Source organism: Drosophila busckii, chromosome 2R, assembly GCF_011750605.1.
Source record: "Drosophila busckii strain San Diego stock center, stock number 13000-0081.31 chromosome 2R, ASM1175060v1, whole genome shotgun sequence".
Classification (NCBI taxonomy): Eukaryota; Metazoa; Arthropoda; class Insecta; order Diptera; family Drosophilidae; genus Drosophila; species Drosophila busckii.
In genome coordinates, this window is record NC_046605.1 from 4,029,312 (window position 1) to 4,151,207 (window position 121,896).

Genomic DNA, 121,896 nt, shown 5'->3' on the forward strand with positions numbered 1-121,896 from the left:
CTTGCAAAGCAATTACTTCAAACTACCCGGAAATGTCGCCTGGCTGACCAGCAGCTGGACTATAGCACAAGTTGCCCAGCCCCACCCTCCTCCTCCTCTGTTGCCACACTTGTCTTGGCGCTGGCATATGTGTCTGTTGCTGCTGCTGCTGCTGCAACAGTTATTGGAGCATGACAACAACACTGACCACACAGCTGAGCGACAGAGAAGGGTTGCAGACAGTAGCAGTTGCCGCTATTCACATGGCCACATGACCACACAGCCACATTTGCCAGTTGCCCACATGCCACATGCCACAAATCCGCTGCTTGCAACAGCTATAGCTATGGCGCTTAAATTGCTGATTTTCTTGTTGTTGTTGTTCGATAGATTTTTAATAAATAGCCATTTGTGCAAAACCAATCGAAGTTGTTATTATTTTAACAACACGTTTCACAAATGTTTACATGCAACAACAACAACAACAGGCACAACAACAACTCCCCAAAGTATATATTGCTGCTGCTGCTGCTGTTGCTGTTGCTGTTGAAGCTAAAAGCAGCAACATGCCACACACTACAAAATTCCATAAGCCAACAAGTTTGGCAATTGCTAAAAATTAATGCCAATCCAGGTCACTAATGCTGCGCTCTATAATTTCTACACTTGCTATGGCTGCATATAGAGAAATTTACAGCTGCTGCACAGTGGTTGAAAATTGTAGAGCAAAGAGCAATAAAAATAAATGCAATTTGTATTCCAATCAAGTTGAATCTTAAATGAGTAAGAGCAATAAAAATAAATGCAATTTATATTCCAATTAAGTTGAATCTTAAATGGAAATATGCATAAAAATTTAAATGCATTAAAATATATTCTAATAAAAAATATATACAAGATTTTCAGTTTATTCTATATGCGGATTATGTGCCAAATATTTAATTCTGCGAATTATAAAATGAAATCTTAAATATTCTAATAAAAAATATATATTCTATATCCGCCACATATTTAATTCTCAGAATTATAATACAAAAAAAATCTTAAATAATCACATAATATTCTTTAAAACATATTTAAGTTGTTCACTTTTTTATTTTACTAGCTTGGACTTTTAGGAATTCTAAATGAGAAACCAATTTATGCATATAAGGAATTTAATACTGCTGCTAACAATTAATTTTAAAATTTATATGTGCAAACGAATAAATAAATATATATAAATATTATTGTAAACTCAATTTCACATGCAATGCTATTCTAAATAAATAATATTTGTTTATATTGCTTTGCATAAATATCAACGCAATTCAAGGAATTTCATCCGTTCGTTTATTTTATTTTGTTTTGCATTGCTGCGTTGCTAACATCAATTTAGTTTGAACTTTATTAAATTTGTATAAATTGAGTGCAGGCTTCAGTGTTCGCTTCAGTGTGCCACAGTGCCAGCTAATAAAGTATTTACGTATTTTGGCTGATTGTACGGGTGGCCAAATTGTTGGCTGCAGCAACGACTGTGGCAGTGGCAGGCCAAATGCCAAAGAGCAGCAAATGGCGGCAAGTCGTCAAGTTACGTGTGGCAGCAAGTGCAACAGTTTTGACAAGCGCTGCTGGGGATTTGTGGCATAACAAATTTTCTGTCGAAAATAGCAATAACGGCAGCAGACGCTGAATTGCAAGTGCAACTGCAGCAGCAACAGCAAGTGGTATGCAACATACGGCAAAGCGTGTTCGGTCATCAATATTGATGAGTGGCAGTGGCAGTGGCAACAACTGTTGGCATTTCATGCATGCCGCACACACTCTAAATCAGCCCCCAGTGAAAAGAAGGCCTGCCCCACCCCCCCATCCCTCGCGCATCCCCACGCGTAGCACATTAGGCAGTTATCACTGTGCCAAGCTTATTTATCGCCACATGAGGCGTGTAGTCCGTTGCAACAAATGTTTGCCATAAATAATGCATTCGGCCTAACTTTAGTCGTGCATAAATGTTGCAATAATGATGTATGCTTTTCATTTGACTACATTATATATGAGTGAGCCAGAGTGAGCGAGAGCGCCATAAATCGAAAGGCAATTACCTGTATCTAAGCCTCACACACACACACACGCAGATTACACTAATGCATTGAAATTGAAATGAAATTGCCGTAAATATTAAATATCAAAAATACTTTAGTCTGCTTCGCTGTCAATTTAATCCAACTGCAAAGGCTACAAGTGTGTAAATTTAATTGTTATTATTTGTAAAGCCAAACACGCACATTTAACTAAACATTTAATCTATGAACTTGTGCGTCGAGTCAATTTGTTATTTTAAGTATCAATACAATTTGCTAGCATAGCGTTAGCGTTGGTATTAATTAAATATGCGACGGTCTTTAAATTTGTCTAATGTCAATTAATATTGAATTTATTGATGAGCAAAAATTTCATTCTAAGCTACAATTTCAAAGCTACAAAATAAATAAATAAAAAATAATAAATAAATAAGCAAACTTTCAGCTTTAATTTAAAATTTATTTATTATTATTTTACTCTTTTGCTTATAAGTCCAAAAGTGTACTAAAAACAAAATGTGTCTACGCTAAAGTTGTGCTAAAGTTAACGATAAGTTACGCCGCTACCACATAAAAGTAGCGCCCTCTATGCAAACAGTTTGCAGTTGCTTTAAGGTTTATGTCTCTGCTAAGTGCTGTAGCTTGTGGCATTTTTAGCGCATTTTTAGTATCATACAATTTAAATTAATTACTGTTTATATTTTCGCTATGCTATTTTAGTGTGATATATGTCAAAATTGTTAACCAACAATTTATTTATTAATATGCCTGTTTATTTTATATGCAATAGCCAATTTGACTAATGTTTTGACCTAAAAAACATTTTTCTTCAGCTACATCTTATTAAAAATTTGCTTATATTTATGCGCTTCTAGTTAATAATATACAGCAGCCTGATATTATCATTTTTAAATCATAAAAAAAGTTAAAGCTTTACTGCCTGCGCTGCTCATTGAAATTCAGAGCAGAGTCAAATATGATTTTTTTAGCAAACAAGCGTGCCGTTCTCATAAATCCCTAGTTAAACAAAAGTGTATACAAAAAATATTCTGTGTGCATTTACATAAAACAAAACCCCATAATTTGTTCAAGTATACAGAGCTGAAGGCGCCGCTAGAGCACAACTGTCCCATGCTCAAAGCAGACGCTGCAACCCTCAAAAATATATATTTCTCGAGTTTCCAACAGATACTACACGCAACCACTCACAGATACACACACACACACACACACATACGCATACTCGGGCATTTTCCTTTGTTTTGTGTATTTTGCCTGCTTCGTCGTTCAACATTTGCTGTGTGTGCTCAGCGCATGAAAAGATATCTTTCCATATGGCTGATTTTGAATGGTTGGATACAAATGCTGCTTCTTTATTTTTCTTTACTGTCATTTTCATAATGAGTAATGAGGGAAAGCCCAAGGTCTGTGAATTTTTGCCACAATGTTTTGCGCTTTAATGTTTTAGTTATAAGCGTGCGCAACTGTACTTTTTGCTAACTAAAAGTTGTCACTAACGTGAGCTAAGCTAAAAACAAATTTAACTTTAAATAGCTTTAGTTAGTTAGTAGTAGCTACTAGTAGCTACAACTAAGCGCTTGTCGTTTATTAATCAATACGCCACAATTTATATTGAAATATATATACATATGTATACAACTCCTGTCTAAAAAGTCGCCCCTTTGAACGCACACGAACTTTGTCAGGAACACGCCCCTAGAGTTTCAAACAGACCAATCATTGTCAAGTGCTCAATATTCTACTCAAAGCATAACAGCGCGTTAACAGCACTTAACATTGACGCTGCAAAAAACTAATTTACTTAAATCGAATATCACATTTTTTTATAAAAACTTGCATAAAAGTATAATACTTTATATAAAAAACAAACTTGCCTGCCAATAAAACATGAAAAGCATTAAATTCCAGCAGCAAGCAATTTAAACGCTTAACAGCGCGCTAACAGCAATACGAAGCATGAAAATGTAAGCGCACGAAGCACAAATGTTATTCATTGGTCGCTGGTTTCGTTAAATAACCGACCCATTGCATGCTGCGTTAAGTTTATCTGTTCGTTGAATGCACGACCAATCAGCAGCTACGTTCAGTGTATCTTTGTCGTTTGAGGTTCGGCAACCGGTTTATGGCTACGCGCTCTCGCATTCGTTAGTTGGTTGCTCTCTGTCTCTCATTTTGTCAACGCTGCGCTCTTCGGCGCAAATCATTTTAAATTGAGACGAGAGCAAGCACGTAATTTTATTTATTTGCGACTTATTTAATCAGTAAATTGAATTAAGCAATTTTTAATGCAAGCGTAGCAGTTGAGAGAGTTGATAAGATAGTAGCAACTTATGCTGAGTCTAGTTACAGTCATAAAATGACGTAAAACTTCTCACTGCTGTCACTTGAGCTGCTCAGGTTACAAAGTCAAAGTGAAAGGTGCTAACCGATTCGTATGTAGTTCAATTTAGAGTTGACTATGAAATACAAAATGCCGGACAACCTTTCACTTGTTCAACCTTTAGGCAACTCAACAATTTTTCAATTTCCATTCCCACATTTCATTCTTCAAAAGAATTCCACAAGTAAATGAAACGTGCACCACAACAATCAATCAATTTACACTCAATTATTTAGTCATCATTCGCCCAGGCGCCTGTTTGGAAAGGTGTCGTTCACCATGACGCAGCTGTTGCCTCTGCAGCCCCCCAGCCCCTCACACGAATCTGTAGCATTGCGCTTTGTTCCCCATTTTTAGTTTTCTACTCGCAACCAAGGGCAGGGCAATAAAAATGGCTTCGGGCTCTTCTCGCTTTTGGGCAACACCTTAGGTGGCCCTAGAGTTTGGGTTTTGTGTTTTAGTTTATGGCACACGGCAGCGGCAGCGGCAGCACTTGACTTGCCACACAAATTAACATTTTTAATTAAATGAGCTGTCAAAACTGCCGTTGCACCTGCCCCACCTAGTAGCCCAAAAGTTTTTTGCTTGCTTTTAAGTATTTTACGTATTTTTATTTGTGGCTGCCACAGTTTTTTGTTTTACATGCCACAAACATGTGGCACGCTGCTTGTGGCGTGGGAAAAATGTCACTTTTTGACAAAGTAAAAGCTTGTTAAGAGCTTAAAAAGTTGTCCCTATTGACAAACTGCAGCACAGAGTTTACAACAGCAGTTCAATACTCTTTCAATTAGAATAACAACAATCTGGCCCGCATAAAAATTTCTATTTAAATTATGGTGACTGACATTGATGAGCTCGGGGTTTATTGAACTTGGGAAACTGCGTTATAATTAGCTTGCTATCATAAATTAATAAAAAATAGAGTTTGAAATAAAACTCAGATTTAAAATGAATGAAGAAATCTGTTAAAATAAAGCGGAAACAGCAAAAAATTATATAAATTATATTTAATTATATATATATATATTAACTATATATTTAATTATACAACTATATATTAAATATATGCAATATATTAATTAGACAAAGAAAACATGTGAAATATTGTTCTTCATTTGATAGAATGAGTTCAGCAGTTGCATTCTAACTAATAATTAAACACAAAAGTATTAACTATACGAAACAAACTACTACTTACTCTAAAAAATACAATAAAAATCTACTATCTAAGCCTAAACCTTCAAATTTGTACAAAAGTATCTAATGCTTTAACTAATAATCGAACACAAATGTATTAACTATAATAGATAAGCTACAGTTTGCTTATAGATACAATAGAAATCTATTATCTATGCAAAATACTGCATATTTGTTTAAAAATAACTAATACAATCGCGTTGGCATAATTTGTGTAGCAGAAATGAATTAATTGCAATAAAGAAACTAACTTCGATAGTATAGCACTCTAAAAAGTAACAATTTAAAGCAAGTTACATATATATATTTGATATATTAAGTTACGCTGCTAACGCTAGTGCCGCAATTTGCACAGACTGTACTTCCAAAGAACGTAAACTGTACTTTATACTCAACACTAAATTTGCACAAAGCCACATTGAGCTACAAAAACACAATCAACACGAGTTGAGTTTATCATAAAAACACAATCTACAGACCAACACTCCATATTGCCACAAGCACACACACATACACACACTAGTGACTGCCAGGCAATTAAATCATTATAGCCTTCGACGCCTCACATAAAATGGCGCCAGGCCACAAGCCCAAAATGCGTCAGCATTTGCGTCATGCCGCCTACGCAAACAAATATATAGAGAATTTGTTAAAGTTAATTAAATCAAGCAACATATTTGCGTAGCAAAATATTTATATGGCGTTTTAATTGAAAACAAAACACGAAAAACTTGTACGAAATGCCAAAGCGTCAAAAGCAGCAATGCTATAATTAAAAATATTTCATTCATGCAAACACTTGCGTGTGTGTGTATGTGCATTAAATTTTAAAAATAAATATGTGGCTATAAACAAAACACATAATGGCGAAACCATAAAGCTCTAGCGTTAATAATGGACGCAAAAATGCGTAATTACAATCGATTAAGGCAACGCAGGGGGCGTGTGTCAAAGGAGGGAAAGTGCATTAAAAAGAATAACAGCAAAAGCAAGCTCGTCAAGCTTAATATACGCCATAAATGGCGACAGGACAACCCGCCTCCCTGCTAACTCACACACACACACACACACACCCTCAAGCGCGTGCTTCCTCTTATAGCTCAAAGTCTAAAACCCAAAAGCAGCGGCTGCTGCTGCTGCTGCTGCTGCTGCTAGGCAAAGCAACCCACAAGTGACGACTGAATTTTTCGCCATGCTACGTAATGCTGAAGTTTGGCAACAGCGCGCGCTGCGCACAATAACTAAATTATAGTAAAGTGTGTGTATCTATGCATGCCGGCGTGTGTGTGTGTTTGTATGTGTATATTATGACCTTTTTCGTGACGTTGCAATCGGCAAAAGACAGACAAGATACAATTCGAACTCAATATTTTATTCGAATTTCGAATGAGAGCGTGCGAATGAATTCGCCGCAAAAGAGCGCAGAGCGTGTGAGAGCGCGCGCGTGTGTGTGTGAGAGAGTGCGCGCGTGAGCGCATCTTTGATTGTATGTATTGGTGCGCGTGTGTGTGTGTGCGGATTTCGTTTCACAACAGAAAAGCGCGGAAAATTTTATAAGCGCGCCACTTTTTGTTACGTTTTTGGGCTTCTATGTGTGTGTGTGTGTGTGTATATGTTGTTTGATTTTGGCTTTTGTAGCGCATTGAAGTGCGGCAACAGCGCAGCAAATTGCTTTTCGTTTATCGAGATGCCGATAATAATTGAACGAACACGTTCGTTGGCAAAGCAATAATAAAAACACAAACACAAACACACACACACATACACACAGACGCTAATTTTAAGCAAACAACGCAAAATTCATGCCTTTGCCTTTCATTTATACATTTTGTTGCTATTGCCTTTGCATTGTTTTTGCCGCGCTTCACTAATTATACTTTCAGCTGAACAAAGTAACTGTGTTTTTTTGGGTTTACTACTATGCCCGAAAACATTTTGTTTTTCAGTTCGCATCACAGTTGCGAAATTGCCATTGTTTTTCCACAGCCAGCAACTTTTTTGCGTCTGCAAAGTTGGCGAAAAGTCGTTTTTGTCTTTTGGCCCATAAGTCTTCCAAATTGGCTAGACGAATGCGATTTCGCACACGACCAAAAGAAATCACTGCAAGAGTTAACCGAAGACTGTAGCTAAACTGAAGTTACTGCTATTTCTTTGAGATTAGCTTTGCTTTTGGTCTTTTGCAAGCTTTGGAATAGCAAGCTATCTAGCATTAGCAACGACTTAAAAGGTGCAGCTTGAGAAGAAGCTGAAAAGTTTATATTGAAGTTTCAGTCTAGAGTTCGCCATTTTGAGAAGTTTTTATAGTTCGGCACATGTATTCGTTTCGAAAATAAGACCTAGCCAAGAGAATATTAAGTCAATAACAGAAGACTTGAAGTAAACAAACAATTCTTCAAAAGAGTAGTACAATCTTGCTAATGCTTACTTCTAAAGGAATACCAAATACAAATTACAGACTTTTCTCTGCACATCAACATACACAGTAACCTCTTCGAAGCTCAACTACGATTCATGTTTTAATCATCTATCTAGACATCTTTTACTGCAGCACTAATGCGCTTATTCTTTGCTTTTATGGTACTAAAAACATTCACAAATGTTAAGCTCTGCTTAAGCTCAAAGATATTCAAAGCTTTTCATTTCTATGCTGTGTAGCCTTTGACTCTTTTACTTTGTGTTTTTTTGCAAAAACATACTTAGTGCAAAGTTCGTGTTAGACAAACACAGGAAAAAGTTTTGTTCATGCCTAAAAGTTGCCCTTAGATGAGTTTATGCTAAGAGGGGTTCTAAGGTATATGATGTAACAGGAAGGTTCTAAGACAATTGAGGTAATAGCAAGGTTTTAAGATATATAAAGTAATAGAAAGCTTATTTGTAGTTGAAGTAATAGAAAGATACAAAAAAAAAAGATCCAAAAAGTAACAGAGCGCAATCAAACTTATCGAAGAATAACATAACTTATTGTAGTTATTAAAAGTGCGTACTTCATTCTAAAATATCTACTCTGCTACTTCAAAAGTCTGGGAACATTACGAATGCTTGGTCATTAAAAGATTGCTTAGAGTTACAAGAAGTTAACTAAGTAAAGTTATAATTAATTATCAAAAGAAGAATCCAACTAATTTAAGTTAGAAGCACTTTGCAAGCCAAGCCAGAAAACATTAATTAAGCCAGAGCACATTCATTAAAGAAGATGTCTAAAGCGCCGGTAGTTGTTGCGGAGCAGCATTAATATGTAGCTCATTTAAATCATATACATGAATTTTAGTGTAGTTGCTGGGCGCCGCTGGCACTTTTGATGGCATGAAAATAAACAGAAGCAAAACGCTGATGTTCCAATTTAGCACAACTTTCGCTAGTTGTTGTCGTTGCCGTTGGGGCCCAAAACGACACTAGCGCCGTGTGGTGGGGGGGGGGGCTTAGGAAGGGAAGCGAGGGCGAGCGGGAGGTTAAGGTGACGACGTGCAAAGCGGATAGAGAAACAGACCACAGAGCTTAGAGGCGCTCTATAGCAAACGTCATCAACATAATTTTCATCACTCAGCGATAAAAGCAACGAAATATGCTGATGAAAGAAGCCGAACCGAAGCGCCAGACGAACGAGCGAATAAACGAACGAACGTAGTACACGAACGCCAGAGAGACACACGCGAGAGAGAGTGTGTGTGTGTGTGTGTGTGAGAGAGAGAGCGAGCAAGCGAACGTAGAAGAGAGTATGAGACTCTGTGGCACTCCCAAAGGGGCCAGAGGTGGAGTAACTGCCAGAGCAGAGAGTGTGAGTTGCGAGAGCGGGCGAACGAATGAGCGGCCAACTTTTGTGGCCCCACTGTGGCCAACAGTCGGCGAGTGGGTGTCACTACGGCCACAAACGGCAACGCAACGGCAAAGGCGGAAGCGACTCATTGAGACACGGCCAGGCCAGAAAGCAAAAGCAGCGCACAACAATGAACCCTCTGCTCTCCCCCACACCTGAGGGGGAGCTGCACACGCTGCTGCCGTTTCTGCCTTTGCTTTCAAATTCTGCTTCTGCTGCTGCTGCTTCTTTTGCTGCCTCTTGTGGCACACAATGCAGCGCAGTTGGCTGTGCGGCACGCCGTGACACTCCATTTTTATTTTACTTTGCCTCATTGGAACTTCAACTCCACAGAGTGTGGATATACATATAAATTCTGCTTAGCCGAGAGTATCTCTCAAACTCAAACTCCTACGCGCTGCTCTAATTGCCGCGCCAGCTCATGATTAAGTGCAGTCAGACATTGTCACGAAAAGGTCTCTAGAGTTGCAAGTTTTATGCTGCTGCACACCTTTTTTTCACCTCTCTACCCCTTTTGGTGCTCCCGCATGTCAAAGTCTACATAAATCAATTAACTTTTGTACGACAAAAGTTTTGCAGCAACGTAAAGTTTGGAACGCGCATTAAACCAAAAATTAAAAGTTGCCAACTTTTAGCTTTGTCACCTAGGGATTGCAATTGAACGCGGTAAAGGGCTGCATTGATATATTGATGTATAGAGATTAAATCGCTTACCAATGACAAATGCAATGCTGTAAAGAAAAGAACATAAATCGAGTTAAAACGTGTTACTTATTAAAAAAGTTGAGAGCAAACTTTATGCAAACTTTTGAGACTTGTCTGTAATTTACATTCGAGTCTTCCATTCAGCTTTTTGTCTTACATTTTGATAATAATCTGTGTAACTTTGGCTTGTGGTTTTGGATTTTGCACCCCAAAAATAACCCTTGCTAATTTTCCATGCTTTATAGCTTTACAAATTCCCAGCGGAATTTCATAGAAACCTGCGCATAAACTGATGTTTTGAGCTACTGTTTTTATATAGATAGGAATCCAAAAAATTGAATTAGGAGCATTGAATTTATTTCGAAAATCAAATGTAAAACCTAATCAAATCTGAAACGAATTTGTCCAAGCTTTTTCAACATTATTTTTAACACTCGTTTGTCTTTTAATTTCTTATTGAAATACAGTTTCAAAACAATATTTAATATATCTTGACTATTAAAAACTGAACAATTAATTAATTAACCCACAGCAGGAGTCCATAATCTGCTTAATCTCAGTTTGGAATGTGACTAAAAGTTCAAAATGAAAATGAAACCTTTTGGTGAACGGCGGCGGCGGTAACAACATTAGATTTGAATCTTTATCAAAAGTCATAACTCAACATTGACTTATAGCGGATATCATATGGTCACTTTCATTTATAAAGATAGATACATACACAGTCTGCCTAGATAGATAAATATTTGAACAAAACGAAAGCTCATTAACTTTAATGTCCAACATTGAAAGTTAATCGCGTGTTTTTGTTTGTTTGTTTGCCGATGTGTGTGTCTGTGTGTGTGTATGTGTGTGTATCTAAATAAGCTGAATATCTGCTTCAAAGGCCTTCTTCATTGGCATTATTTACAAACAAAACAGACAAAATACAGTGACGAGACTATATAGACACTACAACTGTACAAATATATACGCGTACTTACATATAACGAGCGAGATCCATCTGTCTGTCTGTCTGTCTAGCTGTCTGTCTCGAGTTTGAGTAAACAAAGAAATCATTTGAATTCAGTCAGTCAAGGCAACAACAACAACAAATGCGAAAGATGCGACGGATGTTTACGCAATTTTATCAGTCTACAGAGTTGAGATTCATTAAGTGTGCAGTAGTTTAAATGAAATCAACAATTGTCATATTAAATGCAAGTTCTGAAAACTCTGAATAGCAAAAACATTTAGTAGTGCCTCTCTTTAATTATGGAACCTGGAACTGAGCGCTAAAGTCTGCGGAAATACGATACTTTGGAATACTTTGGAGAGTGCGCCGCATGCAGAGTTCAAAGCTTTGACTTTCGGGTACTGGGAACGTGGATGACAGCGTCTGAATTTAGATGCCGATAAGTAAAATGTAGAGGTGCAAAATTCAATGCGATTCCAAAAAAATAAAAAAAAAGAGCAACAACAACTAGCACAATACCAAAAGCGTCGCAGCAGTAACAAAAACAACAGCAGCAGCTTGCATAAATGAAACCAGTTTTGAGACGAAGACGTAGACGGGAGCTGTAGTTGTAGCAAAGCCGACGACTCGCCAAATAAATTTATGCAGCCTAAAGCGCGTTTTGTGCCTACCTCCTCCTCCCATCCCAAGCCCCAAAACCACTCGACAGTCTAAAGTAAAGCTAAAGCGTAGTCTCGGCGTAAAACGGGGTAGACAGCAATTGAGACAGTGGGACGGCCTGTTTAGACATCGAGTGGAGCGCAGCTTTAGTTACAGGCCGTCTCAAAGCTGAAAGCTGACTCTGCTTGCCTGAGCACTTCGTATTCGTCCTCGTCCTCGCTTTAGTAGTCGTTCCCGTAGCCCAACTGGTCGTCAAGGCGCATACCGACATACGACATGTGAATATTAATGTTTGCCGCCACACAAAACGAATTGCAAACGGATCGCAAATCGCAAAATCTTGTGACAATTCTCGAAAGACCGCAATCGCAATGTGTTATGTACTCCGTTGTGGAAGAACGAGGGAAGATACGACAGTTTAAAGTTAAGCGAAAGATGATACAGCATTCTGTTACCCGAATAAGATAATTGTTACAGAAATGCGAATACATCAAAAGAAGAAAATAGAGATGTAAGGAATACTTTGATGAACTTAAAATTACATACAAATTCTTGAATATACTCGAAATCAGCAAAGAGAAAAGATGAACTTGATGAACTTAACATTACATAGAAATTCTTTTAGATATTCGAAATCAACGTATGCTAAGAAAACTCCATTACATCAAGAAATATTCTTATTTATGCTACTTCTTTCTAACTTAAGACCACTCTCTAAATGAGAGTACATCAAAAGAAGAAAATAGAGCAGTAAGGAACACTTTAAGGAACTTAAAATTACATACAAATTCTTAAGGAAGAGAAGGTTCATAACAACGTAAGATGAACTTGAGGAATTTAACTTTACACAGGAATTCGAATATCTATGAAATCAATGGACGCTAAGCAAACTCCATTATTTTATCTGCTTAACCAACTTTAAAAGCCAACCTCTGCTTGCATAAATCTTTTAAAATTTGTTCTTTAATTATATATTTAGCTTATACTCGTGCAATTTCAGCGCTTTCAGACTGCAAATTGCAAATGAGACGCAGCAGCAGCAGCAGAAACTAGAACGCATATACATATAAGCGTGCGTGCTAAGGATCAAACGGGTTTTCCGTTTCGCCAGACTCATTGTCAGTCGCATGCCATGACAACTTGATAAAGATTTCATGCCTTTGATTAATATATTAAGTCCCCGAACGGCAAACGGGCAACGGCAAAACTCGACTGCCAAATGGCTAACAAACACTGAAAAAGCCCAAAACGCACGAAAACACGCACGAGACGAGCCAACACTACTGTAAAACACAACTTGTCTTGCGTTGGGTATAGCGGGTTTGGTTTGCTGCTGCTGCTGCTGCTGCTGCTGCTGCTGTTGAGTGTGGAAGGTGTGCAGAGCTTAGGACATGACCATAAATCAAGTTGGAGTTGATGCCTCCGTTGGGGAAACAACTTGCAGTTCCGCTTGTCTAATGTGAGTCGGTGTCAATTAAATAGAATTGAAGTTCAGTTCAGTTCTGCTATGTTCATTTGATGAATTTGAAGTGGATTTGTAAATCTCATTGCAACTATTGTGCCCAAGGGAGAGGCGATGGCTACAAATTGTTTTGCGTATAAATAATAATTTATAAAAGAGATGATAAATAATGCAATGAAACTGGTTTAATCAAAGGCTTAGGTTAAAGCATTGCCTATTGAGTAAAGCTTACAGCTTAAAAGGCTTGGGTACACCTGAGGTTTCAGCATGCGGTTCAGGCAAGATACTGTGGAAGTTCCGCAACTTTTCCTTACACTAGGTTAACCAAGTCTCTGCATACATTTCTCAGATTCATTAAGTTAATACCACAGCTGTCTAATCTAAGCAACTTTCAACTTTCCACACGGTAAAGTATTGCTAATGCCTGGGTGTGTTTGTCACTCACCATTAGCGTTTAGAGGGTGCCAGAGGCATGTGTAAAAGTTTAGGCAGCGCGCTGAGTTTAACGGGGTTGAACCAATCATTAAATGGCATAATTGATGCCTTGGGGAATACCAGCAAAAGCAACCACAGACAAAATCCCAAAATATAATAAAATAAATGGAAAATGCAGTCAGAGAAGAGTGTGTAGCGAAGCGTAGACCACAAGGAGGTACCCAAAAAAGACTAAGACACGCGCCAAAAAGTTCTGCGAGGCACCCACCAAAAAAAGGGACCACCCACCATAAGCACGAGAGCAGCAACAACAAAAGCAAATATAAGTAAAAAGTTTTGTGCACACAGTACAGCAGAAGAAAAAAAAACCTTTTTATTCCCAGCCGCGCCCCGCAGTCTCTCTCTCGCTCTCGCTCTCTTTTCTACTACTGGGCAAATATTTAATTTTTATAAAGCCTTCATGCTCTTCTGCACTTGTTTGCTTGTGTGTGTGTGTGTGTATTTGCGTAACTGTCTCTGTATGCGTGTGTAGCTTGGGGCTTTAAAAATATTAAAGGATAAACGCTCGCGCATAAAACTCGCATTTTATGGTCTTACCGTTTGGACACGACACTGTGCGTCTGCTAAGCCATAAAGCCTTGAAACCCCCACACCCTAGTCGAATTCCCCATTGAACTTGAGCTGCGTAAAGTTTTAAATATTCCAACTAATAGTTAATCAAATATTTATATGAAAATGGGGCCTATCATTACATGCCTGACTTTGCGTTTTATACGCTCGCTATGCAGAGTACGTGTGGTCGTTCAGGTCCTGTCCCATTTGCTGTGCCCTGTGCGTGTCCTGCGTACTGTATACATATTTGTATGTATGTAGTATAATCCTCCGCCCTTCATTACAAAGCATTTGGCAACAGCACAGCCCATTCATTAGTTGTCCCTTTTGTTTGTTTGTATGTAAATATATGACACGTTGTTCGGTTCGCTTAGGGTGACCAGCTCTCGTGTTAGGATTAAAGCGAAAGAAGTTATTCGAGTTTCGATTTCGAAATTTGGAATGTTAAGCAAAAGAATCAAAAAATTAAGAGCCAGAAATATAAAGTAGAACAAAAATATTAACAAACAATTTAAATAAAATCTGCTAAGCAATAGAAGTTTATTCAAGTTTCGATCTCTAAATTTCGAAGTTTAGTCGAAAAGACTCAATAAATGAAGAGCCAAAAAGGTGAAGTAGTGCTATAAATAGAAGCATTAAATTTAATTATATTTATAATTCTATTTTGTATAGAAATTCTCTAAAAAATTCTTCGAACCGGAGTCGAACCAGCGACCTGTGGATGTCTACACGCAATTAGTTCACACTTATCAGTCTACAGTCCATCGCTCTACCAACTGAGCTATCGAAGGTCTATAAATATCAGCACAATAAACAGAATGCGCTTTCAAAAACTCACAGACGTCAACAGCAGCAGCAGCACTTATGAAATTATGCAAAACACAGCACATAATAAAATTGGTGCTTGCATATGCAAGTGTATGCGTGTGTGTGTGTGTATCTGTGTATGGGTGGTTGAGAGATAATAAAATTCAAAAACTCGAAAATCAATGGTGAGATTGGCAAGTCAAGTGCCTTGTTGTTATTGACGTATTGACGTCAGTCGGCTTAGGCCAGCTGGTCACCCTAAAAACCTAAAACCCACTGCATACAAAATGGAGTAGCTAACGCCTGTGTATCTATGTGTGTGTGTGTGTGTGTGTGTACGGCATTTTTAAGGGCTTGCTTGGCATTCAGTTCATTCGTTCGTTTCATTTTGCTGACGCGCAAGAAATACAAAAAAGTAGAAGAAGAAGCAGCAGCAGTAACAGGCAGAAAGCAATTTCATATAAAATGCCAAAGGGAACGGCAAAAGCAGTGAGAGCTGAATGGTAAGAGAGAGAGAGAGAGAGTAGAAAAGGGAAATACGGCAGCATGTTCAATTATCACAGAGTTCTTGTTGCTGCTGCTGCTGCTGCTTTTATTGCTGCTACTGTATTTTACCCCAATAGACACACACACACACTCATACAAATGTAGGTACAGTGGGCACTAAAACGTATTCAACTTGGATTTAAGTTAAATTCAAAGCATTGCGGTTGTTCATACCATAGTTGAGCCGTTATTGCTGTTGTTGTTGCTTTCATTGTTGTGTTATGCTTAACACACCCTTTAACAGCTCCCTTTGCATGTGTGTGTGTGTGAGGAGGAGGGGAGAGAGAGTACGAGCGGCCCACTGTGTAACATATGGAATTGGCGTGTCGAGTATATGCTTGTGTGTGTCTGTCTGTGTGTGGGTGGCTGCTCCAAAGAGGGCGGCGTAAAGCACTCAACAGGCAACAACAACAACAACTGCGCTGCATAAAGCGCCCCTGGGATTTTGACGATATAATTTATTTTAAATCTCGCCCGCTCGTTCGCTTTAAATGCGCACATCAAGCGTCTTTTTTATTATTTTTCTCCCTTTGTCTGTGTGTGTGTGTGTACGAAAAAAAGGCATTTGGCCAACTAATTAGCTAGCGGGCAGCAAAGTCTACCATACATATTGACAGTTATAGTTACTGTTATTAAATCTAGCCGAATTGCCGCCAGCGTAAAATCAACGGCATTGTATTAAAGTTTACACGTTGAGTAATTCATAGTTAGCTAAGTTTATAAATTATTATAAAATTTAAATAAATTTTTTAAGCTAAGCAAATGAGGAATATTTTGATGGGTTACTATTACTTTAGTATAATGTGGGTACAGAGGGTTCCTTTAGGGTTCTGTACAAAGAAAATTTATATAGAAACCTTTACAGCAGATTCTAGTCAAAGGAAACTTTGTACTTTATATAGAAAACCTATCAAATTTTAAGTTTATGCTAAAACTGAAACCTACTTCTGAGGCTAACTGTTAACTAGCTTTAATATACATTTAAGCGAATTCAAATCTATATAAAATGCAAAATAATTGCCTCAAATTGTAATTTAATTCACTACTAAGCTGCAAACATTAAATACAATTTATATGCTATACACGTCACATCTCTAATCATAGTTCAAACTTCATAACATTGCCAACTGTATAAACGCAATAGTTGTCACTCTAAGCTGCCACCAACGTCAGCAGCAGCAGCAGCAGCAGCAGCAACAGCAACAACAACAAACGCACATTGTCGTCATCAACCCTCACGCAAAGTCCAATTGACATTTAACGTTGCCGTTGACCCCGCTGTCCATGGTCTCAGTACCCGCAACCCGCACCCCGCACTCGTCTCACCTTAGCCCGCACTGCTGACCATGAAACTTCTCCCTATGCGCTATGCCTAAAAATTCCCAACTTAAACGCTGGCGTTGGTGGTGCAATTAACCGCAAAGGTTTCCTTTTGTCACTTACCCGTCGCCCCTCTCCTTATCCTCACCCACACCCACACCCACACACTCTTTGGGCTATACAAATAGCTTCGTTTTGTCTTGCGTTCGCACGAACGAATTACGAAGCACGTTCGTGTGCAAGTTGGGCGTTTGGGATTTCGTTGGGTTTGAGGCTGAGAGAGCGCACAGCGGGCCCTTTAGACGTTAGCTTTAAGTCATGAAATAATAACAGACCGTCGCGTAACTTTAATGGCACAGTTATTAACTTTTGTTCATGGCCTGACCAGGAAGTGGACAGCCCAACGCAATGAGTGTTGTTGTTATTGTTGTGTGTACACCTAAAACTGAAATATTGTTATCGACTATAATGGATTTTGCTTTTATTTTGTTGGGGGGGTTCTCTTGCATAGCTTTAGGCATTGTATTTGCCGTTATACAATTCAGTGAATAAGGAATGTTGGCTGTGGGGTCTATATCAAGTTAAAATAAGAAGCTTCAGATAGGCAAAGAAGTATGTCTATATATACAGTCGAACCTTTTTAATAAAAGAATAAAGCACAGAGGTCCACAAAAGTTTGCAGCACATCAAACAACTTTTTAGTAAATTATGAAGGTTGTATGGTTCTTAAAGATAATTTGGGTTTGCAACTCCCAAGTTCCCTCCTAGAAACCCTTTATCTTAGTGCAAATTGAATTGAATTCGATAAAGTTTTGGCCAATTACCACAAGAGGGTTAAAAATCCAAAATGAGTTGAAACATAAGTAAAATGGTGGAAAGTTTTCATATACAGAAATTCCAGAATTCCAGATTGATGTCACTTTAAAAATAACAGCTCTCTACAATACTTTCAACGTAAATTTTCCCCAATCCGAATAAGATTTAATTAAGCTATGTAGAGTAATTAAGTTTCCTTTGAGTAATTCTAGAAAATTACCTCCCAAATCTTACACAACAAATACTAAGAGCATTGAAATTGAAATCGATTAGGACTTAACAAGCTCTTGGAAGTATGAAAAGTTCTAACTAAATAAAGTTCCAAATTTGTACTTATCATTATGGTTGATTATAATGATTATTAAGCACTTTTCAACAAATTTAGTTTACTAAAGTGTGAAAATCCCTATTTTCATCATCATAGACATTACTTATTCCCAAGTAATCCCGCTTAACAAACCAATCAAAATGGTGCAGCGATTATGTCTGAAATTTATAATTGTACAATCATTCAAACTGGCGCTGCATACGAAATTCGAAGGCACGCCGACTTGCATACATATGTATGAAGCTTAAATCGAAACCAATTAATCAGTCAAAGTGATTGACACGCTGAGCTATAGGCCAAGTTAATGCCCTTCAAGGTGCGATGCGATTACATTATGCAAAAGTAGCAACAATAATAAACAAATAGTGACCAAAGCAAGTTGTAATCGAGACTGTCAATGTTGTACAATATAAACAGCTATAGATAATGTTGTTGTTGTTGTTGTTGTTATTAAATTAGCAAATCGTTATGTGCAAATAATCAACAAGGCAATCAATAATGCGCAATAATCACATGCATATATATATATATATATATATATATACTATATGTACATTCATTTATTAGTCAGTCTGTCTGTCTGTCTGTCCGTGTGTGTTTTGTGGCAATTTGAATGAGGCGAGTGTGAATGGAATGTGCGAGAGCGCAAAAAAAAAAAAAGTTTGTTGAAAGAAAGTCATAAATTAAATAATTAATGCAATAAAATTTTATAAATATTGCAGCTTGTGGCAGCAACCAGTTTATGAACTGGCGGCAACAGCAACAACAATAAATATAAAATAAAATAAAATATATGCAAAAGACCTTTGGCTGGATTTTGTGCCACGACAACACAACGAGTACAAATAAAAATTGAAATCGCAAATGCAAAATGCAAATTAAAGCGATCAATAAAAATGCGAAAATGTCAATAAAAGTCAAAATGCAAATGTTTTGCGCTCTTTTTGCTGTTTACTTTATATAGGTTTGCTACAAACTGCAAGTGACGTGCGATAAACTGAACTAAAAATGGTATGAAATTCAGTATGAAAATTTAGCGCCAATAGAGGGGCGAGCAGCGTAGGGGCTGGGGCGTGGCTGTGTGTTCCAAATATAGCAACGTGATCTTGCAAAGATTCGTTTCGTTTTTGGGCTTGTTTTGCTTGATTTTTATTATTTGTACCCCCATGGGTGCTAAAATATCGAATAAATTTTCGAGTGCATTTATTTTCTTTTTCGTATGCAGCGTACGTTTGCTCAATAACAGATACAGATACGCAGATACATGTGTGTATATATATAGAAACCGACTGGTCTTGTAAGATACGCAGAGCGGAGCTCGTGTCGTGTCTACTTTTCGAGAAGAAACTCAACTTGAAGAGTTCTAGAATTCAATGAGCTGCACATTTGTTATGAGACTATGTACAAAAAGAAGATATTCAAGAAGAAGAAGAGATTAAAGAGATTCAAGTGCTGGAAAAGTTTTAGTTTACTTCGCTGCATATTTATTCCTAGACTCTGTAAAAAAAATATCGAAATGTATCTTGTCTACTCGTGTCGTGTCTATCTGAAAGACAGTCAAACGATTAAGCTATTTAGAAAAGCTCTAGAGTTTATTTCGCTGCACATTTGTTCGTAGACTCAGTACGAAATGTACAAAAGGGTCTTCTAGTTTAATTTTAAAAAAGAATGGTTAAACTTTAGAAGTGCTATAGCTCATTTGTTGATACATCTCTTCTTAGACCCTGTATAATAAATGTATAAAAGAGTCTTCTAGTTTCATTTTTTTAGAATTGCTGCATTACTTTTCTATAGTCTTTCCTAAATAACGACTAACACATAGTATAAAATCATTGTATATATAATCATTGAAAAAATGTAATATAGAAAATATTAATTAAAGAAAATAATAGATATTTTGATATTATACTAAAATAAAATACAAATAAGTATAAATTTAAGCTTCTGAAAAGAAGTTCTACGATAGATCAAAGTTCTTTGCATAAAAACTTAAGCGTAAAAGCGATTTTTGCATTGTCTTATAAGTTTAGAGCGTCTAAGCGATAGTTTATGCAAATGTACTAGCAACTAAAAACACATAAATAACGTCTTAGTTATTTTATATATATATAATAAATACAAATTTTAATGTCTAAAAAATAGTATTAAGACATCTAAGTTAAGCAAAAGTTTATAAGCGATTTTTGCATTGTGTTATGAGTTTAGAGCGTCTAAGCGATATATTAAGCAAATGTACTAACATTTAATAACTAACGTCTATTCATAATCATTATTCTATATATATATAAAAAATACAAATTTTAGTTACTAAAGAAGAGTACTAAGAGAGTTCTAAGTGCTTCGCTTTAAAGCTTTTACCTAAGAGCGATATTTGCATTGTCTTAAGTTTAGAGCGTCTACGCGATATTTTAAGCAAATGTACTAACAGTTAATAACACATAACTAACGTCTATTCATAATTAATATTCTATATATATATAAATATATTAAATACAAATTTTAGTTACTAAAGAATAGTAATAAAAGATATCCAAGTTCTTAGCTTAGAGCTTTTGCTTAAAAGCGATTTTTGCATTGTTATGAGTTTATAGCGCGTCTAAGCGATATTTTATGCAAATGCACTAGCAACTAATAACACATAACTAACGTCTATTCATAATTATTATACACTGGGGTCCATCTCTAAAGCGTAGGCATGAGGCACGAGTCAATTGTCGACGCAGTACGAGAGCAATCATCGTCATTAGCAGCAGCAGCAGTGGCAGTAGCAGACTCTCTCTATATTTATGTATGCTACACTATCTATATGTGTGTGTGTGTGTGAGTGGGCGGCAGGGAGGTAGGTGTATTGGACTGTTGTCGTGGTGTTGGAGCTAACTAACATAGGTGCGCGCTGCTGGCGACACGAAGCGTACGTCGCCGTCGCCGTCGCTTGCTAATTAAAAAATACGCTCGCTACAAAATAAAACTTAATTGCGATTGCATTTGCGATAGTCGCGAGTCGTTGTTGTCGTCGTCGTCGGGCATTGGCTGGCCAGAGGCGTAGAAGCTGTATCAAGGGGGGGCGCAGCGGGCGCCAGCAACAACATTTGGCCAAATTGAGCACAGTGGAGTTTTTTTTTTCTGCGCTGTGCTGTTGCACGAAGAGCTAAAGTGATGGAGAAATCTGTGGCACAAACGAGGCGCAACTGCCGCAACGTGTTGCACTTTAAACAGGTTTCAGTTGCCGTTTGCAATTTGGTTTTTTATTGCACGACGCCAGCCGCTCAGTCGCTCAGCCAACGAGCGCATGCTTAATAAAGATTGATTTACACACAGACAAACAAATATATATATATAAAAGAAATAACAAAAGGCACTTGAAATAAATTTAAAAATTTTGCTACAAACGCTTATCAATTGTGCGCTTATCAATTTTGCAGGCGACATACAAACTGCATAGCAATTTCTGCAAGTGTAAGAATAATATCCAAAATTATGGCATATTAAACTCAATGGTAGCTCTGGCTAAAGCTCACAACGCGCTCAAGTGTCTGCAGCGCTTCCAAGAAGCGAACTCTCAAGCTCAAGTGCCACACACAGATACAAACACACACACACACACACACACAGACAAAACGCGCACAATTCCAATCACAATGCGTTGTCTTGTCTGCTTCCAATCAAAGTGACGTCGGCGTCGAGCGCAATTGCCATTTATGGCCTTGATTTATGTATCTCAGCTACTGGATCTCTAATGCGAGCAACAGATACAAACACACACACACAGATACAAATACAAGCGCAAGCTGAGTATTGAATTTATTTGCAATTTATTCCATTCGCTTTGGCCAGCGGCATTCAACAGTTGATGCCAAGGCAATGTCTGGCGTTGTGTGCTTACAAATGCACTTACAAACACATGAGCGGGTAACCCAACTACTAAAGCAAAGCTTTGTCTAAATATTTACAACACTACACAACAAATCAAGCATAAACAAAAATTTTTATGGGCTTCATTGCACATAACCCGCAATAGATTTGCCACATCGTTTATACGTCGTTTAGTCTATGCCACAAAGCCACCCCCAAAATATAAAAAAAAAAGGCTATCAGCCTCTAATCAGCAACAGCAACCCCCAAAACATAAAATAAGTGCTACGTACGAGCTTACGGGCTTTCACTTCAAGCCGTTGCCAACAACAATGCGCATTGAATTCAAAACTCTCTATACTTGCCACACACACACACACACATATCAATGTGCCGCATCTACGCTGCGGTGCGCTTCGGTTCTTGCCGCAAGAGTCGCCATTGTTGTGGCTAAAATCCCACAATTGGGTCTAAGCAATGTTTGCCCAAATGAAAAGCTATCTGCATTCCATTGCTTAAGCTATCAATTTTCGTATTTAGGTTCAAGTGTAGATACTTTTGAGTTGCTAAGTAGCTCTAAGATTTAAACGAAGTGGCATTACTTTTCATTCGCTTTTGTTATGTGTCTAATCTTGCTTATGTTAATGTTATTAGCTCAAACAAATACTCAAAACTTAAGTTTAGCCATCACTTAATAGGCATAAAGCAAACAAAAGCTCTTAGGCCACTCATTTTTTCATTTTAACTATCACACCTTTTTTCAAAAATTGTGATATTTGAAGCTTTCAATATTTTACATACTTATCGCGCTTTATTTGCTGTAAAAGTTGCTTATATAATTTAAAATATTTTACTAAAAATATTTGTAAAAGTGTTGACAAAATCTTTATATCTATATAGACTAAACGCTATTCAAATTAGCTTAACTCCAACTACCTAAAGCACTCATCTAATGGCTTTAATTATTGTTTGTCAACTGCTCTTAATGAGTTCACGCCAACTGTTTTCTACTACTAACAAAACAAACACACACATACTCACACTATTTGCCTACTTGAAATTTAAAACTTAAATGGAAATGAAGTTTGGCGAAAACCTTGAAAATGGCATTAAACTAAAAAAAATATACAGCGCATGAACCTGTTCAAAAGTTTTCGCAACGCATTTAACGCTTAACTAAAATACATTTAATGTTTTTGTTTGTGTTTAGTCTTGATATATGGGATCACGTTCAAAAGTTCAGCGGAAAAAATTGCGTGTGGACATGACAATTAATTGACATATGACACTTGTAATAAACACTTGAGGTTGAGCTCAGTTTCAGTTTAACTAAAATTATTAAAGGCTTAATTGCGTGTGCTTAAAAAGTGTATAACATAAATAATAATGCACAAATTTTCAATGCAAGTTTATTATTAGTTTGTTTATATTTGTGTAAACTTAGATTGGCAAGTTTGGATGGGAAAGCTTGTATAAAAGTATCCAAAATAATATCAAAATATGAGCAATGCAAATTATAAACTCTATAGTTTGCTAGAGTGCAAAGTCCAAGAGTTTAAGTTAGAAAAATTAGTGCTAAATAATTTGGCATACACAATTCAACTTTTTAACGTTTTTACTATAGTTCAAATTCTAATATTTAGTGCAAGTTTCATTAACTTTGGCTAAATGCACATGTTGAAAATTTAGTTACGCAAATTTTGGTATATAAAGAATATGCAAAAAATTCAGCTATGCAGCTTATAAGCAAACTAGATTCAAGGAAAAGTCTTTCAATGCAGGTTATAACAAATTCTTTTAGGAACTTTCCAGATTATGCAGATGTTATAACCCATTTTAGAATATACCCTTTATAAAAACCAGAAAGCAAAACACTAATACAATATTCAAGTATATAAATTTGCATTTTTTCAAGAAGTATAAGTTAACTTAAAGAGGAAAAATACTCAATTCATAAATTCATTCAATATAAAATGCAGAAAGCAAATAAATAGTATTTATGTATATAAATTTTCATTATTTTAAAGTGACTAAGGTAACATTAAAGACCAAAAATACTCTTTTATTATATTCGTTCAATATAAAATCCAGAAAATAAATAATTTGCATTATTTTAAAGAGTCTAAGGTAATATTAAAAACTAAAAATACTGCTTTATTACATTCTTTTAATAGTTAGATAAGTTATCGATGTTTAAAATATATTTTGGTAACAATTTAAAGACTCGCTCGCCTCAGAAACTCACGTAATATTCAATAATAATGGTTAAGTATATAAATTCCCATTATTTTAAAGAGTCTAAGGTAGCTTAAAAAACAAAAATACTGCCTTATTAAATTCGCTTAATAGTAATAGATGTTTAAAAAATATTTAGGTTTATATTGGTCTATGTACACAATTTAAAGACTCAGCTCGCCTAGTTCAATCTTTTAGCCAAATCATAAACCCACGCTATATTTAATAATAATACTTAAGTATATAAATTTTCATGATTTTAAAGAGTCTAAGGTAACTTAAAAACCAAAAATACTGATTTATTAAATTCGTTCAATATAAAATCCAGATAGAAAATAAATAGTAAAAATGTATATAAATTTCAATTATTTTAACGAGAGTAAAGTAACTTCACGACCAAAAATACTTCTTTATTAAATTCGCTTAAATGTTTAAAATATATGTTGGTTTACATTAGAGTCTATAGCAATTTAAAGACTCAGCCTCGTCTAGTTCAATCTTTTAGCTAAGTCAAAAACCCACGCCTAGCTACACTCGATGTCATGCTGAGTTCTTGGACATGTTTCCAACTTTGTGTACCTTAAACAGAGCTAATAATGCTTTAAAATTGTTTGTTAGTCCAGCAAGGTAGAAAGGTAGGCAGGCACATCTATCCGTGTATGACTTGAAATTGCAAAAAAAAAAAATGAGCATGAAATTCTGCACACTCATGCCATTTAATACACACACGAAACAAAGAGATTTTCTACTTTTGGACATGGACAACAAGCGAAATGCTCAAGAGTCGCTGAACGAGTCCAAAGCGAAGAAGTGGAGAGAAGATGGAGAGTCAAGATGAACTGCGACTTGGAAAACAGCGCGCTAATGCGACGCGAGAACAATAGAAATGAAAAAAGAAATACACAACAGAGAGAGAGAGAGAGAGAGAGAGAGAGAGAGAGAAGAGAGAGGAAAGTAGCCAAAGCTTATTTTTATGGGCATGGCACAGCTTAAAGTCCAAAATGTATCTTATCGCGAGCGAGAGAGGAAGTGAAAAAGAGAAAGAGAGCGCAGCGCTGTATTTTTAGCATTGCCGTTGAACTTTGAAAATTAACTTATTTTACTTTTTCACATGCTAAATTTACTCGGCGCACTCAAGTGAATAACTTTTGTAGAATTTAATTCATCCGTGTAATTTAGATGCGGATCTAAAGGGGAAATCGTTGTATCGAGCATGGATAATACAAAATGACCTGACCCGAACTGTAAACCGCAAGATTAAATAGAGCATGAAAAGTAATGCAGATAACTTAATAACTTTAGCAGCGCTGAAATTGAAAATAGCTTTAGAGCTATTTCATTAATTAATTCTAAACAATTCTGCTTACTTTCTAGCCAACAACTGTAAGCCAAGTTTGTAATAAGCACACACGCGCCTTTTACATTTATCTTGACTTATTTGGCAGACCTCATAGGCTATATAGATATCACTTGACTTACAAACATAAGCACACCAGCCAATCTATATGTATGTCTGAACTTATTGAAGGCCTCGACTCGACTTCAACTTGTCGTGCTGAATATCAATTTGAGTTCGCTTCGGTTTATGGATATTCTGGCTGTCGCCAAAAACAAAAAAATGCTTTTAATGTTTTTTTCAGTTTCTATATTTGTCATAACCCAAGAGTTATGGGCAATAAAATGTCTCAAAATGGCCGCAGCTGGTTTTCGTTTTCGTTCGCATTCATATGTGTGAGTGTGTGTGTGTGTTGTTTGTATTTTTTATGTCGCCGAAATATCTTGAGGGGTCCGAGTCAGTTTATTAAACATTTGCGCAAATTTGTTGAACTTAGCAATATGATATCATAGCTATAACCAACTGTAATTTCTATAAAAAACTAATAAATCAAATGCGGTTTATGTCAAAAGCTGAATTTGTTAACAATCTTTGGTCACCCTTTTCAAAATTATACGCACCCCTTGAGCCAAGCAATTATATTCTAATTGAAATAATTGCCATGACATAAGAGTGCATTTTGAATGTGATTATGATTAACACCCTTAAAGTACGTGCGGCATATATGGTATATTGGTATATTGTTCCTTACCTCAATCAAACGATCAAAGCTCATGATAGACACTTGTTATGAAGCATAAAAAGTTCGGTACCCCATTGAAAAGAACACACAATATGCAAAATCAGTCACATGTAATCGCATTAATTGACAGCAACCTTTGTATACTGCTGATCCATTTTGTTTTAAGACCCTCCATACATCAATGAATCCATAATTAAAGGATTCAACGATTATAACTCATAATTGAGACTTACTATATATCTACAAACGATGCTAGAGCTCTGGGTTCGGTACCCAGCGCGTAACAACGCGTAGCTGCTAAACTTTTAGCTTATTATTCATCATCTAAGGTACCAAGCTACGTCTTTTCATATTCTAAAGTTACTACAATACTAACTCTTACTATATACTCTGGTAGAGCTCTGGGTTCGGTACCCAATTCGAAAGAACGCGCTGCTGCTAAAGATTTTTCCTTTCATATTCTTATGTTACTACTATTCTAGAACCCAGAGGGGATCGTTACCCAATTCGAAGAAACATTCAACCTAGCAAATCAGTAATTAATTACGAAAAATATTGCAATAGCTAATTATTGGTAATTGGTTTTGTATAATGCTAATCTGTTTAGATTTTGATGCTTCTAAACTCAATGTTGCTATATTCTGAAGTTATTACGATTGTAACTCATGCTAGATACTCTGTATAATTATAAAAGCTTTGGTACAGTTCTGGGTTCGGTATCCAATGCGAAATAACGCGTTATAATATATTATATATGGCTTTTAAGCTCTTTTGATCCATTTTCTAAAGTTACTGCGACTGTAAATGGGCCTAAATACTCAGAAACAAAAAACTTAAATAGAACTCGGGGTTCGGTACTTAGTTAAATCAGCATCTAATTATGAAAAATATAACAATATATTCACTTAACTCGTTTTATACCTCTAAGACACTCCCAAACTGCATCTTATCACATTTTAAAGTTACTACAATTGTAACTCATTTTACTCACTAGTATAAATAGAAAAACATTTACACATCGCTGCGCTGGGTTCGCTACCCGCTGGTGTCGCTAAACTTTAAACTGACAAAATCAGCATTAAATTATGAAAATGATAGCGACATGTAATCACATTGACTGCCAACAACTTTATGTAATGTAAAGTGTTGTAAAAATAGCTCATGTATGCGCTTTTCATGTGGCAAGGAAAACAACAAATGGCGTAATTGAATTTCCTGCTTGTTGCCACAGCAGACAGCCAGCAATGTTGCCGATGCAAAATCGCAACAACAGTTGCTGTTGCTGCTGCTGTTGTTGTTGTTGCTGCTGTCGCTGTAGCAGTGAATGCCAATCAAATTGGCGCACCTCGCACCGCATGGCATCAGCCTCTGCCTCAGTCTCGGCAGCGTTGGCGTCGCTGTCGACTGCAGAGACCAGAGCCATCAAATAGCTGTCAAACAGATGCTGCAAAGCCAAGGATCTCAGACATATTATGACGCCATTTTTGTTATTTATGCTTTTTACGTAAATGCCAGTCAAAACAACGTTAACAATTAAATTGCAAATTAAATGGCATGAACGCTTTAACTAAATACATCAACACTTGTGCAATTGTTTGAATTATTTATGGCAAAAAAAATGACAAAAAGTTAGCGCTAGAGCAAAAAGTTTTTACGTATATAATTAAAACGATTTTCCATGAAATTTAAAATGAAAATTTACTGTCAAAGAAGAGAGTGAGCGCAAAAATATTTCAACTAAAACTTTTGGTTAAGCAAAAGACTGTAGTACAAATAGACAGAGTAAGAGAGGGAGAGAGAGAGCGGCCCCCCATACTGCACACTCACTCTCTTTGCCGCTCTCATTCGCTCAACGGGGCACTGCACGCGAGGCGAACATTGAAAAAGCTAGAAAATTGCCAAGCACACAGACGCTGTGAGTTGAGAAGGTGAGCGAGAGCGAAAGAGCGTGGGCAGCGAGGGGGAGAGCAAACAGTTTTGGGCGCGCACAGTGGAGCCAAGGGAATGCACAAGTATTAAGAAACAGTTTGTGTAAAAACTTTTGCAGGCTTTCGGTACAGTTCAGTGTGCGTGTGTTTGTGTGTGTGTGTGTGTGTGTGTAGATTGCGGGCAGCTGCTGGTTGAGTGTGCGCTGCTGAGAGTGTGAGGGGGAAGGTTTAGTAAAAAGTAAAAGGCTGCAGGACAGCAAACAGCGAAAGGCAAAAGAAAAACTCTAAACTGATGAATGAGCGCAAAATGAATGGGCAACTGTTGTTGGGCTGCTGCTGCTGAGAGTGTGAGGGGGGCGGCTGCCGTGAGCGCAAATAAAAACAAGGCAAACGGACACATGACAAATGGCGCGCTGCGACGCTAACGTTGACGCTGACGTCGACAGCGTAACTTTTGTAGCACAGCGCAAAAAAAAGTAAATAAATAAAATGTCTGCATGCAAGGGTGAACTACAAACTACAAACAATACATGCACACTATATACACATGTATGCATGTCTGTGTGTGTGTATGCAAAAACCTTGAGCTCATAGAAAACTCAGTATGTCTCTGCTCCATTTTTGGCGCGCATTGCAAATTCAAAATTTCGTTGCTGTCACAGCTCATGAAATGAAATGTATAAGCAACAGCAGCAAATAGCAACAATAGCAAATGTTCGCATTCAATTTGTTGAAAACGAATTTATCGCTTGTTGCTTTGACGAGCGCTAGGCAGCGCAGCCAGCGTCGACGTCGAGACTATAAAACGCAGACGTTGTGGAATTTTAGCCCCAAAATATTTTTGCTCTCTGTGTAGAAAATAAAAGGCAAAAACAAAATGAATGTTTTGTTCGCCACTGCAATGTGCGCTGCTTCTCACACATTCACACACACGCATACACATAAAACACTTGTATTTGTATAGCACTTTTTCAAATTTATTGTTTATTTATGATGCCCTTGTCGACACTAAATTGCAAGTTCAATTTTTTTCTTGCTGCGCTCTATTTAAAAAAGTTTTGTTGTTTGAGTGGCAACCATGAAACAGCGTGTGGCAACTCTGTTTAGCCTTCAAAACTTTAAAATTTGTAACTAGGCGTATGCTTATTATTTTAATTAAAAGCTATAGCAAGTTTGAGTTTACTAAACTAGACTAAAATCGTATAAAACTTTTTTAACTTAAAAGTTCTATTTATACAAAATTTATTTTTGAGTTTGAGTCGACTATATTTTCAATATATCGAGCGCAAAACCTTTTAAAAACTACAAAACTGATGCATTAGAAGCTATGTAAAGCTTATAAGATTGTAAAATTTGAGTTCATTATACATTTTCAATATTTTGAAAAGCAAAACTAGCAAATTCTATTCTCAAGAAGTTTTGTTTACATACATAATTCTTAACAGCGTAGATATTTTAAACGTTTAGAGAATTCTAAAGCAGTTTTATGCAAAATATAGATCAAATCTTGGCTATAAGTAACAGAACTCAGTCAAAACTCAAGCAAATTGTCTAAAAATTGCACTCAGCTTGCAATTTTATGAATTTTCCTTAATATTATAAATCAGATTCAGCTATCAAAGTATTTCAAAAGCTGTCCACGCTACGTTTAAAGTTCAAAATTAAACCAATTAACTTGAGTGTGATTATTTAAAGCAATTGTTTGCAATATTAGCGAGTACTATACTCGATTCGTTAGCTTGCAGTTCTGTAGCTTCAACAATTGCCAACAATTTAATAAAACGTAGCGATTAAGGCAAAATTAAAGCAATATGAATCAACTGTCTGATTCACAAATAAATAAATAAAATGCGTACAGCGAGTCTGTTTTAATATATGTATATTATATAGTCAGTGTATACAGAACTTACCCACAAATTGCGTAGCAGACTTTGAACTGATGCGAGCAGAACTGCTGATAAGGAAATTACTATCTGAGAATAGAAATGAAAAATATAAAATAAACTGCTAAAAAATGTGAGAATTAATATAAACTTAGGGGTACGATTTGAATTTTATTGAAGTTTATCTACGAGATACTATGCTATTAAATTGTTAAAAAATTGTAACTGAACTGAACACTGATATTTGCATATGTAAAACAGTTTGATTATAAATATGCATAGATTGAGGCTTGGCCTCAAAAACAAGTGAGGTTATGTCTTGAGATTGATTGAAAATTGACTTCGACTGCAATTGAAGTCAATTTCGTATCAATTAGAAATATGTGGCATGTATTTTAAGTGCGGCAAGTTGCAAGTTGTGTTTCTCACGCATACAAAAGCGCCGCGCGCGCACTTCACAAATGAGTGCGTCTTGCCTCAACAGCTGCTGCCACAAGTGGAGGTAATAAAAAGCAAAAAAAAAAAATAAACTTATAAAAAAATGAAAACAACAATGCTGAAAATCAAAAAACGAGGCGCAAGCATAACAAGCAAAGCAGCAAGGCAGAGCAAGCGAGAGAGAACGAGAGCGTGTGGGGAGTGGGGAGCGCACAACTTGTCGGCGAGGCTATCATCTTCCATTCCAGCGAAGCAAAAGTATGTTGAAAAACACGCCAATTGATCATGTACCCAAGTCGCGACCTCGATGTGGAGACTGAGGCACAGTCTGTCTGTGTGTGCGTGTGTGTGTGTGTGTGCTTGGCTTATTATTCGATTAAGCTGCAGCCACATAACTTTTATTTGAGTTCCGCCTACAGAGACCCAGAGCATGAACATGAAACTGACAGCCAAAGGAACAAACAGGAAGGCGCACAGACGTCAGCAGCAGCAGCAGCAGCAGCAGCCAGGGCAGCGTCTGTTAGTTAGACGAGGCACTCTAAAAATTTTGTAACACGTAAGTCCCCCCAAACGTCTGTTGTTCTGGGGTCTGGACTCTGTGTTTTGTTGTGCGCCTGCCTTTGGCGTTTTCGGCATCCAATGATGCCGCAAAATTGTTGCCGCTGAACTCTCAAAATGGCAAATTGCCAGGCTAGCTTGCAACAACGGGGGTGCAACAGCAACACCAACACACACACACATGCAACACGAGTATTGAATTCGCTTTGCGTGTGGTTTTGCGAATTCCAAAACGTGCTGAGGATTCGCGCTTGGTTAACGCTCATTTTGTTGTTGTTGTTATTGCCACTTTTAGACTGAATGACCAACGCCCTCGGCCCTCTCGCTCTAACAAATGCTAGGCCAGGCCAGTGTCATTCAATTCGATTCGTTAACTTTAATCACAGCCCTAGTGCAAGTTCAAAGTTGAAGCCAAAACGTGCAATTCGACAAAGTTAACAAGCCACTCGCGCTGTTGTTAGCGATAAGATATTTGCCCAGTTATTGTTTGCATTTTTTTATGCCGCAAACTTTCCCATAGCACTTGACTTTTTATAGCCAGACAAACACACACACATACACACACACACACACACACTTATAATAAAAGCAATAAAGCAATTCAAGTGCAGCTTAATCAACCGAAAAAATTGTCGCAAAATTGCTCAGAGAACATTTTCAATGGAGTTGAGGAATTTGTTGCAAGTAGTTCAAACTAAAAAGGTAATATATATACTTTGGTTAGCTTGTTTGCTCTTTGTGGAATGCTTCAATAGAAAACTTAAGCATAGCAAAGCAGCTTAAAATGTTATAAACGACAAACTACAAGCGCTACAGAAATTTCATATAAACAAAATTAAGTTTTAGTGAACTTTTTGCTGCATTTGCTCACTATCTAAAATCCAATTGCATTGTTGTTTAAGTATAGATAAATCGCTTTCTACTTTATACTTGTCCTACTTTTGAACTACTTCCACGTCAATTACGTAAGCAGAAACTCGTTGCGAAAAGTTCGTCGAAATTATCAATTGTCGTACTTTGTTGAAAATCTAATGTCAAGGTATCACTTATCACTTATCTTATTATTATTTTATTATATCCAAAGTCAAGCAGTGCTTGCCAAATGGGCAGTGTTGACATAGGAACAGTCGCTCCATTTTGTTAAGAGTATAATTAAGCTGCGCAGCTCTACATAGCGTAGAAAACTCTGGGAAAATTGCCAAATGACAAAGCAGTTTTTATGTTTTTAGGCAAAGACAGCGCTGGAGAAAGTTTGTTTTCTTTTATAACAAATTAAACTGTAAATGAAGTAAAGAAAAAATAACTAAAACTGTCTGATAATAAATTTCAACGAGTAATTTTAGAGAGCGGAAGTCTAACAATAAAATGCGGACTAAAAAGATATTAATGCTACATTTTTAGCTATAAAATCAACTATGTTCAAGAGAGATTAATAGATATACATAATAGTTTAACTAACTAAAAGAATTTATAATGATCAAAGACAAAGCTTTGCAATAATTTCGACATTCAATCTTTTGAGAAACGAAAATCGCTCCGAAGAATGCAAAATTTTGCAATCTTATCTGCCAAAACGTCATAGATAAGCAATGTTTATAGCTTGCTCTTAGCTTAAGTAGCTCAATAAGCATGAAATATTGAAAGAATTAACTATAAAGTAAAGTTAATATGCAACAATGACATAGGCGATCATATATCAAAGTAATATTAACTGATATTGGCAATGATTGATTTATTTTTAATACACGTCAACTCTATAGATAAGTGAAGCTTAGGCTAAAATTAAAAAAATAAACAACAAGTGTGAGTCAAACAACAAATTGCACAATTTAAACAATTCGAGGTTGGGGTGGGAAGCAAACAAAGCATTCATCAGCGCATATAAGCACGCGTCTAATATAGATAATAAATCATAGTAGTTAAGTGTTTTCAATTACCCAATTTACCAATCGCAAATCGCAAAACCGGGCACGTTCCAAACAAAAAACAATGCGCAATGTTTAACGCTATTTATCAAACAACAAGCAGCAAAACAAAGCCAGACTGAGCGAGTGAGCGAGAGAGCGAGAGCGAGAGGGGGAGTTAAGCTACTGCTGCTGACTTGACTGCAAGGCCGACTGCTAAAGCTGCTAGAAGGCAACAAGCCAACGCCAACAAGCAATAACTGAAAAAGCTGATAAGCGTTACGGCTCTCCCACACTTCATAGCACGCGCTTACGCTCACTCGCTCACACGCTCACTCGCTCATCGTTCGCTCTCTCGTTCTCTTTGTAAAGTGCGACATTTTGCTGCTGATTAAGTAGCGTTCGTTTTTAATAAATGTACAAGACAAACAAATAAAATACAACAAGTAGCTGCTCACACACACATAGACACACTTTGCCGCTTTGGAGTCGTCAACAGCACCCACAACATCGTCAGAAGTTGGCTTCGGCCTTGCTATCAGCTTCGACAACGTCCTCGTGTTGTTTTGCACCCACACTCTTCTTCTCGCTACTCCCCACGTGCTCTCTCTTTGCCCCCCACTCCGCTCTGCTTCCTTTAGCGCCCACAAGGCTTGGGCACGTGCCAGTTGTTACGTATTTGTGGCTGCGGCTTTGGCTTTTTCTGTCTCTACATGGCACACACACACACACATGTATATGCGTGTGTTTGTGTTTGTGTGTGTGACGACAGCAGCTTTGGTTTTAGCATGCCGCCATATGTTTCCGGCAAGTGTCCTGCCCTCAGCTCTCCCCTCTTCACAAAGCGTTGAAATTTGCAATGCCAACAAGTAAAACCCTCCCCCCCTCACTCACCATTCTGCTGCACCCCTCACCCACGTCCATGCCAAGCGCAGTACTTTGCCTTGACACTTGGCTTTGGGTGTTTCTGTGCAATTTTGTATTTGGCGGGGGTTGGAATTTCAAATGAAAAACTGACACGGAGCCCAGTGTCAGTGCGCCTTACCACCCCACCCCACCCCACACCACACCAACCAAACACCACCCACTGCCCTCTACAGACTTTTCGCGCCTCTTTACAAAGGACAGGCGGAATAGATATTATTGCTAGAGATACAAACGTGTCACGATTAAACACGAATTGTTGAAAAAAAGAAGAACCGAATGGAAGAATATTCCTACTTAATATTAAAGGAAGAAGCGTTTTGGATTTGTCTTTGGGACTTTTTGAAGAATAAATATTATTGCAAGAGATACAATGAAAACACGACTTGATTCATATAAATAAATGGAAATATCTTCCTACTTTATATTAGAGGGTTCAGGTCTTTACAACCGAATGGAACAATGTTCCTACTTAATATTAAAGAAAGAAGCGTTTTGGATTTGGGTTTGGGACTTTTAGGGACTATAATAGAATTGATATTTAGTATAATAGAATATATATTATTGGTAGAGATACAATCAAGTCACGATTAAACACAATTTGATTCAAATAAATAAATAGAACAAAATGGAAATATCTTCCTACTTAATATTAGAGGGAGAGAGAAAGGGTTCAGGGCTTTGGAGTTCCATATAGAATACATAGAAATATTATTCTGCTTAGAACTAAATTGAAAAATGTTCCTACTTGAGATTAAATGTATTGGAACTTTTTAAGTCCAGAATACGATGAGCTCAGAAAACTGATACAAAGAAGAATTTGCTTAATATTAAAGGAAGAAAAGGTTTGGCTTTGGGACTTTAAAAGTTCAATATAAGATTCAATAAAGAAATATTTGACCAAAAGTGATAACCCAAACATCTTAATCTATCCAATCTATGCTTACCCTTGAACTTGCAACAGCTGCCACAGTCACAACGCTAAAGAGAAGAAGAGAAAGAAGCAGCGGAGCACGACACGCAACCAGCACTAAAGCCTTCGAAGGATAAACGTATGCGCATAATAGATATATCGCACATATATATATATGCGACTTGTAACTGTAACCAGATACTCGAATGCGTTTCGGTTTCTTTTACCTTTTCCTTTTTATTGTTTTTTTTTCGCTCTAGCCGCAAATGATGATAAGTGCTGTCGCCATTCCGAGATTTATCAGCACGCATAAAAATAATCAAAATGCATTTGTCTATTTGGTGAATTGTTAATGTTTTTTGTTGTTTCTTTATTTATGCGAAAATCAGCTAATTTATGTTGTAAACTTAGTGTGTTGATTACAATTCTTTTGGTAACTAACAAACAGATATAGCTAAGATATATATATATATATGTATACGTGCACACATTTAGATTTCTAAATTTAATATATATAGTTTATAAGTTAATGCATATAGTTGTGTATATTTAGTTTAAATGTTCGAGAAACAAATCTGCTGCCTAAAGTTTTACTTGTAGCTAAGATTTAAGCTATTAAATAAATTAATTAAACAATACGAATCGAGTTCGAGTACGAGTACGAGTTGCTATAGCTAACGCTAACAATTTTGTGCTTGAGAAGGAACGTAAATGTATGTAAATTTTTTTTTTTTTTTGGGAAAAAAGGTGGTTGCTGACAAAAGATTTTCATCAGTTGTGAAGGGTTGATACGAAACAAATATTAATAAGCTATGGCAACTACGCCGCAGCTTTGAAGCACAAGCTATCGATAACGAATGGAAACTGTGCATACATTACGCACTACATACATTGTATGTATGTATGTAAGATGTATAAATTAGACAGCTGCAAATGCAGTAAAAAAAAAAAAACGAGATTGTGCAGTATATTATACATATAGTTTAAACAACTTACGCCTTGGCCTAGCTGCGGCTTAAATTACAATTTTAAATGTTAAATAAATTATATTGCATACATGTGTTTGTAAACGCTTTTCTCTTATACAATTTATATTATTACTATTACTTATTTGGTCAAAGCTATACAAAAATTGAACAAACAAATGTTTTATTGTTTATACTAATAGCTATGCGTCTTAATTTTATGTACAAAGCCTGTGTGGTGTTTAGCGCTTAAACGTAACGCGCTTAAATAACTTAAATACGTAAATTGTATCTACAAGATATACAAACAAATATCTATATATTTATATGTGTGTATTTGTATTTTATATCTTTATGCTTGACACGCTCAGAGCTTCAAAACGGCGCAAAATCGTTAAAATTTTATCGCCTCAACGAACGTGCGTGTGCGTTTGTATCTGTCTGTGTGTGTGTTGGCTACTGTTTAACACACCACCAACGAAAAAGAAATAACTAAAAACTGAAATATCTCTAAATTGTTTGCACTCGTCAAATGTTGAGCGTATTTCACACTTTCACATAGAGCAGAATTAACGCTTCCGTTGCACGTTCTCATCATTACTTCATAATTTATATATGTATATATGTGTGTATCTGTGTGTTTGTGTCTATTTCTTTTGATTTGCTGCTACTCGCTAATGTAGTAACGAGTGCGTTTTTAGGAACATTTACACATTTAAATAAATTCATAGTAAAGAGTATGCATAGGTTTTTTACACTAAATCAATTTCAATTTCAAAATTTAACGCCGAATAATTGCAACGAGTAGTTTCAGCGAGTTGCACACACACACGCTGCTGTTTATAAATTTTCATTTTTAGCGCAACAAATAAAAGCAGCGTATATATTTTTATTTATAATACACAATTTTTTTGTGTCAGCTTTTCGAACTAAATGTACATACTATATATATAACTGTATGTGTGTGTGTGTGTGTTTCATAACATTTATAATTTATTTAGACGCGTACTAATTCCAGCGCAAATATTTGCATGTTTGCGAACTTTTTATACTCAGCTGTGTTTATATGTACGTGTGTGTGTGTGTGTAATGTTTGCTTTGCTCTCTATTGAAGGTATTTGTGGTTAATGCTTGTGGCTGTACTCGCTACTCGCTGCTCTTTGTAACGAGTGCAGCGCTCAAACCTTTTTACGCTTGTCTTCGTCTTTAATAACTCAGCGCGCATTTTGTGCTAATTGGTTGTGTCTTCAACTTGAACTCCGGCCTCGTTTGTAAGTCAAGACTGCGTCTTCAACTCAGTTGCGCTGTAGCGTCTCCAGTGGCGCCACCAGATAGATTTGCGTGCCGGACATCCAAAGAAACGCTGCAATCGTTTGCATGAACCGTAAAGTAAAGTCAGCTTATAAAAGTAATGAGCGCAAAAACCGAAAAAAAACAAAGATCATGCTCGAAATGGAAATGGAAAATGTTATGCGGCGAATGAAAATACAAATGATGTAATGTGGCTGAGACCGAGAGACACACTCTGATTGCGGTAGTTCATTAAAAAGGCAAAAAGCAAAAAAGCCCAAAAACAAACGCAAGCCAAATAAAAATACAGAGTTGTTGCTATAGCGGCAAAAATAAAGCAAGCAAGAATGAGTGAGTGAGTGAGTGAGTGAATGAATGAATGAATGACCGAGCGGCGGCCGACCAACGACCACCAAAAATGCCCCAGCGAGAGCGAGAGAGTAAGCGAGAGCGCACGAGAATGTATCTAAGAGATACGAAACACACGTTTGACGGGGCAACAGTGCCCGGTAAATTTGTGTATAATGACTACTTGAGTTAAAAACGAAAGAGGAAAAAGCAACAGAGAACCAAAAACCAGAGAAGAATACTAAAAAAAAAAAATGCGCGCAAACACGAAATGTAATTTGTATAATTTGAGTCTCTTTTTTTCATTATATACACATATTTTTTTTTCTTTTTTCCCAACTGTGAGTGAGTGTGGGAAACGCGCCAAAAAGAAAATAAATACTTGGAAGTTTAAGCAAGCACAAACAATAATAGAAAAGGCAAAGCAACAAAACAAGAAAACCATTAACAATAGGTAAAGCCGACACTAAGTGCAAGTTGCTTAAACATAAGTGAAAAATAACGAGAATATGCCAAAATATGCTTAGAAATATTTTTTAAAAAATGTAAATTAAAAGTTCTCAAGTTCATAGGGATCAGAATATTCAAAGGCAGAATAATTGTTAAAAAAAAAATACCAATAAGTAAAAAAAATTAAAACCAAAATATAAAAAAAAATATACCAACTCCTTTAGCATAGTTAGATCGAATTGGGGAGGAGGTATATTGTATATTGAAAAGAAAGCAAAGATTCTTCAAATAAGAATATATCAATCGAATACAAAATATATAGAAAATAAATTTCCTACAAATATTTAAGAAATATTGGAATACGCCAACTCTAACATATTTCTGGCTTACTAAAGGTAAAATAAGTTAAGGTTTCCTCAAATAACATATTGCAGTAACTGAATAAATATATCAATAGAATAAAAAATTACCTAAAGATATTACAAAAAAATTGCATATATAAAAACTTTTAAGAATTAGCCAACTCTACCAAATTTTTGGTATACCAAAGGCAAAATTGGATAAGGTTTCTTCAAATAAGATATTGTAGTAACTGAATAAATATATTTCAATAGAATAAAAAATTGCATACAAATATATGCATATATTAAATAAAAAACCTAAGAATTTGACTTACTAAACTTAAAACTGGGTAATTAGGTATTAGACAGTAACTGAACTGAGTTAATGCAGATAGGATTTGATCTTCAATCTATCAAAGACATGGAATCAGACAGACTGGCGTACTCCAAGTGTAGAATTCACAAATGGAAGTAGTAACATTTTTGATAAAGTATTAAAAGATAATGAGGAATGCCCTAGAAATCAATTCTACTGGAAATTTACTAATTTATTTCACTTTGTTGCTAAGTATAGAGTTTGAACATAAAGTCTTTATTTAAAAAATATCATAAACCAATTAATATAGTAGATCCATCATTAGATCATTAGATTCTTCAACCGTAAGCCTCTATACCATAAGCTTTGCTCAAGTTTCCGCACAACCCAAATCAATTTAAATTTTAAAAGAATTAACAAAAGCATTATAAACTTAAAATAGTTGAAGGCTACAGTAGTAAATAAATACAATATAAATGTATTGTAAAAAAGCAATAGAAAATCCCACACGCGCTTTAGTTACAGTTTGTACTCCAAGTCTCAGTTTAGTGTATTGAGTGCAGTTAATGAATTTGAAATGAATTTGTGGGTGCAAATGATTGTGTGTGATTGATATTTGTTAAAAGCATGCAACACTTACCTTGTCACTAAGCGGAACTTGCCACAGGTGCCAAAGTGTCGGTAGCGGCAATTTGTACGGGCGGCTTTGACAGCGACTCGGGGACATTAGCAGCAGCAGCAGCAGCGCTGGGTAGACTAAGCAGTGGCACTGAGACGGGAGCAGCAACTGACGTGGGTGTTGCAGTTGCCACAGAAGAAGTTGTTGCCACAGTAGTTGCTGCTGCTGCTGCTGTTGATTCCTTGCTGACTTCAGTTTTGCTGCTGTTGGGCTTTTCAGCTGTGTTGCCGCTGGCTGCTGCTGGCGCCGGCTCGGCAAGTGCTGCAGCTTTAGCCTCGGCGCGTATGTTCAAATTGGCAGCAACTTGATCGATTGTTGTGGCTTTTTTGATGGCACGCGGCGATGTTGCTGCTGCATTATTGTTGCTGCTGCTGTTGTTGTTGTTGTTGTTGTTGCTGCTGTTGGGACTAAGCAGCATTGGCGCCGCTGTTAACTTGGATTTCTCATCAGCTTTGATGGCCAATGGCTTTACAGCTGCTACAGCTGCTGCTGTAACTGTAGTAGCTGCTGCTGCTGTGCTGCTGGCAGCAACAGTAGTCGCTGCTGCTGTTGTTGTGCTGCTGCTGCTGCTGCTGCAGACCTGATTGCGAAACGCTAAAGCTGAGGGATTGGGTATGCTGCGCACTGAGGCATTTTGTGGTCGCACCAGCGCATTCTTCGACTTGTTCTCATAGATGTTGCTCAGCTTTATGGAGATTTTCTCGCGCGCTGTTGCCGACTCGCTGAGCAAGTGAAGGTTTTCCAGATTATCGCTAGCAGTTGTTGCTGCTGTGCTGCTGCTGCTGCTGCTGCTATTGGCATTAATATTTTGCTTGATTTTGTTTAGCGCTGCTTCCAAACTGTTGCTGCTGCTGACAGTTGTTGTTGTTGTTGCTGTTGCTGCTGCTGTGTTTGTTATGGGCGCCAATTTGCTGCTTGTTGTTGTTGTCGCTGTTGTTGTTGCTGTTGCCTTGCTGCTGCTGCGTGCTGCTGCAGCTGATAAATCAAGTATGTCGGCATCCTTAGTTGCTGTTGTTGTTGTAGCTGTCACTGTGGCTGCTGCTGCTGCTGCTGCTGTTGTTGTTGTTGTTGCTGCTGTTACTGCTGGTCGAAAGTCGCGCAAACTTGTTTTCGACTTGTCCAGCAGCGCTGCAGTGCCATTGGCTTTGCTTTGACTTGCTGCTGCTGCTGCTGTTGTTGTTGCTGTTGCAGCTCCCGCTGTGCCGGCAACTGTTGCTGGTTTCTTTGAATTCAGTTCAGCTTTTGCCGCTGCTGACTTTGATGCAAACGCAAGCGGCGCATTGTTGCGCAGATTTATTAATGCAGGCGGCGATGTGCGATAAGCAGCAGCAACATTGCTGCTGTTGCTGTTGTTGCTATTGCTGTGTTGTCGCTGTGCGGCAAGTGCAATGGACAGCGGCGGCGACTTGACCATGGTGGGCACAGGCAGCGGCAGGGCGGCAATGCTGGCGCTGGCGCGTTTGGCCGGCGCAACTGGCGGTCCCATGAGACGTGTTGCTGCTGCAGCAGCAACAGCCGCTGCAGTTAAACGCACAATTTCCAGCGAGGGCATGGGCGCATAGCTGATGGCAGCGGGCAGACGTGGGCGTGACTGACTGAGGCTAGCCAAGCTGGCGGGGCAGAGCTGGCGCGGCGCAGGCTTTGGCGCTAACTCGGGTCCATAGCAACGCGTTTGCTGCGGCGCATAGACGGCGGGCTTAAGCTTGGCCAGGCGCTGCTGCTGTTGCAAGTCCAAACGCGGCTGCTTCTGCAGCTGCTGCTGCTGCTGCTGCTGCTGAGTTTCATCCAGACTGAGCGCGCGCTTGGGCTGCTTGTTGGCTGAGCTGGCGATGGAGCTGGGCGTGCTGGCGTAGCGCTGCAGCTGATAGGTTGGCGCTTGCCGCAGCGGCGCTTGTGGCACAACAAAATGCGGCGTTATGGGCAGCACAGGTTTGCGATTGTTGTTGTTGTTGTTGTTGTTGTTATTAGTAATGTTGTTGTTGTTTAGCGCTGGCTTTGGCGGCTTGGGCAGCAGCTGCGGCGGCGCTGGCTTTGGTTTTGTTGTATTGCTGCCAGTGCTGGCAAATGTTTTAAACAAACTTGGCGGCAGCGGCGCCGACGCAGGCAGCGGCGTTGGAGTTGCTGCTGTGGCTGCTGCAGCTACCGGCATCAAATTGTTAATGCTGCGCGATTCTTCGCCCAGCGTTTTATTCAAGGCTTGCGTTTTCTCCAGCTGCTGCTCCAGTTGCTGCTGCAGCTGCAGCAACTCGCCGCCCGCCAGCGAATGCGCGCGTTTCAGCTCCAGCTTATGCGATTTATGATTATGCGGCGTTGTTGTAATTTTCATTTTCATTTTGCCATCAGTTTGCGATGAGATTTCCGCATGCAGCTTCTTGCGTTTGCCATTTGCATCCTTGGGCTCCTTTGAATGCTTCTTCTTGCGCTTGCGATGTGAGGAGCTGCTGCTGCTGCTGGAGCTGTTGCTGGCATCCACAGTGGCGCCATTGCTGGGCGCAGCAGCGGCGCTGAGCTTAAGCGACGGCTCTATGGGCTTTAGGCCAATGTTCTTAGCATAAGTTTCCAAGTCCAGCTGCTGTTGTATGGCCACCGTTTCCAGTCGCGGCTCCGCTGACTTGGGCACACTTGGTCTCACTTTCAAATTGTTTAGCTCAATCTTTAGCTTGAGCTGATTCTTTTTGTTTGCTGTTTTCAGCTCGTAGCTTAGCTCATCCTCAAAGTTCACTGCTTTGCTTAGCTGCGACTGCGGTATGCTCACCATGCTCATCATATTGGTGCTGTTGGTCACTGGCGGCGCCGCCTGCTGCTGCTCCTCGGGCTCGCATTTGACACGCACTTGGTTGGCGGCCGTTGTGGAGCTTACGCCGTAATCGCTGTAACGCATATCGTTGCTGCGTAAACTTTTGAAATTGCTTAGCGTATAGCCATTGTTATCCTCGCGCTTGCCACCGCCGCCTGTGGCACGTTTGCTGCTCTTGGACAGCTTGCCACGCGTCTTGCTGGGCAGCTCGACCACATCGTCGGCAAAGGTTACGCTCTTGCTAACCTTGTGCGGCACAATGGCATTATCCTTATTAATCTTTGATAAATTGTTTTCATCGTTTTTTATGCGCTGCTCCTCCTCGCCATCAAACAACAGTATTCTATATCTAAAAGCCATGGGCGCGTGCTATAGTCAATCAAGTGGGTGGTAAATAGAAATACAAAGCATGAGCTTCAATATTTAGACAATTGCATCCCGCCCCCCTTGAGCTTAGCACTAATTTGTTACTTACCCGCTCCCATTTGTAACAATAGCCCACATCCATGAGCGTAAAGTTTTGCGGCAACACTTCGTCCTCGTATGTCACCTCCACCTCCACTTGCCGACTCTCCGCATCAATGTCATACTTTGAGCAGAGAAACCTTCTCAAATGTCCTACGCGCAGGCCGGCGGGACATTGTAGATAATAAACTTGCGGCTTATCAGCGGCGCTGCAGTTTTTCAGCATTGCGGGATGATATTCCAAGGACAAACTGCAGAGGCGCACAAAAGGAAAATGTGAAAAATAAAGAAAATTGTAGAGCAATTATTATAATGAAATTACAAAGAAATGCGAGTAACAATTAGTTTAAATGCATGAAATGCTTTTCAGACTCAAAACTCTCATTGGAACAAAGTCAAAATAGAATTCTTAGAAATATACTACTCGAAATTGAACCGAAATTATTATTTTAAAAGCTTTTTAAACATAAAAATATTATAATGTTTAGTTGGAATTAATGCATAATTAATGGTACATTAAATGCTTTTGAGTTCAAAATAGTACAAATAGAACAGTTGAATATTTTCAGAAATATTAGGTACCGAAATATTATTATTAAAAGTTTTTTATATGTAAGAAATAAACAAATTATTAGTAAGAAAAAATATATGTGGGTTGACACAGAATGAAATCTATTAAAACGCATCGTAGAATTTGCAGAACTTAGAAATTTTTTTCGAAATATTAAGTTACACTTACCATTCTTAAAAATGGTCTTAAAATGTACTTCTTATCACTAATAAAAGAGTCTGTATTGACTGAAACAATCTCAAAGCTGATTTTGGATTGGTATCAAGTTAATTTGAAATTCTTTGGCTGTCGGAAGAAATGTTGAAATTAAGCCTAAGCATTCTATTTTTGAATAATGTTGTAACTTCACAAAGTTTATATCTAAGCAATAGAAAGTTGCTTGTAAAATGGAATTTAGGGCTGAAGCAAATTTTTAAATATATTAAAAGTTGCTCTAAACACGTTATTCATTTTCTTTTCTTATGCGTTTTTTACATGCAAATATTCAAAAAATAAAACTATATTTCAAATAACATAAATCTCAGATATTCACAAAAATGTTTCCTCTTTCTATTTGAACATTATGCAGCATATCAATAGCTATACTTGCCTTATGGGTTCCGCCGGCGCAAAGAACTCCTGGAGCACTTCCTCGTCATCGCAAAAGCCATGTTCTCGCTCGAACTCGACCAAGCGTTGGCATTCCCGTTGATATATACCCGGTACTAGCTTGTAAATCAGCGCACGCAAAGTGTCATCGGATCTGCAATTGTGTAAGCGAAAAGAGAACACAGCCCACCAGGCAAGTTGAGTATGAGATGCTTTACTTTAAGAGTAGTCTTGTTGCCTTACCTGAGGTTATCCTCGCTGATGTGTTTGCTGCCACCGCTGGCCTTGCACTGTGGGCAGTGGACATCGCGCAGCAAATGCTTCAAAATGCAACTGCGACAAACTGCAACAAAACAAGAACAACAACAAATTGTTGCGTGTGGGTTTATGTTTTTTTTTTTTTAGTTGTTGATGATTGCGATTCAACTTACATGTGTGACTGCAACAGTCGAAGGTGGTCGGATCTATCATATAACCCTGACATATGCGACAGGTTAACAGATCGTTGAACTCGCTCAACTGCTGAACTGTTCGTGGTTTTTCCATCTTACAAATGTGAATTTGAGGTTATTAGAATTGTAGTTAAGTTGAAATTCTTTAGTACGGTAAGCCTCTTTTGTGTTAAAGCTCAAGACAGTAGCATGTCCTGCAAAGGAGAAGAAGAAAATAGAGAAATTTAGAAAGAATTTGAAGACTTCTTCAAAGGAAGAAATTATTTCAAGAATTTAAGTACTTTCGCATGTTAAAGTTAAGATCTAAATAGAGGAGCGTAGTCCCAAAAATGATGAATTTGGAAATGTCTTCTTCCATTTACAAGAGCAAGGATTGAAGTTCTCTTGTATTATGGGAATCTTTTAAGTCTAGAAAGCTTAAAAGAAGAAGTTATTTCAAGGATTGAAGTCCTTTCGCATGCTTAGAAACTTTGAAGTGCAGAAAGTTTCATAAAGCTGAGAACTAAATAGAAGAGCTTAGTCTCAAAATATACGAATTTGGAAACTTCTTCAAAAGAAGATTTTCACAAACGGAAAGACTTGAGTTTTTAATAAAGTGGTGATCCAACGTTGGAGCAGTTTAGAACTTCAAAAGAAAAACTTCTATCAATTGCAACGTTTTGAGTTTTTGTTTTATGAACATCTTTGAAGTCTGGAAAGTTCAGATCTAACATTGGAGCTGTTAGAACAAACTATAAAGTCTTTTCAAACAGCTGTGAATATTATAATAGAGTTGTTTTTATGCAACTGCTAAATGTGAGTAATAAACTTTAAAGCGTCAGGCGACAAACTAACCAAACAAAAGTAACAAAAAGCTACAAACTAAAATAAAATGTATGCGTGTGTGTGTATGTGTGTGTATGAAAAAAAAGAGCCAACTGTGAGAAAGAGCATAAAGCAAAATCCCATCACCCATGCAACATCATTCAACATCATCACCCAACATTACCCCTGCCCACCACCCCCCCCCACACACACATATATAATACATATATATGTGTGTAGACGGCATTTGTGGTCGTCGCTTAGGTCGTCACTGCTGTCGTCAGAGCGTCAAAGCAACAAAAGCCACAGCCAAGCAATATGTGTATGTATATGTATGCTAACTGTCTATCTGTATCTGTATCTTGAACATCAAGCGAAAGATATAGCAACGTCAGCTACGGCGACGGCACTAGACACAAAACACGAAAAACTTTAGACTAGTAAGGCAGCCATCCATGAATCGCAACACAATGCCCAAAACAAAAAAATATTAAAAGCAAAAAAAAACAACAACAAATACACGGAGTACAAAGTAAGTCGCATACGCAGTCGGTCGCTCGTTTGGGCCGAAGAGCCGAAGAGGGAAAAGCATGGACTCGGGGTCGGGTCGGGTCGGGTCGTGGTTTTCGACTCGAGTCTCAGGCTGGCTGCTGGGCTTTGGCAGTCAGAAGCGACGCCCTATTTGCCCAGCACCCTACGAAAAACCTCAAACAAATTTCAACACACTCTCACACACACACATAGTCCACTCGACATCTTTGTATCTGTGTGTGTATGTGTGTGTACTTGAATCTAGTTTTAGGTTTTGCGTCGTGCAAACGAATAAAGTACGAAAATTACGCTCTTGTATAGCTCAAAGAGCGAGAGCGAGGCGGCGGGCAAGAGAGTTGATTATTATGAGAATAATAATGATAATGATGATGATGATAATAATGATGACTGCGATTATTATGTGGGCAGCGAGTTGGATCAGCAGGTTGCTGCTGCTGCTGTTGCTGCTGCTCGTCTCTGCTTTTGAAGTATGTATGCCATACAACAGAAAAAAGATTGTGAAATGTAAAAATAAAAAGAACAAAAGCTGCAAATGTCATCAAGTGAACCGCATAATTGCTATGATTGGGGAAAAGCGGCGCAATTGTGACGTAAGTGCAGATAATTAGCCAGGTGAAAACATATGGCCAAAGAAAATGGCATAATGAATGCTTGAAAAGTTTAAAAGAGAAGTCTGAAAAGAAGAATTGTTCCTTTTAGAGAGCTCCTAGGAATGGAACAAATTTCAAGCAGACTCAAAATCTGAAAAGTTTCAATATAAGAAGCTTAGAAATTTAGAGAACATATATAGAATCAGTCTTAGCTTCGTCTAATGGTACTAAAAGCTCTTTTGAAATAATTCCTATATAAAATAAATAAGAATCTTGAGAATTTCAATACAAGAAGCTTTGAAGAATAAATAAACAGAATGAATCTCAATACATTAAGTCAGTTTTAGCTTCATCTACGACTTCTGTAAGCTTTTTTGAAATATTTCTTATAGAAAACATGTCCATTTACTCAAGATATGTTTATAAACTATACTAATATTTGATTTACTGACTCCAATGTTATTTTTTCGGTAGCTCCTTTATGACCATTGTTTGCAACTTCTTCAATTGTTCCACTTTAATGCTTTCGGACAACACTTTAGTTTATATTTAGCCATATAGTAGAGCTGTAAGTCAACACCCACTAACTGCAAGTGCCATTGTTGCCGCCCCCTTTCGCTTTAAGCATCTACAGAAGCTCTTAACGTCTGTCCGCCTGTCCCGTATAGTCTGTAGGGCAAATAAAAGTCGCTGCGGCCCAAAACGCTGCCTTTGACATGCTTTTTGCTTTGCTTTTGCTTTGCTGCTTGGCTTGGCTTACGCTCACGCGAAACTGGCACGAAAACAGCTTGTAAAAGGCAAAGCAATGACAACAGAACGTGCGAAAGCAAAATACAGAGAGAGAGACATAGAGTGAGAGAGAGTGAGTGATAGCAGCTGTGTGATGCTTAGCAAAACAAAAACAAGCAACGTCGTACTAAAAACAAAAGAATAGCAAGAGCCAGAGTATAATAATAGTAGCTAAGGATGCAAAGTGGGTTGAAAGCCAGCAAGCGAGCTAGCCAAGTCAACAAGCTGGGCGCACTACCGACCTACCCACCCACCCACTCAAAATGTATTTTAGAGTGTTGCGCCAAAGTGGCCCACTGTGCGCCTCACAGCGCGCGTCCTTTAAGCGTCAATTGACAGCGTTGATGACGTCCTCAATGTCGCTGACGTTTTAGCTCACACACACACACACATATACAGAGACAAGCGTTGACAATGACGAAATGGCGGCAGCTAGTGGAGATGAAAACAAAATGTGTTATCGCTATCGAAAAGCAGCAGCAGCAGCAGCAACAACAACTAAAGTAACACAACAAATGCAGTAAACGCCGGCACGAGCGCAATTTACAAAAGTACGACCCCGCAGGGTGGTTACACCCACACACACACACACATAGACACGACGACGCGCACGCAACAAGCTTTGCCGATTGACACGAGTGTAAAAATGTATAACGAAACGTTTGTATGTGAAAGCAAGAACAACAATAATAACAACAAACACAGCAACGAAAATAGCGCAAAATTACTTTTTTTCTTCTTCGCTGTACTTTTGCTCTCTGTGTACGTCCACAACAGCAGCCGCTGAAATTACAACTAAATGTAAGCGCTGCGCTCGCCGCGCAATAGGCGGCAGCAAAACAAAAATTTTTACATCGTCTCTACATCTATTCGCCGCAAGCGAACAACACACACAGAGAGAGAGAGAATAAGAGAGTGGGCGCGCGCTCACACACACACACACACTCGCACAAGTGGGAGAGCGCCAGCCCCAAAAAGCATAACAAGCAAAAACAAACTTTCTACAATTTTTGCGCGCCGTTGTTGTTTATTCGCCGCAAAGCGACGAAAATTCCAATACGACACATGCACACACGCATACATACACACAAGCGCACTTGTCACGTGTGCGTGTGTTTACAAAATTTTTTCATAGAGCAGCATACAATTTGATTTTGTTGTTTGTTGTTCGCCGCGTGACGTTGCGCGCAATCCAAAAGCAAAGTGAAATTTTTCTTACTATTAAGAAGAGTTACACACACACACACAGCCACAACATGCATGTGTATGCGTGTGTTTTTAAATTTACATGCACAACACAAAAATACGCATAAATCGATTTAGTATAATTTATAAACTATGCTGCTTCTTACTTTATAACAGTTGCCGACACAAACAGACATAAACACACACACACAGAAATTTCATGTGCATGTGTTTGTTGTTGGCCTCTTATCGATTTCTCGTAACACACACGTTTTTACTATCACGTCTCACTTTTTATATGTGCGCGCTCTCTCGCTCTCTCGCTAGCGCTCGCGCTCTCGGTATTTAACTGCACTTGCAAACAGACCGAACGTACGGTACAAAATGCAATTGGAATTTTACTTTTCTCCGTCCACGCAACGTGCACAGCACGAACACTGAGAAAAGACTGAATTCTGATTAGAGTGAATTCGCTTAGCGGCGACTCGCTTCGTTTCGCTTCGCGGCGTCTGCGCTTTGAGAGCTTGAGCGAGAGTTGAGAGCGCATTGTTGTTGTTGCTGCTGCTGCTGCTCTGCGCTGTTGTTTTTGTTGTTTCGCGCCATTGCTGTACCGCCCACCCTTCGTGTAACCGTGTAGCTTGATTGGCTGCCAGCATCGACTTGCGGCACTTCGGCTCGCAACACGAAGTCACAGTCGCAGTCTCTGTGTTGTTGCTGCCTTGGCCTGCTGCCTTTTTTGGGGGTGGCTGTGCGTGTTTTATACCTGCGTTCGCTCTGTGCGTGTGTTTCTTTATGCGTGTAAGTGAGTGTGTGTGTGTGTGTGTGGGTGCTGTATTTTAATTGAAGTCAGCTGTCAAATGAGAGATTAACGCTGCCGCAACCAAGGCAGCGACGTCGACTGCGTTGGCAACTACAAACTACGTATTGGCCTTGGCGCTTTTATAATTATAGCGTATTGCTCGCATGTTCTTACGCTCTTCGCGCTCTGCGTGCGTGTTGGGCATTTTGAAAAACACATATGAAATCATATTTAAGCCAACAAGGTGTCGTCCTCTCTTTCTCTCTCTCTCGCTTTATATGCATATGCGTAAGTATGTGGGTGTGAGTGTGGGTGCGTGTGTATGTGAGTATATATCAATGACACCACTTGACATATGAAGCCTACTCGAATTTTCACGCGCCTGACAGCTCTGCCGCCGGCGAAATTTAAATGTCTGTCTGCAATTTATCTTAAGCTTAGCAGACTCGCTGTAAATTTTATTTTAAATGCGACTCAAAATGTCTTTAGCTCAGAATTTACATTTCAAAGACTTTAAATAATGTTTGAAATTGAACTGAACTAACTAACGAGAAGCGCAAATAGCAAGTGCAATGGAAAGTTTGCACTGTAGTAAAAATTTGTGGAAGCAAATATAATGCATGCTAATATTCTTTTTAAATTAATTTATTAATAATGCTAGTCAGCTGCATTGTTGCCTCAAAATAGGTGTGAAACAAAAAGAAAACACAAAAATAGGACAGATAGAAACACAAAACAGGCAAAAAGGCACAAGTATCTGCAATTGCTTAGAATGTTTAAAAACAGAATATTTAAACCTAAGTATTTGTTTGTACTAGGTAGCGTGGCGGTTATAATATTTACATGTGTATAAATATTATTCTTCAGATTAATGTTTTAATTTAATTGGATTTTGTTTAAAACTGAGTTTACTTTACTATACTATAATTTTACTATAATAAAAGGAGTATCCGAGTGAACATAAATTACAAAATATTTGTTTTTCCACATAATTTTATAAATGTCCACAAAATGTTTACATTTTTTGCATTTTTTGAGTTTCTCATTGGATTGATAACTAACTTAACGGACAGCTTTACTACTATAAATATTTATATCTATACAAAATTTATGTCATCTTGTAAAAGTTTCATAATATTTTACACATTCTAGTTAAAGGGTTATCATTTGATTGACTAACTGACTAACGGACGGCTTTACTTTTATAAATATTTACATATATCAATATAAAATTTATATCATCTTGTTAAAATTTTAAATATGTATGCTAGTTACACATTAAGTTACTTTAGTTAAGTTTACACGTTAAGTTAAGGGTTATCATTAAATTAACTAAGTGACTAACTTACTAACGGACAGCTTTACTTTTAAAAAATTTATATTAATAGAAAATCTATCTAAAATCTCAGTATATTTTACACATTCAAATAAGCAAGTAAGGGGTTGGAAAAGTATGGCAAACTAAATGAATAGGGCTAGACTTCCGCTTAGGGAACAGATGTAATATTTTCAGCTGCAGCCATTTTAAAAGTTCACATCTATCCGAAAAAGGCTAACACTGGCTTTTCTTTCCCCCTACCAAGTGAAAAATATATTCCCTAATCTTATCCAAGATCTGGGTTTTGCCATCGCGCCTTATCTTTGCGTTAATAGGCACGACAGTCCATCTGTCGATAAGAGCAATGACATGTTTTGTAAATAAAAACATTTAAAAATGTTGCTAAACAGAATGTAATTCGACTTAACCATATAAGCGTCGGAACAGGACATTTTCATTAAATCAAAAAGATTGTTTATAATTAAAGTCGAAGCTTGCTGAGTCAATTTTTAGAATTTGTGTATGCGAGTAAGTGATTAGCATAAATTTCAACAATATCATTTACTTCCGGCCTACTTGGAATTTCACGCGCTTGACAGCAAAGCCGTCGGGAAATTTAAGTATCTACATATATGCAAAAGTATCTTTGCAGACTTAACTTTTATTTTCAATATGTCTTTAGCACAAAATTTGCATTTCAAAGGCTTGGGGTATGGGGTATGGGGGGGGATTCATACATACGACAAGTGCTGAAGGAAATGTGTCCTTGAATATTTTTGCACGCGTTGATTTAACGCCTCGTTTCGCATTAATATGCATGACAAACGCTCGTACATAATTCGTGGATGTGTGTGTAATATATCTTCAGCGATTGAAAAACAACTTGTGATAAATGACGCAATAGAAACTTTTGTCTGTATGTATATCTTATGAAAAACAGCGAAAATTGCGTGAAATTGAATTGAATTATCCAACGAGACGTGCAGCGAAGTTTCTGGGAAACATGAATAAAAAACATAAAGGAATAAAGAGAATACATACATCACTTAAATGGAAAAATATAAAGCTATACTCGGAATTTTACCAATGAAATGTTTGCCAATCTGTTGTTTATTATTGCGAAATACTTTTTTTTAAGAATGAAATAATTACACAAGCACAAGCTTATCAATGAAATTTCTGGCAATTTTCTATATTGTGAAATATTTGTGGCAGTATATTGTTTCAAAAATATTATACAAGCTTAGAAAATGTTGTTAAATCATCAAGAAATGTCACTTTATACATTAATTTAACTTTTGGTAGTCCAAATTATAAGTTGAAGATAAGTTGAGGCTTATTTAACGATATTTTCTACAAATAGTTAAAGCTTAATACACAAGTATGCATTTTTTTGTTGGTTTAATTAATATGATAATATAAAATTGTAATTTGGTGTAGGATCTATTGACTTTATCGCTTTTGTTTGTTTCTTATGGAATTTGTACGAAAAAGTAAAATACTAAAAATTATAAAATGAAATTCACAATTAAAAAAGAGCTTGAAATACTACAATTAACCGAAAAATTTTAATGATTAGAGCTATATGTAAGCTTTAGTTGTTTTCCTCCAATGTTATATGTGATTCAATATCAAATAGACAGGACTGTATATAAGAATTGGCTGTTGAAAACATTACAAAATCTTTTAGGGTACCCAAACTAGTTATACAATAGACAATGTAAAATTAGCTGCAATAAAAATTAATGCTTTATTTTCTAAATATAAAACAGCAATACCCAAATCGATTTTGAAGTACTTAAAGTGCATTGCTCTGCCATTTATGAGCTCCCAACTCAGGCCAGCAACTGTACGTGGTCTATCGAAAATCAGTGAAATTCTTTCTGCATTCGGAGACTAATTGAGTAACCGCAATGGGACTGCATGTGGGAGCAGTGACTCTGCAGTCAGTTAGCTCACTAACTGTAAATATGAGTATCCTAGACTACTTGAACTGCAGTTACAAAACGTATCCTGGAGCCGAAATTAATAATTAATGTGTGTTGCAGGCAAACTGACTGCGGTTTTGTCTGTGCGGTTGGTTAGAAACGTGGCACAGATACAATTTATGATGAGGCTAGAGCAAAAGCAAAGCTAATGGGTATGGGAAATTGAAAACTAAAGCTACAAATGCCGCAATTTCACGTCTTTGCCATTAGTTTAGTGTATAATCTATGGATTTAATCTTTTGTTGAATTTCTTGTATATGAAAATAATTTTGACAGGTGCGCTTATTACGGTACTTGCTCTCTTTTCCATTTGTTTCGCCACAATTAGTCGTAAATGTACTTTCAAAGTGACTTTTATCAAAAGGGCGCATAATTGATTAGCAAAGCGAGAGCAAGAGAGAGCAAACGCGTGGGCATAAAAAATTATTAAGGGTATTTATGCCCAGCTAAAAATCTCAGCAAGCTTAACCCTCAAAGTTGCAAGCAAAAGACAAAAAAAAGCCATAAAATATGTACACACACACACACATATGCGTGAAAATGCAGCGAATACGTAATGAGCACTTGCTGCGGTACTTACATTAATACACACGTCTAAAGCTGAAAATGCTAGCCACAGATACAGACAACAACAACTAGCTAAAAAAAAATATATAAAAAGAAAAAAATAAAGCAACAACAACAACGACAGCCCGACGGCCTCTCACTCAACACTCGCACACACACACACATACACTCGCACATGACTCGTCGTTCATCGTTCCATTTTACATCGTGCACGCCAACGCCAACCCAATGCACAATTTACAGCATTTAGCTCACAGCATATGTAAGCTAACGCTGTAAATTTCCTAGCGGGCTCAACTTGTTTTTGCTTCATTTCGTGCGCGTTTTCTACCTTTGCCTCTGTTCTGGTTTGGTTTGGTCTGGCCTGCCTCTGCCTTGCTGTATTTGATGTTGACGTTGGCAGCGACAGTGGCAGCGGCGCGGCAGCAACGCAAACATGGCGTTACGTTGTTGGAGTTTGCATTTGGCCAAGCTATGCAGCGAATATTTACTTTTAAATTGCAGTTGCCAGCAGGCAACACCCGCCACCCGCTCCCCCACAAAACACACACAGCACACGGCAAAACGTTGCAAAGCCACCACTACTTTGACGCTGGCAGCGGCAGCGACTGCGGCATATTTACATTTTGATTGGGAAACTGCGCGAGGCGCATTTTGACGACGTCGCGCCTTCGTGGGTGTAGTTTATAACAGGCGCACTCTTCTTGCCACCGCTGTTGCTATCGCTGTTGTTGTTGTTATTATTGTTGTTGTTGCCTTTTATGTCTCACACACATGCAGAGGTGCGACGCTTTTGTATTGTGTTGTTGCTGCTTTTTGCCTTGTCCAATTATAATTTGTTTCGATTTATCACACTATTTTCATTGAGCCGAAGGAGAATGGCACAACAACTGCACACATTTGATTAATCGTCAAGTCGCTCTAATCTCTTAACAATCGCAGATACTATTTGTTATAACGGCTCAAAAGCTAGCCAGCGTGATCGAACCTGTTATTTTCAGGGCTTGTGAAACTAATAAAATAAATTTGGAAGAACCCAAGCTTTTGACTTTGTAACGAAACTTGCCGCTAGCTATTGTAGCCCTGAATTTTGTGCAAAAACTTTGCTCTCGACATTAATTGAAAGCTTTTGTAATTTTTCATAATTATTTAGCAACCTATGGGGGACACCCACCTACCCCCTCAGTTGCCGCACCTTGTGCCGAAAAACGCGTCTTTTTCTGAAATTATGGCACTAATTAGTTTATGAACGTTACGCAGTCAAGGCAGCCCGGGGGGTGAAAAATTCCAATTTGCTGGCATGCTAAGCCCAACGAGGGGGTTGAGGGTTGGACAAACACCAGAGTGACTGAGCGACAGGCATTTTCCCCTAGGATGTTGCGAATTGTGCAATTTAAGAGATTAAATTGTTGTCCCTTCATTGTTGTGACGCCGTCGTTGTTGTTGCTCTTTAATCTTTAAACTTTAAAACTCCAATTAAAGTGGATTTAAATTGCTTGCAATTATTTTCGCAAGTAACTTTATGACTCGAACTCAATTTGCATAATTTTGTTAAGAATGTATGTAACTGTAAATCTGGCACATAATCAGCCGCAAATTCCGCATAAATTGAAAAGGTTTGGCGACTATTCAACGCACACTCCCATACATTCCAAAAAGAACAGGAAGTGTGCGCTCTGCCGCCGGAAGAGCTGGCTTCCTAAGAGATAAGGCTACCCACAAGCTCTTTTAAGGAAATTTATTTAGTTGAATTGAATTTAGTTAAAATTTCAACAATGCAACAAGTTTAAGAATTTAAGCTATAAGTAAATTCAAAACTTTAATGTGTTGTTAAACTTTTCCTAAACTAAAGTCTTCTAATTCAACACGAATAGAGTTATGAGACTAAACCAGACCGCGAGCAGTTGAACTGATCAAATAAATATTTTGACGTATTCTTATTTATTGTGAATCTTTGGAATCGAAAATAAAATAATACTTGGTCTAAACAAAATAAACAAAATCTAAGTCTAGTGAGTCTATTGCCAAAATTAACAGTCACTGACTCGCTGCTTTTTTAAACGAATACTCGTCCTTATGATCCCATTAAGACTTTTTGGAGTTTTAAGGAATAGACTTCATTCTTACAAAAATGGAAAATTGTAACTTATGCAAAAGTGTGTAATAAACCAAAAAAAAAGTCATATATATCCCATAATGTGTATATTCCGTATCAGTAAAACAAACGTAGTCCCGGCAACAATATCTCGGAGACTTGTAATACGAGCACTTCTTCCTAATGGACGGAATATCGAAGGATACAACATGATACGCCCACAATTTCGATCGGATTTGTAGCAAGTTCTAGTTGCGGCTTGTGTAAATCTGCTTACTTATAAGAAATTGCTGCCGTTATGTAGTCAAAGTGCATATAAAGTTTGGCTGCGTCCAATTTTAGCAGCGCGTTTGCTTGTAAATAAAACTTGAGCTATATAGCTTATCTTCATTTTAAGCAGAACGACTAAGTTAATATTATAGAACAGATATCCATATAAATATAGATTCCATTATAGATATAAACACCTAAATTGCTATTCCAACCACACGCCTCACTTTAGAAATTAATGTAATGGAAATTCTTCAAGTCTTCCGCTATTAGCGCCAAGTCCCTAATAGAAAATACAAATTATTTTAATTAATGAAAGAGCCAGCCATCTATTTACGCTCAATTTCTCCTCGTTTTTTTGAAGCTTTAGCTTGCTAGCTACAAATTGATTTATATATATTTTGGAAAGCACTAATATACGACTAATTGGCTGGCCATCGATCACGCCTACGTGAGCTCATTAAAATACCCATATACCAACAAAAGAAGTTGTTGTTTGTCTGGCATTTTGCCGAAGTCGAAGTTGCATGTGTAAATAATCAAGATGTCGGCATTGGTACGATGGATTTGAGTAAAGATACGGCAAAACAAGTAAAATACATTAGCTAACTAAGGCGAAATTGTTGCATATGGTATGGGTAAATACTAAAAATGTACTATAGAAAATAGAGTTCGAATTGTGTATTCAGTAAAGCAATCATAATGCATAGTGTAAACAATTCGAAAATTATGATTCGGTGTGTGGGTTGCTCTAAGTGTTCAATGACAAGAACAGATACGAGAGGCATCAAATTTTAAGAGGCTTAGCTCAATTAAACCCCCTGGGTAGACAATTGCCCAGTCACTATGCAATACCTTTTTGTTTTTCAATGAAGGGAGTGCTTTTGAGTGTTTTTGAGTTATTACAGGGGATGTCAGCCAGCATACTTTCATGTATGAAATAAAAGTTTTTCATTTTCAAAATGTCGGCTCACTAGAATGTGATAAAATGCACAGGGAAAATCATATAATGGATGTACTTCCCTTATAGCATATTAGAATTGAAGTGATTTTCGAATTTCATCGATAACTTTACAAAATTTATGGCCAAATCTGAACTTTCCTTGCTTAAGTGTTACAACCAAGTCAATCAATTGATGCAGATTAGGGATTTGGTTTGTTTTTTCAAATGACTGCCCGTGGTCAAGCCTCTTTAGCATTAAAATGAAATTGCTCATAATCCGATTTTCAGCAGCCAAAAGCCTAAATTTGATGATATGACAGCTAGTAAACTGACGAGACGCAAATAAAATTAAATTTACAGCCTCCAAATCCTGCCTGTCAATGTTAGCAAGGATACTGCTCTCGACCCTTTGGCTTAGTTTGGGTTGAAAGCACCTTAAAAAGCAATCACATGTCGAAAGCATAGCCGGATTTCCTTTTAGCTGCTCCCACACACATTTATCTCTAAGCATAAAATTGGCGTGAACATAAAAAAAGTTGTGAGCGCGACTCCATCTCTCTCTATCTCTCTCTTACACGCGCTTGTAAAGTTTGTTGGGCAACTTTGTCTTTACTTTTTGCTAAAAGTTCTGTTTGTGACGCGTTTGCCTTCAACTTTTCGCATACAATTTCATTTTTTTTTGACAGAGTTAAAGCTAAGAGAGCGTACGTAAGAGAGAACGCAAGAAAGTATGAGTAGCCAACAAAGGTGAGTGTTTAGGCAAAATAATTTATTATGAGCTACGGCATACGTTTAATTGAAACTAAAATATTTTTGATTAATTATAAGGCAAGCGAAGCAACAGCAACAGCAGCAGCAGTGGGCGACGCCAGCAGCGACGCTAGCAGCGCGCCAACCTTTTGTGTTCATACAATCAGCAACGCTGTTCGCTCTGCTTGTTGTTGTTGTTGCTGGCGCACGAGTTGTGTTTGCTCTCAAGGCTGTGGGTTTCATTCGGTATCATGCTGAGCGCTGCCAGCGTCGCAGTCGACGTTGTTTTCGTTGTATCTCTCTTCCTACTAACAGCACATGCTTATTATATACAAATACATACAAATGTATGCTTTGTACTCGCATTCGTTGCCTGGCTTAGGTATTCGTCTATCCGCTTTGCGCTTCGAATTCGCAGCGCTCGCTCGTTTGAGTTTGAGTAGTATGTTGTGTATTTTTGCCTGCTCTCCAGATTCGACCCTCACACACACACACACACACACACGCATGCACAATTTCGTTTATTTCGTTTGCTTTTGTTGTTATTTTCGCTTAGCTCGCCTTATGATTTTGGCTTGCATATGGCTTCGCTCGATGTCGCTGTGTGTGTTTTTTTTTTTATTTTCTACCCTCTGTCATTGCACACATCTTCGCTGCTCTGGCAACCAGTTTGTTGTGGCTTTGCCTTCGCCTCTTCGCGTGCTCGTTTCGTTTGCTTGTTCGCTTACATATCTTATAGCTTGTATCTCGGCAGCAGCAACAGCAGCAGCAGCCCTGTTGCCCAACTTATAAATCCAGCACATTACTTTTATTTCTGCTTTTCGTTTTGCCTTTGCTTTTTGCATTTGTTTGCTATTTACTGTCCTCTCTACATATCAGCATGCATGCATGTACATAGAGACATAAAGAAAAGCGTGTTGGGAAAATGAGGACGAGAAGCGAGACGCAAGCGAGAAAACTCATTATTATGCTTTGAGCGACAGTCAACGCTCGAGCTCTGCTTTTGTTGCTGTTGCTGCTGCTGGCGGCGCCGTCGTCGTCGTCGCTGGCGTTGACTGTGGCGTAGATAATAAAACAGCACATACAACATATACTAAGAGCAGGGTTGTCAAGTGCCTCACAGTTAAAAAACTAAAGTAAAAATACATTTTATGTATAGATTGTTTAAATTATAAAAAATTTAATATTTTGTAGAATTAAACATATAATAATAAAATTTCTATGCTTTTTAATCATATTAAATATGATTTGCAGCATATTTAAAAATTTCTGCAGCAAAGTCATATGTGCATATTTTCAAAATTTAACGCTTTTTAAAAGCTTAAGCTGTAAATTATAACAGACTTTGCATTTTTTTTTAAAATATTATTAAATTTAACGTTTGTTTCAGCTTAAGTACATATTTTTGAAAACTCAATACCTAAATTGCGTGCTGTTGACAACCCTGGCCTGCCTGTAGCTGCATGCCACAACCGCCAGCAACAGCTTAGGCAAGCACACACTCACACACACACACAAATGCACCTTTTCAAACACATGTATATAGCGTGCATTTATATAGAGGGCACATAAACATCTGCTGCTGCTGCTGCCGCTGCTGCTGCTGCTGTTGACGTCGCTTTTTGGTAATTGGGAATGGGGTAATGGGCAGGAGTATGAAGAATGAGAAATAATATGATGATGTTGTTGATGATGATGCTGCTGCTGCTGGCGTTGCTGCTGCTGCTCGTGACGTCACAACAATGCGTATTGGGAAAATCTACTGGTAGATAGACGCAGCTATGTACATATATCTAGCTATATGTATTTGTATCTATGTGTGTGTGTGTGTGTTTGTTGCTCGGCATGCGCGCTGCCTACATTCAACAATATCTATATCTTTAACTCGCAGCTCGTTTGCTTGGCTCTCGGTCATTGCTTGCGGGATTTGTCGTTTGCCAGCGCTCGCTCGGCGCGAAAGAGAGAAAAATAAAAGAAATATATTGTATGTAAAAAAGCAGAGCAACAACAACAAATGTCAGTCGTTGTGGATGCTACGCGACGCGACGTCGAGCAATCGGCAATCGGGCAACAAAACACAAATTAAACTTAAATGCCCCCCATTCACTTGGTGGCTGCTACCGGAGTTGAAGTCGTGTGGGTCTGCGCCACAGCCTCAGTCGCCAGCCTCAGTCTCCAGCCTCTTTGTGGCAAGCAGCACGACTTGTGGCTTGCCTCTGTCTCTCATCGTCATCCATCTGGGCACATTATTAGTTTCTCTTTCTCGTCTTGCATTTACTTTATATTTTTTCTTTTTTGTTGTTGTTGCTGTGGCGCTTTTATCGCATTTATTGCTGCACGGGGTCTCAATTAAGCTGTTAAGACCAGTTGAGGCCAATCTATCGGCGGAATTAAACCCAATCAATAATTTACGACGACTGCAACCTGAAACCGCGTTGCACTCCACGCCACGCCACGCCAAAACGACAGGATGAGCTCAATCAACAGCATGCTGACTGTTTTTGCAGCGGATCGTCTCGGAGCAGCACTTAAAATGGCGTTCATAAATGATAATGCCGCTTAAAACAGACGATGAATAATGCCCACCGAGACTGAGTAACCAAAGCTATAAACTCATATATGCCGGTTGCCTTTTTAAGCTCGCTTATTCCATAAGTAGCTAAGGAAAGGCAGTAAATGTGCAATGCAAATGTGGAATTTCTGAATAAACACAATTTTCCTAAGTTACATTACTAACTTCTTTGAAAATTATGCACAAGCCACTTAAGAGTCGAAAGATACAATACTTTTTGAGTTCTGCATTAATTTGTATTAGTTAATGTGTCTATTTAGTTTAAAAGTGAATTTGTACATATATAACTTCGATACAATTGAACCTAATTTAATTTTGTTCACCATTCTAAGCCTTTCTAAGCAGCAATAGCTATTAAAATATGGAATTTTTGAAAGAAAACTAATTTTGAAATTTATTTTATTTTTCAAAATTCTTGCAATTGAATAGACAAACCGCTTACAAACAAGAAAAGTCATAACTTTTTAAGCTGCGACTAAATTTGATTGAGTTACAGAGTTTTCAAAGTTAAAAATTCGAATTTTTCGTATTCAATAGTTGGTTTTTTATCTATATATATTATAAATTTTCGCATAACACTTTTGAAGTTCAACCAATTTTTATTTTATTTTTCACTAACCAGAAATATAGACGTACAAGAAAATATATCAAACATTTTTTTAATTTTTGAAAATGTTTGCAATTGAATTTACAAGCTGCTTACAAGTTAAGAAAGGCATAACTTGTTGAAATCCGATTAAAATTGGCTGAGTTATGGGTTTTTAAAAGTTGAAAACTTAAATTTGTTGTTGTCTATAGTTGAATAAGTTACAAGTTAATAGATATAATAAATAAATATAAATAATAGCAACCTTGTTTCTTCGCTTTAAACCCTACTAACCAAAAGCATAAACATACAAAAAAATAAAAAAAAATAATTTAGTTTTTGAAATTAATTAAAATCGAATACCTAAAAACGGACGTATGAGTTAAAGGGTTTTAAAAGTAAAAAATGACTGTAAGATTTTTAGTCAATAAATTGTCAACAATGTTTCCATATAATTTTGCTTCAATAGTATGAGTTCACATTGAGTTAATTACATATATTGACATAGCTTTCGAAATCAAATTTATGCTTACAACAAAGGTTGCTTAAGCTTTTCAAAGCAATAATCTTTCAAACTATATTAAACAGTTACCGATTAATTGTTATTCAAATCTTAATACCCCTAAACTTAGTCTTAAAGTTGGGAATTTCCAAAAGTTTAACTTGAATATTCACAATTTGTTTGATTACTCGACTTTATAAAGAATTCACATATAGCTTAAGCTTTAGACAATTTCAAAGAATTCTGAGCTAAGAATATTGAATCAGCATATGTAGATACATTTCTCATTTAATCTTTTGTACTTTGACCTACTGTTTACTAAATTTGCGTAGCTACAGCATAAAAAAATATCTCTACTGTTGAATAAATGGAAATCCATTCAAGAAAGGCTTTTAGTGCACAATCTTTAATGACAGGCCCCTTATATACATACAAACATATGTGTTTATGATGATTGAGCTGATGTGTCATGAGCTGGACATTGAAATGAGTCGTATGCGTAATGTGTGGCAAGTTGCAGCTGATAAAAAAGTAAGAGGCTCTTAGACTGTCTTGACAACTGTATTATACTAGAAGCTTGTATAAGTTTTATGATAGTTTAATCAAATGAAAGTTGCATAAGAAATGACGAGACAATTTATTGTTAATTGAAGTAGTTTTACTTTAAGTAAATTTAAGTAGAATTTGCTTAGTACATTTTTTCAAAAACTGCATAATTTTAAATTCAATTCATCATATCCAATCAGTAAGCTCCACTAGCTAAACCTATTCAATATTCCAGCTTCAAATCATAAAACACTTAAGCAACTTCAAATTATAATCACTTGGATTTTATACTGCTCATTAAGCCAAACATTTCTAATCTTAGCATGTGACAACTAATTAGATGATTTGCAGTTTGCGCTGCTTGTTGCTTTAATCAGCGATATTTTCATAGAAAGGAAGTGGCAAAGAAGCGGAAAATCCACTTAATGAGTATTCTAACGATTGCATTTGCTTTCTCTTACATTAGAGAAAGATAAATACTGCAAATATTGATTGCTGCTTGCCAAGATATAAAGATATGTGCACATATGTGTTTGATGTTTGGGTAACTCTCTATCTGTATCTCAATTGTTGTGCGTGTGTGTGTGTGTTCCACGCCTACGTGCAAAAATGCAATTTCTGTCAACGGAAATAATGAATTGCGTAGTGGGATGATTTGAGTTGAAGCACCATAATTACAGAATTTACTTGACGAGCTTTTGAAGTCCATGAAGTTGAAGAGCATAGAATTCGGAAACAATTACCGTAACGTTTCCCCTTATGCATTAAATTGAATTATTCATTTGAAAGGTAGGCACAAGTTTTAATTAAATCTGCAACAACTTCAAAAAACAAAGCGACCAATGGCATAATTTTTAATACAAAAGTTTCTTGAAATATTTTTGTACCCAATTTAGAAAAGTTTGTTACGGCTTTAGCGCAAGTCGCTTTGTTTATTATGTTACAGTTATTCAATTAAAAGACTGTCGAACTTTTCAAAGCAAGCAGCAGACAAATTATATTACTAATGCTTAATTATGTTGAAAAGATTTTAAATTTTTAGAGCATTACGATAAAGAAACATGTTTTACATTATTCTAATCAATGAATTGTACTTTCTTGTTAGTTGACCGTTAAACGATGCGATTTATATTTGATTGCCTAATTTGAAAGTGTTTACGACTTTAGTTAAAGTCTGTTGGATTTTATAGTATATGTATTCATTTAAAAAACTTTCCAAAAGAAGAATGAGGTCTTAAATTACATTAATAATGCTTAATTATAGCGAAAAAGTTAAATTTTTCAAACAGTTTTAATGTAATAACATGCTAATTTGTTATTAAAATCAATATATACATTATATTGACTAATAAATTAATACTTGACACTAAAATTTTCAACTATTGGCTTGAAATTTAAGTTTCTTGGTCTTATTTGAAGCCATTAAGGAGCACAAAGTCAGAAAGATACTTTCTGCTACTAATTATGCATTGAAATGTGAGAAATATCAAATAACAACTCCCGTATTACGCGAAATACTTTGGAATGCTAAAATTACATACAAGAATTTCAATAAATTTAAGCTCTTAAAAGTTGCCAACCCTGTGGAATGCATGGAAAACCATGTGTTACTAGATAGATGAGCATGTTTCAAAGGAGAAACAAACTTTGGAGTGGCTCACTTCATTTTTAAAAGGCTGCAAACACCACTAGACACCGATAACATGAGTGCATATGTATTTACTTAGGTACATATATAAATGCATTTTATACATAAGCGACGCTTAAGTACATAAGCAAACTCACTTTCAGCAAAGAACAAAGCCGCGCCAACTCAGCAATTCGTATCGAAAGACACACACACACACACACGCAGATAAATAATATATAAAGATAGCAATGTACATATATAGGCAAGCCAACAAGCAAGCGAACAATTGAGACAGCCGACAGCCCTTTCCTTTCACACAAATAAATGTATTGCGTGGCGACAGCGCTGCTGCTGCCAGCCGCGGCAGCGAAACAAAGAAGCAGCAGACACAGAGCAAAAAGAGCCGAAAAGGCAACGGGCATAAACGACAGAAATCAGATAGAGCGAGAATCAGTTTGAAAACAACTTCCAAAGAGAACGGTACGTACGCGCGCTCGCTCGCTTGCTTAAAATATTCAGAAGCAACGAACGAATGTGAATGTGTGGCAAACACAAAAGCAAACTCGCAATCCAACGACGCTTCGTGTGTGTGAGCGTGAGAGCGACAGAGCGCGCAAGTTGTACGCCCAGTGAGAGTTTGCGAGCGAGAGAGACGGCAGATGTGGCAGCCACTGAGAGCAGAGTTGAGAAAAAGAAAAACAACAGCAGAGGGAGGCAGTTGGCCGGCCGTCAATGTAAATAGGCGTTGCAGCTGGTAAATAAGCAGCGCAGCCAGCAGCAGCGAAACGCAGCTCAGTCGGAATTGAAACGTTGCCCTGAACGGACGTGCGCGCAAGAATTTTAACGAAATTTTTAATAAACACATGGATTAAGTGTAAATTAATAACAATTGCGTATAAATAAGCAAGCCAAAATATTATTTTTATGCTTGTATTAATTTGTAGTAAAGCAGCAACATTAAATGCAATTTATTTGTTTATAACAAATAGCTAGAAATTTCCTTTGTGTCGCTCGCGTGTGTGCCTGTGTGTGTGTGACAAATGCCGCAACAACAACTGTTATATACTCGAGCCTCTATGTAAAAGTCGCAGTCGCCGTTGGCGTCGCAGTCGCTGTTGGCAGCGCGTTCGAGTCTCGACAACGTTTTCTCGTTCGTGCAGAAAACATAGGGCAAAGTATAATACACAATAAAGGTGCACGCTAAAAGAAAATAACCAAAAGTGACAGCCGCCGCGCTCAAATTTCTATGTACTAGTGTGAGTGTGTGTATGTTGTGTAAAGCGAAGTAAAGTGTAAACGCAAACAGCTGAAGCTGAAGTAAAAAAAAAAGAAAAAAAAATCTAATTAAAAACAAAGTGAAGTTTTTATGCACACACATATACACTGATGCATATGCATGTGTGTGAATTGGAATTGTGAAAGTGTGTTATGTGCATGAATTTATGCCAATAGCTGCACTTTGTATAACAACAACAACACGCGTTTTGGATTACGTTTTAACAACAGCAGCAACATGAGCAAGAAATGCCGCCTAAATTAAAGGATTAGCAGTTAAAGCAAGCAGCAGGTAAACAGAGTAATAAAAAAAAAATAAAAGCGCGACTTGAAAAAATTCAAAAGCCTGGCGGCGTGCGCTGTTTAACGACTTTAAAACATTTTGCAACACTGGCAATGTCTGCCTGCCGGCCTCTGTCACAGATCACAGCTGTTGCTGCTCCCCACAACATACAGACAAACGCACTTAAGCACAACAGTTGTCCAAATAAAGCGCCACACACAGAACAGAACACACACACACACATACATACACCCCCTCAATGCTGCGCGCGCTCTTAGTTGCGCTCTCGCTCTTGGGCTCTCTCTATCTTGCTTGTACGCTGTGCTAAGTAAAAGAAGTTTTGTTAGCCATACAAAGAATAAAAATAAAATCATGCTTTGGCGCTATGATTGGCGACTTGACTTTGTGGCTTAATAAGCTTACAGACAGACAGTTATACATATATGTATATGTATGTTGGCATGTACATAGCCAAGTACATAAATTAAAATTAATTTCATGCTTACAAATTTAAAACCACTGTACCACACACACACATACAGACACGCTTACTTTAGTGTGGCCTCGCTCCGAGTATGTCACCCTACCTACGCGAGAGTTTTCAAGTCCGTTAGTTAGGCTATTGAGGCTCTCGTCGCTCCTTTTCGCCTGTTTTCAGTTTGCTTAACGTAGCGCACTTAATGCTACGCGAATGCCGCACATACTTTACGCAGAGCTCTCACGTGAAATTCCGCTGCTGCTGTTGGTTTGGGTTTTTATTTTATTTTTTTTTTTATTTTGTTGTGTGTCGTTGCTCGCATTATCCTTTTCATGTTTCGTACTCGCATTTTTCGCCGGCGCGCTGTCCCTGGCATGTTTTTTTATTCCTTTTTCTTTTGCCAGAGGTAGAGGTAAGGGTTAAGCTTGCGTGTGTGCACTTAAATTTTATGTAAAAAGGATTTTAAAGCAGCGCACACATACACGGACACACACCAATACATTTATATATACCATTCATATTTCCATTTATATAGCTTTGGTCTGTCGGACTGTGTGCGCGTTGGAGTGAGCTGGCTTCAGTTGCAGCCAAAAAGAGAGAGAGAGAATTGGACTACACAGAAAACTTTTTTGGAGTTTCCGATGTAAAAACTTTTTTTTTGCGCTCTGAGCGCGTTAAGGCAAAAACAACAACTTGAAATTGTTTTGCAAATACATTTAGCATGCCACATTCAACACTTGCCTGCCACACCGAAGGGAACTTCTAGGTTCAATGCGCAGCATTTTCATTTGTTCAAAACGGCACATAACCTAACTTTTCAAAGTGCTGCACCCCCCCAGCTCCCTTAAGTGCTATATGGCATGCATATAGCATTCCCATGGCAACTAAGCACATATATACTAACTAAAAGAGAGAGAGAGCGAGAGCGAGCAGTCGAGCGCGCCTTTTGGGGAAGTTCAATAAGCATCCATATTATCCATCGAATGATTGCGCCCCCTTTGAGCTCTGTTTAGTTTTTTGGAGCAAATGCAGCAGCTTAAGCTTTAACAGTTATGAATGTAACATGAGTTTCATATGAGATCGCTTGTTTACTTATACAGCAGCTAACTGTAAATCAGCTGTGTTTTAAGTAAACAAGCAATTGTATTCATTTAAGGTCAAAGACCATGCTGCACATTATTTTAGAGCTAACGTATAATTCTTAGTATTTGAAATTGGAGTGAGCTGTTGAAATATTTATAAATTTTAAGCAATTCTCAGTTTTGGCTTAAATAACAAAACCCCAGCTATGCTTCAGTCTATGGCGCTGACATAAATAAAACTGCGCATATTTGTTTTAGAGATTTGTTGTCTGGCCTGCATACATTCATATTAAATATTTACTATACATTTTTTATTCGCATTTTGTACTCAAGTTTTTTATCTCTGCTTTTTTCTTTTTTGTACTCTTTTTGCAGCAACAAAAGCGATTTTAGCGCGACGTTTATTATTATTATTTTTATTATGATGACGCCAGAGTCGAAGGCAACAACAATGGCGACAACAGCAGCGCCACAGCTGACAGCGTTGGCAGCAGCAGCGGCGTCGGCGGCGCCGTCGACAGCAAAAAGCTTTGTCAGCAATGTGAACAACAAAAGTAGCAACAACAGCAACAACAACAATAACAATAGTAGTAGTGCTAACAACAACAACAACAACAATGCTGCTAGTTGCAAAAAGCTGACAACTGTTGATAAAGCGCAAGTGCAAAAAGAGCAACAACAACAGCAAAAGCAGCAACAGCAGCAGCAGAAGCAGCAGCAACAACAAAAGCAGCAGCAGCAACAAAGCATTAAAGTAAAAAGTGAAAATACTGCAACAAAAGCAACGGAAACAGCAGCAAAAGCAATGCTAGAAACTAAGAAAATTAAGCTAGAATCAACAACAACAACAACGCCCACAGCAGCAACAGCAACAACAAAAGCAACTGCAACAACAGCAGCAACAGTTGCAGCTGTAACGGTAGCTGCTGGCACTACTGAGAACGCTTTGTCAACGCATAGTTCATCATCCAGCAGCAGCTCGTGCTCATCCTCTTGGTCCACAACCACATCAACCAGCTCCGAGGATGCCGTTGATGAGGAGCCCACAACTGATGAGCTCTCAATAGCAACCACAGCAGCAACAAAATCAAAAGCAGCAACTGCAACATCAGCAGCAGCAGCAGCACCAACTGCTGAATCAACAACAACTGCAATGATGATGACAACGCCACGCCCAGTGCTATTAACGGCCGTCAATCCGCACATCATCTGCCATTTGTGCAAGGGCTATCTGATCAATGCAACAACAATTGTCGAATGTTTGCACTCATGTAAGTACCAACCACAAAACACCACACCCCACACCACACCCACCCCACCCACTTACCAGCCCTTTAGTCAAGCCCATCCACTTGTATTTTGCAGTTATTAGAGAGTCGCGGCTAATTAGAAAACTGGCAATTGCCTAAGCCAACACTACAGACTGCGCTGCAGCAGTCAAAGTGTACCAAAGTCTATTCCAGAATCTGAGAGAGCGAGTTAGAGTAGGAGAGAGAGAGAGAGAGCAAGATGGATGTTGGCTGCCGCTGCAGACGACGCGCAGATGCTGCCTGGCGATAAGTTAATGGGCACATTAATGAGCTTCAGCCTTAGCATATACATTTAAATTTAGCTGCAGTATTCATTGGCTATAAAGAATTTTGAAGAAAGATGCGGCAGTTTCTTAGATTTTCGAAGCTTTCGATCAAAAGATTTAAAGTTACAGAAATAAGTGTTAAATTTGTTAAGAAATTCATTAAAATAGATTTAGAAGTTTCGTAGATTCAAATATCATAAAAATGTGTAAGATTTGTTCAAAAATGTGAAACATATTTAAGAAATATATTAACTTAGATTTTGTTAGAATTGTTCTATAAGAATTCCCCATATAATATTTAAGAAATGTATTTAGACGTTTCTTATGTTTTTTTTTAAAGAGCTTCGCTTGAGAAAAAATTCTGTTTCAAAAAATATTTAAGAAATCATTAAAATTTAAATCTTCTATAATATTTCAAAAATTCACTTGTTTCTTAATATTTTTCAAAGGGGAACATCATTGAAATTATGAGTTTCATATTTTAAAACATCTGATGCTCTTTAGTTAAATATTCTTGGAACTCCAAATTCATTGTCGCTTTCAACTTTGCCGAGGCCGCACTGTAATTACATATGTAACTTCCTATGCAAAGTACTTGGTCTAAAGATGAGAAACGGTTTTGCCTTTGGGGCATAAAATATATAAAAGTGCAGCCGAAGAGGTGAGAGCGGTGTAAAAATATTTCAACGTTATGATGCATGGTACATATGTCAAGAGTAAATAATTACAAATAGACAAGAGTCTGGTTTGGGAGTTTGGAGTAACTACTGAACCATAAATCAGACAAGTTGCAACTTGAACCTAAAGAGAGTGAGAGAACTTTAAAGGTTCTCGGTTGGGTTTTCTATGAAAATGTACATAACGAGTTTTGGTGTTTTTGCAATTTCCGTTGGCAGATTAAACAGAAGTCTAAGAAGTTAACAGATTGTTAAAAGTTTCCAGATCTAAATATAACAAAAACTAAAATTTTTAGTAGCATATTAAAATAAAAATGCAGAAAAATACACTAAAAACAACTAAGAGTTTTAAAAATATATTTCAAAAATTATTTTCAATTTAAATGAAAGTTTCTTAGATTTTTATAAAAATGCTTTGCATCTAGAATTTTCTAGAGTCCGATATTGAATTCCAGAAATGTATAAATTTGTTCTAAGCTTACTATAATATTTAAGAAAAATGTTTTCTTAATTAGCTCAGTTTTTAATCACTCAATTCTTAAGTTTAATACATTTTTCAAAGGTTTTGAGTTTGTAAATAAATTTTAAATGCTAGAAAAAATAGTTTTGAGTATTAAGTGCAATGCTTTTTGCTCTCTGTGCAGTTTGCTCTTTCATTGTTAACTTGTCTACACTAATCCACGCCTTGTTTGCCATTAACTGCATTAAAACCCGTTAACAAACTCGGACAATCGCCGTTGTTGGCTGCCAAAAATCTCTGTGTGTGTGTAAACCAATGTGTCAATGCGAGGCGCATTTAAAACCCAAAATGCCCTCACTACCAATTTTTTGCTTGGTCGCTGTCAACTGTGTGCCAGCAACAGCTGCTGGGTGCTCGTTTTAACTTTGTTGCATTTGGCAGTTGCCATGGAGTTACTCGAGGCCATTTGGTGGCAGCAGCAGCAGGCGGCAGCCAGCACCACCCAACCACATACATCAGACATACGCTCCAGTTGGCTGCGCTGTTACGTCTCTGATTTTGCTATATTTTTTTTCTTCTCTCTGAGTGACAGACAAGCGTAACAGGCGCAACGAATCTGTGTGTGTGTGTGAGTGCTTGTGTGTGTATCCCCCGCCCACAAGTTCGTACGCCCTCTAGGCCATGTCTGGGTAACTGCGTCCAGCATTCGCTTGACGCTCTGCCTGTCAGGACGAGGGAGTGAGCGACAAGCGGCAGACACTGGCATTGACATTAAAGTCAAAACAACTTTTTTCTACTTCCTCCTCCTGCTGCTCTCTGCTCCGCTCTGTTTGCCGTTGCGTGGGTGGATTTGACCGAATTGTATGCGCCTGGTATCTGGGGGATTTATTTTCGTCTATATAGTCAGTCTTACGTATAAATTTGTATTATATATCAATTCAAGTGCCTGCTTAAATCTGTCAATATGCTTAATTTGTTTCTGTTTGTAACTGTTATTTTCTCTCTCTCTCTCTCGCTAGTTTGTCACAGCTGCCTCATCAATCACCTGCACAAGGAGCGCTATTGTCCTCGCTGTGAGATGGTCATCAACAATGCCAAGCCCAACATCAAGTAAGTACAAACATCTCTTACATACATAGAGTAGAGTGCCTGCCACTGCCACTGACAACTGCCATTAGCTATGCTGCAACAGCAACAAGCAGAGGCTGAGCTCAGCATTTGTCTCGCAGCAATTAGAAGAATCCCTCTCAAGTTGCACAGCAAAGTTTTGCTTCCAAGTCGTAGTATTCCTTGCTATTTGAATTATTTAAATTGTTAGCCTGAGCATAAAATGGCTGCTGCGCAGACAAAACTTTTGTTGCATAAACCTTTCTGCTTGCCACTTGCTATTGCCAAAATACGCAATGAACCCGAAAATGAATGCCAAAAAGTTCATTACTCGACCACTCACTCCCCCCGTAACTTTAATAAACTAACAGCAAACATATTTTACATTTTCATTGAAATTCGCAAATATTTTACCTTGGCTCAAGGCATAAAAATACTTTAAAACACTAAAATTATTTGAAAATATTAAGCTGCTATTGCTTGAAATTTTAAAAAAGGAGTATATTAATTTAAAAAAATAAATGAATTGAAAAATATATAAAAAAACTTATTAATATTAAAACTTTACAACTAATTTTAAAAAAATTCATTTTACATGCAATTAAATAATATTTGTATTTTTTAAAACATTGACAATACATTTTTTAAAAACAATTTATTAATTTTAAATAAAATAAAAAAATAAATTTAAAGAATTTATTGTATCAAAAATTTTTTAAAGCTTTGAACAAATTAAATGTATTTAAAATTTAAAGTTTAATTTGGTAAAATTTCAAAATTACAGTAAAGCGATATAATTGTTTTTTAATTAACTACCAATAAATAAATTAAATTGAAAAGCTTTAACTAAAGCTAGTTACGACTTCCTAGCTGGAACTTCCTAAAAACCCAAACTCAAACCAGTTTAGTTGTAGTCCAAGCCAAAAAGTCTAGAAACCAGTTTGAGCCAAGTTCGAAATTGAAACACGCCTTGCTTGTTAATTGTTTTCAAAGTTAATCATGACATCGGCTCTTAATATAAACTTATTAACAGCAAAAACTTTATGCACAAAGTGAACTTTTGACACGAGCAGCTAAAACAAAAACCAAAACAGAAAAAAACCCTTCGAACCTTTTATGCTAAAAAACGTTTAAAAAAAAATCTTGTAGCTGTAGCTTGTTGCTACCATTTTTGGTTGCTGCTGCTTGTCAATGCAAAAGGGAACGCTGCCCTGTCTCACGACTGTCTGTGCCGCTGAATGGGGCACGTTGCAAGAGGCTGCTTTTCAGCTGCTGCTGCGGCTGCTGCCGTCGGCAAAAAAGTATAAAAAAAACTGAGCACAAGACCCGCCCGTTAATTATCTTTGGCGTTTTTCGATTTGGTTTCTTGGAACTGCGTGTCGTCGTCGTCTTTGCAGCAAAAGTTTCCGTTTTGCCAACTGATAAGTTGGGTCTGGTTTCCTCTTTATATCTCGCTATATATATCACTTGGTAGTTGTTGTTGTTGCTGGACTTGCAGTCATTTGTGTGTGGCGTGGGCGTTAGCCAACAATAAAAAGCAACATGGCCGAGACGACGGCCGGCCCAACAGGATTGAAAGCCTTTGTCTCTTGTTAGACAGCTACTTTATATTTTTTATATACTGCTCGCCAAAGATTTTCATTGCGCGCCCAGGTAAACAAATAAATAAAGAGATAAATGTATAGAGAAGAAAAACAAAACTGACGTCGCTTTGTTTGACTTTGTGCTGTTTTTTCTCTGGGTTAAACAATAAAGTTTTGCAATAAATTTAATTGGAGAGTCGAGACTACACACACAAAAAAAAAAAAAAATAAAAGCAGAGGCGCCACGTACAAAAACCACTTGCCGCTCAGCATTCCAGTTATGCTGACTTCACACCATTTGCTTTTGCTTTTACATTCATAGACATAGTCCAACCCCCAACCCCACCGCGCATTTAGACACCCTCAACTCCAGTCGAGTTGTTCGAATCGGTAACCCGCAGGCTTGTATTCATTATCTTTGCCTCGTTGCCGCAGCTTCAATTGAGCGAGTGAGAGAGCGAACGAGCGAGCGGTTCGCTTATCAGTAGCATTAAAGCTCGAAGAGACCAGAGCTCTTAAATTGATTCGCTTGGCACGAACGTGTTTTTCATTACGAACGTGCGAGACAAAAACGCAACTTATTGTTTATTTCAACTCGAGCTTGAGTTTCGGGTTTGGGTTCAAAGTTCGCCCACACCAAAGCAGCAACAGCCGAAAAAAAAAACTGTTTGGCAGCCCATCAAATAAAGTTAACCACAAAATCCAACTTGTGCCACAGCCGAATGCCAAGTTCATGCCAAGGTGCTTTATTGTACCTCCCACTCCCCTACCCTACCCCACCCCATCCCCAACTCTATCTCATGGCTTGCCCTGCTTGAAAGTTTTGCTGCAGTGCCCACAATTACCGCAACGAAAGTTTTGTGGCCATCAAAATTCTCGTATAAATATCCTTAGAAAGTTAACCGTTTTTCGAGGTTTTCTTGTTGTTACTAAGTCTCGCACTCTACGTCTTCTTCTTCTTCTTGCGCTTGGTTTGACCAGAGATAACTAAATCTGCAAACAATTTCAATGGCTTAAGCAAATGATATGCGTTTGCTTAGCACTCGAAGCCAAAGTTCAACACTAGAAATAAAAGAACCCGACACTTTTCCCCAACTTAAACTTAAGGTAATTGCTCTTAAACTCAAATTTTGGTACTTTAAAAAAAGTTATAAAACTCTTTATATTTTTTACTCCTAAGAAAATAAAAACAAATTTGAGAACATTAAAAAAAAGAAAGAGTTCTTGAAAACAAAATAAATATAAACCCAATTATTTGCTGGGTTTTTTTTCATTTATCAAATTCAAAACTTTCTTTAAAGTGGTACCAAATTATTTTTGGGATTTTCTATCAGAAATTTCGTACATTTATATTCATAACTTTCTTTAAAGTGTATCTAAATTATTTCCTGGATTTTCTTTTATTCGTTTCAATACATAAATTTATTTAAAACATTCTTTAGCGAGTACCCATATCTAATTTAATTGTAAGCTGCACATAACCTACAATTTTCGTTTAACCACCATATCTAATGCTAATGATATTAATAATATAAATTTTTATCAACTCAAAATCTCGACTATAAATGCCAGCAGCAACTCATATGCTGTATTTTTCATGTGTGTACCAAAAATCATGTGTCCCGTGCTATGTTTTATTACTTTTCCTACCCTCCGGACTTGCCTCTTCCTTGCTGCCGTCGAACTTATCTAACAGAATTTCTATAGACAGTTGGGTTTCTTTAGATGATTGAAGCGAGCGCCTGCAAAGATTTCTCAATGTGTCTTAATGCGAGTTCCTGTGCGACGGCAAAACCAAACCAACCTACCACCGATAGTAGCGCATGCCACATGCCTGTTGAAGCAATTTTTTTTTCTTTCTTTTTGTTTTTCTTTTTTTTTTTTTTTTGTTCTTGCTTCCCCTTCGGGTTTTGTTGCGTGCCATTGAAGCAATTGCATCTGCCACCTAATTTGTAGTCTTACTATATTCTATGCACACACACATATATATATAAATGTCTGTCTGTGTGTGTGTGCGACTGTCATGCGCTCATTTCCGCGCCAAGCAGCAAAGTCTGCGCCTGACTTTTATTTTGACTAATTTTTCCCGCTAGCTGCCAAAAGGAAAAACCAAGCAGCCAGCCGTCGCCTGTTTTAGCTCTCGCTTCCTCTGCCACTCTTTCTATCTCTCTTCCATTTGACTGCACACACACACATATATTAAACACTATCTTCGTTTGCTTTGCAGATCGGATACCACATTGCAGGCCATTGTCTACAAGCTCGTGCCGGGACTCTACGAGCGTGAGCTCATGCGGAAACGCGCCTTCTACAAGGATCGTCCACAGGAGGCGGCATTGGCCACGCCCGAACAGCGCGGCGATGATACCGAGCATTTGATCTTTAGTCCTACAGACGATATGTCGTTGTCGCTGGAATATGCAGACATTGGGTAAGTGCTTCTAAGAAAAACTTTGCATAAGAGATTTTGGACATCTTTTGTTTCGATCGGAGGGTTGCAATTAAGATAAATGTGGAGATTATTGCGAAATTGCAGAGAGGGTGTTCAACTTCTAACTAAAGTCAGTATAGAAAATAAATAAGAGTAGCGAGATATTTGCAAATTGGTAAAGAGAGTCTATATAGATAGGAAAAAAGAGTACCTTTCGAAATATTTAGAATGCGCTTTGAATTATTTTTACTAAAAGTCTTTTTATTCCTTATTTATTATTTTTATTTGTTTTTCGGGTAAAGTATTCCTTTTGGAATAATATAAAAAAACATTTTATGAAGAAAATCTTTTCAAGCGATAGAATTGAAGCAACCGTTGCTAAAGATTTCCGTTCTGCCCTTTTCCAACTCTTGCCACATTTTGCTAAACTTTCTCTTTTCATCCCTTCTCTTTATAGCGAATTGAATGGCGAATCTGATGTGGAATTCGGTGATACGCTGCGTCCGCGTTATCTGCAATGTCCGGCCATGTGTCGAGTTAGTCACTTGAAGAAGTTTGTTTACGACAAGTTGGAAATCAATGCGCAACGCTTCAATATTGACATCATGTATAAGGTGAAGACGATAGTGCTGCTGGATTATTATACGTTAATGGATATTGCTTATATCTATACGTGGAAACGCGATGCGCCCATGAGATTCTACTTTCGTGTTTATGAAGCACCCGAGCCGCTGATTAAACCAATGCCAGTGTTGAAGCAGGAGCTGCCCAGCAAGCCAAGCACACCCCTAAGTTCACCCACCGCCACCACAAGACCTGCCACGCCCATAGTTACGCCTGCTGCTGCGGTAACACCGCCGCTTGTGGCTATTAAAATTGAGCCCACACCGGTGCTGGAGGAATTCCGCGTGCTGCCAGCGCCCAAGCTGCCCTCGCCTAGCGAGCAATCGCTTAAGCTGGTTATTAATCGCCAGCTGCTGGAGAAGCATGAGAAGCTGTCGCCCAAGAGCAACAGCAGCAAGAGTTTGCCCTCGCCTAACTCCAATAAAGATTCACCCAATATCAAGTTGAAAATCGATTTAAGCAAGCAGAGCAGCGTTACTATAATCAACATGAGTGATCCAGAGCGCAAGGAAATAGTAAAGCCGCTGAAGCCTGAGAAGGAAGGACGCTCCAAGAGCAAAAAGGATAAGGATGGCAGTCCCAAGTCGCAAGCAAGCGCAGCTAAGCGACGCAGTCCAAGTCCCAGTCCGCTGACAGTGCCGCCTTTGACTATAAGAACGGAACGCATACTAAGTCCCAATGGTGTGTCCACCAGCAGCTCGACGGTGCTAAGTCCACGCAGCTTGCCGCTGGATGATCCCAAGTCGGAGTTCCTGAAAAGCTTTGCGCTGACGCCAATCAAAGTAAAGACAGAGACGCGTGAGTTGCAGCCCAAGAGCCAACTGGATGACAGCTTGCTAATGAAGCCACCAAGTGGGCTGGCACCCAAGTCCATAGCTAGCAGCAAGCGCAAGAGCAAGGAGCCCATTAAAGCGATATCGAAGAAACCGAAGCTATCACCACCGCTGCCAAGAGAAGACTTTAAGATAAGACTGCCAGCCACAACGCTGATGCCACCACCAGCAGCCAAACCGCCAGTCAAGAGCTTGAAGCCAGCATTTGCAACAATGCAGCAGCAGCAGCCGCAGTCGCCACAGCATGCGCCGCAAGGATTGCAAATGAGCGCGCCAGGCAATCGCACGCCCATAGCCAAACGCTATCAGCCCATACTGCCCAAGCAAACACGTCCCAATCCGTTTGCCAACATACCCAGCGATGTGAATCGTTTGCTTAAGGACGCAGGCACTGAAATCAAATCCATACAGCAGTCCAAGCCGCATGTCTATGGTCCCAAGGATAGCAGCAAAATGTTGCCGCCGCCAGCGCCACGTGCCGCGCCGCAGCCGCCGCAGGCAAAGCAGCAAAACAGCGCTGGCAACTATTTGAATCTGGCGCTTTACAATGCAAGCAAATCCAAGGGCAAGGAGGCGCCACCTGGCTGCCGCACGCCCATGTATACGCCCAATTCGCCCATCTACTCGCCCAGCTCGCCGCAATATGTGCCCAACTTTAATATACCCATAACGCCAAGCTACAAATATACGCCCAAGCCAACAACAACAGCAGCAACAGTTGCAGCAACAACAACAACAACTACAAGTGGCAGCAACAATTATTTGCAAAATATGCTAAATGGCAACAGCAGTTTGTTTCCTTCGCCGCCTGTAAAGAGCGCAGATCAAAATACAAATCCAGCGCCGCAGCCAGCGCGACGTGAGGAGGATGCGCCGGAAAAGCAGCAGGTCAAAGTTAAATCTTTGCTCAACAGCTGCAATATTAATATACCCAGCTCGCTGTCCATAACCATATCACGTGATAATGGCGAAGCTGGCTCAACCAGCAGCAATGCGCATGCCAAGCACAAGAGTCCGGTAAACAATTATATAGAAATTGTAAAGCTGCCCGATCAGCCCACCGAGCCAAAGGATGTGCTAAAGCCAGCGCCGGTTAAGCTGCCCGCAGCACCCAGCAAAGTGATACCCTCACCACAGCATTTAATGGCGCGTCTAACGCCACCCACGCCCATAACAACAACAGCAGCGCCCAAAGTATCACCCAAGCCGCTGGATAAGAAAACGCCCAGTCCGGAAAAGCGCAGCGCTAGCGCCAGCAGCTCGCCTGGTGAAAACAAGTCGCCCAAATCCGCGGGCACGCCTGCGCCACTTAATGGCGAAACTGCAGCCAAGAAATTCCGACCCATACTGCCGCGTGAGCTGGCGCCCAAGCTGCCGCAGCTAAGCGCCGCACAGTCAAACTTTAATATGCCCAAAAAGGTGCCACCAAGCAAAAAGTCACCAAATGGAGCCAACAAGCAAAGTCAAACTTCACCCAAAGCGGCGCCTGCTGCTACGCCCAAGAAGCTGAACAAGCAGCCAACGCCACCAGCAGCTAAGCCCAGCTTGCCACATCCGCATTTGCCCAATCTGAATGCGCCGCTTAGCATTGCCAGCAGCGCAGCCGCCGCTGCAGCAGCCAACCAGCTGGATTTGAGCAACTTCATCAAGGAGAATCTTATGCGTGCGCAAGCTGCACAAGCAGCGCAGGCAGCACAAGCAGCTCAAGTGGCGCTTTACAATTACGCACCCGCCATGTACAACTATCAGCAGGCGTATCTAATGGAGCAGCTCTCACGCATGCAGCGTGCCGGCAATGAAGTGTTCAATGACTATTTGGCCAAGCTTAAGAGCGCAGCGCAAAGCAGCGATGGCAGCGAACATAAGCCCACTGTTATGCCCATGCTGCCCACTGTGCAGCTGCCGGCCATAGCTGCTGCCAGCCCCAAGAGCTCGCCACATGCTGCCAGCAACACCAAACTTACAGCAGCAACACCCACGACGGCTGCTGCCAGCAGCAAAGCAAGTCAGCTTAGCCCGCGTCCACAGTCGGCGCAAACCAGCAATGGACACGCAGCAGCAACGTTGGCCAAAAGCAAATGAGAACAGACACCAGCACCCTTAGCTAACAATAACAACCCCGCACACTTGCTAATTATTATTTAAGTTACAACAGCGCAAGTTATTTGTTTTTAATTGTAGCGCGATTCAGAATCAAGTATACGACATGAAAGAAAATATATTTTGTAAAAATATTCAAGCTGTACATACATTAAATAATAAGCGCAGCCTTGCTCAAAGTATCTATATTATTAACTAAGCTTCACATTCACAACATAAGTTTTAAATGTATATAACACTTTGGTATCTATACTAAGCATTTAGTGTATATAAACTTAATTTTTATAACGCCGCATACATTTTCTACATTAAAATAAACTATTTATGTGAAAATTTAAATTCTATTGCATTTATTTTTAGTGTTTAGCCGGCAGCTTTAACAGGTCAGAAGGTCAATGCATTGCGTGTAAAGGTCGATTTAATTTTCATATATTGCCAGCTCACCCTCCCAGTCAGTCAGTCATTCATTCAGTCTATTTGTCTGTCTGTCCGTCCTTGTATCCTTTGGTATCTCTAATCCCTGCGCTGCTTGTCAAACTGCTTTTGTCTGTTGTGTTTTTTTTCTTCTTTTCTTTCTTCCAAATGAAAAATTCCCAGCGTGCATTGACAGCAGCAAGAGTGAGATAGCGTAAATAAAAGATTAGCCCGAGTTTCCTTTTGCTTTTCCTTTAGTTTTGCTTTGTTTTTCCTTTGCTTTTTGCAAGTTTCCGATTTCGTTTTCGAAAATTGGCAATTTTCATGCTCCCAAATGTTATCAAAAGATATAATGCATTAGCCTAAGGCCGCCGCAAAACGTTCGATAGGCCATTCAATAAGGGTGGCTATGAGGTGTGAATTGCTGTTGTTGAAAACCTCTCTAGGATTTATGACTTTGGTAAAACACTTTTATGGCTTGTGCGAAAAACTTTAACATTGAAAATTCATGCCAAAAAATTGCTGTATGTTTGAATAATTTATGTAATTCTGCGGTTGCGCAGCCAAAAACTCCAATTACAGTAATTAAGCAGAGCACCCCCAACACCCCCACCCCCACATCCACTTGGGGCACAGTCAACTCGTGCCAAGTGCGTCTCTCATATGCGGTCCCAACTGACTAAACAAGTTTTAATGCGCTTGGCTTTTAGCGCATTTATTCAAAACCATTTATAAATCATTTGTGTACTCACACAGACAGTCGAGACACACACACACACATACATACGCACACTCATGTGTGTTTAAAAGATATACAGCTGCTTCAAATAATTAGAAATGCAAAATTATTAAGTCTATATGCAAAAACAATTACGTATATGCACTCATTACAGTTAAAGCTGATGAACATTGCTTAACTATCTATAGATATTTTAATGGCATCTAGCATTCTAAGCTAAGCGTGATTGTATAAAATTAGCATATGCTGTAGCTAAAAGCAAGTTCATTATAAAACTCTTTGAAAATTTAATTTCAATCAATTTCTTCCATTCACAAGCTTCAAAGAAAATGTGGAGGGAAGGAGCAGAAACGGAAGAGTTCGTCTCAAGCGTTGAAGCAACCTCCAGAATTGAAAGCAAACCTTATCGAAGATTTATGAACACTTCCATTCAGGACATTTCCTTCTTTCCATTCGCTTGACTGTTTTCTTTAAATTTTAGTTATATTAATAATGAGTAAATAGCATTTGCTCTTCTCAACTTTATTTACACAAAAATAAGATTGTATAGTTCTCAGAAGCTATAGAGATTACTGTAAAGAACAAGGAAGAGCACTTCCGAACTTTATTTACTCAGACTCTAAAATCCTCAGAAGCTATCGACATTACTGTGAATATTTTCACACTTTATTGAAGAGTTGGTTTTCTGAAATTAAAGTTTATATCAACATTTTCTTAAAATTGAGTGGAAAGTTTCATTTCTACTAAAAATAAACTTTCCGAATTTAATACATATATCCAAAAAGTCGCTTATCTATGGACTTTATGGTTCTTATAACCAGAATGTCAATATTTCTACACTAAATTGAGAAGTTTACATTCTTAAATTATAATTTACATTGACATTAAATGTGGTAAACTACGTCAATTTCCATTGTCACCGAACTATGTCAAAAGTTCATCAATCAAACCCCAACCCATACAAAAATCGAAATTTCCCACTCTAGCTATTAAGCTATTTGAATGGGTTTCTGTCTAAGGCTGCAGCTCGTGTAATTGTAATTAATGTAACTGTATTGAATTACCAGCATCTACTATTGATATAACAACCTGCACGCAATAGCAATAGCAACAGCTTGAGCTTGAGAGCTTGAGAGTTTCCCCAAAAACAAATCTCACATAGAAAGTTGTCAGCAGCCAAGGCTTTAATTGAATTTGGGGGGTGTGTGCAAAAGTTTTGCTGGATAGGGAGCGATGACAAGGGCAAAGTTTTTCGTTGAGACTACGAGGTGCTGCCCGGTTTGCTACTAATTGCAATTTGTTTGGAGACTCTTAACTCATATCGTTGGCGCTTAAATGACGATTTATGTGCTTAGCATTTGTGTTATATAATGACGATAAATTTAGCAAAAAGTTTGTGGACACGGTAGGAAATTAAATTAGCAATCTAATGCTTGTCGTCACTATTAAGTGGCAAGGAAAATCAAAGTACGCAGAATGGAAAATAGTTGACGTACCAGCAGCTGAAAGCTGTAAACAAGTAAATATAACTTTTAAGTAAAGCTAACTTTAAAGCGAATTTTGTTTTGCATTTTTTATAAACGTACTCTAGGCACTCAGTTGACCCTTTTCTCCAGAGCTGTCAAATCAATTATGCTCCAGGCACTCCAAAGTGTATTACGCGCCACACTTTTCTTGATTTAATGTCATTGGTAATGGCACCTCGTCAGCCGTAATTCAGTCATGTAATCAGATGAAAATCCCAGCATTAAGTTCCAATTAGTGCACCATTATTAATATGCAAGGACGCAACGCAGGCAGCGACGGACGGACAAAGGCAGTCTGCCTGGGTCGTCACTTGAATATTTTTTTTTTCTTCTTCAATATATTTTTTTTTTTTTTGCATCACATCAAAATGCCGTTGGAGTAAGAAAAAAATGTGAAACCCAAAAAAAGTATCGGCTTACAGCTTCGTTCGTTGCTGCTGGCTGCTGCTGCTGGCTGCTTGGCTTTCTAGGGTGCGGGCATTTAAGCAGCCTCAGTCTCAAATCAAGGAAAAATTCTGAACCGGAAATAAGCATAATACTTGCATGAATTGCTAAAGAAACAGGACAACGACAACGAAATATATAAAAAAAAGTAAAGCAAACTGCGTTAGCTTAAATATTAAAGCGCTATTTGCTTGACTGCGCTGCTTGCTCGCTCGCTCGGTTGCTTTGCCCTCTCGTTCGCTCTCTCTAAGTTGGCATTTTGATTGATTCGAGTGACAGGCCAGGCCAAAGCAATTGAGTGCCGCTCAATGCGTTGAGCTTTTTCTTAAGCAGCTACTCGAAGCACAAATAGCGAATGAGAGAGAAAGTAAGCTAAGCAGAGGCTTAAAAGTCATTTGAAGCATGACTGCTCTTAAGACAGAGCAGCAGAGCAGCAGCCAGTGCAGTGCAGTTGTAATTAGTTGATTACACAAGAGCAACACTTACGTAGCTTCGGCGTCGCTGCCGCCGTCGACGCTACTCTCTGCTCAAACTCCAGCATTGCCTGCTCTCTTGCTGGCAGCCGCCGCCGCTCACACCTTCAACTCTCGTGTGTGTGTGTGTGTTGCGAATATGACGTTTGCATTGAAAATGAAGTTATGCCTGGCAATGATTTTTGTGTGTGTGTGGGGGGTTTTGGTGTGGGGAGAGCAGTTGATGACTGTAAAGTGTGGAGAGTAAAGTTGAGTTGTTGCTGCTGCTGTGGGGACAGTTACAGCTGCATGACATTGCCAAATGCAGGCAGGCTGAGTGGGTTCACCACAGCAGCGACAGCGTTTGAGCACTTTAAGCAACATAATACAAAGCAAACAAAATGTGCCTCTGTGTGCGTGTGTGCTCATTGCCAATTTGCAGTCGTAACTCATCGAAAATGTTGGCATTTTTTTGCAGCTTATTGAATTATCAGCATGCCACAGCTTTCAGCTATATAACGTTTTTTTTTATGTACAAGCATAACTACCACTCAGACGCTACCTTTTGTTAAGTATATAAGGTATATATATAACCACAATGACGGCGTCAAAGCGACGGCAGGCGTCGCAGCCAAGCAACCCAAAGCAGCCAGTGAGCCGTGCGGTTTACATACTTACATATACATACACATACTTTATATACATATAATCTTATACAGTTAAAGCGCAGCCCACTCAACTACAAGCACAACAACTGCATAAGAGGGGTGCTTTTTGAATCCAAAGCCACTGAAGCAAGCAAGCGACGACGCCAGCGTTGTTGGCAAATGAACCTAATTTGATAGCTTACACACACACATATACCCGCACATATGTACATGTATGTAACTGCAGCGCTGCAAGAGCGAGTGAGTAAGCAAGCGCGAAAAAAATTATTATTACACATCGAATTGGCAAAAACAACAACAACGGCGAACGAAAATGGGCAGCATAAAACGCAATACAGTAGCCACGCTCATTAAATACTCTTTCTTTGCTGTCATCCCAGCTGGTGCCCCCCACCACTCCCTTGCTTTGCGCTCACGCTAACGCTTGTTCCACCTTTGCCCGCTGTCAGTTTGTCTCGCTGTCTGTCGTTTTCATTCCTTAGCGGCTCTTTTGCTACGTGCGGGCATTGGATGGGAATTTAAATTGGTAATGCGACCAAGAGGCCCAACTCGTGGTCGACGTGTTCAACGCTGTGTTTGTGTGTATGTGTGTGTGTGGTTGCTATCGCAGTTGAATACACACAGATATATAAATACATAGAGAGCAAGCGCGCTATACGCTATGTATTTTAGGTTGTGTGTGTGTATGTGTCTGTTTTATGTTTGTATGTACAGCAAAATGCAAGATACAAGATAGAGACGCAGTGGCGTAGCTGACACTTACATTAGCAGGGGCTGCTTTAAAAATTGCCATTGCTTACTTGTTCACAGCTTTACACATTTTTGTATGACTAACTTGTATAACAACCCCCTTTGCTGACGACGACGCCCCTGCATCAAATGTTCGTACATAGGCACATAAATTGTTTCAGGCCCGTGGACGATTCTGATTGTGAACAGTAACAGGGTTGCATGCATATTGTGAAATATTATTGCTGCTGCTGCTGCTGCTGGGAAAGAGTATTTGTATTTGCTATTCAATTCTTTGTTGTTTTTGTTTTCTTGCAGCGTCTGTTATGCGCTGCAGTTGCTTAGACAGCTTGCTGCGCTGCTGCTGCTGCTGTTGTTGTTTTGCCTGATTCACACATTCCTAATTGAATTATCACGCATAAGCGACAGTCAAACCTAAATGAGAAGAGATGAGTTAAAGCGCCAAGTGAAGCAGATCGAACAAGCGCCCCCAAGCTCTTCTCCCGTTTCGCTTTCGCTCCCCGCTAATGTATATTGTTTTTATTTTTAGCCCGCGTTTTTAATATCAAAACTAATTAGAGTAGCGAAGCGAGTGAGCGTTAGTGCTGTCATCGTGACAAAACACGCGCAGTCACGAGTTGTTGACATGCAAACGGCGTGACACGCGCTCAGCGCTATGTCAAGTGCGTGTGCGAGGGAGGCAACCAAACTACCGTTGGCTTAACCAAATGCTGTTTCACTTCAGTAGATCGCAGAAGAGTGGTGAGAGAGTGAGTGTGTGAGCAGATACAAATAATATTCGGGTTTGGTTTTTATGTGCACAACGCCCACTGCCCTTGGCGAGGGTTATTTCATGCATTTACATTTTTATGTACCAAAAACAGTTTTCATTCTACGCTTACGCGGCTTCGTTTCATTTATTTTCTTTTCATTCACATTTCACTTCATTCGCGCTCAGCAACGAACTCATACATACACATGCACACATTTTGTCTGTGTGTGTGTGTGTGTAATTGTCGCTTGGAGTTGAAGCATCTGATGAGACACGTTTCAAAACTAAGCCAGGCCACAACCCTGCTATCATTTGTTCCCCCCACCACCGCTGCTCTTATTTCCCCACACCACAGATCAAAGCACATGCCTTGCTTTGCAATTTTCTCTTTGCTATGTACTGTAATAACAGCAACAACAACAACAACCCTCTCCTCTTGGTCCACTTTATTCACACCACTTAGCTCTATACGAAATACTCACTCTCTCACACACACACACACATACACGCTCACTCTCCCGCGCCACTAATTGAAACAGCAAATGCTGGCAAGAGTTCTTTTATTTACTTATGGCTTATGTAAAGCCAGCGCTTATGTACATTAGCATCCGTCCATTCATTCCACGCACATAAGCATTTTTATGTATTTCGTATATCTATAGATTTTTGTATATGTATATATGTATGTATGCCCTTGCCCTTTGAACGAAAACATTTTGTATATTTCCTCTTTCCCCCGGCGTTCGCTCGTTGCTGCTGCTGTTGCTGTATTTTACGTTCAACTCACTACACTTCCTTCTCCACATTTATGTACATACTTCGTTTCCCTTTTGGACTGCTTGGACTTTGTCTGTCTTTTCTGTCTGTCTCTGTCTCTCTGTGTGCGTGTGTGTGTGTGTGTGTGTGTGAGTGAGAAAAAAAAAGCTGCTAGTTACAAACAGAACAGCGCCAGCGGCCAATTTTGTCATTCGTTTAATTCCTGCTGCTTCCTCTTCAATTTTTTGGTCGCTTCTGTGGAAGAAACTGATATTGTGAAGCTCCAAGTCCCGTTTGCCACTCAGGCTCTTGTTCTTGTTGCTCTGGGGCAAGAATTTCGAGCATTTCTCGCAAGTTATTTTGAGGGTTGAGCATGGGTTCTGGCTTGGCTTTCGGCTTCCTCTGTGTGCTGTGTTGTCTGCAAAAGCTTGAATGGTCGTTCCCCGATAGCATCAGAGTTACTTTATTTTTATTTTTTTTTTAATACATTTTAGCTAAATTGTATATTGAAGCTGACAGCTTCAGTGCGTGTGGGGCAGCGGAGCAATGAGGGTCGGGCTTTTAAACTAAATAGCAAGAATTTAACTTGAAAAGTATACAGAAGCTTTAGCTTAAGCATTGCTTAAAAGTCTGTTTAACTTGTAGGACAAAGCTACATTTATATTCATTAATGTATTTTAACCAGCATGCCAAGATTATTTGATAAAATACTACGAAGCTATTTTAATGGAAGTCTTCACTTCAATTTCAGTGTAAACACTTCGGTTATTTAAAGAAAATTGTATAGTAAGCAGTCTTAAGATATATAAAATATATATTACAATCTTTAAACTAACTACAAACTCAACTTAAATTCATTTTATACTTTATTTCACATATTTACTTAAATTCTTCTCAAAGGCTTGCAGCAATTCAATTCTGCTCATCAAAATATACAATTTAAATAACTTTGAAACATGGTTGGCTATATTATTTGGTATAAACATACATTTATAATTACTTATTAACTTAAATTTTAATTTGTCTGCCAGCTTAATAACCAAATCCGCACTTAATACTTTGCTTCAACTAGTTTAGTTTAGTCTAGAAGGTTTTATAGTCGCTGCCGCCGCCAGCATCAGTTCACTGCCTCTAGTTGTTGTTAAAGCGACGGCATTTCTAAAGATGAAAATCTTCGTCTCCAGAAAAAAAAACCAGTTTTAGCCACAAACACGGCAAGCAAAGCAGCTAAAACAGGTCCAAGCTAAAAGTCTACCCTCAAATTAACGACTTGACTTAATACATTAATTAATTTAGCTGAAATAATGATATCGTTTCATATGCAACTAAGGCTAGTCGTAGCTACTAAACACGCCTCATGTTGTCTGCCACCAATAACCAGCGACTGGCTGCGACCAATCAGCGTTGAGGCAAGCGCAGCAGCCAATGTGTGGCAAGCAGAGTGAGTGAGAGGGTAAGCGAAGCGTTTGCGGCAACGAGCAACGAAAGAGCGAAACGAATTCATTCGAATGTGTATATACTTTAGTTTGGGCGTCGTGTGTAGAGCTCGTGTATTTGATAAGCGAGATGGCAACTCTACACTGCGGAGAAAGCGCAGCTAGCGAGCTTTTGCAAAAAGCTTCAATATAAAAAATTTTTGAAAATTATTTTAAATAAAAATAATAATGCTACTTTTTATTATAAAACGATTTAGGGCTTGGCATATTTGAAGAGTTTTAAGCAGCTTTTGATTAACAACAATTTAAATGTTTAAAAGTTTACGCAGCATACTTTTGGGTACATAAATGTACATAAACAAAAATATAATTATATTTTATTAACAAATTGCTTTGATGCAAAATATGTTTTGCATTTAATTTTAATTTTTAATTATTTATATTTTATTTTTTAAATTTAATATTGGTAAATGTAGCCAACCCAAAGGATTATTTAAAGCATTTTGTTGTTTTAACAAATAATTTAATTTATTACAAAATAATATTTTTATAAAAATTATATGCAAGCGCCAGAAATCGTCAGATTAATCAGTCTAGGCGCGCACCAGCACCTCGTAGCAGTCCAGACGCACCTCCTGGCCACCGAATGGAATGTAGAGGCAACGATGCGATTGATGAATCTTGCCGGGAGTGAAGCTGCCATGATGATGACCACGACCAATATACAGCGGCTCGCCATCACTGGTGCGTCCGCAGATAACTGCGCCGGGTGGTACATTGCCATAGGAATCGGGCACCCAACCATAGCCGTAACCGGCCAGCAGCTCAAAGTCGTACTTGACGTGCTCCAGTCCGCCGTAGGCAACATAAGCGCAGCCCTTGTTGGGAATAACCTGGAAGAGAGCGAAAGCAAAGTTAGGTGATTGCTTTTTAATCGAAATAGTTCGAACTCACCTTGGCTGGCAGCAGATCGCCCTCGTGATAGGCACGTCCAACGTAGATTGGATCACCATCGGCATCATTGCCGGCCATAATGGTGCCGGGCACAATGTTGCTGCCTGAGCTGCTGACCCAAGTTTCGGGCTGGACCAGCACTTCGTAGGAGTCCAGCCTATGCTCAGCGCCGCCGTATGGAATGTACAGACAGCCGTGGGAGGGATGCACCTTGCCGGGCGTCAGACTGCCTTGATAGTAGCCACGACCCACATACAATGGCTCACCATCGGAGGTCTGGCCCACACGCAGAGCATGTGGCGGCACATCGCCACCGCTGGCGGGTATCCAGCAGTAATGATGTCCTGTAAGGATTTCGACATCGTGCTTGTTGATCTCCTCGCCGCCCCAGGCTACATAAGCCTGATGCTTGTTGGGAATGACCTTGGCGGGCAGCATGTCGCCGTTGTGAAAGGCGCGGCCCACATAGATGGGATCATTGTCCGAATCGTGACCAGCAGCAATAGCAAAGGCTGGCAATGAGTCATAGACATTGCAGCTAACCCAAGTGTGATCTGCAAGAAAGAGATAGAGATAGTGAGGAAAAATACTTTACACTTTGATAAGTTGCAGGTGCGAACTGTTTGTCGCCTTATCAACAAATAGTACAGTTACTTATTTCACATGAAATTATTTTGTACCTTATCGAAAGACTCTAAAAAGCTTTTAAGTTTTTGTACCTTAAGTTAGTTAGTCAGGGCAGTATAATGATATATTATTATGTTGGCATATTTAGGTTAAACTGTAATTAAATATGCTGACAGTTTTAGTCGCTGTTATTAATTATAATGCTAAAAATTAAGCAAGTCAGTTGCTAAGCTGAAAATGTAGCCAATGACTGCATAGACTAACGTTAGCTATAGCTGTTTTAGCGGCTTTAAAGCTAGCTTAGCTTTGTGCGCTACTGTACTTAATAGTTTAGTCACTAGTTTATGCAGTTTTTAGGCTAATTGCAAACACTATGAGCTGCTTAAACTTTTATTAAATGCAGCTGCTTTAAATTTGTTCATTAAATTATTTATTTAACACTTTAGCACACACAATTTGTCACTAGCGTTTATGCTTTAAGCGCTGCTTACCCATTTTTTATATATATATGTTATGTTTAAGCTCTGATGTGGCTTTTGCGTATCCAATAGACGTAGTACTGACTCTGCCTGTGCTAGCTATATGACTGTCTGGACCTTTTCGCTTGCCAGTTATATTTGAAGCGTTAAAAAAAAGCTGTTATCGGGCAGCATTGTTGCTTCAAGCCAGACTATGATAAGATAATGTATTGGAACAACAGGGCGTAAACACACATACATATATACACTCCTACACTGAGCTGGCAATTCGTCAGCTTTATTTAGTGTCGAAAAAGAACAAATTGCGGCAAACATAATAAAGCATGTCTTAACTCGAAAAATCAATAGATATTTTTATTGTTTATTCTTGGTATAAAGTACTTTTTTTTTATTTTTTGCTTATCTTTTGAGCGATTGCACTGGCAAATCTTATCTAGGCACTAAATACCACTATATTTAATCAATAACCTTTAACTAATACACGCACACCACACTGGCTCATAAAATTTATGACACGCACTATTTTCGCACTTACCTAGAGTCATTTTTTTTTATCCGTGCTGTTCCTCTTCAACTGCAGCAAAATTTATTCTGTTTGCATTTATCGCAACTGCACTTGCTTTTATGCCCTGGGGCTCTGGACCCTATATCTACATGTATATATATATATAGAATTGCTTTTTATTCTGATAACCGCGCAGCTGTTTTGGGTTTGCACTGAGTCTGACTTTATTTCTGGGTTTTGCTACTTTTCTAGCCAAAATGAGTCAATTTGGAAATAATTTTGGTTTAAAAGCAACCAGGCCTGCTCTAGCTTTAAAATTGACTCATTAAGTCAACAAACTTTACACTAGACTTCAAGCCATGATTATGTTCGAATTACAAAAAAAAATATTTAAATGCTTCATTAATTTATTATACTCATGTAGTGGTTTTTGTTCAACATAAATAAGCAATATTTATTTATATTAACTGCTCGCAAACAAAGATAAACCTAGAACCTTTTCACAACTGCGATTACTTGGCACAACAAGTTGACGACGAGCATTAATAACATTATGTTTAAATAAAGATTAAAAAATTACACATATGCTGCAGTTAAAGTTGAAGTTTATTTATTAGATTGAAGCTGGGAAAATAATCATAGAAATAAATAAAAGAAAAAATATATATAATATAAAATATAAATAAAACTATATTGAAGATTAAAAATTTAGTATAGGGAGTTGAAAATAATTTTAACTTAATTCTTGAACATAATTTTAACTTTCTAGATTGAAGATTCAAAATTTATTTACTTAATTCTTCAACATCATTTAAACTTTCAATGAATTTATAGGACAAAAGTCTATAAAACTGTATTGATTCATAAATACTCCATGTCTTTTACTTTTCCCAGAAACCTTCCCAACATATGTCGAATTTAACTAATTAATCAGCAAGATACTTGACAAATTTATTTTTATAGATATGTTGACAAACAGTTGGGCAGTGACCGCAGTTGAAAAAAAAGCTGCACACCTGTCGCTATGTTTATTATTACATTAATATATATCTCGAAAGTTCCCCCTTATGACTCACGTTTGATAAGAGCAGTGCTAAAAAGCTTTTAGTATGAAACATACAGTACTTTGTATTGATGAACGATTAAATGGCGCTGCCAATATCAGAGCTTTAGTGATAAAGAGTTGCTGGAACCTCTACTTGGGCATGTTGCTATTGAAAAGCGTTTAGTTAACGAGCGAACTTTCAAGAGTGCAGTTGGTGCCGTCGAGCGAGCAATTATAATCTAACTGTATAGATATATACAGCTGAGAAACACAAATATCAAATCAGTGGCGCTTATCAGCTGGCAAAATAAAAAAAAAAAACAAATATTACAATGGGTAAGCTATTATTGGTTGTATATAAAATTATCTGTATGCGCATGACTAACTTGCACTAAAAATAGTTTTTAACCTTACGCTGTGATTAAACTAAAACCCGCATTAAACGTCGCTCTTAATACTTCTTCTGCTGTCGCTTGGGTGAAGTGTTGATTTTCTTTATGTGCATCTGATCTTCCTCTTTAGGTGCTGTACATCCAGGAGCAGTCGTGAGCATTGGTAGGCGAGTGCCCAACACCCAACTCCAAGCAACTTCCAAACCCAAAAAGAAATCCAAACTAATTCAGCAGTAACTAAGCAGGTCCAAAGAGTTTGCAGCTACAAAAAAGTGTTGCAGTTTCAAAAATGCCAAAAAATATGCAAATTATTGAAGTGCTTAGTGTTAAAATTCATAGGCGTAGCAAGAGATTAGTAAGCTACCAAAATTGTGAGTTCATCCTTTAGTGCTTAATATCAAAGGCGTGGTGAGGGGACCTTAACCAACTAAATTTGTGAAAACCCCCTTTAGAAAAGTTAGACTACTCACATGTCATAAACTATTTCAATACTATAATCTATATGAGTCATAGACGTAGCGCAAAAGCATAAACCGACTAGAATTGTGAAGCCCCCTTTTAGAAAAGTCTGGCTACGCACCTGGCATAAACTATTTTAATACTATAAAGTACGTATATAAGTCACAGACGTAGCGCGAAGGCATTAACTTACTACAATTAAATATCACTTCCCTTTAGAAAAGTTTGACTACGCACCTGACATCAACTATTTTAATACTATAAAATATCGCATGATATTTACCTAGCATAACATCTGGAATAATTGTGAAAGCGCAAAGTTAGCAATTCTATTCGAAATCTATCCAAACGACTAACATATAATCAATACCCATGTGGTATTGCCGTAAGGGTAGTTTTCTAAATATTTCGTTAAAGGGGGTTGATGAGCAATTTTCACCTTTTTAGCAGCTCTTAAAGCACATAAAATATTTATGTAAAATTCCATTGGCAAGCTATACGAACAAATGTTATAAATTTTAAGCTTTTATTATTATGCAATTCTCTTTGGGCCTTTTGGTTCTGCACAAAATTCGACTAACCAAAACGCATTTGGCCAATTCGCATATCTTATCACGCTCGACTTGCTTATCGGGTCTAACCAGCTAACAGGCAACACAAACAGTTAACAGTTGTAGCTAATTCCACAGGGCACGTTGTCCGCTTCTCTTCTTGCAGAACACACTTGGGTGCACTCGACTCCATTTGCCGCACTGCCTCCGTACGCTGTAATTGGCGGACACGACTCTGATCGTACGCCCATCTATGTGGGTCGCTCCTTTCACGAGGGCGAGAATCTGCCCGCCAAGGTTATACCCAGCAAGGGCTGTGCCTATGTTTGCTACGGCGGCCAGGAGCATCAAAAGACGCACTATGAAGTGCTGGTCGGCCAGGGATTCGCTTGGGTCGGCAGTGCCAGCGGCAGTGTGCCACCAAATGCGGTGCGCAGCGGCACCACACGCAATGGTGAGCCATTGTATGTGGGTCGTGGACATCATGCCGGCTCATTGACTGTGGGCAAGGTGCATTCATCGCATGGCTGCCTTTATATACCCTTCGGTGGTCAGGAGGTGCGCATCAATAGCTACGAGGTGTTGATCTATCAGCAGGTGGATGTTTGGGTGCCAGCCTCACCCGGTTTTACACCACCCGGCGCTGTCGTTGCCGGCCACGACTCGGATCGCACTCCCATTTACGCCGGACGTGCTATGCACGACGGTGAAATGCTGCCCGCCAAGGTTATACCCAGCAAGGGCTGCGCTTATGTCTGCTTCGGCGGCTATGAATTCCAGAAGGGCTCCTATGAAGTGCTCACCGGCTACGGCTATGTTTGGGTGAATCCGCATTGTGGTATTCCACCCAATGCAGTCTCCACTGGACGTGCACGCAATGGTGAACCCATCTACTATGGACGTGGTCATCATCATGGCAGCTTGACGCCTGGCTTAGTCTCAGCGCGCCAACGTTGTCTTTATATTCCATATGGCGGCCGTGAGATTCGCGTTGATAGATACGAAGTACTTTGCCGCCAGTAATTGAACTTTAATACATGGACTTATATATTAAACATTTCATTTTTATATATATATAATAATAATAAAAAGCTACAGCTTTTCACACACTCTACTCGTTGGCAATTTGTTTTTCTTTCTGCAATCTTATCAACTTAATGAAATTGCGCTTTAATTTAAAAATTATTTATAGCCGGAAGAATTTTGAGCAATTTGTACTTTGGCTGCCTTTCGTTACTTTTAGTCCATTCATAAATCTTTTGTTCTCGCTACTCGTTACTTAGCAACTCGTCATATTTACTTAATTGTTTTTTATTTACCTTTTGCTTTTACCTTGCAGCCTACAAATGGGTGCAAACTTCCGCCTACTCCTCTCTACCTCCAAACGCAATTGTGGGCGGCAATGATGAAGACGGTGCCATGATCTATGTGGGACGTGCCGAGCATGAGGGCGACATGCTGGTGTGCAAAGTGGTGCCTACGAAGCAAATTGGTTTCATCTCATCTCGCGGCGAGGCGCTGCCCAAGGATATATACGAAGTGCTCTGCGGCGAGAATCTGGTGTGGATCAAGTGCTACGATCATGTTATACCCGAGACGGCAGTGCTCTGTGGACGCACCTCGCTGGATCAGCCGGTGTACATAGGTCGCGGACACTACGAAGGACATTTGATTATAGGCAAGATATCCTCGGTGCATCGTGCGCTATTCATAGCGTTTCGTGGCGCTGAACGTCGACTGGACTCGTATGAAATACTTGTGGAGGAGAAACGCGCTCTAGCGGGCTGGCAGTTGCCACCGCCACCGCCCATGGAGGAGCTGCTGCAAGAAAAGACGCCTACAAGTCCGCCACCACCACCGCCGCCACCAGCATTTGGAGTCAAGCCGTATCCTTATCCGCCCGAGTTTGATGCACCAGCGCGGCATGTTGAGGATAGACCGCCGCAATATACGCCAATGCCTATGCCCATGCCTATGGTCAGCACAGATCCGTATCCACCGCCAGCTCTCGAGGCTGTTATACCGCCGCCACGCTACCAAGAAGCTGTAAGCGTATTGCCACCAAAGCCTGATTATTCGGCATATTATACGCCACCCACTGTAGCATCCGCTGTTGTGCTGCCCGCTATTGTAGCGCCAGCTGCTTCCAGCAGCTTTGTACCTGCAGACACATATAAGCCACCTCTAGATCCTTATGCGCCCAGCTGCTCCGGTTATACGCCTGCCGTAACAGTACCAGCTCAAACTGCCTACGGCATTGGTTCGCCGGATATTTGGGTGCACACTAGCTCAAGCTATATACCACCAGATGCTGTCTCTGGTGGTCACGACAGCGACATGACGCCTCTATATGTTTGCCGTGCCCATTACCAAGGCATGCATATACCCGGCAAGGCGGCACCTAGTCGTTGTTGCGCCTATATTGCAGATGCTGGACGTGAAATTATTGAATCCAATTACGAAGTGCTTGTGGGACAAGGCAAATACCATTGGGTGCCTGCCTATGATGGTAATGTTGTGCCCGGCGCTGTGGAGGCGGGACGTTCATACAGCGGTGAACCTTTGTATGTGGGACGCGCACGCTATTGTGGCAGCTTAACTCCAGGCAAGATTCAGCGCTCGCATCGCAGTCTGCACATAGCCTACGGTGGACAGGAGATACGTATTAGCAGCTATGAGGTGTTGGTTAGAAGTGACATCTACCATCGTCAGCAGGCTATCAGTCTAAGCTACTAACAACAAACAAACTTCGTTAATCTGCAGCTACCTCAGTTTATAACACAATGCTTACCTTTTTTAATGTATATACAAACTTTAACTCTTATTCTTCAATTACATATTATGCGTGCATATTTAAAGCATTTTATTAAACCGCAGTGAAACGAAATACCGGTTGTTTCCATCATTTTGAAAATAGCTTATCGAAAAATCAGCTGTTGTCATCCGCAGCTTCCTTAATTTAATCGCCTGTCGATTGATTGTTATCGAGCAGCTGCTTGCAAATTGGCGCCCTATTTGAATTTTTCAAACGATTTGAGAAAATGTATGCGAACCATTTGAAGAGTTTCTGATTTATGTAAATCACACTTACTCTTTATACCCGCTTGCCATTTAAAAACGTTTTTTAATTGTGAAATCAACTTGTATTTAAAGCTTTCCAAACTAAGTGAACAAATTAAGGTTTTTCATATTTCATTTGAAATCTGCTGCTTAGCTTAACATATTATATAACAATATTATGTTTTTTTTGGCTAACAATTCAAAAAATTTGCAGATTTTCTCTTTTTGATTTTCAACAATTTGTAGCTTATGTTACATTATAGGCCTTGGCAATTTTATCCCATAAGGTTGCATTGTTGTTGGGGAACTTTTTGATTTCATTCATAATGGTAGTAACCGCTGTAATTAAATATAGTCGTTATGTTTTGTCTTAAAAATTTGCCAATCAGCAACTTACTTTTCTTTTCTTCTGGCGACATAAGCATGGCTAAAATGGTAAATTCATCATTTTTGCTTATCTCATGCAGCACAGCAGCTGTAGTTGGCTCCTTATTAGGCACATAGTAGTCTTGCAATGTGAGCAACAGATCCGCGTAAGTTTCTGAGTCAAAACCAGCGCCCAGTATCTTGCATAGATTGGGTATTTCAATCGATTTTAGGTACTGATATTTCTGCGTTGGCGACAGCTCCTTCCAGGTTATATAAAACTGAGCAGTACCAGCAGGTGACATGGGTATGCGCTTAAAAAACAAATAGTTAATTTAAGATTCAATTGCTTTATTGTGTGATTTACTTACCTCCATATTTTTGTTATTGCTTGGGGCTGGCTTATCTTTCGACTCGCTTTTATTTGAAGCCAACTTTTTCTCTGTATTACTCTCCACAGTTTTCTCAACAACTTTGACACTTTGCTCAGTGATTTTTGTAGCAGTTGTTGTTTTTACATCTTGTTTAGTCTCAACTTTTTCTACTTTTGGAGTAGCAGCTGACTTTGTTGCTTCTGCAGGTACATCAATAGTTTTCTTGCTTTCTTGAACGACTGGCTTGGGTTTAGCTGTCTTTTTGACCTCTTCGAAAGGACCACAGTTACTATTGAAGATTTTGTCAATTTCCTCATCAGTAATGCGCAATTGATTGGGCTCCTCTTGATTCGCACGTGGCGATACTATATCTACAATAGGCATACGACGCATAGCTTTCTTGGAGCGCTTATACGCTGGCTTATCAAATGGTAGAATATCAACCAAGTCATCACGTGCAGCATTGAAATTGGGACCACTCTTGGTAGCTATAAAAAATTATATATGCTTAAAATAAAATAAAATTTAATAGTTTTTTTTTAATACCAATTTTGCGCAAACGATCGTTGATGCGTTGCAGACTGCGCTTGGCTTCTATATTTTTGGGATCAATGGCCAGCACAGTAGTGCAATCCTTAAGAGCTTCCATATTGTTGCCCAGCGATTCGTTTGCCTGCATGCGACGATAATAAGCTTTAACACAAGTCTTGTCTATAGCAATGGCAGCCTCGCAGTCGTCCACACAGTGGTCATAGCTTTAATTAAATAAGGTTTATATACTGTCTATATAGAGGGATGAGTGTTGTATAGCTACCGTTCTTGCTTCAGGTAACATAAAGCTCTGTTAATAAAGTAAACAGGATCGTGAGCATATGTCTCTATAGCTTCAGTGTATGCCTCGATGGCGCGCTCATAGTCGCCAACCTTTACATAGCTGTTGCCACGATCTTTAATGTCATTGGCCTTTTTGTGCTGCTGGGCGACAGTGTCAACCGGCAAGTCCTGCTTCTCAGTTGGTGTGCCCACAGGGCTGGCAGCATGCTTCGGCTTTTTATTGGACGTCTCGTTTTCCTTTGTTACATGGCTGCGCACAGCACTTGCAGTCTAGAAAGTTCGCAAACTGTCATTAAGAATTCTTTGTAACTCTTGACAACAACCAATACTCACGTTTGGCGCTGGGGCAGGCGCATTTTTCAATGCCTGTTCCTTGCTTTTGATTTCCTTTTCCCATGAATACAGATCCTTCACCGAGCTTTGGTATTCGCGTGCGTTTTGGCGCACTTGCATTTGCAGCTCGAAAGCCTTTTTTTCACCACTCATGTTGATTAGTTTTAGTTATTGTTTATTTTAAATGATGAGCATTATTTGTTTCACAAACTTTGGCAGGAGTGGTGGTAATGCGATAACATGCAGTGCGATAACTGCCGGGCCGGCAAACACACTGTCATCCAATTATTAATTGAAATCAACTAGAGCAACACTTATTTGTGTTTTGTTTTGTTTTTATTTTATTTGGTGCTACAATTACAAAATTCTTGTGCAAATCAAAAAACAGTTTTTATATTTATTTAGTATGCAGTTTTAAATAAAAAGACCAACGTACAATATGCTGCGACTAACGTTGCTGAAATTCAACAGTAATCTTTGTAAATGTAAACATATTTTGTAATACGCATTAATTACCTAACAAATGTATTTTTCAACTAAACATGAAGTATATCCATTGCGCAGTTTAGGCGGCAATGCGAGATGGAAGAGCAACAAGGTGCTAACATACTATGAAGTGCTAAACGTGCCCAATGATTGCAGCTCACGGGATATACGCAATGCATTTGTCAAACTCTCAAAACAGGTGAGTTAAAGCAGCAGGTGGTTAGAACTTATTAAACGTACCTCTCTATAGTATCATCCAGATGCAACGGGCAACAAAGAAACAAATGCAGAGCAGTTTGTACAAATATCTGAGGCTTACAAGACGTTGGTAAAGGAAACAACGCGCAGGGAATATGATGACAGTCTGCTATGGAGTCCAAGCGGCTCAGCGCGCTCGCCGCTTGATGTGGGGCAGACCTGGGAAGTTAAGCCTAATTATCATCCCAATCCGGGTCCCTACTATGGCATCAAGGGCATTGAACGCGTTTCAAACATTAAAGTGGCTTTGTTTCTCTTGGTGCTGGGCATAGCCGGCGCCGTTTTTGGCTTCAGCTCAGTGAAGTAAGTTGTGCATTAAATTATTTGTATATTACTAAACAGATTTTGTTGCAGGCACTCATTTCATCTGCATCGACAGGTGCAAGATGAAGTCTCTGCTGAGGCAAACACCCACCATGCTACAGTTGTGGCCGATGCACAAAAATATGGCAACAAGGAGCAGATTAAACGCATGGCTGAGCGCTTGGCGCGAGATCCATACAAATAACTTGTTGACACTTTAACAATGTAGTCTAAAATAATAGAGAAATTTTATTTTGCTTAAATGCTGTGGAATATGTTTTGAGCCAAGCTGTAACTCTGGATGCGGGTAAGCAGTCATAACTTGGCTTGATGCTGTGCCGAAGATAAGATGACTGTGATGTTCAACTGTGATGCGCAAAGCTGAAAAGGTTTTAATTAAAAACTCTTTGGTTCAAGAACTATTTTATGTTTATTCATAGAAATCTTTGAGCACATGCTAAACACTTAAAATTAACATTGCGTGGGCCAAATGAAATTGTATAAATATTTTTTATAAACTTGTACATGTATGTTTGTTTGTGTGTGTGTGTGTGTGTATTTTGCGCTAATCGTACTCTATTTAAAATTGAATGAACTGAAATACATATTTGTCTAGATGCCCCGCCACCAAAAACTACAAACTAAAAAATCACATATGTTTCTACAAAATGCCTCAGCAAAGGAATTACAAGCTCGATGTGGGCTTGCTCTGCTCCAGCTCCTTGACCAGTATGCGCACGCCCACATGTGGCTGTGCCGGCTTGAAGACGACCTCACCCTGCGGCTTATAATCGGCGAATTTCATTTCAAACACTTCATGGAAGCCCAATTTCTCCATAACACGCGCCGAGTAGTGACTGGAGCAGAGCACATGATAGACATTAATATGCTGCTCACGCATGTACTCATAGGCGCGTTCCGTCAAACGTCCGGCAATGCCCAGACCACGATAATTGGTGTCTACGGAAATGATTTTGCCATCGAGTATGACATTCTCGCTGGGATAAAGATCAAAGATGTTGAACTGATCCTCCACATGATCCATTAGCGACAATATTTTCTTGAACTTGGGATGTTCGCAGGAATCCGCCGCCTTCTCAGCTGGTGCATCTGTAGCTGACTGCAAAGTGGTCAAAGATGTAAGTTGGCAAAGCTTTGGGTAAGTGCTTAAGCATACTAACCGATCTATGCATCAATCCATTTAAGAATACTCCAATGATCTCGCCATTCTTGTTGACTGCCTTGTAGCTGCAATTATCCTTGAGCGATTTAACTGAATATTTTTCCAGTTCTTTGCACTCGCCCAGATCAAGAAATGTATTCAGTGGTTCATCCTAAAATAAAAAGTTGATAACAATGAAAAAAAAAAATTAATGCCAAAAGCCGTTTTTGTTAACAAATAGATTGACGCACAAATTTTTTTTAAAGCAGGTTTTATAGATGGCATATTAAAAATATATATAAAATTAGTTAAAGGGTGTATCAAGTGGATGGTAAAATTGAAATCTTTGCAACAAAAATAAAATCTGACTGCACGCAAATTAAAATCAAAATTTGTTGTTGATGCTTTTAATGTTTTGCTTAACATCATTCGATTTTTAAATGTTTCTTTAATTGAAAATGTTTTACTATTTTTGAATTGCCAATTGACTGATGATTACTATAGCAAATATTCTCAGTTTATTCCGTAGATAATTTAAGATTTAATTTTGCATTTTGTATTTATATTTTCATCTATCACATTGACCCACCCTAATGTACTTGGGTGTGTATATGTTATTTGTATTGTTATCTAATCAATAATAAAATGAAAATGAAATAAAATGTATGCAAATTGTTGCAAGTAATTACGTGACAAGAGCACAGAATTTTGATTTATATGCATTTTATTGTTAAAAGTTGTAATTGTATGCACGCATTGCAATTTTATCTGTACGATCAGCATTGTGCATAAATTATGTCATGACGACTGTTGAAAAAATTATAAACAAAACGGAACCGGAGCTTAGCCCATAGGCTGTAGGCGCTATGCATAAAATGCATTGTTAAACAAAACTAATAAATATATTAATTTGCATATTGCATTAACTAGAGTGGAAGTTGCTTATATAACAAGTCTGTCAGCTCTCAGCTCTCAGCTCAATTTCCAATTGTTCAGTCAAGTGGCAAGTAGCGAACGAGTTAATGTTCTTCAAACCACTTTAGCTATGCTCTTGATATGCAATTTAATAACTGGTTTAAGTAGTTAAGGCCAAGCCTAAGGGGGATACCCTTGCTATGAGTCAGGCTCAAGTCACAAGGATAAACAGCAAATTGTCATACAAAAAATTTGAACCTAAAATACGCAAACAACTTTAATTTGCGCAGTTTGTTTAAAATCTTTCACTTCGTCGCGCTCATTTGCATTATTTATGCATTTATTCAATTAAATTTGTTGATTAGCATAAAAATTCGAAAAAAACAAAATTCCCAATTCTCACAGCAAATAAACAATAGAGCATATTAATTGATTAAGTAGTGTGCATACCTTAAAGAAAAATGTCTTGAGCATTTGCAGCACCTCCGCAGCGTCCTCTTCCCGAATTAATTCAATGGTATAGGGGCATTCTTTATCCATTGTCGCTGACATATTGAGCACGTCCAGTTTCTGTGTCAAACGCGCTATGGGATACAAATCGTTTAGCTGCAAAACAAAAAAAAGTGCAAGTAGACAAAACAAATCGTTTAAATACAATGTATATGCATGTGTGTGTGTGTGTGTGTCTGTGTGTGTGCGTTTGTTATAGTTATTTATTGCTCTTAGATGAAAGCCAGACAGTTTAATTTGAAGCACATGTGTGTGCCCAGCCGACATTGCATTTCCATTTTCTATTTCATTTCCATTTCCATTTCCATTTCATTATTTAAATTTGTTTTTCATGTACATTTTTGACACTGCACATAAATTATGTATAAACAGTAAAAGTTGCCTCAATGTGTGGCTGCTTGCCAACTAAATTAAATGCTTAAAACTTATGCTCACACATTTAATTTAAAACGTATTTTAACTACAGTTTATACATACGTATTTTATTTTTAAGCTTGCATATAAATTAGCGTGTTTATACTGTATAACTTTGTTGCTTTTAGTTATAAATATGCTTTGTCATAAACTAATCCCTTAACAGCTGTGCAATAAACAAATATTTATTACTATTACGCCCTTGAACTTGGAAGTGCGAAAGAGACAGCGCAGCAGCAGCAGCAGCAGCAGCGACAAGTGTAAATTAGTTAAAACCACAATGATCTATGACTAGATCTAACGTATGTACTACAAGTTTTTGCATGCGTAATCAGGTTTATTCTTTATAGATTCAGAATTTACCACAACTAACTCAAAAAAATGTTCATTAAGAAATTTCCAAAGGTCAAGCACATGTGGATTTTCCCTTGCTTGGCGCTTGGAAAACTTTTGTTTCTATTATGAATTAAATATTAAAATCGTAGTAGCGTAAATTATGTATTAATTGTTGTTAAAATAAATACGCAAGCGCTTTTTATAAAATATGTAAGCTAAGTCTAAATTTAGTTGCTATTGTACATTTTTAATTTAAGATACAATTAATATATACAAGTTAATTAGTTAATTAATAAAATATCATAATGCTATTCTTAAAATCTGTAAATAAACTTGCTGCAATTTAATATATATTATATTTTAAAATCTTATAAAATGCCTAATGCTTAATAAATTAGTTTGCTGCAATAAATTTCAAATTTAGCTAATTTATAACTGAAATTTTCAAATATTTTGCATACTTTGCAATAATTCTAATTTAATTACGCATTTGAGAATGCGTAAGTACGAGCCCCCAAAATCTAAATATTTATGCAGCAGCAGCCACTTGACTTGTTTACATTTAGGCCAGGTCAAACTTTATGCGTTGGCCGTAGCTAAAATTGGGCGCACTTGATTATATTTATAGCGGCCATGCATTTTGGCATTGCGAGTGAAAGTTGCAAATTGTGTTTACAATTTAGAGCAACAATGAAAACTTACCCCACATCTGGCATCAAGGATTTGATGTGCGCTGGGCAGCAGCTGCTGCTTGTGTATGTTTTGAACTTCCATAATAAATATTATGCTTTGAACTTTGTAGGAAAATCCCTAGTGTTGATTTTTTTGGCGCGCGCTGTTTTTTGTTTGCTTATTGTTTATGCGCAAATTTATATTTTTGTTTATGCACAGCGTAGATAAAAAAATAAAAACACACACGCAGCAAAGAGCGGCGAAGTGATTGAACGCGAATTTGACAGTTACAAAGCTGCGCTAATTTTGCATGCAATTTTGTTTATGTTCGTCCTTAATTGAGCTGCCAACACTCCTGCCGCGTTAATAACAATGAATGAGCAGCAGCCACAGCTGTTGCCAGTTTATATACGCGGCGCTGCTGTCGGCGCACGTAGCGTATACGTTGCCGCACTAAGAGAGCACGAGAGAGAGAGAGAGTGCGACTGAGAGGAGTAAAGGCGGCAAAATGTTTAATTTTTGCTGCTTTTTAGTGCGGATCTGGTTCCGTTGTTGCCTGCTGCGACGCACGAGCGAGAATGCGAATTGCTGGACACAACAAAAGTTAAATGCTAAGTAGTTGAATAGCACGAAAAAAGCAAAAACAGCGACGGCGGCAGCGACGTCGACGTTGACTGCGCTGCACAGTCGCTGTGGGCGGCATTTGCATTTTAACACACGCGCGCACGCTTTTGGACAAACTTAAAGAAAGCGCGCGCTCTCTCTCGCGCGCTCTCTTACGCTCACTCTCTCTCAGCTCAGCTGATCGTTGACTTCGTGACTTGTTTATATTTTGTACTGAAGGCCTAGCGCTTGGTCCAGCTGTCAATTTGTAATTTCCGCTTGACTTCGCTTAGGTCCTTTGACATTGTTAGTTATTTATGTCTCATTAAAATAACGGCAAATTGTCAACCAACTGTCGCACACACACTCTCACTCGCTCTCTATCTGTTGCTAGCATTGTCTGTTTATTATACGAGTATTTGAGCAAATAAAGTCAAAGCTGCTGTGCACACACAATGACAACAAAGCCAACGAGGGGCGACACTCGAGTCTGAGCTGAAGGCGCAGACGACGGAGGTCAGCAGCGTTGCGTTTTGTTTGCACTTACGACGCCCGCACTTCCATAGATAAACAAACACACACACACTAACATATATATATAGTTATAGCTTTATCGCGCATGCATATATAATATTTTAGTATTCTTTGTTGCTTTGCACAGATTTTTGTTTATTTGGTCAGGCGTGCGGCGCTCGCTCGCTTCAAATACCAGACGGTATTATTATGAGAGCCGCTATGTTATAGCTTTTAAATTATTTATTATTAGCTTATTAGTTTTTATTATTTCATTTGCGCTGGTTTATTGACTTCATGCGTCAACAATTTTCAGCCGCAGCTAATAATTTGTTTATTTAGTTTGTCAACTTAGCCGCACGTGAAACGTAATTTTGTTAATTGTGGCTTACTAATTTGCATATGTGGAAAGTTTGAGCATAAAAACATTGGTCATGTGTACTTAGTCATTTGGGAAATAACTTGCGTTGAACCTGTTTTATTTAAAAGTGTTAAATTTAGAACAGCAACTGACTTCCGCAATTCAAGCCAAGCCTTCGTTTCCTTTTTTTGTCACTTTGAAGTGGCTTACATATTTTTATTGCAACGGTCAACGGCATTTTATTTAAATAAAGTTGCAGCTGCTGCTGTTTAATTTAATCCCGCACGTGTATAAAATTATTGTTACAATTTGTTTAATTAAATCTGTCAGCAGTGCAGGAAGCGCCATTTTTGATTGCTCATCATATTGATAATTTGTTATCGATTTAAAGTACTAACGTTCAAATTTTAAATTGCTTGAAGTGCAGTTCGTTTTGCTTTGTTTTTTTACATTTTCACATAAACTATTTGCATGCTGCTTTTCATTATAATTTTTACTATTCTCTGATTTGCAAACTCATGCAGCTAATGAGCTGTGAACAACAACAATGACTTCCAATGGGCAATAAAATTGAGTTGACCAAAAAGTATTAGCGGCAAAAATTGCTTGGCGCGTGTTGAAACTCAACTTGTCACATAATGAACAAACTTAATTGACAATTTACATATAGACAGCCAGACGGACAGACAGACAGACGAACATACAAACATATGTAGCACTGCAATTTGTTGACTCTATGTTTTGCTTAATTATGCACAAGTTAACACGCATTCAGACAAACGTAGTTACATTTTTGTAGCTTGTTTTCATTCTCAAACGTTTAATGGCATTTAATGAACTATCAATGGTTTTTGCATATCGATAATTATAAAGACATTAACGCTGCGTTTAAGCTGAGCAACAATTTGTTTGCTCAAGTGTTGATTGAAACAAGATTGCGCTTGCAGCTTACAGCTTTAAGATTTAAGGTGTGCTTGAGGTAAAATTGATAGCTTTGCATAATAAAACGTTTAAAGCATAGCAAGGTCAAATTTGATTTTTAGTTTAAACAATTTAATAATATTAAATGCCCCCATGCATTGCAATTAACCTGCTGTTGAACGCCTAACTATATGTTATTAATAATATATATATAAATCATTTGCATATGCTGCAAAGCATTTGCTTTTGTTTCGGTTGACACGCTCGCTTGAAATTAAATGTACATTTAATTTAAAATGTTAATGGCCGCTAGAAATATGCAACTGTGCAATAAGTAATAATGATTTATGACTTTCCAGTTTACAACAGTTTAGTTCAACAAGAACGAAATAATATTTTTTGTGTGCCTTGACGGCAATACACTAGCAAATTATGAAGCGTATGCGTGTTGTTGTTTGTTTTGCTTAGTGGGCTGTAAAGAAAATGACGTTTGACAAATCGATTTTTATACACAATTAAAATACTATAAATAATAGTAAAGTTACTGTACTTCGGAAGTTTCTCGAGAGTTGCTAGTATGCCACAAAGTCTTCTAATTTGTAATCCTTGAGTTCAATGCTGAGACTTTTAATATTGAAAGCTTCTCCATTTGGTTAATAGGAAACGCAAAGAATTTGATAATAAAATTGAACAAATTTGTTACAAAATTTTCTATAAAGCATTACGTATACGTCATATCACTTATACGTTTCTTAATCGATGCATCTTATATCGATTTGGCCAAAAGTAAAGGCGAGTTTCCTAAACTTTGCAGCAGTTCGATTAAATTTATATTTGCATTCATTAGCTTACAGCTTTATAAAGATTTATCTATAAGCGTTTGATCAACTTTTTGAAGAAAGTGCAGCCCTCTCCTTATATTATTAAGCGCTTAGTTTACTTTGAGCTTTAATTAGTAATTTGTACACCCTCAATAAGAAAATAGTTAAGCCCACCGCTTAACATCTTAAGTTTCAATAACAGCAACGTAATATGTTACAAAGCTGACTAACAATTAGTTAGCGTTGTCATATAAATTAAAAAATTTGCATTGCAAGTATGCATAAATCATTTAAAATAAATATTTTAATATTAGACAACGATTTGCCACGCGCGCAGCGCTGCTGAGCATATGACGCTATAATATTAAAATAAAAATAAAATATATAAAGTTTATCTGCAGACAGTTGAAAGTCCGCGACTTTTCCGACAGGTGTGTGTGTGTGTGTGTGTGCTTGACAAAGCGGAATTGATTTGACCCCCACTCAGTTACACATACAAGTGCAAACAGTTAGCTGAGGGTAACTGGACAAATGGCCCACGGTCGGCTGAAGCTGGAGCTGCTGCTGCTGCTGCTGCTGCTGCTGCGAAACTGTTGTCGTGTGGCTTTAATTTGATGTTAAATGCTGAACGTGACTTGAAATTGAAAGCCAATGTCGTCAACGTCAGCGCTGTAGAGTGCTGCATGCCCCATGCGACGACGACGACGACGACGCCGCTGCACTTGGCAAACTTTTACAGTTTCTTATTTTTTTTGCTAAGCTACAAAAGTTCTACGCCTGCACGTAATTGAATTAACTGGTCTTATCAGTTTAAACTCATACTCGAACTTCAGCTGCAATTATTTGTGGGTGTTGTTGGGCTTTAATTAACGCTAGGCTTGCAGAGCTTAAGCTTGGCAACCGTATTTGTGGTTTAATCAAATTTAAAGCCAACATTCTAAAGACATTAAAACCGCATTTTATCTCTCGCATCAATGCCATAAAGTACGAGCAAACAATTGCACGTTTTGCGCTTTGTTAAATAGTATAATATATATATATGTAGAGTAATAGAATTTAAATTTCAGACATAACTAGCACATGCTTAAATTATTAAATTGCAAATTGAGCTGCCTGCCCATTTGCAACTGTCATACAAACACATTTATTAAGCTAGTTAAAGTCGACACCATAAATAAATAAATTGCCGAGGGCGCTCAGGAACAGAGCAATCAAATAGTAAAGCTTACAATATAAATGCCAAGTATTTTTTTTTATTAAAATTTATTTAAAGCAAAGTTCTAGTTAAGAAAATTACTTGCGTCTTCTATATAAATTTTATATATACAAATTAACTAATTAAAAAAGAGTCAGTAATTAAAGAATTTTAATGTTTTGAATAAAAATAAGCTTATTTTTATATTTTTTATTATAAAAGGTGTGTGACTAAGTATGTTATGCTTTTAATAGTCGACACTAAATTAAATTTAATGACAGACAAAAATAAAGTTAAACTGTGTCATTAAGTTTATTTTAATAGTTCACATTGTATTCAATTAACTGTATTATAAGCAAAAAAATCAGTAAGCAAATATTATTAAATAGACAACAAAATAGAAACAATTTGCGTAAAATCAATTTTATTCTTTGAATAATGAACAATAAATTTTTACCTTTAAATCTCATAAAATAAAGCTGCGTAATTTTAAATATATAAACTATAAAGATAACGCTGCTTGATTTTATCTGCACCAGTTATGCAATGTAACGGTAAGTTCGGCGCGTGTATGAAAGCATAAACACATTCACACTCATATATACAGTTATAGTGAATATAACTCTAAAGTTTATTAGCTCGGGCACGCCTGCTTCTGTCTGTTAACTAATCTTGACTTGAGCTCATTACTTAATAAGAATTCATTGTGTATATTTAACAGCAATATAAAGCATAATCTTATCTAAATAGTCGGTGTGATAATCGTCTACTTGACAAATATAATTCACATACTTATCTAAGCTGTCTGCTGATCAGACTGATATGCCCGGAACGAGTTCATCAGATATTTTAAATTGCAGGCTGTCGTCATTAATGTTTCATAAACGGGCATATGCGAGCGTTTAAAGCGCAGTGCATTTGAATAAAGTTGGCAATGCATAAATTACGTATACGTAATGTGAGCCATTTGCATTTGCATTTAGTGTGGGCGCAGTAAGCGCCTGAGTTGCAAACGCTATTAGCACATGCTGCAATGCAAATGCATAAAGGCAGCGTAGGGAATGCAAAAAGCTTAAAGCTCAATTAAAATGAAATGCTGCAGCAGTGCAGATAAAAAAAAGTTACAGCACATATGTTTGTATGGCTGTGTGTGTGTGTGTGTGGCAACACAATAAAACTCAACGTCAGCTAATCTGGCAGCATATTGCTTGGCTGCCAGGCAAGGCGCTCAAACCACAGCGCCGACACTGACAATGCGAAACAATACGCATACGCCGCGTGCGCCAAAGGCAAACAGACAGCCAAGCTAAATTGTTGGCAGCCAGCCAGGCAACAGCATAATGATGTTGCTGCTGCTGCTGCTGCTGCTGTTGATGATGTTTTGCCGCTTCGTCGAGTGCAATAGCAACAAGCTGCCTGCGGGCTGAGAGCGACACTGATTCACAGCTTCAGTGCTGGGGCCTGGCGCCATTTTGCTGTTTGCTTTTCCTCTTGTAATAAAATGAGATCCGGCATTGCTGTTTCCTTTTGCCAGCTGCCAGCTGCTAATGATAATGGCATTTGCACACTCTACACAGTAACAAACAAACGAAACAGAGCGTAGCCGAGACGAGCAGACTCCTTGGCTTCTTGAGCTATGCAAAATATATTTATATGCATACAAGTAACAATTTACAATGCTACAGCACGTAGTCGTTAAGCATAATGTGCAGTTGGTGGGTGGGTGGCTGTATCCTGTTGACAGCACTTGTCAGCCCAGTCTGCTTGTCGCTCTTGTTGACAGATTGATTTTGATGTGTTTTTATTGTCATTCTTATGTTTCTATCAGCAACAACTTGCAGCTTAAGTGAGTGGGAGAGTGGAAGCTTCAAGTGCTTAGAGTGGTAAACATTTTAACGTAATTGGTTTTGTGCCAAATGTGCTTTAAACGTCTAACGAATACCGAAAATTCACTGCCCAAGCTTTAATATTAATTGCGAGCAACTAAAGTTAATGCTCATTGCTAAAGCAAACAAACACAAACGAGCGTAATAAATCTTTGCAGCGTTCAAAGCTGAGCACACACACACACTCACACACACGTATATATATAAACTATTTGTATTTGTATTTGTAAGCTGTCTCATTAATTTAATTGGTTTCCTTTATGCAAGTTCTAACAGATTTTGCTTTTTAGATTTCAATTTAAAGCAGTAGCTAAGTTACTCACAATTGACAGCTTTATTTCATTAATTAAAGTTAGTTACTTGAAATTGTAGACTTAAAGTTTTATTATAATGTCGTTTAGCATAAGTTTAATTCAATTGAGTTCACTTAAGCTTTATTCGTTCAGCTTGTATTTGCTTATGAACTATTGATATATAGATATATATAGTATGATAGTATTATATATACAGGCATCATAAATAATTTATTTTATTTTAAAATAACAAAATCACGCGCTTATATTGGAACCATAAAGAAATGAATTATACTGCGGCGTAGTTTTTATATTTATGCAATAATGTTGTTAAAAAATATAACACGCAAACTATAAATCGAGCGCAAAAGATTTACATAAGTAAATTTAATTTTATTATTTCTAAATTGCTTAATTTTTGCTGTTTTGCTATTAAATGTTGATAGCTCTCTAAGTCCTATCAAACTACTTATTGAAGTGAAACGTTAACAATAGGAATATAGTCATTACTACTTAGTTTTTATAATAAAACTTTTAATGCCTATATTCTCTGGCTGAATGGCATTATAATATATTATATTATACCAGCGGGATACTCATATCGTCAAATCGAACTGCTCAATACACATATATTGCTTTCAATTTGTGCTGACTTTGCACCCTTATTTATTTGAATTCAATTAACTGACTGTTGGAGGTCTTAAGGCTCTGTCGGCTTATTGGCAATGACCAAACAGGATTTGTATTAAAGCTGCTCGGGGTTACGAGCAACTTTATTGAAGCGTGTAAAACACAACAAACTCGTTACATGAAATCCAATCAAATCGATACAAAAAATACAGGAATCCACACACACACACACACACAGCCACAGCCAAGCGGAAGGAAAAACGGGAGAAAATGTGGAAAAAATTTAAGTTGTAGTAACTATTGCTAAACTAGGCGCTACCCTTTGACAGCTATAAAATGTGCTAAATTAAATCGAAGCTAAATGTGCTAAAGCATTTAATTTAAATAATTTTTGCTATGCGCTTTAATAGTTTAAATTGTGCGTTATGCCTTTTGCGTTTGTTTTAAAGGGTAGCAAGCATATAAAACTGCAAAGACGTATGTGTAACTTTAACAAACAAGTCGCAACAATGCGCAAGCAGGAGACTAAGTCCTGCTTGGGGGCATGTCCCTAAAGCATTTGGAATTTCTTTGCCTTTATACGCAACTTTAGCTTTTCAAATCAATTGCATTGAATGCTTATGTATTAGTGCCAGCGTGTATGTGTGTGTGTGTGTGCGCTCACGTGCGTGTATGTTTATATGCTTTGTAAGTTTTTGTTCTGATTTATATATGTGTGTGTTTTTTTTTGCTTTTGGCGTGTGCTCCCGTTTTTACAGACTTTGATTTTCATGGCATTTAGCAAGCGTACGTGAGGATTTTCCTTTGTGTGGCTTTAGCTTGTTGTTGTTGTTGTTGTTGAAAATGTTTGTCGGTTTTGCTCAAACATTTTGTAGTCTGGCTGTTTTATCGCACATATCCTGGCACACTTGGCGTATGTGAATTTAATTTGGTCAATTGTCACGAACCTGACCAACTTCGCTTGGCATTTGAAATTGAAAATACATTAAATGAAATTTCATTTGTTATCGCTCGCTCTCTATCTGGCGCGCCCTCGCTCTAGCTGATAAGCATATTACTTAACTTTAGCTATAAGTTATTGATTCATTTGCTTAAAATATGCTTGACTACATTTTTTATAAGCATATGTTATTTATATATATTTGTTTGTAGTCTTGTATATATTTATAGGGTCAGACAATTTTTTCTTTAATTTGATTTGGTCGCTTGCCAAAAAGTCTCGTAATTTTTGTTTCCTCTTTGCATGTGTGTAATCAAGTTGTGGTCGTTTTGGAAATATATTATAAGCATACAGTGAGGATCTACTAAACAGCGAGCAGCATAGATTTTAATAAAAAATTAGCGCACATAAATTATATTTTATTTTATTCTATTTTATTTATAAACTCTGTATTTGTTTTATTTTCTCTTATTGTCAATTTTTACTGTACATTTGTTTAGCTTTCATACAAAGTTGTATTTTCTTTGGTCTTTGGCGGCAACGCTGGCGTATACTTAATAAAAGAAATCAAACCATAAAACAGTTTGCCACCTTATAAACTAAATGAACTTTTTTCAATATTTTAATTTATGCAAAAACAACATACGCGTGATATAAACTAATAAACATTACCTTAATGTTAGCTTTGTGCTTTGCAGTTGTTGTGCTAGTTTCAGTGTTGGTCTCTTTTTTTTTTTGGCTCGTGTTCTTGGCGACGTATTCTTTGAAAAAGTGCGCCTTGTTTTTCGTAGTTTGTTCTATGCGTTGAACCGTTAGCACGTATTTACCACGAGGCAACGCTTTTGCTACTGAGACATCATTGTTGTAAACAAACCAATTCAACCCCTCGCATTGGTGAAATGCTTTGACACTCAATTGCCGTTATTTTTGGGTGGCACTTATAGCACTCAAACGGGCAGTGGACAACCCCAAACACTGCGCTCGACGTAGACAAATAGCAACAGTAATACAGTAGCACACAGAGCGCCACGCTCCGCTTGATACAAGCTCTCAAGTAGGGAGTGAAAGCTTAGGGCGAGCTTTTCCATTTCCACTCAGCAGCGTGCATTATGACCGATAACGTGTACCACGCGTGTACGGCACAATTGATAAGGCGCACTCAATATGCTCATAAATTTAAGTATATAATTCCAAGAACAACAACAAATAGACCGACTGGTGATAAGAGAGCTGTTGAACAAACATAAGCGAGCAAATGAGTCTGAATTCTTATCAAGCACACTTGTTGTAAGGTTGTGTCAACTTGGTGTGTGTCAGCTAAAAAGACTTGCCTCAGCAAAAGCATCAAGTTAACAAGTCTAGACTGGTGTATAAAACTGCTGCATGGTCAATTCATTCATTTACGTTGCTTAATGAAAGCAATGCGGAGTGTAACGAACTTCTCAGCTGCTCCATATGCTGTTCTTAAAAGTTTTGAAATTTCAAATTAGTAACGTGCTTGGCGCGCACACACAAACAGTGCTGCCAAGTTATTTAAGTGACTCGTTACTTCGGCTAAGTAACAGCTGTTTTTAAAGCAAAGTTATCGTAATGGCTATCGAAATAAAATGAAAATAGCTGTTTGTAATATCCAATCAATCAATATTGGCGGATAAGAAGTCAACAGGATCAATAAGAAACTTAATAAATGATTTTAGCTAAATATTTGACAAATATGAAGGAATTTATATGCCAGGAGCGAGCTATCTGCTTTCGGCGCAGCTGTGGCGGTAAGATGTCTAGAGACTTAAACAATTACTTGTGTATTTAAGTTCTTAAAGCATCTTACAGATGGTTACACAGCAGAGAATAATCGATATGGACCAAAGACAAAAGGATGAAATAACTAAATAAATGATTTCCATTAAAATAGCAATGGAAACTCATGACAAGAGCTGCTGCTCAGCGGTAAGATGTCCAAGGGCTTAAAAATAGTTATTATTTAAGTTCTTAAGGCATCTTGCAGATGGACCAAAGATGACCCGAGAAGGAATCTTTAAAGCTTAGCCATTTTGGAACGCCAGTTTTCTTAAACGTATACATATATGCCAACTGGATTGGGTTTTTAATAAATATATGTTTATTTTGAGCAACAATGTTTTTAATACGGGTACGTTACATTTTTGTACGTCAGCTTCTCAATAATTAATTTATAATTTCGGGCCTCCTCATCATTCTGCATAAGGATGCCTGCAAAGCTGGCGGAAATAAAGCAAACAATGCTGCCCACAATAAACGCACGGAATGCAACGGCAGTGATGTCATTACGTCTCTTGGGCGCCATCACGCTCAACGAGCCAATCAAAATACCCAAGGAGCTGGGATTGGCAAAGCCACATATGGCGAAGGTTGCAATGCCCGCGCTACGAGCCTAAAATATAAATAAAAGTAAATAAACAAATATGCGTAAAATTTGTATAAAGACTTACAGTAATTTTTTCAGTAGTGATTAATTCTCCTAGACGCTCATAGGCAACAAATTCGTTTATAATCGTTTTGGTGGCCACCACTTTGGCCACATCTAGGCAGTCCTCCTTAGGCACACCCATGGCCCAGACAATGGGCACAAAGAGCTTAGAAAATATCCACTCAAAGTCAATTTGTTCGGCGCCGACCAGAAAGCCCAGCCAGCTGACAATGCCATTGAGAAAAGCAACAAAGGCGACAAATGCAACAATGTTGGCAATAATGCCCAAAACGATAGGCACAGCATTGGAAGCGCCACTGGAAGCAGCATCCAGCACAGAAGAGTCCTCACTGCAAGTCATAAAAATATAGAAATGAAAGTTTAAGTTTGAATTGATTTACTTACGATTTTTCCAGCTGTATATTATCGCTGGATGTTTGAGTTTCTTCAGTTTCTGGCATATACAGCTTGGATATAGCCAGCGTAGCAGGTGCAGCCATTACCGAGGATGTAATCAGATGCGCGGCAGAAGCGCCAAAGCTCAAATAAGCCGCCAGCACTGTGCCGGAGACAGTGGCAAAGCCAGAGACCATAATGCTGTGCAGCTCGCTGCGCGTTAGTTTATTGATATACGGACGAATGAGCAATGGACTTTCAGACATGCCCAGGAATATGTTTGCGGCTGAGGTGACGCTCTCGCAGACAGTGGTGCCCAGCAGTGACTGCAGGATCCAGCCCAGTTTGATGACCACCCACTGCATCGTGCCCAGATAGTAGAGTATGGATATAAAGAAGCTGAAGAAGAAGATCACAGGCAAGATGGCAAAGGCAAACACTTGCGCCTCAATTAGCAGATCGCCAAACACAAAGCGTGCACCATCTGTGGCATAGCCCAAAAACGTGGAAACCTTATTGCCAACGCACTCAAAAATCTGCCGTCCTACTGTCCAACGTATGCAAAAGACGCCCAACAAAAACTGACAGGAGATGCCGGTGATGACAATGCGCCACTTGATGGCGCTGCGCTTGGTGGAGAAGGCATAGCCGCAGATAATAAAGAAACAAGGAGCCACCAAGGAAACCAGCTTCTGTGGCTCGTCCTTCGTTTCAAAGTAAAGGAAAATGCCCAAAATAATGAGCACGAGCACAATCAAAAGCGAGCTCACCAAGCTGCCATGAAAAAAAAGTAATTAGGTATTAATATTTAAATAGTTTAAGGCTTAGTTTAGTTATCTACCGTGTTCTGCTCAAGTCATGCCACTTCTGGCCTAAGGGCTGCAGGTAATTGCGATGTAGACTGCGTCCCAGTTTAGGCTTGAATATCAGATAGTAGAACAGACCCAAGTAGATGAAGCCCAGCAGCAGCACCAACATGCCATAGCCCGTGCAGAAGCGTATGCCGCATAACGGTAATGTGCCATTATATGTGCATTCATAGTTATCTGTAAATAATTATATCATATCAAAGCAAATCCTTGACTTCATTGAAGAAAATTTCAAACGGGCCCAGGGCAAAAGCAAAAGCCCGGAAATCTTTTGAAATCTTTGTTTGGAATTTAACACTGTTACATATTCTTTTCTTATTGATTGTTAAAGTAAAAAATATATAAAAATGTAATAATATTTGAATCATAGAATTATATTGGACCATAGTTTAAAAATTTGAATTTGACGGGCTTGGACCGAGCCTTAAATATTTATTAAATTCAATAAGGAGTTCCGTGCCCATCTCTTGTACTCACTTAAATCATTATAATGATAAGTAGCATAGCTGAAGTAAGCCACAACCAAACCATGTAAAATTACATATAATATAATCTTAACAAAGCGCGGCAGTTTGCTTTGTTCCTGCTCCATAACTGCAGCTGAGTCCACTTGATCTTGTGCATTATCATTCTCGTAGTCAGTCTGTTATATAATGTACTATTAGTTATAAATTTCAGCCGTTTAGCTTTGGACTTACCTTTTTAGCTCTTTCTAAATCCGTCTGTGCAGGCAGAAAAGTTTCGTTTAATTGTTTGTTATGCCAAGTGCTTTATAAATTTTCAAAATACATACATGATCCAATTCATAGGAATTGTTAATGGCACCTGCGTCAGTTTTACTGTCCATCTAAAAATGATATAACAATAACTGCACTTTAATACATTTAGTCGTTATTTATCTGCGAATAATCAGAAGTTTGGCACTTCAAACGATAAGCTATAGTCTGAGCACGTGTGTGACTTTTAGTTTCCTGGGGGGGATTTTAAGGCTTCACACACCACACGCCGATAATAAAAGTTACATTCAATATATGAGCAGGGTTTAGCTTATCGTAAATCAGAATGGAAAGTCAGTCATAAAGTACAAACCTTGCAGATAATACAATCAGTATGAATTTGATCAAAATACCATGGAAATGTGAGAGATTACAGCTGATTTGAGTTTAATAGGGGAAAAACCCACAAAATAATCTAGGAATATCGCATAGCTGTTGGAACTTGGGGCAGCTTGAATCTCCTTGAATTCTAAGCAATAGTTCAATATAGCAAACTTTTTCAAAGATTATTGTAGATTAATGTTATTTTAGCGAATTCTTTTGGAGTAAAATAATTTAAACTGATGTATGCAACAATATAAAGGTACTTACTACAAAATTTTAGCAATTTTGCTTTGACTAATAAAATATATTCGACCATATTCTAATATCTATTCGAGCATCATTATTTTAACTAAATTTAAAAGCAAATTGTATTTATAGATTAAACTTTGTTGGGAAGCAACATCGTATGGGTTTCGCTTTATTCTCTATTTTTATTAGTGCACTATTCATAAATTATAATTTTATATTTAACACACTTTTGAACTCTATTGACACAGTTTTATTTTAAATGTGTATACAGTCTTTATTTGTTTTCTAAGTGCGTTTACCTTTTTTATTTAATTTTTATTATTTTTTTTACAACGAAAAATAAACGGGTTTTCAACCTTCATGCGTGCGCGTCGTCACTTAATTAGTTTATATTATTTTTTTTGTATATATTTGTTTTGTTTGTTAGTACTAACTGAACAGCGCTGCCATTATAACCGCTTGAATGCCGCGAGACGACTGAGGCAACTTGATTATAAGAGTTACTGCTTAACTGGCAAGTCTCCCCACTTAAACGCGAATTGTAAATTTTTTTCGGCTTTTAGCCAGCTCGTATATTGACTGCAGGCGCTGTTATATAGTGTTGACATTACCGCTAACAACTTGCTTATCAATTTTGCTAGTTAAAACGAAAATGTAATCTACGAAACGACAACACGAGCAATTCTATGCGTAGTTAGTCGATATTAAAGTGGGAGATAAGCTGACGCCAAAAGAATTTTATGCAAAGCTGGCTGGAAAGAGAGCAATAAAATATTTAATATAAAAATAAATAAACGTGTGTTGAATTATCAAAACGAGTTTGTACACAGGAATTATGCTTGAGTAAATTAATTAATGTGCTAAAATAATAAAACGTATAACAGTGTTATTAGTTAACACTATAACGTATTGACGTGTCAGTTAACTCATATTAAATGCCACTTTAATAAATAATTTGTCAAATTTAGTTTGATAGCAGCACATATCTATATATATTATATTTAATGTGCTAATCTGAGTGTAGAAAACTGATAATTTATTTATATTTATGTGCTTATGTCAAATTGGCTTTTGGATTATCAAGTGTGATTTGATTTCGCCCCTCGGCAACTTAACTAAAGTGTGTGTTGATTCTTGTCAAGATAGTGATGAGCTAAAATAAATATTGATATTGGATAATTGATTAAGTAAACGCATGGCACTTATGTTGTAATCACTTGTGGTTTTATTATTTAATATTATAATATTTATAGTATAGTATATAAATGTATGTATTTAATAATTATATGCGCGCTTGGCTTGCTAAGCTCAAGAGTTATAGCTAGGCTAGTTAATAGTGTTGTTTAAGTTTAATTAAGTAGAACATTATATAATGAGTGCAATGAGGAGCAAGGGGAAATGGGGGGCTCAATAATATATACACAAATTACTAAAGTCAGAAATTTAAACCAATGCAAATATTTTCATTTAAACATTTTCTGTGTATTCAAGGAAAGGCACTTTATAAGCTAATGACTTTAATAACAAAAATCTTGTGTGTGTGTGTGTGAGTGTGTATGTGTGTGCGTATAAATATTTATGCGTTCAAGCTATTGTATATTCGTATTGCTTCAGTTTTTGAGGTTCCAACAATTTTTAATTCGCAAAATTCAACCACAGCTAAATCACAGACTCCTAATATAAGAGAGATTTTACAAATAATATGCTTATATATACATATGTTTAAAAAAAGGCAAATTTAGTTGTTTAACTGCTTGTTGAAAACTAATAACTAATTAAGTCAACTGGCCCTATATTAAACACAAAAAAAATAATAATAATACAATTAATAATAAAGCTTAAAAAATAAACAATAAACTAAAGAAAAGACCAGCATGTGGGACATGTATGGTTGAATGCATGTGCAATCTAGTATGTATGTATGTATGTGTGTGTGTGTGGAGTATCTGTGTGCTTACTCCTCTACGCGCACATGACGCCTGTGATGCTTTTGATGATTATGATGGTTCTCATGATGATGATGATGGTATTGATTTGAATGATGATGATGATGTTCCTTGTTGTTGTTGCTGTTGTTCTCGCTGAGCTCCAGATTGTTGTCAATTGTAGGTGAATTTGCTGTGGTTGATGATTGCAGGACGACGTTGGTGTCCTCGAAGTTACTGAGCGCCAATCGTCCATTGCCCCTGGACACCACATCTAACCTTGGGATTGGGAGTCTGTAAAAAGAATTCAGAACAATAATTACAAGTTATTCAATGTATTATAGTTTGTTTTTAAAAAAATATATCAAAAATAATTTGTTGAATTCAAATTCAATTTTACTCATTAATAAATTCATTGACTTATTATATTTTTAAAAGCTAACTCATTCTTTATATAAAATGTACAAAAATTATTGTTTTATTCTGTTTTATTTTTTTTTAAATAAACAAAACAAAAACCGCTCATAAAACAATATTTTTTTAATATGAAAAGTAGGCAACGGTTTTTTTGTTTGAGCAATTTGCAATGGCGCTACAGCAAACTGTTGTGCAGCATTTACGATAGATGGCGGCACTCGTACGTATGGTACGTATCGATACCATGAAATATATTGAGTAAAGCGCTAAACTTAAATTTTTAAGCTTATTTGAATACATACATTACATACTTGGGCATCGTTTTGTTTTCCAAACTAAGCACAAGCGCTTCTGATCCGGGGATGGTCCATGGGACTGGAGGAACTGTAAAATATAGTCAAGAGTCAAGATTAGCAAGTGAAATAATTAAAGCGACGGCATGCAGTGCGAAATAAAAAAAACATCTCAAAAGCAACAACAATTGCGCAAAATACATGCTAGCTCAACAACAAAATCAAAGTAAAGCAACAATAAACATGAAGCTGGCAGCAACATAATAAACGCACAACGGTGCGTATGAGCAATTAGCGTTAGTAGCGCACACTTGGGCAGCAAATAGACTGTATATCTTACCAAAAAGTATAAAGTGGGGGGGTAATAAAATACTACTACGACTTCAATTAATATTTGTATGCGTTTTGTTTTTCTGCCGAACGGAAGAAGTGCAGTCAATCGACAACGCCAGCAAAATTGGAAACGTGCTGGCTACAAATTTTTAATGCATTTGCACTTTTATGTGTGTGATTTGGTTAACTGCAGAATTTATTTTAGTTGGCAATGCGCCAACGCAATGCTGAGTTGGCTTTAAAAATTATATCGAAATGGAATTCGAACTGTCTGGCGGGCCCCCCAAGTAGAAAAAAAAACCAAATGCGTAGTTAAAAACCCCGCGTACTCTCTCTCTATCACTCTTAGGTGTCTGGGCAGTTAGTTAAGCTTGGCAAACAACACGCTTACCTGCCTCTTCGCAAGTCGGTGGCATAAAGTGTTGCCCCGGCAGCAGCTGATTGTCCTCATCATCATGCAACTCCACCATAAGCAAACCGACAACAGTTGGCGCATGCACGCCAGCAGCAGCAGCTTGCTGTTGTTGCTGCTGTTGCTGCTGTGGCTGCTGCTGTGTCCAAAAGTTTAGCGCACAACGCACATCAATTGCCACCCAGCCCACTGTGCTGCTGTTGACCATCATCGTATTGCAAATGCGCTTCTTGCGCTCTATAAAATGCAAAACAGTTGCAGACTTGTCACTAAACAAAAGTAAAGTGAACTTACCCGACTTACGCTTACGCTTCTGTTGATGCACTATGGACACTGTTATGCGTATTTGTGACTCCAGCGTTGCTTCATTGCAGAGCGGCGTGCTCGTTGCTGTTGGCTGTTGCTCCATGGCTGCCGGCGCATTTGGATTGATTTTATATAAACGCAGCAGCGCGCTTTCGATTCTGCTGCCTTGCGCATGTTGCTCGAATACGCTTTTCGCAAATTGCAACGTCAAATTCTTGGACTGCTGCCAGTTGTGTATGCTCGTCTCGCCATTGCACATCGGATAGCCGGCAATCCCATGGACTGGCTCATCGCCGACAAAAGCGTTTGTATTATGCCTAATTGCGTTACGCACATTCTCCTGTACCTCATGCGCTCTGGAAAAAAAAGACAAACAAAACTATGCATATTAAGTCTCATTTATCTAAGTTATTTGGCTCAAGTGTTTATGTAAGGCCCCACTTAATTGACATTTGAGCAAAGCTCTCGTAACTGGCTCACGCTCTCATCCATGTGTCTGTGCCATTTAGCTGGGCTTTCATAATATAACATTCATTCAATTTATTCAGACAGTCATCAACGTCAAATGTCTAGTTCTTTATAAGCTAATTCTTTTAGTTTATTTTTCGCGTGTGCAAATTTGGTTTTGTTTGCTTTAATACGCTATCAACCTCATTACAAATTGCCAGACAGCGCCACATAACTCTTTAGCAATTGTTTTTAATATTATTTATAGCTAGCAAAATAACATAAAAAATGTTGTCAAAGCTATATATATATAAGATAAATACTATTGGCATTATATTTAGTTTGTTTTCAAAAAATTAAAAGAAATATCTAAAGGAAACTACTTTTATATTTACAAAAAAATATTTAAATATTTTAGATTTATTTTTTAGCATGAAAATAACTTGCTACATATAAATATGATTTAAATATAAGAAATAGACTTAATTTTAATATATAGAAGGTACATATTCTATTATTGCTGTTGCCTAGTGTAATTTTTTAATATATAAAAAAGAATAATTTTAATTTTTGTAAATGAAAAGAGCTTAAACTTAATTTTAATGTATAGAAGGGACATATCTTATTGTTGTTTTTGTCTCTTGTAATTTTTTTTATATATAAAAATGAATAATTTTATTTTTGTCGGATTTATGGAATTGCTGCTTATGCATTAAACTTTAATATAAATATTTGCCAGCTTATAATTTTTTTCGCTGCATAAATTTATGTTGCTAAAACGTAGTATAACTAAAGCTGAAATCTAGTGTAAGATATGAATTCTTTATATAGAATTGCGCGGGCTTTATCGGTCTAAATTTGTTTGCTTGTTTGTGGTAGTTTGCTTTGCTGGTTTTAGTAGTTTAGCTAGCATAGTTCATTGTCTGATTGCTAATCTAGTGCGAAATCTAATTCACTAACTGCCTGACAGACGCACGTTGTGATACTAAATGCCATATGTGCATGTGATATCTAATAAGCTAAGTCTTCAGTGATAGAGAGAGAGAGAGAGAGGTAGCGAGGTAGAAAGAGAGCGCAACAGCGCTTTATGTTCACTTAAAAAGCCATCGAGACGACAATAGTAGTTGGGCAGCCACAAACTGTAGCTATGATCTAATCTCTGTCACACATATAGACGCATAATTGAACAATTGTATGTGAGTGTGTGTGTGTGTGTTGACTGTCTGGATCGGCAATTGAGACGCGCTTGCAAAAGTTGATGTATGAAATTTTGCGCATGCCAACACACAACTACTCGAAATAATGCGCGTAATGTAGCCGAAAAAAAAAAGAAAAAGTACAACAAACTGAAACTGCGTATAAAAAAAATAAACAATATCAAACTGATTAATTATTGAACGTGTGTGCTGCTGCTGCTGCTGAACAACAATAATAACAAATATTTTTTGGCTTAGACGCGTAGCATTGACTGGCCACACGATCGTTGACTGTGGCCTGCGGCGCATTTTGTCTAGCCAAAATAATTATGGGCACTGAAAGTGAACCAAGCCAGAGGCAACAGACGCGCGCAAGTCTCAAGAGCCAAGAGTTAAGAGCCCGTAAAAAACGCCTTTGGCTTATTAACGTAAGCTATACATATATAAAATATATACATACGTATATGTTATACAAGCAGCAGCGATCGGCTCTGCAGGCATGAGGAGTTTTCAATACTGTCTGCTGTGCTGCTGTTGCTGTTGCTGCCTCGTTTGTGGCATGAACTTGAAAACTAGTTGTTGTTGTTGTTGTTGCTGTGGCTGCTGCTGTTGTCGCTTGTTGCTGTCTGCGGGCTGTCTAGACGTGCTACGAGGTTGTTTGCTGTTGGCTTTATTTTATTATAAGGCTAGACTAGCAGTAGCTGTTAGTTGGCACTCGAGTGCTATTGGCGTGACTCACGCAGCGCCAAATTGCTGCTGCGCATGCTCAGCAGAGTTTCAGTTCAGTTGTCTGCTTGCCACACAAAGCAGGTGCAACTGCTGCAGGTTTTTTGTGCTTTTTGTGATCTCTTGACTGCTTTCAGCTATGCGTCTGTCTGCTGCTGCTGTTGCTGCTGCTGCTGCCTTTGTGGTTGCAACTGCTGCTGCTGCATACAATGAGCGCGGCTAGACAGTGTCTCGCCGGCTGCACTTCATTATCATGCAACAACAACAAGTCGCAGCAGTGGCAGTCACAGTTCGCAGACAAACAAACGCCTACTACAAACTCTGTGGCTCGCTCTCGCTCTGGCGTCTGTGCAAACAACGCTTACGATATTACTCATACGTCATAATTTTTATTCAGCAAATCAAACAAGCGCGCAGGCAGGCATAAATCAAATGCATTATTCGGATGCGCTACAGTAGACACAAGCTAAGCCGCACACAACTGCAACTAACACAGACTTTGTTTTATAGCCTATGCTTACTGTAGCTGCATTTAACTAGTGTCTGTCTCTGTGTGTGTGTGTGTGTGTGTTGTCTAGCCAGGCTATGCTAGTATGTCTCACATAGCAACGACCTACAAAAAGTTCATTAACGGAGCCCAGCTAGACATGGCCCAGACTGTTCCCAGACATTTGCCAGACAGCTGGCGGGTCAGGCATTGGAATTCTCTCTTTTTTTTTTTGCTGTCTTGTTGCAATTGCATGTCTGTGTGTGTGTGTGTGTGTGCTTTGTGCTGCAGTCCAGTTGTAAGCAGTATGCTGCAGCAATAGCTAAAGATACAGATACAGCTACAGCTACAGATACATTTAGCTGCCCAGACAGACAGCAAACAAAACTTTTTACGCGTTTGACAGGCATCAGTCAAAACAGTTTGGCTTGCCCACGCGTTTAGCAATCAAACAGACCACTAAATGTTTAAAATATTTTTTGGCATGCATAATTTGTTTATTTATTTAAATGTGCCTAAGCATGTGTGTTAAATGCATCATCAATTGCTATAGTATTTGATATAGCTATATAGCTATAGCTTAATAAATTATTTGCAAATTAATTCGGCATATTTTTTTTTTTGGCCTTGAGGCATTTGTTTCTTGGCAGCCAAGCACATTTACGCCGTAGACTATAAACATTTTAAAGTGCATTAAAAAAATTATACAATAATTTTTGCTTGCGCTCGCACAGTTTGTTAGCCATTGTGCTAACTTATTTTTTGGTTGTACTTACCGCCAATGATGCAGCCTTTGGAAATGATTATCGACCGCTTGATTAGTCCTGTTCTTGTCGGCCAGACTCGTTTCGTTGCGTATGCGTAGCAGCTGCGCCTCGGTTAGATTGAATCTGTCCAGTATGGTGCGATTATTGGGATCTATCACCTCCGAGTGTATGTCGCCGTCCATGAACGCTGAGCGATTGATGCGTCCTGCGCTGCAGGACATTAACAGCTGCATGCAAAGCAGCAGCAGCAGGCAGCGACGTCCGCAGCCTTCAAGGCTCACAGCACTCAACATTTTGTTTATTTTCTTTTTTTTAAACGACAACAATTGTTTGAAAGTACTTGCTTTTTTTTAAAGTTAGTTTACCAGTTTACACTTTGTACATATTTTGATTTAATTGTTTGATTTAATTAAACAATTGTATTGTTTATATCAACACGCTTAGACACTTTGCTTGTGGTTTGAATTTTTTTTTTTATATATTTTGCAGCTTGTTTGGGCTTGTTACTTCTCGATGTGTTCAGTCTAAGAACCAAGTATGAAGTGATTTGCACGAGTCGTTTTTTAGTCTTAAATAAGAAAATATTTGGCTGTGCCGGGGCATATCTACTTTGTTATGGTCGTAAACGCTGCGCGCTACACTGCACAAAATTGATCAGTAACAAGTGTCCCACACAGTTTTGAGTTGAAATTAAATGCTGCATTTAAATATATAGACATATTTTGTATTATAAAAATTATAGCTGCAAAGCTATGCATATAAAAATATATAAAATAAATGCAATTTGAAAATAAATTTTATTAAAGCAATAACAACAAGCAATGCTGTAACTTAATTACAACACTTTGCATGGCATATAAAACATATAATATTTACTAATGCGCAAATTTGCATTTAATATTTTTTTTTAATTAAGATTTTACTTTATATACCTAAAATACTTTTACATTTTTCTACCAACTGCCACTTTAATTGTTTGCAGTGTAAACGGCGCAACGCTTCGTGTCTGATAGTTCGTATATTGTGCTTCGCCGACGCGGCTGACCAATCAGAAATCGTCGTGGCCAAGTGTTGTTGTTGCTGCGCTTGAGAGGATCTGCTGCTGTTGGCGTCGACGGCACTGCCTAGCGGCGCTGCCAACGCTGCCTCCAAGCATGCTTTCGTTTCTGCGTATGTGTGTGTATGCGCGTATGTGTGTGTTAATATATAATATTTGTATGTGATTTTTTCTTATCGCCTGCATGCCAAAGAAAGTGATACTCGGGCTTGTGGTTGAGGGTGGAGTGTGGGGCTGCCAGTTTGAGATGCTTTCGCACTTTGATTTGT

The 121,896-nt window shown here is 38.2% G+C and overlaps 10 protein-coding genes, 1 long non-coding RNA gene and 1 other non-coding gene across 22 annotated transcripts; 5 read left to right on the top strand and 7 right to left on the bottom strand.

The window, feature by feature from the left end:
- Positions 1 to 14,967: 14,967 nt before the first annotated feature.
- Positions 14,968 to 15,071, bottom strand: Trnay-gua. Its single transcript has 2 exons — positions 15,035 to 15,071; positions 14,968 to 15,003 (listed from the first exon to the last, which is right to left on the bottom strand). It is a non-coding gene; the product is annotated as a tRNA-Tyr (tRNA).
- A 21,679-nt stretch (positions 15,072 to 36,750) lies between these two features.
- LOC108594678 (protein suppressor 2 of zeste) lies at positions 36,751 to 48,241 on the bottom strand. The gene is given in 10 exon segments (XM_033293263.1): positions 36,751 to 37,138; positions 39,161 to 40,052; positions 40,054 to 40,145; positions 40,148 to 41,228; positions 41,304 to 42,365; positions 42,472 to 42,712; positions 43,622 to 43,774; positions 43,864 to 43,963; positions 44,052 to 44,266; positions 48,160 to 48,241. Coding segments are annotated over 9 exon segments (3,804 nt in total). The 5' UTR covers positions 44,167 to 44,266; positions 48,160 to 48,241; the 3' UTR covers positions 36,751 to 37,070.
- Positions 48,242 to 66,406: 18,165 nt separating this feature from the next.
- On the top strand, positions 66,407 to 77,354 carry LOC108597188 (polycomb group protein Psc). The gene is made up of 4 exons (XM_017983616.2): positions 66,407 to 66,947; positions 69,409 to 69,499; positions 73,307 to 73,510; positions 73,968 to 77,354. The coding sequence occupies exons 1-4, from the start codon at positions 66,482 to 66,484 to the stop codon at positions 77,047 to 77,049; spliced, it is 3,843 nt and encodes a 1,280-aa protein (XP_017839105.1). The 5' UTR covers positions 66,407 to 66,481; the 3' UTR covers positions 77,050 to 77,354.
- Positions 77,355 to 85,545: 8,191 nt separating this feature from the next.
- On the bottom strand, positions 85,546 to 87,852 carry LOC108595133. 2 transcript variants are annotated; one of them, XM_017980294.2, is made up of 3 exons: positions 87,599 to 87,852; positions 85,958 to 86,511; positions 85,546 to 85,896 (listed from the first exon to the last, which is right to left on the bottom strand). In XM_017980294.2, exons 1-3 carry the CDS (start codon positions 87,606 to 87,608, stop codon positions 85,597 to 85,599), a joined length of 864 nt encoding a protein of 287 aa, XP_017835783.1. In that variant the 5' UTR covers positions 87,609 to 87,852; the 3' UTR covers positions 85,546 to 85,596. The 2 variants fall into 2 exon arrangements, with proteins under 2 accessions (XP_017835783.1, XP_017835784.1); XM_017980295.2 differs by lacking the exon at positions 87,599 to 87,852 and adding an exon at positions 87,076 to 87,174.
- Positions 87,853 to 88,859: 1,007 nt separating this feature from the next.
- Positions 88,860 to 91,129, top strand: LOC108597445. 2 transcript variants are annotated; one of them, XM_017984008.2, is made up of 3 exons: positions 88,861 to 88,949; positions 89,136 to 89,168; positions 90,182 to 91,129. In XM_017984008.2, the coding sequence occupies exons 1-3, from the start codon at positions 88,946 to 88,948 to the stop codon at positions 91,036 to 91,038; spliced, it is 894 nt and encodes a 297-aa protein (XP_017839497.1). In that variant the 5' UTR covers positions 88,861 to 88,945; the 3' UTR covers positions 91,039 to 91,129. The 2 variants fall into 2 exon arrangements, with proteins under 2 accessions (XP_017839498.1, XP_017839497.1); XM_017984009.2 differs by lacking the exon at positions 89,136 to 89,168 and having other exon boundaries at positions 88,860 to 88,949.
- LOC108597444 lies at positions 88,862 to 92,881 on the top strand. Its single transcript, XM_017984007.2, has 2 exons — positions 88,862 to 88,949; positions 91,355 to 92,881. Exons 1-2 carry the CDS (start codon positions 88,946 to 88,948, stop codon positions 92,749 to 92,751), a joined length of 1,401 nt encoding a protein of 466 aa, XP_017839496.1. The 5' UTR covers positions 88,862 to 88,945; the 3' UTR covers positions 92,752 to 92,881.
- A 254-nt stretch (positions 92,882 to 93,135) lies between these two features.
- LOC108595464 (RNA polymerase II-associated protein 3) lies at positions 93,136 to 95,194 on the bottom strand. The gene is made up of 6 exons (XM_017980709.2): positions 94,983 to 95,194; positions 94,630 to 94,919; positions 94,362 to 94,570; positions 93,813 to 94,303; positions 93,473 to 93,755; positions 93,136 to 93,414 (listed from the first exon to the last, which is right to left on the bottom strand). The coding sequence occupies exons 1-6, from the start codon at positions 95,133 to 95,135 to the stop codon at positions 93,323 to 93,325; spliced, it is 1,518 nt and encodes a 505-aa protein (XP_017836198.1). The 5' UTR covers positions 95,136 to 95,194; the 3' UTR covers positions 93,136 to 93,322.
- A 150-nt stretch (positions 95,195 to 95,344) lies between these two features.
- LOC108597310 (dnaJ-like protein 60) lies at positions 95,345 to 96,351 on the top strand. Of its 5 annotated transcripts, none has more exons than XM_017983791.2 (4): positions 95,345 to 95,480; positions 95,547 to 95,667; positions 95,719 to 96,029; positions 96,081 to 96,351. In XM_017983791.2, exons 1-4 carry the CDS (start codon positions 95,422 to 95,424, stop codon positions 96,232 to 96,234), a joined length of 645 nt encoding a protein of 214 aa, XP_017839280.1. In that variant the 5' UTR covers positions 95,345 to 95,421; the 3' UTR covers positions 96,235 to 96,351. The 5 variants fall into 5 exon arrangements, with proteins under 5 accessions (XP_017839280.1, XP_017839279.1, XP_017839283.1 ...); XM_017983790.2 differs by having other exon boundaries at positions 95,345 to 95,467; positions 95,531 to 95,667; XM_017983794.2 differs by having other exon boundaries at positions 95,346 to 95,467; positions 95,552 to 95,667.
- Positions 96,352 to 96,440: 89 nt separating this feature from the next.
- LOC108597309 (dopamine N-acetyltransferase) lies at positions 96,441 to 100,453 on the bottom strand. Its single transcript, XM_017983788.2, has 4 exons — positions 100,069 to 100,453; positions 98,557 to 98,712; positions 97,211 to 97,363; positions 96,441 to 97,149 (listed from the first exon to the last, which is right to left on the bottom strand). The coding sequence occupies exons 1-4, from the start codon at positions 100,138 to 100,140 to the stop codon at positions 96,715 to 96,717; spliced, it is 816 nt and encodes a 271-aa protein (XP_017839277.1). The 5' UTR covers positions 100,141 to 100,453; the 3' UTR covers positions 96,441 to 96,714.
- Positions 100,454 to 109,798: 9,345 nt separating this feature from the next.
- Positions 109,799 to 110,509, top strand: LOC108595097. Its single transcript, XR_001915001.1, has 4 exons — positions 109,799 to 109,970; positions 110,032 to 110,148; positions 110,207 to 110,350; positions 110,426 to 110,509. It is a non-coding gene; the product is annotated as an uncharacterized LOC108595097 (long non-coding RNA).
- On the bottom strand, positions 110,325 to 113,724 carry LOC108595096 (solute carrier family 28 member 3). 2 transcript variants are annotated; one of them, XM_017980248.1, is made up of 8 exons: positions 113,696 to 113,724; positions 112,706 to 112,759; positions 112,611 to 112,634; positions 112,390 to 112,555; positions 111,885 to 112,089; positions 111,053 to 111,817; positions 110,670 to 110,997; positions 110,325 to 110,611 (listed from the first exon to the last, which is right to left on the bottom strand). In XM_017980248.1, exons 2-8 carry the CDS (start codon positions 112,757 to 112,759, stop codon positions 110,342 to 110,344), a joined length of 1,812 nt encoding a protein of 603 aa, XP_017835737.1. In that variant the 5' UTR covers positions 113,696 to 113,724; the 3' UTR covers positions 110,325 to 110,341. The 2 variants fall into 2 exon arrangements, with proteins under 2 accessions (XP_017835737.1, XP_017835736.1); XM_017980247.1 differs by having other exon boundaries at positions 113,561 to 113,723.
- Positions 113,725 to 114,509: 785 nt separating this feature from the next.
- Positions 114,510 to 121,089, bottom strand: LOC108595138 (protein anachronism). 4 transcript variants are annotated; one of them, XM_017980302.2, is made up of 5 exons: positions 120,580 to 121,086; positions 116,936 to 117,303; positions 116,621 to 116,878; positions 115,915 to 115,987; positions 114,510 to 115,480 (listed from the first exon to the last, which is right to left on the bottom strand). In XM_017980302.2, the coding sequence occupies exons 1-5, from the start codon at positions 120,861 to 120,863 to the stop codon at positions 115,216 to 115,218; spliced, it is 1,248 nt and encodes a 415-aa protein (XP_017835791.1). In that variant the 5' UTR covers positions 120,864 to 121,086; the 3' UTR covers positions 114,510 to 115,215. The 4 variants fall into 4 exon arrangements, with proteins under 4 accessions (XP_017835791.1, XP_017835790.1, XP_017835792.1 ...); XM_017980301.2 differs by having other exon boundaries at positions 115,906 to 115,987; positions 120,580 to 121,085; XM_017980303.2 differs by having other exon boundaries at positions 115,368 to 115,480; positions 116,625 to 116,878; positions 120,580 to 121,089.
- Between the last annotated feature and the right edge of the window lie 807 nt (positions 121,090 to 121,896).

Excerpts from the sequence above, each read along its gene's own strand:
- LOC108597188 (XM_017983616.2), top strand. The coding sequence starts at position 66,482 with ATGCTAGAAACTAAGAAAATTAAGCTAGAATCAACAACAACAACAACG. Across the intron at positions 66,948-69,408 it reads TGTCGAATGTTTGCACTCAT|TTTGTCACAGCTGCCTCATC; the intron begins GTAAGTACCAAC and ends CTCTCTCGCTAG. Across the intron at positions 69,500-73,306 it reads AATGCCAAGCCCAACATCAA|ATCGGATACCACATTGCAGG; the intron begins GTAAGTACAAAC and ends TTTGCTTTGCAG.
- LOC108595133 (XM_017980294.2), bottom strand. Across the intron at positions 85,897-85,957 it reads GCGATCTGCTGCCAGCCAAG|GTTATTCCCAACAAGGGCTG; the intron begins GTGAGTTCGAAC and ends GCTCTCTTCCAG.
- LOC108597445 (XM_017984008.2), top strand. Across the intron at positions 89,169-90,181 it reads AGGAGCAGTCGTGAGCATTG|AACACACTTGGGTGCACTCG; the intron begins GTAGGCGAGTGC and ends CTCTTCTTGCAG.
- LOC108595464 (XM_017980709.2), bottom strand. The coding sequence starts at position 95,135 with ATGAGTGGTGAAAAAAAGGCTTTCGAGCTGCAAATGCAAGTGCGCCAA. Across the intron at positions 93,756-93,812 it reads GCAATAACAAAAATATGGAG|CGCATACCCATGTCACCTGC; the intron begins GTAAGTAAATCA and ends TTGTTTTTTAAG. Across the intron at positions 93,415-93,472 it reads GTCGCCAGAAGAAAAGAAAA|CGGTTACTACCATTATGAAT; the intron begins GTAAGTTGCTGA and ends ATTTAATTACAG.
- LOC108597310 (XM_017983790.2), top strand. The coding sequence starts at position 95,422 with ATGCTGCGACTAACGTTGCTGAAATTCAACAGTAATCTTTGTAAAT. Across the intron at positions 95,468-95,530 it reads CAACAGTAATCTTTGTAAAT|TATATCCATTGCGCAGTTTA; the intron begins GTAAACATATTT and ends CTAAACATGAAG. Across the intron at positions 95,668-95,718 it reads TTGTCAAACTCTCAAAACAG|TATCATCCAGATGCAACGGG; the intron begins GTGAGTTAAAGC and ends ACCTCTCTATAG.
- LOC108597309 (XM_017983788.2), bottom strand. The coding sequence starts at position 100,140 with ATGGAAGTTCAAAACATACACAAGCAGCAGCTGCTGCCCAGCGCACAT. Across the intron at positions 98,713-100,068 it reads TCCTTGATGCCAGATGTGGG|CTAAACGATTTGTATCCCAT; the intron begins GTAAGTTTTCAT and ends TTTGTTTTGCAG. Across the intron at positions 97,150-97,210 it reads ATGGATTGATGCATAGATCG|TCAGCTACAGATGCACCAGC; the intron begins GTTAGTATGCTT and ends ACCACTTTGCAG.
- LOC108595096 (XM_017980248.1), bottom strand. The coding sequence starts at position 112,759 with ATGGACAGTAAAACTGACGCAGGTGCCATTAACAATTCCTATGAATTG. Across the intron at positions 111,818-111,884 it reads CATGACTTGAGCAGAACACG|CTTGGTGAGCTCGCTTTTGA; the intron begins GTAGATAACTAA and ends TTTTCATGGCAG. Across the intron at positions 110,998-111,052 it reads AATATACAGCTGGAAAAATC|TGAGGACTCTTCTGTGCTGG; the intron begins GTAAGTAAATCA and ends TATGACTTGCAG.
- LOC108595138 (XM_017980301.2), bottom strand. The coding sequence starts at position 120,863 with ATGTTGAGTGCTGTGAGCCTTGAAGGCTGCGGACGTCGCTGCCTGCTG. Across the intron at positions 117,304-120,579 it reads CAAAGGCTGCATCATTGGCG|AGCGCATGAGGTACAGGAGA; the intron begins GTAAGTACAACC and ends TTTTTTTTCCAG. Across the intron at positions 115,481-115,905 it reads ACGATGCCCAAGTATGTAAT|ACTCCCAATCCCAAGGTTAG; the intron begins GTATGTATTCAA and ends TTCTTTTTACAG.